Source organism: Equus caballus, chromosome 16 (genome assembly GCF_041296265.1).
Source record: "Equus caballus isolate H_3958 breed thoroughbred chromosome 16, TB-T2T, whole genome shotgun sequence".
Taxonomy (NCBI): domain Eukaryota; kingdom Metazoa; phylum Chordata; class Mammalia; order Perissodactyla; family Equidae; genus Equus; species Equus caballus.
Window position 1 is genome coordinate 63,206,026 of NC_091699.1, and position 144,179 is coordinate 63,350,204.

Genomic DNA, 144,179 nt, shown 5'->3' on the forward strand with positions numbered 1-144,179 from the left:
CCAATCACTACGGCCAGAGGGCGGGTTAGATTAGACAGAGCCACAGGCTCGATTCCTAGAGTTACAGTGGAGTCAGCTTCCCCCGAAGTAGCTGGGGCATAAGTGGGTGGTGTGAATACTGAATGAAAACTAGGGTAGTTAGATAAGAGGAGGAGGGAGAAGAGATGTTGAAGAGGCAGCGACAGAGTCTGTTACATTCTGGATTTAGTTATTCTTAATATTCTAGAAAAAAAATCTGCCACCCACAACAAAGTTTCTCAAAACATACCTTCCAAAAGGAACGTCTCCTCGGCCAACAACTTTCTTGCCACACACCTTCCTCAGTTTCTGAAAAGTCATCACCTCTATGTTGCTAAGCACTTTCCCCCAAACCCTAGCCTCTTTTATTTTTGCCAAACAGCTAAATTTACTTACTCTCTGCCTTATAACAGTATATATTCTAATCTTCCCTATTATTCTAAGTCACCAACACTGGAACAGTCATTTCACCTTCCTGTCTACTTACAATTCACAGTTGGCAGCAGGACGTTGCCAGAACTTCTGCAGAAGGCCAAGCTAACAAACGCTCCTTAGGTTGCCACCTTTTGGTGTATGTTTGCACACATGTGCACCTTGCCTTATATGCCTGGTTTATTTTTTTTCTGTGAAAAATATATCTTTTCAACTAAAATAGTGATTGTCTAGGGGACAGAAATACTAACTTTAAGATGATTTTCTACCCAGGGCTGCATCTTCAGTTTGTGTTTTTAAATGTCTGTGCTCTACGCAGAGAGCTGTTACGTAGTTAAAAATCTTTTGAGTGCTGATGCCCTGAAGGGATTTTCCTATGAAGGGAGCAATTTAAAAATGTACAAAAATAATTGATATTGAACATTGCTGTCTCTAGGTTTTCTAATATTGGCTAAATACTTATCTTTTGGGGCTATGACTTGGAAATAGCAGTCAAGAGTTTCACTGCCTAAAGCATTTCATTGATTTGCCATGAGTGGGTAAATACATCAAATTGAAAACCGACTCAGCTCCATCAGAGAGGACGTGATGGTTTTGGAAGGGCTGAGAGGTGAATGCAGATGGCGAGCACAGATGGCGGAGAAGAGCTTAAGCACACTGTATACTCTTCCTGTAATAATATTTTTCAAACCCCAGAAACCTATGCTGCTTGTTATGTTGGCTGTGTTGCATGTGGCTCTATTTTTCGTTTTTTCTTCTTTCTTAAGAGAAAAATTAAAGCAAATCCAGTTCAAAACTTAGACCTTCATCTGAACAATAGAGAATCATTTTGTTGTCTAAAAATCCACATTTAAAAATTATTCATGAACAAAGTTTCTCAGTATTCAAAAGAGGAAATAATAATTTCCTTTCAGTTAAAAACAAATGCTTTTGTTTTGTTTTTTGGTTTGCTTGGTTTTTCTTTTTTTTTTTAATTTTGTGTGTGTGAACTCTCAGGGCAACACAAAGGGTCATGCTCCTGAAAAACCACAAATAAAGATAAGCCAGCAAGTACCCTGCGTGGACACAAACGAGTCACTGTTCTCTTGAAATAGATCTCTTTGGCGCTACTGCTCAAGAAAGATCTACAGTTCTAGTCTATTTGGAAGATATTTCAAAGTGGTTTAGGGAACTTTTCACCTCAGAAATTATTTCCCATAAATGTGGCCATGATTACAGAAATCACATAAAGAAAGAGAGAACATAAAACAGGGTTCTTTCTTTATGACTGTTTCCAGAAACAGACCTCTGTAGGTTATAGTGTTTCTGCCTTTTATGGAGGCTTGATTGCAATATAAAGTACTTAAAAACCCATGGAGGTGGCCGGCTCAGTGGCTCAGTGGTTAAGTTCGCACGCTCTGCTTCTGCGGCCCAGGGTTTCGCCGGTTTGGATCCTCACGCACCGCTCATGAGGCCATGTTGAAATGGCGTCCCATATAGCACAACTAGAAGGACCTACAACTAGAATATACAACTATGTGCTGGGGGGCTTTGGAGGGAAGAAGAAAAAAAACCCACTATGGAGTACATGGGAGATGAATATGCCTCTGTGAGTGTTGAGAGGGAGAGATGGACGCAGAGGCAGACCACATGAACTCTCGTTATCCCAGCTTTTCTTGCACAATCAGTGAGTCAGAGGCTGTCCTGGTGATGACGGGGAATACAGCTCCAAAAAGATGGCAGCCGTGATCACCTGCAGGTTTGTGTTGCTCAAGCTCAACCTTCGAGGCTTACTAAATGTTGGACTCACAGCGGCTTCCTCTGTGCTCCCAACACACACCCCACCTATATCCATACCCTACACCACCTCTCATTCTTGGTGCCCCCTCCTTACCACCTCTTTGGATCCACAACCCAAGCACATCCTTCACTGTTTCTTTCAAAGGTCTGGGCTGAGTGTTATCAGACACTGAAGAAATCTCACCTCTCCTACATAGGGGTAAACAGAGCTCGGATAAGGAATCAGAATCAGGTAAACAGGAAGACCGACACAAACCACAAACAACAGACAGAAACAGCACAGCTAAACATGGAGAGAAGAGAGGCGGGTATGGGGTTATGCCGACAGAGTGCATGGCTGAAACCGTCTTCAGTGTCAGCAACCATACTAACGTTTCTGTGGTTTTTTGTTTTTCAAGAGAAGCTCATGTTGAAAAATCACCCAAGATACACTGCCGTACCAAGAACCGTCTTACCTAAAAACACTTCCTCTAAGTGCACAGCTGCCTTGCTGATGGGGCTCTGCCCACTGTCTGATCATATCTGATAATGATGTCACAAAATATTAGTGCTGGAGACCTAAGATTCGAGAACTTTTGGTCCAGTATTTCCCACAAAATATGGTACACATGTCACTGTGGTCAGCAAGATGATTTTAAGGTACATGGAAGTATTTATCCTTTTAATGGTTATGTATTTTTTTTTATTTGATTTTTCCTTCTTCTCCCCAAAGCCCCCCAGTACACAGTTGTATACATTTTCAGTTGTGGGTTCTTCTAGTTGCGGCATGTGGGACGCCGCCTCAGCATGGCCTGGATGAGTGGTGCTAGGTCTGTGCCTGCGATCCAAACCCGTGAAACCCTGGGCCACCAAAGCAGAGCCCGTGAACTTCACCACGGGGCCAGCCCCTGTATTTATTTTAATATTAAAAAAATCCCACTAGCACATGAGTCACTGTACTCACCACTATCCTCAGCACTACAGCACTACTACTGAGTTCCAAGGTCAGTGTGTCATCAGATACTTTCTAGCTAACTGGTTAGCGTGTGAGAACACAAAACACCAACGGTCCCCAGACTTGGAGAGATGGGTCTCTCCTACCACCCTGAGCTGGTGACTGTGGACAAGCATCTCCTGGCAATATCACGCCTGGGCAGCCCAGTGAGGATGAAGATGTACCCACAGCACCCAGCCTCTGGCTTCAGCAGCAGGTTTCCTTTCTCAAATCAGACAAGTTACTGGCGATTTTGAAATATTTAATCAAAAAAGAATGTGGCATTTTAAAAGTTAAGTTTACAAACGACATATTCTTAATATTAGCAATTTATCTATTTATACACTGTCTAAGAAAATAAGGTCTATGAAGACATCAAGATATTTGAGAGTTCATTATAAGCTATAGCACTTTGCAAATAAGTATCCAGTTTAATTGTAACAAACCACTCTGAGAAAATTTAACTAAGTATATAAAAACATTAGTTAAATACAATTCTCTGGAAATATACATTATACCTACAGCTGTTCTTACAGTGAGATTCTTTATGTTTGGTTTTTTTCACCCCTTTGAATTCTCAAAATGGCAAATCACTGTATGGTCCTGGATCTCCAAGCTATAAAACTGAAATATGTGTTTCCAGCGTAGCAGATGGTGACCAGGAAGGCGAAGAACTGGAGAAAACAAAGCATAATAGAAAGACGGCTTAGTCAGGGCACGTTCCAATAAGCGAGAGAGATCGTTTCACCTCCACTGAATCATGCACTCACAGCATCCCTTGGCTCTAGGCTTTCTCATCTAAAACTGCTTTATTATATTGGTTCAATTACCTTTCTTTGGAAATGATTTCCGGCTATGATGTCTTTCTTTTTTGGAACATAGACGGAAGGCTTGTAGTTTTGCTCAAATAACCCCAGGATGTTCACGTAGGGGTGACTATGTGTGGTATACATCTAAGAAAAGCACACGTATTTCTAATTTAGTCCAGGCAATTTTAGACTAGGGCTTAACCTCAAATCACCACAGGGTCACTTAAACAAACAAGTCGAGTGGGTGGGGGGAAGAGATGAACCCACATCACGTCTGCGGTGTGAATGGTGAGTGGGAAAACGCAGGCCCCTCTTAAGAGGCAGCCACCACCCAGTTCCAGCTGGTTCTTGCTCTGTGTTAACTTGAACCCAGCGCTGCCAAAGCTTGTGATTCTCACGGGCACCATGCTCTCTACCTTTAAACAGAGATTTTCAAATACAAATATAAGAATATAATGAACACTCATGTATCATCAATCAGCTTTAACATTCTCATTCTGGCATTCCTGTCTAATTGCAACCCACCCCCCAAATACATCTTTTGTGCTTGGAATATTTTAAGGCCAATCTCAGAGAAACTTTTAAAATTATTTTTTTAATTAGAAAAACAATACACATTTATGGTTTAACAATGCAAACAATACAGAAGCACATAGATTAGAAAGTAGAAGTCCCTCCTTCCACTCCTCTCATGGTCCCATCACAGTCCCTGGAAGCAACCTCCGTTGGTGTCTATTTTTCTAGGCATTCTCAGTGCATAAACAAACATTTCTACTTCTTAAAAAAACAAGTAGAATCATAGAGTATTCATTTTCTCTAACTCTCTCCCCCCTTAAACTGTAGGCAGCAGAATTATTCTTAGAATGCCTCAAACAGCTTTTCTCCCTCAAATACTTATTTTGTTCCAGCCATTGGCTTTCACTCAAGCAGAGTCTTTCAAGCTCTCTGTACTTCAGGCCATCAGGAGGTCCCACCAATGTTTCATGCTTTCAAACCAATAAGCTAATTGTCAGTGTGTCACTACGGCAGCGGGGGCTTTTTCGCACAGATAACTCTGTCCTCCTCCCTGATCCCCGGGTGGGGGGTGGGGGGGTGTGGGATGAGAGGGTCGCTCACCGACGAGGCCGCCCAGCTGTTGAAGTTGTGACCCTCCCTTTCCGGGGAGACAGAAGATGCATCCACAACAGCGGCCGAGAGGTACAAGACGAAGGCACTGCCATTAAAGCAGAGACCCTGGGGGGACAGAGGCACACAGCGGTTAGGGAGTGTGGGAAGGTGTTTTTTGCGCATTTGTTATTTGCCAAGTAAAGGACTCCTTACCTTTTTTTTAAAATGCAGAGACAGTTAAATATAGTTACCTCTGAGGAGTGGGAGACTTTAGTTTTCATTTTGTACCCTTTTATAGGTGGCAGTTAAATTTATTTTTCTTTCATAAACTAGCCATGTATTACTTTTGAAACATTAAAATGCTTAAAATAAAAAAGATAATTCACGTTCATGGTAACCAAACAAAATCCAGTTTGGACAGAACAACCTGGAGTAAAAAGTATCTCCCCATGGGGTAAAGGCAAACATGCACTTTTATACAAATGGAGCCATATAGTTATGCAACATTTCCCCCCTACCTCCCATTTAAAAAGATACCAAAGGCATCTTTACATTTCAGTCCAAACAGACTGACCTCATTTCTTGTCACGGCACTAACACCTCATAATCTAACTTTTCCCCTACTGCCCGGCATTCTGATGTTCCTAGTTCTTCCGGGATTGCAAACACTACTGTAATGAACATCTCTGAACACGTATTTTGGGGCACTCACGCACGTCCAGTTCCCCATACAAGCAATCAGGATGAATAAGAGAGCACCGAAAGAGAGCTCAACCTGGTCCGCACTGCTAGGTCCTGGGCCTTGTCCATGCAGCCACGTGGATGAAGGGGCCAGAGAGGAAACCGGGTATATGACCCTGTCTATTAGTAAGTGTGGCTCAATCCATTTTTCTAAGGAAATGAGAAACCCCTATATCCCCTGGAGAGAAATGGGGAAGTGGGTGGTAGAGACGTAAGCAGGAAGCCGAGGCATTCTTCCCCCATACACCACGCCACGGGGGGCACTGCCGGTTTATCACAAGCCTCCATTAACATGACCTCACAGCGCCGAGCCTATTGGCTTCCTCAGTCTTATTTAGTACTCCCCAAAGTAAGCATGTCCGGAGGGATGCCTCAGCTGGGGAACTGTCGTGAAAACAGGTGGAGAGAAGAAAGAAAAAAGAAGGGCAAAGAAACCAGCATCTGAGATTGTTACAAAGGTTAAAAAATAAAACAAAAAACCTGTGTGGCTACAGAGGCGAAGGAGGGCTGCAGGAAACCAGCAGGCTCTAGGGTATCACTGAGCTTCAGGGAAACGTGAGGTCTTGTTGCACAGAAACAGGCCTGAATTGGACCATTCCAGCTGAAAGTACGTAAAGCTCCTGCAACTCAAACGTCAGGCCCTGCCGCATCCCTGGGCACAGCGAGCAGAGGACAGGACGACACAGTATCTTACGAAAGGTTTCCAAGTGTTCTTTTTGGGGGAAGGGAGAAGGCTACTCTTTTTTGAAATTCAATCCCTTTCTGGTATAAAAATACCGTCCCCCACCCCCCGCCAAAGGCACACAGATAAAAACTCTCAAGCAGCTGGCCGCCCTTTGTTGGTCCTCCACACTGTATTAGTCATGTCTACAATTTACAAGACGGAACTGCCACTAATGCCTAATCCCTGCACCGGAGAGAGCTCGTAGGGTCTTTTAGCTTCACGGAGATTTCCAGAAGGCTAGAATCAGACCACACATGTTCACTGGGAGCCAAACAGATCCAGGGCTGATAACTGTGGTTGGCATTAGGGAACCTGCATCCCATTCCTGGCTATCAAAATCCTCTTCCTGTCTCAGTTTCTTCATCTGTGGAATGGAAAGAATCTGTCCCATTTTTGCAAAGTTACTGTGAGGATTAAACAAAATGACTGACGCAAATATAAAGGGTCCATCATGACATCTGGCACACAGTAGGTACTTAACACATGGTGGCTCCTACTGCCTATAAAAGGAGGCTAATACCGCCTGCCCTGGGTGTGGCCTGTACTGCTGCTCAGGGGGCTTGCAAAGAGGTCAACAGGGATAAGTTACAGAGGATGAATCCTCAGAGAATGCCTTTGTGTAGGTCCCGGTGCTTAGTGCTATGAGGATGGCAAATTGTATTGCTTTGAAATTTTAGCTCAAATTAGATTTGTCAGAAAGCACACCCCAGTCTCTCTGAGTAAATGATATTACCCAGGAGCTCAGAGCTGGTTCCCTGCTGCACATTAAAGATGGATGCAGGAACTTTGCACCTGTGTTCTCCCCAGATGCGCTGAGGCCTATTGTCAAGATAGGATCCAGGGCAAAGCTCATGCCTCCTTAATGGAGGAGCTACATGCGAGATTACGGAACTTGGGCTTTTGCAGTGTTCCATGGATGGTGTCCCTGGCAAGTTCCCAGGGAACTAAAATCAGGTCTACCAATCCCTTCTCTGCACTCTCATATTCCCCAAATGCTCTGGAGACCAAAAGTAAATGCAAAAGTCGTTTGGCAGCAAAGGCTGACTTGCACCGACGTGGGGGTGATGTAGTCTTTATTATCCTTCTTAGCAGGAAAGTTCTCGCTGGGAGCACATTTCCAGCTTATTTCCTTGTGACGGGAACAATATACTCCAGTTGTTTAAGACGCTGAGAAAGTGTGTCTGGGGGTCAAGAATTCAACACTCACTGAGTTTCTACTCACTTGCATGACCTGTCTGGTCTCGTCACACACGAGTGTGCAACCCCTGACATGGAGGCTGACGGCCTTGCTTGATGAGAGCAAGGATTAAACAATTGTGAGGGACTCAAAGGCCTGATCTCCTCCCTGCTGACTGGGGTTCTTATTTACCACTCAGGCAGAAGAGCACCTGAAGCAGGAGGAGATCAGAAAGAAATGCTGGATGGAAGTCGAGAGACATGGGCCCCAGCCGTGTGTGAATTTGTGCAAAGTCACAGGGCTCCAAACCCCAGTTTCCTTATCTATAAAATAGACACACCTTATGAGGATAAATTCTGATAATGTAAATCAAAGCATTTGACAGAAAGGAGCACTGTTAACTTTTTAAAAAAGAATTACTGAAAGCGATATTTAAACTTTTTTTTTTTTTTTGGTGAGGAAGATTGGCCCTGAGCTAACATCCATGCCAATCCTCCTCTATTTTGTATGTAGGATGCCACCAAAGCATGGCTTGAAGAGTGGTTCGTAGGTCCGTGCCTGGGATCCAAACCCACGAACCCTGGGCTGCCAAAGCAGAGCGTGTGAACCCAACAACTAAACCACCAGGCTGGCCCCTAAACATTTTTAATGTAATAAATTATGAAGGAGCCTAATGTAATAAATCATGAAGGAGTTTTAAAGTAATAAATTATGTAATAAATTATGGAGAAGAGAAAGACTATACATGATCTGGGCCAGAGGTCAGCAAATTACAGCCTACTGCCAGTTTTTGTAAATAAAGTTTTACTGGAACAGTCATGCTCATTCATTTACAAATTATCTGTGGCTGCTGTCATGCTGCAACAGAGTTGAGTAGCTGTGACAGAGTTTGTACAGCCCCAAAAGAGAAAATACGTACTATCTGCCCCTTTACAGAGAAAGTTTGCCAACCCCTCATTCAGATCAGACAACTAGGAAGTGAGACTCAGGCAAAAGTGGAAATAAAGGTACCGCTCATTCCTGCATCCCAACCATTTGCTCTCCTGTTACATTTCCTGAGTTCATCTTCTCCCAAGTTCACAAGCACTTTCTCCAAGACCCACTTTAAGACTCTTCTTTCTCCAAAACGGCAATCCTTAAATGCCCCCAACTCACTCCGATGATCCCCTCCTCTTGTATTCCCAGGTAGCTGTTACGTCAAAGTGCTAACCGTTTTTGACTCCCACATCCCAATGAGTCTCTCCTTCCCAGTGCCCATCTGGGGAAGCCGGACACCAATTCCAACAAGGCTGCTTGTGCTGCCCCACACAGTTTTGGGCACCTCGATTGGAATTACTTTCAGAACCTGCACCACGTTCTTGAAAATCTTAATGGAGAATCCTCACTTGTGTATTGGGGGAAATAGTCAAGAATCAGTCAATCTGTTTGTGAAATAAAATGAGATTTGTTTTCTTGTGGGATTTAACTTAGCTCTGAAGGCAATTCACGGAAAGAACAAAGCCAGGGACATTCTGAGCAGTGACAGCACTGTGAAGGCCTGCCAACTTAACTTCAACCAACAACCCACAAATAGGCTGCATTTCAAATGTGGTTCATCAGTCAGTTATTTGGAGCTGGATATTCTTCCGATATATTGATTGGAAACTAACAAAAAGACAGTATCACTTCAGAACTCCGTTTTATACACACACACACACACACACACACGGCACCACTTGGATTTTTTACTTAAATCATACGGTCACTTCAAATTCCCCAACAAGACTGCAGATGCTCCAAGGCAAGGGGGACCTCACCTTTCATCTCTGTGAATTCCACTTGGGAGTGTGTACTCCATCTTTAAGATGACACTCAATGTCACCTCCTCTTTGAAGGGTTTCCAGCTGTCCCAAGGTGAGGTGGTTACTTCCATCACACTTTGTACACACCCTCACTTTAGCAAGTGTCACAGGGTACTGTGATGGTTAATTTTATGTGTTAACCTGACTGGGCCATGGGGCGCACCAATTATTTGGTCAAACGTTATTCTGGGTGTGTCTGTGAGGGTGTTTCTGGATGAGACTAACATCTGAATCAGTGGACTGAGTGCAGCAGATTGCCCTCCCTAGTGGGGGTGGGCCTCATCTAATCAGTTCAAGGCCTGAATAGAACAAAGAGCCTGATCCTCTGTGAGGAAGAGGTTAACTCCTCCTGTTTCACTGCCTTGAGCTGGGATGCTGAGGTTTTTATTCCTGCCTTTGGATTTGAACTGAAACATCGGGTCTTCTTGGATCTCAAGTCTGACAGATTTCAGACTGGAACTTACACCATTAGCTCTCCTGCTTCTCAGGCTTTTGCCCTTAGACTGGAACCATATCATCTGCTTGCCTGGGTTTCCAGCTTGCTAACAGGGTCTTGGGATTTCTCAGCTCCCATAATCATGTGAACCAATTCCTTATAGTAAATCTCTTTATACACACACACACACATCCTATTGCTTCTGCTTCTCTAGAGAACCCTGACTACTACAGGATTTGGTACTAAGACTGGGTTGACAGACTTGGGAACCAGAAGTAGAATGCTGCCATAACAAAATGCCTAAAAATATACACTTGGCTTTGGAATCAGCCAATGAGCAGAGGTTGGAGAACTCTAAGGTGCATGCTAGAAAGATGGATGTTAAAGGGGATTCTGGAGAGGTCTCAGAAATGAGGAACACATTATTGGGAACTGGAGGAAAGGTGATCCTGTTATAAAGTGGCAAAGAGCTGGGCTGAACTGTATTCTAGTGTTTTGTGGAAGGTAGAATTTGCAAGCAATGAAATTGGATATTTAGCACCCGGGATTTATAAGTGTCGAAGGAGCAGCTTGGTTCCTCCTGACTGCTTATAAAAAGAACCGAGAGAAATTAAAGGAAGAATTGTTAAGCAAAAAAGAACCAGAACTTGAAGGGTGGGAAAATTCTCAGTCTGTACATATTGCAAAAAATCAGCAAGGTTGTTCTGAAGAGAACACGATGGGTGTGGCCGAACAACCATTTGATAAAGAGATCGTGGGTGCAAACCACAGAGCTAATCAAGCATCTCAGCAGAAGCCAGGAGTCGATAAGGGATATACCAGCAGAAACACTGCCAGTCTGAACTGAACGACGGAGAAGGGGCAAAATGAAGCAGGGCAGTTGAACTTCTTGGATTCTATAGGACAGAACCATAGAGCTTTTTGGCTGTGAATATGCTCTATCTTTCAAGAAAAGAGAAGAATAAATCACCCAAAGGTGATTCAGAGAGATCATCAGGGCTGCCACTCCCACCACAGGCCAAGGAGGCAGGCTGGTTCTTCCTCTTCCTCGTTTCAAAGGGTGGAGCTGCCTCTGGTTCTGTGAGCCAGGATGTCCCAGCCCAGTGCCTCAGGGGCATGGCCACCCTGAGGAGACTGTGGGTGACAATGCCACCCCAGTGGGCCTCCAGAACAGAGTATTGAACCAAAAAGGATTATTCTGGAGCCTAAAGATCTAATGGACTTTGCCTTGTAAGTTTTGGGCTTGCTGGGGATCTGTCGCCCCTTCCTTCTTTTCTATTTCTCCCTTTTGGAAACAGACTGTCTATTCTCTGCTTGTCCCATCACTGTATTTTGGCAGTACATAACTTATCTGGTTTCACAGATTCATAGCTAGAAAGGAATTTTGTCTTGGGATGAATTGTACCTTAAAAGTCTTACCCATTGGGGCCAGCCCTGTGGCCGAGTAGTTAAGTTTGTGCGCTCTGCTTCGGTGGCCCAGGGTTTTGCTGGTTCGGATCCTGGGTGCGGACCTAGAACCACTCATCAAGCTATGCTGAGGCAGTGTCCCACATGCCACAACCAGAAGGACCCACAACTAAAATATACAACTATGTACTGGGGGGCTTTGGAGAGATGAAGGAAAAAGAAAAAAATCTCAAGAAAAAAAGACTTTTGGGCATGTTGAGATGGAATGAATATATTTTGCATGTGAAAATGGCATGATGGGGGGGTGTGGTAGAATGTTATGAATTGAATGTTTGTGTTCCCCCCACCCCCAAAATTCGTAAGTTGAAGCCCTAACCCTCCATGTGATTCTATTTGGATATGGGGCCTTTGGAGGTAATTAGGGTTAGCTGAGGTCATGAGGATGGGGCCCTCATGATAGGATTAGCACCCTTGGTTAGAGGAGATGAAGGAGAGCTCACATTCTCTCTTCCTCCTCTCAGCATGTGAGGACATGGCGAGATAGCATGCACCTGCAAGCCAGGAAGACAGCTCTCACCACAAACCAACTAAACGTACACCTTGATCTTAGACTTTCAGCCTCCAGAACCGTGTGAAACAAATTTCTGTTGTTTAAGCCACCCAGTCTATAGTATTTTGTTATGACACCCGAGCAGACTAAGAAAGGTACTGTAATCCACACATCTTCTAATCCATTTCTCCCTAGACTGTGTGATCCCCTTCGTTTATCCTGCATCCAGCATGGTGCCTGGAGCCAGGACAAGAATCCAATCACCCTTGACGACTCTAGAGTCCAAATGTGAGGACACCTATTCCTACAGCAGTTTTCATTTTTCATTCTAACCCTTTGCATACACCGCGCATCCCAACACCAAAGAGCTCTGACTTGCAAAGGGTTAAGGTCATGGCCCCGGAGTGGGAGTGGGGGCGTTGAAGGAAGGAAGATGTGCAGAGGTGCCCTGACAAACCTGCTTCCAGGTGACATTGTTTACTGGGATTTAATAAAATAAGAGTCTACATAAGAGAACTGAGCTTTTCTTGATTCAGTCTTCTGAGGACTGGTTTGCTATTTTGGCTAAAAAATGTTCATGGACCTTGCAACCTGCCCAAGTTCATACTCAGCTATAAAACACCTGAAAGACAATTGGGTAATAGAGAGATTATCTGCCATGTTGGGTTCTCCCTGGCTTTTCCCAGTCTATGTTGGCAGAGAGACAATCCTGAATTGACTAGAGGAGGACTAAATTCCATCCTACCTAGTGGGCAATGGACAAGGACACTCACGGCTTCCTTACCACTGTTGTCCAGGGCACCTGGGGAATCCTGGTGTAGGTCATTGTTATGTAGATGATGAGGAAGAAGACGGTGAGGACCCAGTAAAATACAGCTACAAACATGACCCAGCCAAATGCAGGGACCCGGAAGTACTCAGTTCCAGCGATAAGTGTCCATACCAGCAGTCCCAGAATCTGTAAAATGACAGGAAGTGGGGAAGAAAAGGGAGGTGAAAGCAGAAGATAAAGAAAAAGAAGGATTTGGGGAAGGAGAAAAAAATAATTAGAATGTCAATTACAACTTTCACACATACACACACACCTACACGTGACTTACAAATACAACAGGGTCTGTAAACTCGCGTGCCCACAGATGCCAGGAAGAGAAAATAAGCGAACATAGTGGGCTGGGCAGAGACCACGGCAAACAAGAAAAACTATGTCTTGTCTTAAGGGGGCAGTCGGTACTCAGCTCTAGCCAACTGTCGTGGGCTGGTTTTGCTAGATCTTCCTTTTTTTTTTTTTTTCCAGGAGAAAACAGAAACTCAAGTTTGTATATGATAATCTTGATTTTTAAATGTTAGCACTAATAAAAAAGTAGTTTTCTTTTGTTTTGCCAGGGGAAGATTCGCCCTGAGCTAACATCTGTGCCAATCTTCCTCTACTTTATAGGTGGTCGCTGCCACGGCATGGCTGACAAGTGGTGTAGGTCCACACCTGGGATCTGAACCTGCAAACCTGGACCGCTGAAGCAGAGCACGCTGAACTTAAGCACTGGGCCACGGAATGGCCCCAATAAAGAGTATTAAAACACCATGAGAGGCAAAACAACACACATCCATGGCAGGCATTTGCTCACAGGCTGATGCTTGTCAAGGGAACAAGACTGCAGGTCCACTCGAGGTGGTCCCTGGGACTGATCTGCTCTCAAGGGATGAACCTCTGAGGACTCCTCACCTACCACTGCTGCTCTCCCCACAGATGGCAAATAATGTGTGGCCTGAGAGAGCTTTCAGAAGGGAGAACGAGCAAGGGCCCAGCCCAGATACAGGCACTCAGCTGTGCTTTGTTCCAGCAGCAGTCATCCAACTCTTCACCGCTGCTGCTGAGCAAAGCCAAACCCGAGCCAAGTCAACGTCACTCACGACTAAAGGAGGACTTCAGGAAGGGAAAGGAAACGGATGTAAATTATAGGCATCTTTAGTCCTGAAGAAGGAAGGCCAGAGCAAAGTATGCATCTCACATTCCAGCATCTTCCAGGAACCAGGAAGACTTTATTCCTAAGTCATGAAGAAGTTAGTATCTAAACCACATCCCCAGGTGACAGTATGAGGAGCACAGGGTGGGCTCTGGCTGCCAGGTCTGGCTTGCTGTGTGACTTGGGAGAAATTATTTCATTTCTGTTTTAGCTTTCTTCGCAGTATATGGAACAAAATACTCAAGTAATTTCAATCACTAAGCTAGGAAGATGGCTTTCACTCATTTGTTCAACACTTGAGAGCACCTAAAATATGCCAGGCTTCCTGCTATCAGGCCCCAAGGATAGAGTGGGGCACAAACTGAACAGGTCCAGCTCGCACGCAACTTAAAGTCTAGTGGGGGATATAGCTGAATAATTACACTTGCGAAAAATGCTATGAAAGAAAACAAAGGGTGTAACAAGGTCTATAACAGGGAGACGTAGCCTTGTTGCAGGCATGGGAAGTGTCAGGGACGGCCGTGCTGAAGAATAACCTGGAGACCAAGTAAGAGCTCGTGAGCGAGGAGGGAAGACAACTTTCTAGGCAGAGAGCACAGCATGGGCAAAGGTCTGGAGGGGGGAAGGGCTTTGCTGCCTTCTAGAACCTGTAAGAAAGCACAGTAAGTTAGGACACTGGTGCAAGATGTTAGAGAGGCTGGGAAGGCTCGCATTATGTGGGCCCAAGGAGGCCTAAGGATTTTGTACATTATCCTAAGGGTGGTGGGAGGGTTTTGAGCAAGGTAATGATAAGATCACGGTCAGTTTTATAACATGACTCTGGCTGTGTTGGGAGAATGGACATGTGGAGGGGAAAGGGCTGGCGTGAGGAGACCAGTTCTGAGAAGGTGGCCATAGTCCAAGTGGGAGAAGATGATGTATTCAAGACCAACATGGTGGCAGGGAATATTGAGAAGTGAGACTCCAAGACAAATTCTAGAAGCACATAAGACTTTAATAGATTAGATATGGAGAGAAGTGGGGGAGGATAAAGTGGAATGACCCCCAGGGTCTCTGGAAAGATTTAAGAAGTGGATCAGAGTGTCATTTCCTCAGCTGGAACAATGAAACAGGAATAGTTAGGGGCTGGTTTGAACAACAATTCAGGAGCTCAGTTTTCAACCCACTCAGTCTGAGGTAGCAGGGCCTACGGATAGAAGAAGTGGACACTACAGGGAGAGGAGGTCAGGCCCCTCTTTAAGAAGGAAGACTTCCCGTGAAGATCGTTAAGCCCTCAGACAGGTTTCTGAGGGACTTTTTTTTTTTTTGAGGTAGATGAGCCCAGACCTAATATCTGCCGCCAATCTTTTTTTTTTTTTTTTTTTTTTGCTGAGGAAGACTGGCCCTGAGCTAATATTCATGCCCATCTTCCTCCACTTTATATGTGGGACACCTGCCACAGCATGGCTTGACAAGCAATGCATACGTCCGCACCCAGGATCCAAACTGGCGAACCCCTAGCCTCCGAAGTGGAATGTGTGAATTTAATTGCTGTGCCACTGGGCTAGCCTGCTGAGGGACATTTTAAACTGCTCACTGAGCAGCTCTCCTCTCTGTCAGTTAGGATGCCTGTGCTGGTGAGCAGGGAACAAACTCTATCGCCGTTTCCCCTCTTCAGAGTTAAAAGTTGATGTCCTTTTATCTGCTTGATATTGCATATGAATTCCAAAGAAATGCTTAAGAGAGATGTGTTTTTGTGCTTACATCTGTGGCAACAGAATTTACTGAAAGTGAAGATACACAAAACAGGGATAAAATTCCAGAAAGCACTAAGCCTCACACAAATTGGGTTTTGGGCCCAAACTCATCATAACGGACAGGTAATCTATACACATATATGTGACATGCCATTGGATCAGCAAGACTGGTAACAGACATAATCCGACATGGCACAGTCTGAAACATCATCTTGGGCTTCTTGATTCAAACAGAAAGGGTCAGAACAGCCCTTTTTTGGTGATCCACACAGGAAACACAACCGTGCGTGTGCAAATGGGGCTGGGGCGCCTCTCCAGGGGCGAGCAAAGGTTCAAGAGTTTCCAGCACAAGCTGGTGTCCAGCTAAGCAGGCTCAGCTAACAGCTCTCGGCGCTGAACGTAAAAATGCTTTTCATGATTAACACCAGGTGGATGGCCCTGTCTAGAGGTGCTTGTCTAATGTGGTAGCCACGGCCACCTTTTACACACAGGCACAACACTGCTAACCGAGCCATCGCTCAAAGAACAGGAACACTTGACCCATGACCTCACCAGCAAACAGTTAAAACGAATGACCCTTAAAAAATGAAGTCAAGAAAAGAACTGTTCCGCCCAAGTGAATTTCCTAGGTAACTGAAATATATCCAGAAGCAAACCTTTTTCCTCTCACTTTAACCAAAACTGATGAAAATCACTTTACATAAATGTTATTCATCTCCTGCTCTGTGTGTGTGTGTGTGTAAGACAAACTCTTGATCTTTATTTGCTTAGACTACAAAAATACTGTTTGTTTTTTCACTGATAAGCAATTTTTTAGGCTCATACTTTTTTGGAATGGTAAACCTAAGACTTTAAAAAGATTTTAAAAAGTGATAAATGCAGGTAAAAATAAACACAGAAGCATATAAAGTATATATAAAGCATACAAGGAAAAGACAACCCCCAACTACCAGCTGTAAATTCTCAAGATAAACCAACATAAAAATTTTACGTCTACCTTTCCGAACGTCTTTCCCTTGCATTTATAACTACCACCTGTACATCTTTTTCTTTCTCCCTTAAAAATACGAATCACTGTGTACACAGTGCCTCTAACTTGCTTCCTTCCATGAGCAATACCAGAGAGGCACTCCCTCCGTGCTACTACACACAGATCTGTGCCAACTGTAACAGTTGCCCAGTTCTCCATAATTCATGTAACCAGTTCCCTATTGAGAGAAATTTAAGTTGTCTCCTTTATGTTTGTACAAAAATGCCGAGGGAAGATTCTTATAATATACACCTCTGCAAACCTGAATTCCAGGACAGATTCCTAGAAGCGGAATTTCTAGGATATTTCAAGCCTTAGAGCTACTGTCAAATTACTCATCAAAAACTGTGTACTAATTTATCCTCTCACCAGTGTATGCACACTCTTCCTTTCCACTCTCATTAAAACACCATGTTTTAAATGATTAAAAAATCCAGATTAAAAAAAGAGATCTCATGTTTTGCCTTTCACTGTTTATTGAAACACGGCATAGAGAAAACTGTAGAAATCCTAAGCGAATAGCTTGCTGAATTTTCGCAAACTAAATAAACCTGTGTGACCAGCATCCCCATCAAGAAACAGAACATGACCAGTACCTGGTAGCTCCATCCTCACTTCGAGTTACTCCTTCCTTCCTCTCCAAGCATAATAGTTCTCCTGATTTCTATCACCCGAGAGTAGTATTGATTGGTTTTCTCTCTCTCTCTCTCTCTTTTTGAGGAAGATTAACCCTGAGCTCACGTCCGTGCCCATCTTCTTCTACTTTATACGTGGGACGCCTGCCACAGCGTGGCTTGACAAGTGTTGCCAGGTCCGCACCTGGGATCTGAACTGGTGAACCCCAGGCTGCCGAAGCAAAGCGTGCAAACTTAACCGCTGCTCCACCGGGTTGGCCCCTAGTGTTCCCTGGTTTTGAACTTCATATAAGTGGAATCCTCTAGTATGTACTCTTGTGTTTGTTTTCTTTCATTCAACACCGTGAGATCTATCCATGACATTGAATGTCATCCGTTCACTCTGCTGGCTACACAGCAATGATTCTCAAACAGGAGCAAGCATCAGACCCACCTGAAGGGATTGTTAAACCACAGATGGATGGGTCCCACCCCCAGAGTTTCTGATTCAGCAGGTGTAGGACCGGATCTGAGCATTTGCATTTCTAACAAGGTCCCAGGTGATGCTGATGCTGCTGGACCAGGACCACAGATTAAGAACCACAGATGTATAATATTCTTCTGTTTTGTTTTAGTTTGCATTTTCCTGGTCAGTGGTGAGGATGGTAGAGCATCTTTTCAAATGCTTATTAGCCACTTCTAGTTCTTTCCTTATTTACTGATAAGCCTAAAAAAAATCACTTTCTTACTGATTTGTAGAGATCTTTACATAAGAGGGATGGTAATCAACCACATATGTGGCAATCTTTTCCCCATCCAGCTTTGACTTTCAACTTCATAGAGTCTTCGTCATATGGAAGTTTTAAATTTTAACATAGTTAATTGGTCACTGTTTTTTTTTTTTTTGGTGAGGAAGATTGTCACTGAGACAACATCTGTGCCAATCTTCCTCTATTTTGTTTGTGGGACGCCACCACAGCATGGCTTGACGAGCAGTGTGTAGGTCTGCACCCGGGATCTGAACCTGTGAACCCCGGGCCATCGAAGCAGAGCATGCAAACTTAACCACTATGCCACCAGACTAGCCCTAAGCGGTCACTCTTTAAGCCTTCTTTTGTTCCTATCTGCTTAGGAAGGTCTTCCTCAACAGAAGATTATACAAATATTCTCCTGTATTTTCTTACAGTTTTATAGGTGTGCTTAGATCTTTAACTAGAGTTGAGTTCTATACATGTGATGATTGTACAAAAATCTGAATGTACTCAACGCCACTCAACTGTACATTTAAAAATGGTTAAAATGGGGGGCTGGCCCCGTGGCCGAGTGGTTAAGTTCGCGCGCTCTGCTGCAGGCGGCCCAGTGTTTCATCGGTTCGAATCCTGGGCGCGGACATGGCACTGCTCGTCAGAAAGGCCACTTTTATTTTTTTTCAGCAGATCGTCAATTGATTGGTTATCCTGGCAAACTTCTCTCAGATTGGGTCAGTTTCTGGAATCTTTATTCTACTCCATTCATCTGTGTTAACTGCTATGCCAGTGCCAACTCCTGTAGCTTCAGCATGTATTTTAGGCTTTTGGGTAAAGATGTCAAATTGAACACATGAATCTAGTTTTGCTCTTTCCTCAAACGCTTCTAAAATGATCATGAGAATGGGATGAATAGGAAAGGAGACAAAAGTGACACATTTCTGGAAGCTTGGAATACATATGGATGAGGAAGAAGTGACTTCGCCACCGTGAGAAAGCTGAATTCTAATTAAGCTGGTTGACCGAGAAAGTCAAGAACCAAACCAAGCTTGCTGCAGTCTGAAAAGACTCAGGGACCTCTGGGACTGGGGCTAAGGCAGGGATGGCGAGAATAAGGAGGACTCAGGGGAAGCTGTTAGAAATCAGCTATGTCCTTACCTTCTGCCCTGCTCCAAGCTGCTGGGGGACTGCCCCACCTCGGTCATTAGTCTGAAAGTTTATTCCCTAAAGCAGGATTCCTCAAGCTCCGCCCTACCGACATTTGGGCCAACAATTCTTTGCTGTGGAGGGCTGATCTGTGCAGGACGTTTAGCAGCATCCCTGGCCTCTACCAACTAGATGCTAGCAGCAAACTTCCCCTCTTCCTCTAAATGACAATCAAAAATGTGTCCAGAAATTGCCAAGTGTCTCCTGGGAGGCAAACCCAGCCCTGATTGAGAACCACTCTAAAGAAGGTAAAACGAAATAGAGCGTCTCCGGACTGAGTGACACACTTGGAAGTTTGAGCATCTTACTGAAAACGAGAGGCTTAAATGACTGTTCAATGTTAAGGCGTCCCCACCCTTCCAAGCCCTAACGTTTCCCCTCTACTGGGTTCCTAGAATACTGGCAGCCAGGCCTTCACTAGTACAAGACAAAAGACCTAAAAATACTTACCGTGGGGATTCCCCAACACGCAGCCTGACCGGGTCAATCTACAATGAAGTTCAAAGTTGATAAGCCCCACCTACACGCTCAGAGCATCCGAACAGCTTTGCACCCAAAACACAGGCACATAACCAAGGTTAGGAGATCTATGACGAAAGCCTGTATAACATGGCAGAGAGCTGAGACCAGAAAGCAAACTAGGAGAAAGTAACTTTGAAGAGGGAGAAGAAAACATCCAAAAAAGAAGAAATCATATCCTCAGAGGGAAAAGATATTACAATAATGAAACAGAAACAGGAGGTTACAAGAAGGACACAAATGGTTCTTCCAAAATCAAGTTAGCTTTTGAAATTAAAAACAGGAGAGAAGAAATTAAAAACTCAATAGAAGTGTTACATGATAAAATTGAGAAAACCATATGGAAAAGAGAGCAAAAAGGTGAAAAAACAGAAGAGAGAAGGTAAGAAAGTTGGAGGACAGGTCCAGGAGGTTGAACATCCGATTAACAAGTTCCAGGAGTATAGACTGGAGAAAACAGAGGGAAGGAAATCAACCACAAAACAATTCAAGAAATTTCGGAATTTAAGGACATGAATTTCTACATAAAAGGGCTCCCCCAAGTACCCAGCACAACGGGTGAAAACAGACATAAAGCAAAGTACATCACAGAATTTCAGAAGATCAGGTACAAAGAGGAGATTCTTTAAACAACCAAAGAACAATCAGGTCACCTACAAAGGATCAGAAACAAGAATGTCTTTTAACCTTTTCTAAAAGCAAATAGGATGTTAGGAGAAATAGCAAATGCTTTCAAACTGGAAAACGATTCCTAACGTAGAAACCATCCAGCAAAATTATCAATGAAGAGAAGAGGAGAATACATTTTCTCTTGGACATGCAATGTCTAAAAAATTTACCTTCCATGCATTCTTTCTCAGAAATCTACTGAAGGATATGACCTCTCGAAACAGGGTATAAACGCTAAAAAAGAAAATATAGGATAAACCAACAGGAGAACTACATAGAAGGGTGAAGGTAATCTCCAGGATGAGGGGAAACCCAAGCACGACAGGTGCCCCAGGCACAGAAGGTAACCAGGCAGAGTGGCTCAAAAGACAGGTGTGGTAAAGGCTGTCATCACTGTGCCTGATGCCATTGTACTTTCTGTTTAACCTGTTGAAGCGATCAGGAAACTTGCTCTATCAAAATGAGGGAAGAAACCAAGAAAGAAGAAGATGAGGAATGAAGGAAACAAGAAATTCAACCCAATAAAAACGTAAAGAAAATTGCAAAGTGAATGGAGGTCCCCAGCAGAAACACATCCAAGATAAAAACGAGAACTCTGATTATATGATGTGATTGCCTCGTGGGAAACTTTACTAAGCGGCTAGTGGAAAAGTGTGAGACAAATGAGCTCCAAAGAAAAGTGAGCAAAGAAAAAAATTATACATGTTATCAACTTCAGTAAAAAAAAGAAACCATAACAGTTGTTTGTAATTAACTGTTCAGAACACAACTCAAAATAATATTTATAGAGAGATTATTAATAATAAACACTGAATACTGATGAATTATAACAAGGAGGAGGTGCTATGGACTGAACTGTGTTCCCACAAAATTCCTATGTTGGAGCCCTAACCCTCAATGTGATGGTATTTGGAGAGGGGCCCCTTAAAGGTAATGAGGTTTAGATAAGGTCATGAGGATGGGGTCTTCATGATGTGATCAGTGCCCTTATAAGAAAAGATACCAGGAAGTTCCCTCGTTCTCTCTCCCTCACAGGCACTGAGGAAAGTCACATGAGGACACAGTGAGAAGGAAGCAGTCTGCAACCCAAGGAGAAAGGTCTCACGAGACACCAACCCTGTGGGCACCCTGATCTTGGATTTCTAGTCTCCAGAACTGTGAGAAATAAATTCCTGTTACATCATCCAGTCAACGGTATTTTGTTATGGTTGCCCAAGCTAAGATGGATGGTAACAGGAAATTACCAGTTAACATGTAAAATTGAATCAGAAGACGGCAGCACCCATATTATCTATAACTCTGGACATGAGTAAAGCCTGAGGTGTCTCAAGTGGCTGTCTTTGGGGAGGGAGACACTGCAGTAAGAAGGTCTGGGGGTGAGAACTGATGTCTGTTACAGCCTTTTAATTCTGTTGGTATTTGGCCACCCCTGCTGATCTCAGCTGATTCCCTAGAATTTTCTGGCTATCTGCAGTAATAGTAGTTTTGAGGCTTTCCAACGTTTACACCACTTGTTTCCTTTTCTTGTATTATGCATTAACTAGAGTCTCCAGAACCACCTCCCAGAACATAAGCGACAGTGGCCATCCTTAGTTTATTCTACTTTATTGTTCATTTTGATGTTTTACATTTGTATGATGTCTGTTGTTGATAATTGATGGATACCCTTTATCAAGGTAAAGATTTCTATTTTCTAGTGAATTAAGAGATTTCTTCTCCAACCGCCCCCTTAAACAATAGGGCAATGAGCTCGGCTGAATGCATTTTCTCTATCTCCCCTTTAAAACGAAATACAGTGTTTCTAATATAGCTAAACCTTTTGATGCCCCAGCGTCATTGCCAAAGTCAAGTATTTCAAATACTGCCTTGTGCTGTAGAATGAGACTGCTTGCCCTACTCTGAATGGTACCAACTATCTGTGTTTTTCTATGAAGAAATTTTTTTAATTGAAAATCCTCAAAGGTCACCTCTGGAGGCTCTGATTCCAGCAGCCATGCTTGTCCTCTGCGTGTACATGCCCACACATGTCATCTTTATTCTAGTATCCTACAGATAAAACAGATGCTTTCGATTTTTAAAATCATACCAAAAGACACACACAGTTTGTCTGTGAGGACTCTCCTGTGAAGTCAAGTCTATGAAGCCTTTGGCTTTGTGATGCTATTCTGCTGCTCAGAGGGATTACCTGATGGCAGTGTTAAAGGGTCTCATTTATTCAAATATCTACTGAGCATCTATTATGAGCCAGGGGTTTTTCTAGGCACTATTGATGGGGCAGGAAATGCTTCATTGCTAGAGCACACAGGTTGGCTGATTTATCTCTGACTTTAGCCATTACTGCATCTGTACTTGTGCCTTGAAAACAGACAGGTGACTTCAGACGATTAACTAGGCTACCCTAGGAGCAATGTACCAGCTGTTGCCAGCTGGCTGTGCCCAGGGGAGCTGCGCTGTTCCAGGCGTGAGCTCAGCACACCTCTGAAACTCCTCCCTGGACTTCAAATCATTTACTGTGTTAATTCCTTGCAATGAAGTGGCCTTGGAAATCAGGTATGGTAAATTTACTCCTGTGTGCCCTGCAGTGAGAGAACCAAACAATGTTACCACACCTGGCTGCTGTTCTCCTGACATGTTTAGCACAGCACACATGTGGCAACATTCATTCATTCAAAGACCTCACTGAGTTCTCCCTGGTGGTACCATGATGGCAGGGAAAACAGACATGGTCTCTGCCCCCAGAGAAGGTCCATCAGTAGACATTTAACTATAAACTGGGATAAGTCCTATGAAAGGAAACAAAGCTGACATGAGAACGTAAAGCATAAGGACCCAACCAAGTCTGGATGGTCAGAGGAAGCTCGAGATTTAAATAGATGAATGGGAGTTAGCCAGGCAAAATCTCCAAGGTAGAGGGAAGGCCGAGACTCTGAGACAGACATCCCATCTGGTGACATGAGTCTCCCATAGGTTTGCCACCCAACACATGAAGGTCAGATGGACGTCCAGTTCCTGAGGAAGTGGACCCAGGGCCCGGCATCGGACATCAGTCTCCAGATGGCATCTTTTCTCAAAGTCAAGATTCATTCCATACTGGTTTGAGAGCCAAAGAATGTTAGTGCCGGAAGAGAGGTTCGGGAGATATTCAGAAGCAACGAGCTGAGAATCACAGAGCTAGTTCGTGGTTAAAGCAGAACCAGTCTTCAGCGCTGACTCCTAGTCTGGTACTATTTTAATTTATACTGTAGGGTCCTGATTTCTTTATTCCCCATTCCTTCCTTCCTTCTTCCCCACTCTCTGGCCAGAGTGACGCTACCACTCGTGGTAATGGCCCACTGAGAGGCAGAGTTTGTTTAGTGGGGAAAATCATGTAATACAGAGTCAGCCTGCCTCGGTTCCACTCCCTGCTCTTGGGCAAGGTACTAACCTGAGCCTCAGTTTCCTCATCTACAAAACGGGGATGCGGAAACTTTCCTCACAGGGTTTCGGGAGAACAAGATGAGTTAAGCAACATATGCAAAACAGTGCTTGGTACAAGCCAGGTGCTAGTTACCACTATTATGCTCACATTATTAGCAGGGTTTACAAGAACTCTTAGGAGTGTCTCCTCTCTTCCTTTCTCAGGTGAAAAGCTTCCTTTTCTTTGTAATTCAAGATTTTCACATTGTAGGGAGCCAAGGACTCTTACCTATTTCCAGCTCCCTAGACGTATGGACTGAACTCGAGGGCTCTCCTATGAGCAGTAAGACTGACAAGAGGTCAGGGTAAGTGAACCGGGGGTGTCTGAACCTTAGCCTCAGCCTCCCTGCCCAGTATCGACCCCCTCAATGTTCCAGTTACCATACCCTCTGTTCCTATTTGGTTAAATGGTATAATGCTAAGGCCATATGGCCTGGTAGAAAGACTGAGGCTTTGACTTCTTACCAGCTGTGTGATTGGGCAAATTAATTTTTTAAGCAATATTTATTGAGCACTTACTATGTATCCAGGCCCCAGGTAACAGTAATCGCATAATCTCTACTACCGAATAAGGAAGTGCTTCATGTGCCTTACCTCATTTAACCCACATACTGCCCTCTGAAATAACTTTTATCCTGATTTTTTTTTTTTTGTGAGGAAGATTGGCCCTGAGCTAACATCTGTGCCAATCTTCCTCTATTTTATGTGGGATGCCACCACAGCGTGGCTTGATGATCAGTGCTAGGTCCATACCCTGGATCCAAACTTGGGAACCCTGGGCCACTGAAGCAGAGAGCACAAACTTAACCACTACACCACCAGACCAGCCCCTATCTTGACCATTTTGCAGACAGGGAAACTGAGGCACAGTGTATTAAATAACTTAGTCCAGGCTTTGAACTATTATGCTACACACTATCATATCATGCCCCAAATCATTTAACTTTTCTGTGCCTCAGTTTCTCCGGGACAGGGATAAACGTATTTTCTAAAATCCGCATGATGAGACAATATGCTCTATAAACATAGTTTCCATTGTGACTAATAATGGCAGACCACAGACCTGCCCCGGAAGAGCGTCCATGTGCAACGCTGAAGAGGCTGGTGCTGGAGACAGGGAAGCTGGCTCCGGCTCTGTTTTCTTGCTGTGTCAGGGATGTAGCATTACCTAGCACGCCACCAGCCAGCCCCTCCCAGGTGCAAGTTTCTGGGCAGATGTAGGCTTTGCTGAAATGAGCAGATGCCTCGATGCAAACCCATCCCCAGTTCTGCAAAATAAGAGTCCCGGCAGCTGCCCACTGATGCTGGGCCACCAGGGAGTGCCATCTTCAGGGTGGCCTGGGGCTGATCATTACAAGGCTTTTTATCTATTGGTCTCTCCCATGACACCTTGGTTCATTTTAAATAGAGATGAATAGAAAGAAAGCAGGGATGGCAGCTAATCTGATTTGCTCTGATGGTTTCAAGTCCAATTCAGGGAGCGTGCCGCTATTAACATAATGAATTCCAAAAAATCTCGGAAGAAAGTAGATACGTTAAAGAGGTTGACATCAGAGCCATCTCAGGTCAGTAAACACACTCTGAGCACCCACCACATGCCAGACATAGCGCTGGGTGCTCAGGGTCCAAAGGTGAGCAAGGCACAGAGTCCCTGCCCCTGAGGAATTTACCATCTATTGTGAGAGAGAAACACAATTCAGTTCGTTCTTCTTTACCAGAGAGTTAACAGGTCTGGCCCATGGCCACTTGCAGCCCACTGCTTGTTATATACAGCCCATGAACACAGCCATGCTCATTCACTGACGTATTATCTATGGCTGTTTTCATGCTACAATGGCAGAGCATATGGCCTTTGGCTGCAAAGCCTAAAATATTTACTGTCTGGCTTTTTACAGAAAGCATTTAGCCAATCCTGCTGACCATCATACATACTCTCTGCACAGGAAATACACACTCATGCACATATACACATGTACTTATACTGTTGTTTCCTGCATTGTTTCAAATAAACCAGGATATTAATACAGGAAGCCAGAGAAAATGACAGGGAAAAAGCAGGTACCCTTTCCCCGCACTGTCAAGGAACCACATCCTCCTCAAGCCGACTGCTCCCCACATCTGCTGAGTATTTTCTTTATAGAGTCAAGGGAGGTCTTCACGCCCCTTCCAGATTAGCAGCTATTCTGTTCAGCGAGCACGGCGACCTTCCTCATTTAGCCACTAGAGGGTGACCAAGCACTGCTTATGAAAGATTGAGGCGCTATGGTACCTGTTCAAAGGAGAGAGATCAGAGCTTCCCATCTGTCGGGATGAGTTCCTACACTTAAAGCACATTCCCCAGAGGCGGCAGGATGTGGAAGAATAACACTGGTCTGGTACTCACCCATTAGACCCAGATGTTGCCTGGAAACAGATCTGACAAGAAATGCAGTCAGCCAACTCAGATAAGGATTAATTAATACAAAGACTTGGAAGGGCAAATGTAATCCACAAGTTCACGGCCTTCTCGGTGTGCCCCTGGAAAGTTTTTACTGAAGTGTGTTTAACCCTCTATAGGAGGGACTGTGGGAAATATCAACCGGCACAGCCAAGGGGCCTCGGGCCCTGCCGCTTTCTCCAACAAGGAACTTTGCCTCCTTGGGCCTCCTTTTCCCAGTCTGGGAAGTGGGGGGAACGGGGTGAGAAAAGCAGTTCTCAGCTGGGCGCGGGGGGCCAGCACTGGGAGGAGAATATCTGAATCACTTGGGGGAGTCCAAACCCACTTGGTCTTCTTCCCCCTTCCACACACGCCTTGAGGGTGGGCATCTCCCTCCGGGTCTCCTTGACCCCTCCCTGAGTACCACCACAGGAGCCTTGGGTGCTCCACAGCAGAACAAAGCTGGAGGCCTAGGTGTCGCTGGCAATTTGTGACTTAATCTTGCTCTTGCATAGGACTTCCATCTGACATTCTATGGGCAACTAAAGACCTTACTGAGGGAATGCCATAGGACCCCAACATTCCCAGCAGGCCATGGAGTGGAAACCTGCATACTGGGCTGGTTGTAAAATCTATCTACAAATTCTTTGACACGCCTCTTGAATGCAGGCTCCTCCTGAATGTAGTGACTTGCTTCTGATGAACAGAGTGTGGCAGAAATGATGCCATGTGACTTGGGAGGCTACGTCATAAAAAGGAAACAGCTTTCCCCTTACTATGTTGATCTCAGACCATGTGATCTCGGGTCACGCTGTGAAGACACTCAAGCCGTCTTACAGGGAGGCCCGCATGGAGAGGAACTGAGGCCTCCCACAAACAGCCAGCACCAACTTGCCAGGCAGGTGAGTGAGTCATCTTGGAAGTGGATAGTCCAGGCCCAGTTGACTGGCCTCAATTGACTGAAGTCCCAGATGACATCTGACTGAACCTCAGGAAGCACTTGAGCCAGAAGTGCCGAGCCCAGCTGATCTTGAGTTCCTGACACACAGAAACTGTGAGTGATAAGAGATGTTTACTGCTGTTTGAAGATTTTAAGCTTGGGGGTAATTTGTTACACAGTAAAGGACAACTAATACACCAAGTTCTGTCCAATTTGGGCTCATCCATAGGAGGTAGCGTGGTAGGTAGAAGGACTGAAGATCTGGGTTTGTCATTAACTTGCTGTGTGACCACAGGTAAGTTATTTCCCCCATGAACCTGTCTGGACCTCCGTAAGATGGGTACAGCACCACGTAGGTTGCTGCAGGGTCTGAAGAAATTTTGTGGTCTGCAAAGATCCAGGTAAACAGCAGCAACTACTAGTCTCAATTTTTTTTCTCCCAGGAAACACGATTCAATGCTTAGCATAGCTGCATCATAGCAATAAGGGTCCTGGAGTAGTTAGCCAGTGAACGAAAGAGGGGTCTGTGCCCGCAATTAGAACCACCAGGCTCAGGGTGCTGAGGAAGTGCTGGAGCGGGCGTTGGCACACTTCTTCCATACAGGGACAAACCATAAATATTTTCAGCTTTGTGGCCCATATGGCCTCTGTCACAACTACTCGTTCTGCCACTGTAGCGTGAAAGCGGCCACAGACAGTATGCACACGGAGGGGAGTAACTGTATTCCACTAAAACTGTATTTACAAAAACAGGCGGCAGGCTGGATTGGGCCGGTGGGCTATCATCTGCCAACCTCTGCCCTCGAGCCTTGCTTCTCCAAGCGTGTGGTCCCCAGAGGAGCAGGATCCGCACTCTCCAGGAGCTTGCTAGAAAGGCAGGCTCTCAGGTCCACCCAGGTCTGCTGAATCAGCCTCCCCGAAAAAGGGGGTCTGCAAGACATTTTCACAAGCCTCCCAGCAGCTCAAGTTTGAGAAGCCCCACCTTCCTTCCCTCCTTTCCGCCAGGCACCAGGGACTCAAGAGGGATCTTGGATGATCATGACCTGATCAAAGATCTTCTCAGGCCTCACAAAGAACACACATCATCTCAATACTCTTCATGAATCAGTGCAAAGCATTTGCTTCATGGTCCCGGGTCACCAGTAAGCAAAGTAGCAGGCAGTCCTGGCCAAATAGCTTAGAGTCTTCAAGAAAGTATAACAAACTGCATGGTAACAACACTCCTAGAGTGAGGAGATAGGATTCAGTGATACCCCAAGGCCACCTATGTCCCTGCAGCCTGGATGGAGCCCTCAGTGGTCAGATGCCAACCTGGCTCCCAGCCCTACTTGCTTCTTTCTGCAAAATTTTTTTGAATGCTGGTTTCCTTCCGATTTGGTGAAGCATGGGGTGATAAAAGGCAAAGAGGGGAAGGGAAAAGGATACCTTTTAAGGAAAGAAGGGAGATTAAAGGTTTCTAGGAAAGAAGCAATAGGAAGGAGGATAAGAAAGGACGGGGGGGGGGGGGGGAGGCGAGAGTCACTATGTAACAGCGTCTTCCACTTCCACATGGGAGAGACACTTGATCCCATAATGACAGTAACTGTCCCGCCTCTAACCACCACCACGAGTGTGTATCTAAGGCATTACCTTACATCACTGTCATCTCATTTAGCCACAGGACAGCCGTATAATGTAGATCTCATAATCCTCATTTTAGACAGGTGAACTGAAGCTGAAAGCAGTGAAAGGCCACGTCCAAAACCATATTCTACAAAGCTGGTAGAGCCACGGCTCAAAGCCAGGTCTGAGGACTCCTTTCTGCTACAGAACCTCCCAGCACTGCCCACAGGTCCACAGCTCCGTTTAAGGTCACGGAAAACTCTTACATGTACAAGCCTTGATTTGTGTCGACTCCACTTTATCACAGGTCCCCCGCGGTGACTGCTCACAGGGCGAACCTGCTTCTACCCGGACCAGCTCCACCCGTCCTCTCTCCTTAGGCACCAGGGAGGGAAGCGATCAGAGCAAAAGGTTCCGACACTGTGGTAAACAGCGTACTATCAAAAGTCACTCAGCCACTCTTTAATGTCAATCTCAAAAGAACTGAAATAAAAATCAAACAAGCAGGATTATGAAATGCTTCCCTTTGCCAAAGATACCGAGTGTGCGCCCACAGCTGCTGGGTATGAAAAGCCAAGCCCCGACCCGGAGAACCACTGCACTCTAGGCGGCGGGCTCTCCAGCCACCTGTCTGTGCTGCTGTTTTCTGGAGTCTGTCCCTCCCCAGGTCCACTCCCCGACTGGATGGTTAACTGCCTCCAGGTGCAAGAATAAGCCAGTGCTTCAACTCAGAGCGAGAGCTCTGATCCCACAGCCTGCAGGTCTCCTTGCTTCCACAGAGCTGAAAGGGCCCTGCAAACATGCTTGCTTCTCAGACAAGCATACTCCTTTGTTGCGTCCATTCTTAATGCTTAATTCTGTGGTTCCTGGCTTATCAGATCTTTTTGTTTCAAACAGATGGAAATTTGGGAGGGGCGCATAAGTCATAATGGTCAATCCAGGAAACACCTGGGAACAGGCAACCTTCAACACATCTGTTCCGCCCAATTAACCTTTGCCCCAATGGCACCAGCTGGACCAGGCTCAGAGGGATCTGGTGGCCACAGTCAGTGAGGGCACAGCTGTAGATGTGGAGAAAGGTAACTATCTGGACTCTAGACACAAGTTTAGGAATGTCAAGCCCTGGACTAAGGTGAGTCTGACCTCCACATTTTCCTGTGGCCTTTTCCCCGGGCAAGCTGGTCTGCTTCTGATGGGAGATGGACATCTCACCAAAGAGTCCCACCACTTGCCAGCTGGTGCACCTGACCCCAAAATACCAGAACAGTCCTTCTTTGTCTACCCCTGTCAGGAGATAAGCACAAACACACTCAAGGCAAGAAGCAGCATCTACAGGAATGTATCCCACAGTCCCAGCTCTCTCAGAAAGGAGTGGCGCAGAGGGCACAGCCCAGCACCAGCTGGACAGACCCATGGGTGTCCCTGGAGGCCATGTCAGGCCCTTCTCTCCGTCTCAGACAGAAAAGCCCTGGCAGGATGGAGTCGACGTCTGGCTAGGCCTCCACCTTCCCGACATGTGTGTTCTTACTCAATGAGCAGGCAGGCACTCAAGGAGAGGCGCAGCCCCCAGTGTGCCAGCAACTTCTCCTTTCCCCTCCTCACTCCCTAAGACGGTCCAAGGGATGGGGCTCTGGGAACCCTGGACTTCACCTTCCAGAAGGCAGAGGTTGGCCTAGGACTGGGCTCCTCCAACTGAGGTGGGGGGAGGCCCTAGTATCCATCCGCTGGGGCAGGTATGGGGGGGGCACCGCACGGGAGTATCCATCCGCTGGGGCAGGTATGGGGGGGGCACCGCACGGGAGTATCCATCCGCTGGGGCAGGTATCGGGCGGGGGGGGGGGGGCACCGCACGGTAGCAAACACGTCTTCCTGCTGCTTCCACTTTACACAAATTTTCTTTTCTTTTTTTTTAAATCAGAGGGAGGGAGGGGAGGTGAACTTTGAGTGGAAAGGAATTTTAAATCTGATTTTTACATTAAAGCAAATTCATATGCTGTATACAAATGTGGATGTATTTTTAAAACTTGAGCCGGTTTCAGAAAATTTGAATTGTGCTGAGTAAGAGACCTCTGGAACATGCTCCTTTGCCCTCATTTTTTTTTTTTTTAAATTAACAGACTATTTTTTAGAGCAGTTTTAGGTTTACAGACGAATTGATTGGAAGGTACAGAGGGTTCCCACATATCCCCTTCCTCAGTTTCCCTATTATTTATACCTTGTATTAGTGTGGTACATTTGCTACAATTGATAAACCAATACTGATGCATTATCATCAACTGAAGTCCACAGTTTACATCAGGGTTCACTTGGTGTTGTGTATTCTGTAGGTTTTGACAGCTGTCTAATGACATACGTCCATTGTTAAAGTATCACACAGAATAGTCTCACCACTCCAAACAGCTTCTGCGCTTCACCCATTCATCCACCAGCTCCTCACCCCCTGGATCCCCGGTAACCACTGATCTTTTTACTGTCTCCATAGTTTGGCCTTTTCCTTATGGTTATTTTGGTGGAAAAGTGAAGATAGAATAACACACTGCAGTTAGAAGCAGTGGGCTGGATATACACCTAGCGACATGGTTAGGTCTTCAAAACTGCTAAATGAGAAAGGAAAAAAATAAGATGCAGCCCAGTGCTTCCCAAACATCAACGTGCACAACTCATCTGGGGATCTTGCTAAAATGGAGGTTCTCATCCAGCAGGTCTGGGGTGGGCCTGAGAGTCTGCATTTCTAACAAGCTCCCTGGTGTTGCTGCTGGTCCACAGACCATATTGAGCAGCAAGGAGCTAGACTAGGGATCAACCAATTACAACACCTACCCAAATCTGGCCATAGCCTTTTTTGGTGTGGCCCAGAAGCTACAAATGGTTTTATATTTCTAAAAAGTTGAAAAATCAAAGGAACATTGTCCTGTAAAAATTATCTGACGTTCAAATTTCAGTGTCCATAAATAAAATTTTATTAGAACACAACCACACTTGTTCTCCATTTCCCCCTCCCCACCAGCCTCCTGCAACCACTATTCTACTTTCTATTTATAGGAGTTTGACTACTTAAGCTACTTCATGTAAGTGGAATCAAGCAGTATTTGTCTTTTTTGTGACTGGCTTGTTTCACTCAGCATAATGCCCTCCAGGTTCATCCATGTTGTAGCATATGCTAGGATTTCCTTCTTTTTAAAGGCTGCATAATATTCCATTGTATGTATACATCACATTTTATTTATCCATTTATCTGTCAACGGACATTTAAGTTGCTGCTACCTCTTGGCTAATGTGAATAATCCTGCAGTGAACACTGGAGTGCAAATATCTCATCAAGATCCTGGTTTTCAATTCTTTGGGATAAATACCCACAAGTGGGGTTGCTGGATCATATGGTAATTCTATTTTTAATTTTTCTTTTTTAAGATTGGACCTGAGCTAACATCTGTTGTCAATCTTTTCTTCCTCTTCTTTTTCTCCTCCCTAAAGACCCCCGGAACATAGTTGTACATTCTAGTTGTAGGTCCTTCTGGTTGTGGTATGTGGGACACCACCTCAGCATGGCCTGATGAGTGGTACCACATCCGTGCCCAGAATCCGAACTAGCAAAATCCTGGGCCACCGAAGCAGAGTGAGTGAACTTAATCACTCGGTCATGGGGCCGGCCCCTCTATTGTTAATTTTTTGAGGAACCTCTATATTGTTTTCTATAGCAGCTGCACCATTCTACAATCCCACCAACAGTGTACAAAGGTTCCAATTTCTCCACATTCTTGTCAATAATTGTTATTTTCTATTTTTTTGACAGTGGCCATCCGAACAGGTGTGAGGTGCTAGCTCATTGTGGTTTTGATTTGCATTTCCCTGATGATTAGTAACGTTGAGCATGTTTTCATATGCTTGTCAGCAATTTGTATATCTTCTTTGGAGAAATGTCTATTCAAATCCTTTGCCCATTTTTAATTGGATTTTTTTGTTGTTGAGTTTCATTCTTCACATATTCTGAATGTTAACCCCTATCAGATATATGATTTACAATTACTTTCTCCCATTCCGTAAGTTGCCTTTCTACCCTGTTGATTGTTTCCTTTGCTGTGCAGAAGTTTTCAAGTTTGATGTAATCCTATTTGTCTATTTTGGCTTTTGTTGCCTGTGCTTTGGGTGTCATAGCCAAGAAATCACGGCCGAATCCTATGTCATGAAGCTTTTCCCCTATGCTTTCTTCTAAGAGTTTTTTTATAGTTCAGGTCTTACATTGAGGCCTTTAAACCATTTTGAGTTAGTTACTGTATATGGTATAAGGTAAGGGTTCAACTTCATTCTTTTGCGTGTGTATATCCAATTTCCCACAACCATTTGTTGAAAAGACTATCCTTCCCCATTGTGTAGCCTTGGAACCTTTATTGAAGATCATTTGACCATACACGTGAGGGTTTATTTCTGGACTCTATTCTGTTCCATTGATCTACAGGTCTGTTGCTGGGAAAGCTGGTCTCCTGAATGCAGTCTTCTGACCCCTATTTGGCCATACAAGAACAGGCCACGGGCCTGAAACCCTTCAACAGCAAGAGACAAAGAGCCCACACAGACTGCGTTGGGCTCACCGCCTTGTGTGGGAATATCTTTCCCTGTTTCAGGCACAATGAGCGTTCATTTGTTCTGCTTAAGCAAATATACCAATGGCTCTCAGGCACACTCCCAGCTTTCAGTAATTCAGACTCCACAGGGGAGGGGTCAGGGTCATTCTGCTGTGACACAAGAAGGGTGCTCTTAGGCCAATTGCCCTGCATTGACTGCCAGAGGGACCTGCTAGCCCTGAGGGATGGATACACACTACTGAAGCTGACCTTGCTCTGTCTCTTCTCTATGTCAGCAAAGTGTTGTTCCATTCAGTACTTGACTGTGTTGATTTTTTGGTGACTTCGATACCAAGTGCAACAGGCAGAAGTGTTTGGCGTCCTCTCCTGGGACTGGTGACCAGTGCACAGTGTTCTGCTCCCTTGGGGTTGATAACCAGTGCACAGTACTCTGCTTGACAAGCGTCTATATGCCTGTATCATACTGTTTTGATCACTGCAGCTTTGTAACATGTTTTGCAATCAGGAAGTGTGGGGCCTCTAGTTTTACTTTTCTTTCTCAAGACTGTTTTTGATGATCCAGATCCTTTGAAATTCCACATGAATTTTAGGATTTTTTTTCTGTTTCTGGAAAAAATGCCACTGAGATTTTGATAGGATTGCATTGAATCTGTAGATTGCTTTCGGTAGTATGGACATTTTAACAATACTAAGTCTTCTAATCCATGAACACAGAATGACTTTCCATTTATTTTTTTCTTCTTTAATTTCTTTCAGTAGTGTTTTTTGGTTTCAATGTATGAGTCTTTTGCCTCTGTAGTTTAGGTTTCTTCTGAAGAATTTTGTTCTTTTTTGGTGCTATTGTGAGATTGTTTGTTAATTTTCTTTTCAGATTGTTCATTGTTAGTGCATAAAAATGCAACTGATTTTTGTGTGTGGATCTTGTATCCTGCAACTTAGCTGAATTCATTTATTAGTTTTAACCATTTTTTGGTGGAATATTTAGGGTCTTCTACATATAAGATCATGTCATCTGTGAACAGAGATAATTTTACTTCTTCCTTTCCTACCTGGATGAATTTATTTAATTTTCTTGCCTGACTGTGCTGGCTAGAACTTCCAGTACTATGTTGAATAGAAGTGGCAAGAGTGGGCATCCTTGCCTTGTTCCTGATCTGAGAGAGAAAACTTTCAGTTTTTGACCATTGAGTATGACATCAGCTGTGGGCTTTTCATATATGGACTTAATTATGTTGAGGTATTTCTTCTTATTCCTAGATTACTGAGTGTTTTTATTAGGAAAGGATGCAGAATTTTGTTAAACGTTTTTTCGGCATCAATTGAGATGATCATGTAGTTTTTGTCCTTCACTGTGTTAATGTGGTATATCATATACGCTGATTTTCATATGATGAACCATCCTTGTATTCCAGGAGTAAATCTCAACTGATCATGACACATAATCCTTTTAGTATGTTGTTGAACAGGGTTTGCTAGTATTTTGTTGAGGATTTTTGCATCTATGTTCATCAGAGATATCAGTCTGTAGTTTTCTTATTGTATCTTTGTCTGATTTTGGTATCAGGGTAATCTTGACCTCATAGAATGAGTTTGGAAGTGCTCCCTCCTCTTCAATTTTTGGGAAAAGTTTGAGAAGGACTGGTGTTAACTTTTCTTTAAATGTTTGGAAGAACTGTCGAGTTGAGCCATCTGGCCCTGGGCTTTTCTTTTTGGGAGGTTTTTAATTACTGATTTTATCTTCTTACTGGTTCCAAGTCTGTTCAGATTTTCTATTCTTCGTGATTCAGTCTTGGTAGGTTGTATGTTTCTAGAAATTATCCATTTCTTCTAGGTTGTCCAATTTGTTGACATATAATTGTTCATAGTAGTCTCTTCTGATCCTTTTTATTTCTATGGCACAAGCTGTAAGGTCTCCTTTTTTATTCCTTGCTTGTTTTTTTTGCTGAAGAAGATTCACCCTGAGCCAACATCTGTGCCAATCTGCCTCCATTTTGCATTTGGGTCATGGCCTCAGCATGGCTGCCAACAAGTGGTGTAGGTCTGTGCCTGGGAACCAAACCTGGGCCACCAAAGCAGAGCACGCCAAACTCAACCACCAGGCCATGGGGCTGGTCCCCTGATTTTTTCTATTTGAGTCTTTTCTCTTTTTTCTTAGTCTAGCTAACGCCTTGTTAATTTTCTTAATAGTTTCAATAAAACCAACTAAGTGTTGCTTTCTTTCTTTTCGCTGAGGAAGATTTTCCCTGAGCTAACATCCGCTGCCAATCTTTCTGTTCTGTATGTGAGCCGCCACCAGAGCATGACCACTGACAGACGAGTGGTATAGGTCTACACCTAGGAACTGAATCTGGGCCGCTGAAGCGAAGCATACCAAACTTAACCATCAGGCCAGGGGGCTGGCCCCAATGTTGCTTTCTTGATGGCATGAATCACATATCTCTATAGCACACAAATATAGATATATACATATTCATGGATTCTACTAGTCACTGATTAAAGTTTCATCTATTACCACAATACAAGAGAATCCACATGGAGAAGGAGGCCAATTTGCCATAGTTCTGAAGACTGTCCAGGAAGTTTCCCCTATCAATATATTCCACACTTCAGTCTTTTTAACCAGCTATATAAAAAATGAAATTTCTTTTTACATTAAGGACTAGGAAAGGCTGCAGCATAGCCTACATAATTTGGTAGTTTGGGATAGAACCTTCCAGTTGCTCTCCAAAAATCCCTCATATGCTGAATCTGGTATTTCACAACTAAGAAAAATGCAGCAGGATAATTCTGGCAATTCTGCTTGGGAGTCTCAAATTCAAATTTCATTCCAGGAGTGAAAATCCAAAACCTTTAGGGGATCAACCAAAGTAGGAAAGTTTCTTAAAAATAAAATTCCCCTTGGCAGATAATGAATTCTGAAACAAGCCAGCAGTTTTTCAGACTTAGACAAATGGTTCTCCTAAATACCACCTCCCAGAAGCAACCGGAGATGACAAAATTCTATCTTCTGGGGCTCACACAGCTTCAGCAGGAAACCCCAACAAGAAACTGATTAATCAAGGACTGAGCAGCGCACATACCAAGGTGGCCAGAATTGCCCGGATTCTCCAGGTGGAGGACAGTGTGATGCCTGACTGAAGGCATTCTCTCCAAGCACGCTGACCCCAGACCCAGGGTGAGATGTGCTGGAGCTTGAGCCCACCAGGCCCTTTCCATGTGCTTCATATTCCAACCAGCTTTCAGAAGCCCAGACAAGCCTTGGCTCTGCTGCGAGAAGCCAACAGAGCCGCCACTGTGGAAGGGAGATGGCTCATACAGCATCTGTGACAGCTGAGTCTTTTCGGCGAAAATACTGTCCTGATGACAATACTGGCCTAGCTTTGCTCTGCTGGGACTCTGACTCAAAGTGAGCCCCAATTATTTGATCAGGGTTTCTCTGGGTAGTTAATTTGTCAGATTCAGCATGTACATTCCAACAATTTATAGACGCTTGATAATTTTGTTTTTAATGATAAAAGTGGCATAATTGTGATGGGAAACTCAAAAAATCCAGAAAAGCATTAGGAAAACAAAAACAAATCATTCATGTTCTTTCATAACTCAGAGAACACTACTGCTAACATTGGTAAAGGTGCTTCAGAAGTTTAAGAATTTTTCCAGTATGAAATGTTATGAAGATAATAGCCAGTGTCATGATGAGAATTAAGTGTTGGCATCTGTAAGGCTCTTGGAACTGTGCCTTACATAGTAAGTGCCACAAACTTGCCAGTAGATAATCTGGGGCACTTGTTAGAAACAGAGATCCCTGGGCTCACCCCAGACCACCAAAGCTGCATTTCTGAGCGAGACCTATGCATCTGTATTTTAAGACGCTCCCCACATGATCCTTAGAATCAGGTAAGTTGAAGCATTCAGCATTCAGGCTGCTACTGGAAGCTACTGTTGGTAGCTTTCAAACAAAGTCCTTTATCTAAAATTGCCTATTTTGCCCAGTCATTAATCTACTTTCTGTCTCCATAGGTTTGCCTACTCTGGACTTTCATACAAATGGAATCACGTAACTTGTGGTCTTTTGTGACTGGCTTCTTTCACTTAGCATGTTTTCAAGGTTCATCCATGTTGTAGCACGTATCTGTACTTTGTTCCTTTTCTACGGCTGAATAATATTCAAATGGTAGGATATATTTTTTATTTATCCGTTTATCAGCCAATGGACATTTGGGTTGTTTTCCCTTTTTGGCTATTAGGGATAATGCTGCTATGATAAAACAAACAGAAAATAACACTGCAGCACAGCCAATGGTAAGGACCAAGGAAGTGCAATTCTATCAAGAAAGGCTGAGAGATTCATTCAGGGGGAGCAGAAAATTACTCTGGGTGCTCAGAGAGGACTAATGGCCTCAGGAAGGCTGGGGCCTGAATAGGAATAGTTGCGTTTCAGGCAAGGGTGACACTGGCACTTGGCAGCTACTGCTTTAAGGGTGTGGGCAAAAGGCCAGAGGGTTAGCAACACTTGGGATGGCAGCGAGAGATGTGGAGGGAGGGGGTGGGTGGCCACACTGTGGAGAGCTTGGAACGGCAGGCTAAGGAGTTCAGATTTTGTTCATCAGGCAGGTGTGATAGAACCAGAGACATTTTCTGAAACAGGTATTTCTGGCATCAGTGTTTCAGAGTGATGCCTTTTCAAAATCTCCTCCGGCAAGGGCTGTATGGGGAGAATCAGTCATGTAACTGAGTGTAGGCTAGTCATCGGGAGATTTGCTTCAATGTAATGTTGCATAGAAGGCCAGTGGATGGGCGGACTGTGGGTCGGGGGCCCTGCCCAGGCTGGCCTCTGCACCTCTCCTGGCTGCCTGTTCCTCATCTTTGGAGCAGACTGGCATTCCTGAGAGAAGGTTCTAAGCCACATGTCCTGAGCTGGCTTATTTCACGGGTCCTGTTAAATGCCTCCATCCTGGTTGATGCTATTGACCAGTACTACTCCTGGGAGAGGACTACCCCTCTGTTCAGTGGGATCAAATACTCAACCCAACGTTTTGGTCAGCCACTGGCCCCTTGGGACTTCCTTTGTGACTACTGAGTGATGAGAAGAAATATTGTATAGTGCATGACTCGTCTTGGGGAGGACCTGGCAGTGTGCTGGGGTATGGGACGTCACATTATCTTAGCATCGATTTCATCCAAAGATTTGGGGGTGATATAGGGAAGAAGTACTATCATAGATAATTAAGTTCCTGCTATAGACTGAATGTTTGTGTCTCTTCAAAAGTCACATGTTGAAACCTAATCCCCAATGTGAGGGTATCTGGAGGTGGGCCTTTGGGAAGTGATGAGGTCATGACAGTGGAACCCTCATGAATGGGATTAGTGCCTTTTTAAAAGAGACCCCAGGAAGCTCCCTCTCCCTCTGCCATGTGAGGACACAGCAAGAAGACAGCTGTCTCTGAACCAGGAAGTGGGCCTCAACCAAACACCGAATCTTTGGGCATCTTGAGCTTGGATTTTCCAGCCTCCAGAACCATGAGAAATAAACTTCTGTTGTTTATAAGCCACCCCAGTCTACGGCATTCTGTTATAGTAGCCTGAATGGACTAAGATAATACCTTTTCATTGAAAATCAAATCCAGAAATATTGCAGAGGAGAAGGTAGTCCACAGGAATTTAAAAAATAAAACATAAAAAAAAAAAATTTCACCTGGCAGCTTCAGGCCTCACCCTCGGATCCCTGAGGAATGAGTTCGCTCTCAGAGGTCTGGGATATTTTGGTTGAAAAGCTTGGTAAGCCCAGGCTTAGAGAAATAAGACTTGTTAATTTAGACACATTTCCCTTGCCCTGAGTGTCAGAGAAAGACCAGTCCTCCTGCTCTAGGAGCAAGCACATTATCTGTGGCTCAGTATGGACTTTTCTCTGAAGAACAGACAATCATGGAGGCTTTTTTTAGCCTGCCAATAATAACGCATCTCTATTACTGCAACTCCCCCCCTCCCAACCTGCCCCCCTGTAACTGAATTACACCTAAGCACCCCTTAGTCAATTTCACAATTTAAATAGGCATGTAATGATCCACTGGGGACAGTCACAAATCAACGCTCCTTTTAAAATTGGAATAAGATGCTGCAGCCAATCGAACTGAAATTTTAAACAGTTCAATAAGCTCCTTCTTGGGCAAGATGATACCGGGAGACCCCAGCCTCCTTTTTCCTTAGATGAGTTTAACGGTAATAATTCCCTAAATGAACAAAATGAGATCACCAGCTACCTTCTCCTCCCAACCCCCTCAGTGAGGCATGGCATAGTTTCATGTAAGAGAAAGACAGCCCACAACAAGCCAATAAACCTGAGATGATCACACTAAATTGGAGGCTTGCCCACTGGAGACAGAAAATTTGAACAAATAGGTACTTATATATATATACCAAGTCCATTTTCTCTCTTGGAAGGAGAGGCCCAGGAAATACTTTTCGTAGGGAATAACTTGAAAGCATTTTTGGATGGAAGTAGGTTTTCAGAACTCACTAGGGATGGTTCCCAGACTGGAAAAAATGTTTCCACATTATAAGCAAATAGCTTCGCAGACTCACAACACCACAGTTTACGGGTCTTAAGTAAATGGTGCAGTGGGTCATGTTGCAAACCACTGGTGAAATGAAAAGTTTGATAATTGTGAACTAGAAGAAATGAAAGGAAGAGTCCAAATAGAAAAATAAAGCTCAGCTGACTCAATTAGTTGTAGAAACATGGGGGCTGGCATATCAAAGTCAAAATTTACCAGAAATCCCCAAAATTCACCTCATCAGTTTCAGAGCCATTCCTTGCTGCATCCACTCAAATTTTTGCAGGGCTGTTAGCAACCAGTAGAAGTGATGAACCTTGGCCTTGGCCCGCATCATTTACAGGGGAGAAAAAAGGAAACAGACACCATTCCTTGAGTCCATATCACAGGCTGGGGGCTTCCTAAGCATTACCACCAGTCTCTGGAAAATCTTGACAATGTTGGTTTTCTCTACATTTTAAAAATGGAGAAAGCAAGGTGAAGTTGGCCATTTGCCCACAGCCAGCAACAGATGGAGGCAGAGTCTGCACTGGATTTTCTGACCTCTAGAGCTGTACTCTCTTGTAAAATCTTTGGCCACCTCTTTTGAGTTATGCTCAGAAAGCCAGAAGGGGATGCAACAGTTCGGACTCTGGGTAACAGACGTTGTTCTGGGCAAGCTGGGCTGGACGGGGGCCTCGTGACAAAGCTCTCAGCTCCAAGGAAAAGCTCGTGATGACTCGGTCTCTGGTTCAGGAACAACAGGGAACATTTATGTGGAAGGACTATTAGGAATACAAGCTACAGAGCTACGTTATGGGTAAAAGTTACCAAGTTTGAGAGTCAAAGTCTGGCCATGCAGGCAGTAATTTAAAAATACATTTTTTTTTTTAAAGATTGGCACCTGAGCTAACATCTGTTGCCAATCTTCCTTTCTTTTTCTTCTTCTCCTCAAAGCCCCCCACTATGTAGTTGTGTATTCTAGTTGTGAGTGCCTCTGGTTGTGCTATGTGGGACGCTGCCTCAGCATGGCCTGATGAGCGGCGCCATGTCCGTGCCCAGGATACGAACCGGCGACACCCTGGGCAGCCGAAGCAGAGCGTGTGAACTTAACCACTCGGCCACGGGGCCAGGCCCAAAATACAGGGTTTTTTTATATATAGAGAAAGCAAAAACCTTGTTTTTGCAAACTACCTAAGATGGAGATGGACAGTCAGGGGAAAACATGGAAAGGGTTGTTTCACAGCTATTGCTTGCTCCCAGAAACCCAAGAATGCATCTCAAGGAAGGCAACTAGGGACAGGATATCCAACAGACAGGTGGCAAGTAGAAAGCTACCAGAGCAAGCCCACAACTGCTGCCCAGCTGTCCCCGTCTCTGCCCCCTGCCCAGCCAGGCTGACCTCAGGAGCTCAGCAGCTGCCAGAGGTGCGGACGGGAGGACTCACCCCTAGTCTTGCGACCAAACTGTCTGAATATCCTCTCCCCTTGGCTTCAGTATCCCTGGGCCATCCAACAACCACTGTGCTGGACCTCACTGCCTCCCTGCTAGTAGGAAAGGTCAGGCTCAGGGCTGGCCCCGGGCCAAGGTCTATGGTGAGAGCCCTTGAAGTTCACCATGCGGTCTAACCCTACCCAGCCCCTAAAACGTCTACTCTGGAGAAGCAGGAACCAAGATCTACCAAGATGCTGTGGGGACACGAGAAGCTGCCTCTGCTGTCTCCATTTCTGGATATCTTGTGTCCCAGCCACAGGGAAGAAAAAGTCACCTACACTGTCAATGTTAGAGCTCTGGCCAGTCAGGGAGAGATGACAGCAACTGGGTCTCAAGTCTGAATTCCTGGGGAAGACAATGATTGAGAGAGAGAAGGACTGACAATTCCAAGAAGACTGTGAAGAAAGAACTCAACAGGGGTCCGTGACCAGGGCAGCATTAAAGGTGGACCAGCCAGGAAGCTACCAGGGTTATGGATCCATGAAGAGGATAAAACCGCCGTGAGGAAAAACGTTAAACTTTGTGTGATGCAAAATTTCAATTAGTTTCATGTCAGCTCCTTACTGACTCCAAATGCTCCTAATAAGTGATAAACACATCACTAAAGAATATTTGAAAGATGATCAAATAATTGCCTTCCTGACCACTCCAAAGAGAGAAAAATAAGAACAAACCATCTGATTAACACTGAGCCAATGTGACATGTCAGAACAATCTGAATTGGATTGTATGCTAACTTGGGTTCTTGAATTCCCAGCTCTATAGCTCTGGGACCCGTGGTTTTTTCTCTCAAACACATATTAGGCTCAAATTTCAAGTACCATCAATAAAGGCCTCTCTGGAGAGGCCCATGGGAAGGGAATTCCATCATTTAGCACTGAAGTCAGCAAACTTTTTCTGTAAAGGGCCACGTAGTAAATATTTCAGGCTTTGCAGGACAGACAGTTGCAATAACTCATCTCTGTGGCTGAGGCCTGAAAGCAGCCAATATGTAAACAAATGGGCATGGCTGTGTTAGAACAAAAATTTCTGAAAACAGGCAGCAGGCCACACTTGGCCCCCAGGCTGTAGTTTGCCAACTCCTGATCCAGCAGATTACAGCCACAATTTCCCTTCATATCAAACAGAGTGTGCGATCATGGAGTTTGGGGTAATGTGGTGGGGGCTCCCAACCCAGGAGGACACATTCCTTCTCACCATAACATTTCACTGAAGAAGTCAGGACTTGGGTTTCCTTTTTCCTCCCAAGGTTCCACAGAGGGATCTAAGAGGTCAATCCACATGCATAAGCACACTCATGCTGCACGTGCATGCTTCTGCTGTCTGTTCTTCCCCCTCTTTCCACTACGATTTTCTATTTTCAGCAAGTTCTCCAGTGAAGGAGCTGGCCTAGGACCCAACTCTCACTTAGGTCCCCAATACTGTTTAAATAGTGCCACACTTCCCTGGAAAACAATGCAGCCATGGCTCTTTCACAAACAGGAAAATACACCTCTGACTTGGGTGCCGTTTTTAAATAGTATCTTCTAGTTGAGTCATGTAAATAAAAGTGCCCATCTTTAGCTGATACCAGCACTGTTTTTTGAAGACCAAAGCAATTTCTGACACAGGAAAACTCCAGAAATGGAAAAAGTCACTGACTATCGCCCAAGAAGTACAAAGATGCTTTACAATACATTTGGGGCGGGGGAGGGGGGGTTGGAGAAGGAAGGAAGCTATTATCTGCTAAAGGAACAACCGTCATCACCCCAAATGGAGAGCTGGAAGTAAAACAGGATCACAGGGTCAAATGAAGCCATTACTGTTTTCCAGATGATTATTTTGGGAGAGAAACTAAGTTTACACACAGTTTCAAAAGTGAAAGGAAGCCACCTGTCCTTCCTTACCTGTCACACTCCCCACCCTAGGGCCACAGGACACCCAACTCCAGGAAAAAAACAAATGCCAAGGAAGAGATTCAGGTACACCTTGAGGCACTGTAAGTTAATCAAATTTTATTTTTTTATAACAGCTTTACTGAGATATAATTCACACACCATAAAATCCACCCATTTAAAGTGTACAATTCAATGGATTTTAGTGTATTCACAGAGTTGTACAACCATCACCACGATCAATTTTGGAACACTCTCATCACCCTAAAGAAACGCCTTACCCATTAGCAGCCACGCCCCATTTCCTCCCACCATCAGCACCCTCAGCCCCAAGCAACCACGAATCTACTGTCTCTACAGATTTGCCTGTTCTGGACAGTCCCTGTAATGGAATCACAAAACATGTGGCCTTTCGTGTCTAGCCTCTTTCGCTGAGCATCACGTTGTCAAGGTTCATCCATGTTGTGGCACGTGCCGGCACTTAATGGCTGAATAATATTCCACTGTGTGATGGGACACGTTTTGTTTGTCCATTCATCAGGTGATGGACATTTGGGTTGTTTCCACTTTTGGCTTTTATGAATAATGCTGCCGTGAATATTCATGTACAAGTTTCTGCATGGGCATACGTCTTCATTTGTCTTACATCAAATCCTATTTCGAATGTACAAGCAAAGCTTGCTAAGGATCTGAGGGAGTGGCCCTGTTGGGGTCAGTTTAGATTTTTAGATGATGGATGTGCAGGATCTCTAGTTAGAAGGAGCGGAAGTTCTTCCTGGTGCTCCCTCTCCTGTACAGCTGCTCACAGCGGAGCACACCTCTATGACACATGGGCCTTGACTTTCAAGTTCAATTTTTGCACATTACTGATTGCAACCCCCAAATGCCTTTTATGTTAAGCATTCTGACATCAGCTGACAAACCAATATTTTCACTAAGGGTTGTTTCTTCAAGGGCAGTTTTGACAGCTCTGCTATGCCTGCCTTCACAGCAGAGCTAGTGTGCACAAATGTCTGAATATTTTGTTGCCTTTTACCCTTATTAGCCTATTAAAGTAAGTGGGAGATGGAAAAGTGGAACTGCTGATGTTAGTGATAATACTGTTAACTGCATGTTCATAGGATGGAAGTCATGAGACTGTTCAACTGAGACGGACAAACCTAACATGTAGGAAGTGCTGGAAGAACCCTCTGAAGAGCAGATCTAAAAAGCAAGGTGAAGTGACAGATGAAGTGAAGAGACCTTTAAACGTATGGATTGAGGATCAATATTCCAAAAGATAATCCGGCGTGGTCAGTTTTCAAGTGAGATTGTGTGTGTGTGTGTGTACATAAGAGAGAGAAGTTAAGTTTAGCTCAAAAACTTTATATTTTAAAATGTTTTCAGAGGCCAACTCCGCGGCTGAGTGGTTAACTCTGCGCGCTCCGCTTCAGCGGCCCAGGGTTTTGCCAGTTCGAATCCTGGGCGTGGACATGGCACCGCTCGTCAGGCCACGCTGAGGCAGCATCTCACATGCCACAACTAGAAGGACCCACAACTAGAATATACAACTATGTACTGGGGGGCTTTGGGGAGAAGAAGAAGAAGAAGAAAAGAAGATTGGGAACAGATGTTAGCTCAGGTGCCAATCTCTAAAAAAAAAAAAATTTCCGAAAATATTAAAATTCCTATCTTTTAGAGCTACATATTAAAATATTTTCAGATGAAATGATACAGCATCTAGGATTTCCTTCAAAATCCTTCTTGAGGAAGAATGGGTGGGAATATAGATGACACAATATCAACTATAAATTAATAATTACTGAAGCTGAGGAGTGGGTAGATGGGAGTTTATTATGCTCAGTTTGAAATTTCTCATAATAAAATAAAAATAAAACCCACATTCCTGAGGCCTAAACGCAGAGGGAAATTCCCAGGGTCTCAGCACTGTTAACAGGGTGACAGCTCACTGCAGCCCCTCTATCAAAGGAGGGAGGTTGGGGTTGAAATTCCTTCCGATTATTTTAATTCTTCGTATAGGTAACACATCGACATGGTTCAGAAATTGAAAAGCCTAAGAAGTTAGACAGTGAGAAGCCTCCTTGTCACTGGGATCCCCTTTTTGGATCTCCCTTGCCACAGCTTTCCCTCCCTACTCCCTACAGGCAAACACTGTCATTAATTTCCTTGGTATCTTTCCAGAATTATACTTAACCCCTCCACTCCCTGCAGTCCCACCTTAATGTATTTTGGAGATCTTTTCTAAGAATTTAGAAAGCATGCTTATTTCTTGTTAAACTGTTACATAGTATTCCTCAGTAAACAGTGTCTCTGCTAGTTCCCTATTGGTGGACATTTTTGGTTGTTTCCAGTCTCCTGCTATATAGCAAATAGTGCTGCAAAGAATCACCTTGTAACATACCATTTTGTGTGTTCAGGTTCTGGGAAGGGTAAATTTATCAGGAAGTGTAACTACTGAGTCAAAGAATACCTCCATTTGTCATTACGATAGCTACTCTTAAAGGCCCTTCAGAAAGGTTAGACTTTCATTTACTTTTATTTACTTTCCCACCAACTATGTGATTTAAAAAAAAAACTCAGACACAGTTACGACCATCTCTTACCTCCTTCCCTTTTGCAGTAAGTCTTTCTTCCAACATTAACGTTTATTTTCCTACTAAATGTCATTTTGAGGAAGATGGACCAAGTCAGACGTGAAGAATTTACTTTAGACAAGTATTTACACTTGTCCATGCTTATTGTTTAAACCACGTTTTAAGGACTTACATAAAAAACAAACTAACATTTACTGAGTAGCCCTAAGGTCCAGGCAGCGCTCTGAGCCCTTCCCTGGATGCGCATGCTTAATCCTTGCACAGCCCTGAGGTCAATTCTACTACCAATTTCAATTTCAGATGAGCAAAGAAGCCCAGATACGAATGACTGTCCCAGGTCACACAGCTTGTGAGTGACAAGCTGATGCCTCTCCTTCTTTTGCCAGTTTGTGCAGAACCCGCTGGAGTTAGAAAACTTCAACATATAGATCCCAAGCCACTTCCCAATATTCAGTTCTCTTATACTAATCTGTAATTCTGGTGCTCAATTTCCAAACACTGAATTGTCCTACATTTTTAGGAATACATTAGGCACAAAAGTATTTTCTTATCACAGGAAAATATCTACCACACTGGCAAACGGATTTCCAAATCTGGGCTCCCTATTGGGGATTTGATCCAAGTGTCGAGCCTTGAAATATTTATAAATGGAAAATATTTCACATTAAAAAAAAAAATCACAACAATCCATATAGTCTATGGCTTAGACAAAAAAGAACTGGAACTCAGCCCTGAGGAGAATTGAGACTCAGTCCTGAGGAGTTCTCTTGCCATATAACCAACTGATTTTTAACATCTCTACTGACAAATTTAGCTTTCAACTTAGGTCATTCAACCCGCCTTCCCATCCCATCACCAAATGTCATTCCACTGAAAGCACTGCTGTCTTGGGAAAAAACCACCCCACAACTAGCAAGCAGGCATTTCGCGTTCAGCTTTCGTTTCATATGCAGGTAGCGTAGATCTCAACAAATAAGTAGACATCTCCATAAGGCCCCACGCATTTGGCCACAAACCTTCTAACAATAAAGGTCACATTCTTGTCATGCCTTCTGTCAACTTTCCTCTAAGCTGCTCTGAAAAAGTTGCTCATCTGTCAAGGCTCAAGACCCAACATGTAAACACTGGGCATCTGGAAAACTCTGAGTTAATCTCAAAGGAATTTTTTTTTCAAAGACAATAGCCAAAACTTCATCAAAACTGCTTTACCAGTAGGTGGGCCTGAGCAAGTGAAAAGGTGGAATCACAAAAGATAACGAGTAAAATTTTAGATTTCAGTGATTTCCTTTGTAACTTCCCAGAGGATGTGTCTAGTTATTTCAAGGAATGTCAAGAGTTTCTCAAAATAGAGCTAATTCACTGAAAACAAAACAAAAGAGAGGCATTTTGCTTTCTTAAAAGGAATAAAGTATAGGTTGTCAACTCCAGATAATTTGGGAATTAGTATCTAACACCACAAGCCACCAAAAAATATGCCACCTGCTCCATAAGTCACATTTTTCAAAGTATGTTCTCAGAGGTTCTCCATGAAAACAGGGTTTATGGTCAAATTAGTCCGGGAAAGTCTAGACTCTAGCCCTCTCTTGGAAATGTAGTCTATGAAAGCGCCTGAAGGGCCTCACAGTAATAAAACTATCTACCCTGGCCTTTTCCACGCTTACTCAGCCATGGAAGCCCTTTCACTTTAAACAGAACATCCCAGGGATCCCGCTGTGGGAGTCCTCTGAGAGCACCTGGCCCGTGATACCTCCATTCTAGCACTTTCTTCACCCTGCTTTGTGCTTCATGGTCAGTGTCCACATCTCCTCTTCCCCGAACTGGAAAGTTTTGAAAACAGGGATTGCAACTTAGCTACTTTAGTTTCCAGCACAGCACTTAACTTACCTACTGAAAAAACGACCAAAGGCTCACTACAGCACTCAAAAGGGAGGAGTAAGAACAGAGAAACCCGAGAGCTGTGACGGGATCTTCAGCACTTACTACAGTGTTAAGCTGATGTTCACTGGAACACACAATTCAAGATCTGCGTAAAAGGCTGCCGCTATCTCCATCAGCGATGCCTCAACTGGACCCACAAAGCACACCAGAGAAAATTTCCCTTCCTTACTGATGATGGAAAGAAAGAAAACAGACACATTTGGAAAAAATTCCTGTCTTATTCTCCTTACCCACCCTTCACACCCTTGGGCCCTGAAGGGCCGGCTCCTCTCGGACTCATTCCAAGCCTCGCTCAGCTTCTGCGGAGTGACCGTGGGTCAGGAGCTCCCTGCACTCCCCCAGCTCATTCCCCTCCTCCCCAGAATCCCCCATAGCCACCGCTGGCTCTCACCCTGGCACAACCACAGAATAACTGAGCTGCCCCTTTCTTAACTTGAACCACACTGCTTCTCCTTCTTCACAGGGGCCACTGGCTGATGCAGAACAAAGCATGAATGCTCTATTTTTGAGGAGCTGGTTGCTACTGCAGCTGTACCAGCCTCCAAGATAAGAAACAGGTCCTGTAGCACCTTCTACAGGAACTAGCTTTGGCAGCATCTGAGACTGAGTAGCCTTCCTTTTAAAAGGTGATGCCTAGACAACCAGTATCCAAATCTCTTGGTGAGTTTGTCAGAAGTGCAGAGACCTGGGCCTCATCCTCACCCCAGAACTACTAGGTTAGAATCTCTGAGTGGGTCAGTGGGGTGGGTGGAGACGGTACTCAGAAATCTAAATTTAATAATTTACGCGTGACTGATTCATAGTCCTTTTTTTTAATGAGTCATCTTTTTTTTTTTTTTTAAAGATTGGGACCTGAGCTAATATGTTGCCAATCTCTTTTTTGTTTTCTTCTCCCCAAAGCCCCCTGGTACATAGTTGTATATTCTAGCTGTAGGTCCTTCTAGTTGTGCTGTGTGGGACACTGCCTCAGCATGGCCTGATGAGCAGTGCCATATCTGTGCCCAGGATCCGAACTGGTGAAACCCTGGTCCACCAAAGTGGAGCGCGTGAACTTAACCACTTGGCTATGGGGCCGGCCTCCTGACACATAGTACTTTGAGAACCACTGCTTTAAAAGACCAGGTGAAGAGGGAAAAGCGGAAAAAAGGATGACTTGTTGTGGTAGAAAGAATAATGGCCCCCCAAAGATGGCCAGGTGCTCATGCCCAGAACCTGTGACTGTCACTTTACCTGGCAAAAGGGATTTTTCAGATGTGATTAAGTTAAGAACCTTGAGATGGGGGGTCATCCTGGATTATTGGATGGCCTAATAGTCCACAAGGTCCTTATAAGTAAAAAACAGAGAGAGGGAATCAGTCAGAGAGATTTGAAGATGGCTTTGAAGGTAGAGGAAGGAGCCACAAGCCAAGGAATACAGTTGGAAAAGGCAAGGAACAGCTTCTCCCCCAGAGTCACCAGAAGGAACACTGTCCTGCAACACCTTGACTTTAGCCCAGGGAGACTGATTTTGGACTTCTGACCTCCTGAACCATGAAATAACAAATTTGTGTTGCTTTAAGCCACTACGTTTGTCATAATTTGTTACAGCGTCAATAGGAAACTAACACACTCAAAAATAATGAGAAACCTGAAACAAAACAAAACAAATGCAGTCTAGTAAGCTTATAGCCCAGAAGTTAAATATACCTCCTTTCTAAGAGCAAGATATTTTAAGTGAAAAATGCCGGCCAGTAAAAGAATATAAGTGCTTTGGCCCTAAAGACACAAGACGGAGGCATGAACAGCTTGTGGACCATAACAACGGTGACGAGGATGGCAACAAGCATCACTGAGTTGGTACCATGTGCCAGACCCTTTCCTCAGCCCTTGTAAGTATAAAACCATTTCATCTTGACAACTCCACGAGGCAGGTTACCACTTTACAGGTGAGGGGACCACATCACTGAGAACAAGGGGAAGGTGTGATGGGCGCAGCAACGTGGAAGTCGCACTGGTGAGTTGGGTTAGGAAAGTGTGAGGAGGGGCAGCTTAAGAGAGAGCTTGAAATGATGGCGTGAAAGCAAGGCAAGCTGGGATAAAGAGGCTGTCTGGAGGGAGGTGGGGGAGGTCCAGGTTAGCTATGCTGCAGACAGCAAGGGGTGAAGTTCAACAGAATGGCCTTGAGGATGGAGCGGAGACAGCAAGACCAGACCTGGGAGGGCAACAGGCGGGTTGGGACCCAAGGTGACTGGCCACCGGGCAGAAAGTTCTGTGACTGTTCTGAGGGGCTGAGGGGCCAGATGCCTGTACTCCCCCCGACTCCTCTTCAACCAGGAAGCAAAACTGGGGTGTGGCACCCAGGTTCCAGGGGGGACAATGGCAGATTTAGATTTAGGAAGCAGATTTTGAAAGCATCATCCTAAGCAAGGTAACAAACATCTTCCCACCAGAAAGGACCCAGGAACAGACACTAAAGAATGAACATATTACAAATACCTTAAAAAATAATCAGTGCTGGCATCCCAATTGTGGGCAGCGTTGATACATCTGTATAAAGAGCAAGGGACTCAAAATTTAGAGTAGCTGAATTATCATGGAGGGATTTGGGCTCAATATTGTTTTTCACAACTTCATTGAAGTATAAATTACATACAATAAATGGCACTCATTTAAGGTGTACAGTTTGATGAGTTTTGCCAAATGTATACATCTGTGTAACAACTACCACAAGAAAAATACAGAACATTTTTATTAGCTCCGAAAGTTCCCTCCTGCTCTTTTGCAATCAACGCCCCCCTCCCCTCCTGTACCTCCTGACAACCACCAGTCTGTTTTCTGTCCTTTTGGTGAATTTGTATTTTCTAGAACTTCATATGAATAGAATCACGGAGTAGAGGGGTCAGACCTTTCCTGTAAAGGGCCCGACAATTTTAGGCTCTGCAGGCACACTGTCTCTGTCAGAATCACTCAGCTCTGCCCGAGGAGCACAAGGGCAGCCATAGACAGCACACAAACGAATGAGTGGCTGTGTTCCAATACAACTCTATTTGTGGATGCAAATTTGAATTTCATCTAATGTTTACATATCCCCAAATAGTATTATTTTAATATTTTCCCTACCCATTAAAAAACATAAAGTCATTCTTAGCTTGTGGGTCATACGAAAACAGGCAGTGGGCTGGATTAGGCCTGTGGACAGTGGGCCCTGATCCAGTACGGACTCTATTGTCCAGCTTCCCTTGTTCAACATAACGTCTAGAATTCATCTGTACCGTTGTGTACATCAGTAACTCATACTGCTGGGCAGCATCCCCCTGTATGGCCATGCCACAATTGTGTATTCACTCACCTGGTGATAAACCAGCTCAATTGTTTACATTTTCTTTCTTTCTTTCTTTCCTTCTTTCTTTTTGAGGAAGATTAGCTCTGAGCTAACTAGTGCCAATCTTCCTCTTTTTGCTGAGGAAGACTGGCCCTGAGCTAACATCCATGCCCATCTTCCTCTACTTTATACGTGGGACGCTTGCCACAGCATGGCTTGCCAAGTGGTGCCATGTCCGCACCCAGGATCCGAACCAGCGAACCCCGGGTCTCCGAGAAGCGGAACGTGCGCACTGAACCGCTGCGCCACCTGGCTGGCCCCTACATTTTCTTTATCACAATCTTTATTGTTAAAACATTAAGTATAGGTTCTACAAAAATATCCAAAATGAAAAGCAACAATCATAGTTATCCAGTACAGGTATTTTTGAAATTTTTTCCAACTTTATTTCCAAACCTGTAATTTTTTCCAACTTTCTCTAATTCCTTATACTTGTATAATACAAGAATGTTAACCAATCCTACAAAACAAGTCAGAGTATTTCCTAAACAGTTTGTTTAGAGGTTCAGAGGCACACCTGGTACCTGGCATTGTTCGAAGCCTGTGCCCATAGCTAAGGATAAAGGATTACCGACAGATAATCCTACAGGGAAATTCTCTGGCCTAGGAGGAAATGCACACACACAATTGCAGCGTTGCACGCAGCAGTATGATTTCTTCCTCGTGTTGCAGGAAAATAACCCAGGAAGAAAGTGGTGAAGGGCTCCTTTTAAGTCCGACCTATTTTCATTGAACTCATTTCTTCCTTTGACACTCCTCGTAGGCAAGGACAAGGCCTCCTATTGAAATGTTATTTACTGGATGGAAGATTTCTAAAGCGCCTCCAGACAGCGTTCCACAGCTCAGGTATACTTTTTCTTGGAGCAAAACCACAGCTGGACTGTAAATTCAAGCCGCAGCCTCATAGTGCCAGCAAAATCCATCGCTCTCCCAGCACCATGACAGAATTCTGACAGGCCTTCCTTTCAATGAAGGCACCTCCCAAACCTCCCCCGACAGGTGAGGACAGATGTGGCTTCTTCAAAGCCACATATGAGCCTTGCGATAAGTGAGTTATTGAGGGGAAAAAACCCACAAAATTTTAAAAATCATGCATAACTCCACCGCTCCTTTCCACACATGTAACTTCTATGGTAAAAATTAGAGTGGATCAATTTCCTCCTCTATTTTCTCTTAGTCCTGTTTTGAAATGTCCTTTGCTTACTTCCTCTTTTCTCTTCTAAAAACCGAGCTAGGAAAATAAAGACTGGCTGTGAGAATCTCAAATGACCCTGTAGAGAGCAGGGCCAACCAAAGCTGACGAACACAGCCACTGGGTGCCCAGGGGAGCGAACAAACTCTCCCATCACAAACGCAAAGAGCCCCACAGTACGTGGGTGCCCCTGCAAAGCTGCTGCCCCTTGTTTGTGACCTGGAAAATCGCAAAGCCCAGAGAACACAGAGAAGGCCAACAGAGGATCTGAACATCCACTCTAGACTTCCCAAGGGACCAAAGGCTTGGTTAGAGTCACGGAATTACTGAAAATATGGCTGGGCTCTCACTGGGCAGGCCTTTGAGAAAAAAATGAGATACTAAGATGCCCTAAGCTTGGAACACTTTCTGGGCACACATGTCCAGCATGGGGGCAAAAGAAGAAACTGGTTTTCAGCGCAGGCCTGCATGAGCCCCTCCAAGTTTAAACTCAATCAGCTGGTCTTGCCAAAGCCCCAGGGGAGGTGGAGTGAGGCCCAGGCAAGGCTTTGCACAGCTCAACATTTCCGTGAGTCAGCAGTGGGTTAAGGATATTTGTCTAGAGATGAGCAACTCAGTACATATGACTAAGACACAAGCGCTCACCAGGACACCCAGCTAGCACTGTTTCTATCTACGAAACATTCAAACCTCCTAATCCTCTCGGCTCCCTGGCGCCAGAACCCCACAGGCAGTGGCTGTCCCCAGATGGGTGCCATTCACCTCTAGTCATTGTTGATTATAGAGCTCATGACAACTTCCCAGCAGACAGCATTTGGAAGAAGCAGCATCTCCAATTGGTGGGGCTGCAGTGACCTCAAACTGTAAACAGTTTCAAATCTTAGATTCCAAGAGTTGCTACCACCTTATTTCCATAAAAAGGTTATACTGTGGGATCTAATGGATAATACATTAAAATTCACTAAACTCCACTGTGCCTATCAACCCACATTAGAATATAACAGCAGGGTACATTTGTTTTGAGCACTTGCCACATGCCTGGCAGTGTTTGAAGGGCGTTATACATATCCTCATTCAATCTTCACTATGATTCTGAGGTAGGGACCATGATTAGCCTCATTATATAGATGGGGAAACTGAGGCACACAGAGGTTAAGTAACACCGAGGTTATGAACAAAGATGGAGTCCAGAGCTTCTTACGCTGTACTCCAGTGCCTTTTCCACTCCTCTGGAGAAGAACCCGTGGGGCGGAAATGCTGAGGTGTGTGTTAAAGAGCTCTCTTGCAAATTTGTCTGTCTTCTTTCAAGCATATACACGCAGAGATGGGGAGGAGGAGTTTATACACTTGTTTTTCCCTCTACAGAAAACTCAATATATTACTCACAGCTTGATTTTTTTTTCTTTACAATACATCACTAACGTCCCTAACAATCTGTAGGCACAAAGCTGCTTCTGTGTGTTCTGAGCCTGCTGAGAGCAGGACCATTTAGCTGGAAGGTCTCCTCCTCCCCGTGCCAAGTGAGAGACAGGCAGTGGGTAGAGTCTGAGGCAGCTGTGACTCTTCATCTGTTTTTCTATTGATCCTAAAAGGATGCGTAAGTCTCTTCCATCCTAAAATAATAGTTAGTAATAATAATAATAATAACGCAAGGAAAATATACTTCTCCTTTACGTCCCTCTTTTTTTTCTCTCTTTTCCTTTTGAATTAAGCTTCTAGAAGGAATGGCCTTGACATCTCCATTCCTTCTTAAACGCTATTCTCTTGTCTCCTAAGAGCTTACACTGTCAGATTCCGCTGTTGCTTTCTTTGCCTTTGCCCAATCCTTGAACATGGTCCTGCAGGGCCCTCTCCATTTGGACTCTTGCCCTGCTCTGGTGGTCCCCACACCAGCAGCATCAGCATCACTTGGAAGCTTGTCAGAAATGCAAATTCCCCAGCTCCACTCCAGACCTACTGAATCAGAGACTCTGGGGGCAGGATCCCGTGATCTGTGATTTTGTGATCTTCCAGGTGATTCTGATGCATGCTAAAGTTTGAGAACCACTGCCCTAGACAAACCTGTGCCTAGCAGTCACCTCTTCCCATTGTGGGGCAAGTCTCATATCCTTACCTTTAACCTCAACTTCTTTTCAAGCTGCACATCCACATGTGTAGGTGTGCTCTCTACACATCTCTACCTTATCACTGCACAGACTTCTAAACTTAACGCTGCCCAAAAAGGACTTCTCTTCTCCTCCAGGTCTGTTCTTCCTCCCACATTCCCCTACAACGCATGCCAATGCCATATCACTATACATCACCATATCACTCAAGACAGAACCATTAAGACATCCTCGACTCCTGCTTTTCCCTCACCTCCCTCATCCAATCAGCTCCTAGGTCAGGTCGATTCTATCTCTTTTCTCCATTTCTATGGCCTTACTTCAGGTCCTTATCATTTCTCAGCTGGCCTACACCAGGTTCCAGGGAGGCGTCCAAGCACCTAATAATGAAGTATCTGTCCCTTCCAATCCTTCCTACTGCTGTCAAAAGAACCCTCTAGAACGTGAACCCAAATGCAAAGGCCCCGCCCAAAACCCAAGATCACCCACTGCCCTCAGCATCAAGTCCCAGCTTCTCAACAAAGGAGTCTTGCTTCAGCCCCCTGCCTTATCTCCTGCAGTCCTGTAGCCACTGCAGACAGATGTAACCATTTGCCCCATGAGACTTCCACGCCTTTGCTCAGGAGGCTAACAGGCATATGAAGCGATATCCAAACTCAGTAATCAGAGAAATGCAAAACAAATCATGACAACAAGATGTCACTTTACATATATTAAACCAGTCAACATTAAAAAGTTGGACAATGTTAAGAGTTGGCTGCAGTGTGGGGATACAGGAACCCTGAGCACTGCTGGTGGGAGTGAAAACTACACAGGCATCTTGGAGAATGTCTATAAGTAGTAAAACTAAGTATAGGTATGTGCTATACCTTAGCAATCTTATTCCTGGGAATACATCCCCCAAATTCTCATGAAGGTCCGTAAGGTGACACATACAAAGATGTTTATCACAGCATCCAGGGTTGGAGCAACTCAGACAGGCGTCACTGGGAGACTGGACAGGTAAAAGGTGATGGATGGATGCACACTCTGGTTGACTAACCGCATCGATGGCTCCGGTTAACCTCCCTATAACCACACCTTTGCAATATGACATTTCAGCTCCTCCCCTCAAGAGGCAGAGTCTATTTCCCCGCATTGTAATCTGGCTTGGACTGTGACTTGTTTTACCCAATAGAGTATGGTAGAAAAGACTGTGTGGAAGTACAGGTCTTGCACATTTTACCTCTCTTGGACACCTGCCCTGCCACCATGTGACCAAGCTCATGCTAGCCTGATGAGGATGACAGTAATGTCCCAAGGCCCTCTTAAATTGTCTAGCCCCCAGGAATGAGTGATACCAGCTGAGATGAGCAAAGCCAGACCCAGATCAGCCAAACCACACAACCAATCGCAGAGACTCAACAAAAATGAGTGACTTGTTTTAAGTCACTAAGTTTGGGGTGGTTTATCACAAAGCATAACTGGTCACACCCTAAGGAGTACTATGTAGCAATCAGAAGCAACAAAATAGATGGGCCCATAGCAACATGAATTGAGTTTAACAGCACAGAATTAACTGGAAAAGGGGCCGGCCTGGTGGTGTAGTGGTTAGGTTTATGGCTCTGCTTTGGCAGGCTGGGGATTGCAGGTTTGAATCCCGGGGGCAGACTATACACCACTTATCAAACCATGCTGTGGCAGCGTCCCACATACAAAATAGAGGAAGACTGGCATAGATGTTAGCTCAGGACCCATCTTCCTCAAGCCAAAAAAAAAAAAAGAATTAACTGGAAAAGAAACTGAATGAAATAATTTATGTCCGTGCAATTGTGTTAAGATAGTCACACAAGTCAGTAATATACATTTTATTTTAAAAAATGCAAAATCAAAGATTTACATTTACATAAATATGGTGGCCACTGGTGTGGAGGGAAAAGAGGAATAAATAGGGAAACAATAAGAGGCCTCGAATGGGCCAATGATGATGCCGTACAAACTGAGTGTGATTTCTCAACCCTCCACACACAGTAGTACCTACTCATCCAGTCAGCTCCAGCCCAAACAAAGCTTCTGTTTGTAGCTTGCTGCAGCATCTTCTCTGAAACAGTTAAGGCCACTTGTAAAAGAATAAGAAAGTCCATTTACCACAGTTTTATGACTGTCTGCAGGTCAGTTTTCCTGATGAGATGGTGAGCTTTGAGTGCACAGTCTTCTTTTCTTGGAACACCCAGTGCTTCACATACTGCAAACATCTGTTGATAAAAGAACTCTACCATCCCACAAAAAAGTGCTTTTTGACCTTGGCACTACTGACATTTTTAGACGTAGTATTTCTTTGCCATCGCTAATGGTGTGTTTGTGGGTGGGGGTGCTGTTCTGTGCACCATATGATGTTCGGCAGCATCCCTGGCCTCTACTCACTAGATGCTGATAGCGTCTTCAAATGTGACAATCAAAAACGTCTGCAGGGGCCAGCCCCGTGGTGTACTGGTTAAGTTCAGTGTGCTCTGCTTCAGCAGCCCAGGTTCGTGGGTTTGGATCCTGGTCACTCAATGGCCATGCTGTGGTGGCGACCCACACATAAAAAGGATCAAGACTGGCACAGATATTAGCGCAGGGATAATCTTCTTCAAGCAAAAGAAAACTGAGTTAGATTGGTAACAGATGTTGGCTCAGGGCTAATCTTCCTCAGCAAAAAAAAAAAAAAGTGTCCATATACTGCCATATGTTCTCTGTGCATCATAATTACTCCCTGGTTGAGAACCACTGCCATGAAGGATTGGGCCACACAATGCTACAATTCTAAGATGGCACTGTAGACACATTTAATGTGTTTGAAACAAATAATGTTTGAGATTACTAAATTACATCACGCTCTATGTAACACTTCTCAAGCAGGACTTAGATTGCCAACGTTTCTCCTTCCTAGATGGTTCTCACCCACTAGCTCAAAACTAATGTTTTAGTTCACTACCCTATGGGGAAAGATGAAATACAAAATTCACTTGAGCTTTCACATCCATGCAGAAATATTTGTCCTCGTAAGTTTTAGTCAAATCTTTTATTCACAAAGTTTAAATCTGTCTCTTTAAGTCAACGGTGTACGCTGCCGATTTTTCTTTATTACACTGCAGAGGCTGTTTATCCAGCTGCTGAAAGAGACGTTCCTGCTCAATACTATGAACTAAAACGTGAAAAACCACCGGGTAACCGAGCTAAAAGAATTCTGCCTCATTTGTCTTCCGTGTGGCACCAGAGCAAACATGAGGCATTTTAATAACCTCGTCCAGACCTTCAGTAATCATTGTAGGCTACTGACTCCAGACAAATATTTGCCTTGGAGGTCTCTCTATGGAGAGACGGGGGTAAACTAAGCATCTTTTGTTCATATAGATTGAGCGTAACAATCTGGAAAGCACAGAGCACTCACACCATTCTTTCTTGCAACCATACAAATAAAGGGGCAACAGGGATGGTTCTCCACAGGTCTGACTGGACGCCCTTCCTTTTACACTTCTCCTTTCCCCCCATGCCACCTCCAACAAGAAATCAAAATAAAGCTAAGGAGAGTATCAGTGGATGCTAAAATCAATGGGCGAAAGTCTGTTGGGGAAAAGTACATTCACATGGTCTCCAAATCGGTCCCCCCAGACTTACAACAAGGGAAGTGGGCCCACTTCAGAAGAGCTGGCAGATAGCCCTGTAACCAAGTGACTAAACTTAGCGACAGCAATATGGGAACGGCCCGTTATCACGTGCCTCCTGATATGACACAATCCGAAACGTAGAGCACCACCTAGGTAGGATTCCTGCCCGGATTGTTTACCCTGAACCTCATCCTGAGAAGAGAGACAAACCAGGCTGTGGAGCATTCTAGAAGAAAATGGCCTGGACTCTTCCAAAATGTCAATGTCATAAGACAAGAAAAGGCTGTGGATTTTGTAGATTAAAGGGGACTAAAGAAACATGACAACCAAATGCAACTTGTTGATCCTGACTGGATGCTCGAACAAAAGGTGAAGGTAAAGGACATTATTGGGACATTTTGGGAAATGTGAATGTAGGCTACATCATAGAGTATTGAACTGATGCTAAATTACTTCAGTGTGATGAAGGTATTGCAACTATATAAGAGAATATCTTTGTTCTTGGGAGAGACACCCTGACTTTTTTATGAAGTGTCATGTCTTCAACTTATTTCATAGTGATGAACAAAAAAATAAATTAAATGAATGCACACACATACACACAGGGAGAGAAAGCAAAACTGGCAAAAAGTTAATTGGCAAATTTAAATGAAGGAGTCTACAAAATTTAAGTGAAGACGTCTAAACCGTTCTTTCAGTTATCCTATGGATTCGAAAATTTTCAACATTAAAGTTGGGGGAAAAGAAAGCTAGAACTGTTGCTACCAATATGTCATCAAGCCAGAATGTTTCAGAAACGAATCACACAGGGGGAAAAAAGTACTAAGGACTAGTGGCCCAGCCTGGTGGCATAGTAGTTAAGTTCACGCGCTCCACTTCAGCGGCCCGGGGTTTGCTGGTTCGGATCCTGGGCACGGACCTGCACACCGCTCATCAAGCCACGCTGAGGTGACCTCCCACAGAGAAGAACTAGAGAAACGTACAACCAGGATATACAACTATGTAGTGTGGCTTTGGGGAGGAAAATAAAATAAATTTAAAAAACTTTTTTTAAGTATTAAGAGGCAAATATTATTTTCTGCCTCAAATCTGAAGATAAATAACCTGAGTGACTAAGTGTTTGGAAGCATAAGATTAAAAAACAAAATCTTTGAATCCAATCCAACATGTTTTAACTCTGTCACCGCATTAAGAATGAGCTGAAATCAGAAGTTTTGATGCATCAGAGCTCTCAAAAATCCTAGAGATTTCTCATCAATATGATAATGGGCTTAAAGATCTGTGCGTGCACTAAATGAATCCCAAATAAACATTAAAGTAATTTTTGTAACTTGTTAACACAACTGTTCTCCAGAGAATAGAGAGAAATCTTGCCAGGAAAGGCCTCCACTTCCCAGCAAGCAGTGACTATGAGCAACTTAGAATAAGAAGACAAAGATTTTCCATAGAAAACTTTACGTAGTTACATCCTAAATTTATATATTTTGGATTCTGGACTGGAGCAGTTTGGATACTCAATGTAAGTTCATGTAACAGCGATCAAGAACAACTTGCTGGAAAAAAGGAGAAAACTGTACAATTGGGCATGTAGCTAACGGAAGGGTTGGGGGTTAGAGAGACAAAATTAGTGTAATAGTTTAGTGGGGCCACTTAGGTGTTAAAACTTGAGATCAGGTCCTTCTTCAAAAACAGTAATTTTCTACACCTAACGCCCTGGTTCCTTCGTTCAAACTTACCGAGTCAATCTCTTCATAGCTGGGGTCTCAAAAAATCTTGAAGTTACAGGCAAAACCTGGGGGGTGTGTGCGCGTGCCTGTGTTAATGAGGAAAGTCATGTTAGCTCGCCTCAGCTCTCAACAGATCCCTGACCTCCCAAAAAAGGTGAAGGGCTAGTGTCTTTTGAAATTTGCTATAATCTCTTCTCTGGGATAGAAACACTCAAGGAGTTTCCAGAACCCACAAGTGTACTTTTAAATTCAAAAGGGCCTCTGACTCCTTATCTTCCATTTCCATCTCTCTCCCTGATGTGCTGGTCTGTCAGGGTGCCAAGTGCTTTTTGGGAGCTTTGTTTCATCTCAGCCTCCCCTGGGCCAAGGAAATCTTTGCTCGCAGACTTAAAACTAACCCTGAACAGGGAAGTGACCCTAAGGTATAGGGACAGGAAGATCCTGTTAGAGGCACTTGGCATCATAAACTGAGCAGCAAGCAAAGACAGACAACTCCATTTTGTACTTTTCCACCACGATTTGTGCCAAGCAGAGAATTAACTTCAAAGTGTTATTTTTATATATTATTATATATGATTATTTTATCTTTTATATAAGAAGTCAAACCTGGAAATCTAGATTCTAAACACAGATGAGGCTACTTTTATTTAGAAAAAAAAAATTAGAAATCAATGACTACTCAATTCCACCAAAAGCAATTTGAGTCTATTTACGTTAGAAAATTTTCAGCACCAGATGGAATGTTAATGACTACAGAGTCTAAGTTTTTCACTTTACACATGCAAAAACAAAAGTACTATGATACCCAGTGTCACATAGTTAGCTGGTCACAGACTCAAAGCTAGGAACCTCTTGACACCCTATCCAGTGTTCTCTGGGACACCACCTTAATGCCTTTTAAAAAAACCCATTTTTTCAATTCTTCTTCTTTCTTAAAACATTATCAATGATAAAAATCTCTGACTGGAAACCAAATCATTCTTGGAAAATTGTATGCGATATCAAGAATCCCCAGTGGAATGCCAACACTATACCTGAGGCGGCAACATTACAACTCTACTGAGGCCAAGCGGGGACAAGAGAGACCCCACCCCAGGGTGTCTCCCCCTCTGCCCCTCTTCCTCTACCTTCGCTCTCCCTTGACCATTTCCTGCATTTAACTGGCAGGACGGCAGATAAACTGTCAACCTTTTACCCTTATATTGAACGATTTATTGAATTGCCCTATTTTTAGTTTTAAAAACAAATTAACAGGAATTTATACATAGTTTAAAATGTCCCATGTTGCTTTTTATATATGTGGCTGTCAAAGTATAATTTTCAAAAAGTGAAACACTCGACTCTCATACAAATAGACAGAAGCACATGCCAAAGATGCACTGAACTCATTGATGAGGGACTCAGCAGGATGACAAAACTGGCGCCAAGGAGGGTACCAAAACCTAAGTGGGGGGAAAATCTGTGGAAAAATGAATGCTGGAATAGACTGGAAACTTAGATACAAAACTAAGTTAGTCTGCTGCAGGGCATAAAGCAATACCCTGGATGGTCCTTTTCAACCTGGGAGAAATCATTCATATCTTAACTGGACAAAAATCATTGGCAACTTATTAATATCAGCATCTGTTCTCATAGGGCCTGTGACTGAAGAATGATTTTTATATTTCTAAATGATTGAAAAAATCAAAAGAGGAATATCTCACGACACATGACAGTCGTATGAAATTCAAATGTCAATGCCCATAAATAAAGTCTTATTGGTACACAGTCACACACATTTGTTTATGTCATACCTATGGCTGCTTTCACAATAGTTACTGCAGAGACCTTCAAAGCCTAAAATATTTACTACCTGGCACTTAACAAAAACTGCTGATTTCTACCCTAGAACATCAGATGACCTTTGGTGGGCTTGTTAGACAATGTTCTGGTAGGATACTGAAAGGGTACTAGGTAATCCTTTTTTTGCCTTATTAACAAGTTTTGGACAAATGTTTCTTAAAAAGGACCTTCCACCAGTTCATTATGTTTTTCCCCTTGAGTCAATGACTCTATAGAAAGGAAACTCATCTCTGAGCTAGACAGAATCCTGGCATTGCTACGGTTAAACCAAAGGACTGCAACATGTTTACCCAATACAGGGTAACCTAGGCTAATATTTTCATCGATTTAAACCAATGCTCCCTTTTGAACTCTTCTCCAAAAAGGAGGGGTAGAAGGAAGAAATATTTACACTTGGAAATGGTGCCTTGACGTTCTCTCATCTCACACTGTGTGTCCAGGTCCATGGGCTGTCCTCCATGGAAATACATCGGCACTCCTAGAGGTGTGAAACCAACACAAATTTAAACTAGCAATTTGATGAGGGGCTGGATGGGAGGAGAGCAAACAAAATATGAAATCAGGATTGTTTTAGTTTAGTAAACAGAAGCTGGATGTAAGGAAAATTCCTAGCTAGGGTGTCTCTGGAAACAGACTGAGAGTTCTTTTTTTTTTTAAGTGGCACCTGAGCTAACGTCTGTTGTCAATCTTTTTTTTTTTTTCTTCTTCTCCCCAAAGCGCCCCCCCCCAGGACATAGTTGTATATTCTAGTTGTAGGTCCTTCTGGCTCTCCTATGTGGGATGCTGCCTCAGCATGGCTTGATGAGCGGTGCTAGGTCTGAGCCCAGGATCCGAACTGGCGAAACCCTGGGCCGTGGAAGCGAAGTGTGTGAACTTAACCACTCAGCCACGGGGCTGGCCCCGAGAGTTTTAATTCTGAAAATTTTTTTAGGGGAATGAAAGATTTCAAAAAGGAAAAAGTCATGTCTCTATAGCATTTCTACTATTTTAGATATTTCAATATTCACAGAAAGTTTTTAGTTGGGAGATTACAGAGATTTCGTCAGAATTCTATGAGCAGTGAACACTGCTAATGACCGTGAAACCTGCTGGAAAACACGAACCAGACCTCTTTACCTTTGCCCTCGAGTTTCTCATCATCTTTGACTTTTAAAATGTTATTCTTTTCTGGGGCTCCCTCATAAAAAAACACTTCAAGTCCTTAAATTAGTACCCAAACTACTTCCTCAAATCCTTCCCACATACAGATCTTATTTTCCTACAGGCAGGCCTTTGTTTTAAACTGCCAAATCCCCCTCAGTTTAAGAACTTTATTTTCCCTTAACTACCACAAGCTGGTAATTAAATGTTCCTCCGGAGAAGGCTGGAGAACAATAGGAGAAATTGTTATCTTTCACCATCACGGTTTTGCACAAGATGCTGTGATGACACCAGTGGGATTTCAGACAGACAAAGCAGCCCGGACTGTCCACCCAGCGGCAAACAGGGCTGGTACCAGCTACGGCATCCGCTGTGTGAGGCCACCACTTACTCCACAAGATGAGTGTTAGTCACAAAAGTTGATTCATAGAAGAGAATGGCCTAGTTAAAATTTAGGTATAGACTGTGTCCATTCATGGTGAGGAACTGGCGTGATCCCTCTTCAAAAGTAGAGGGCAGTTTTCCTACAATCATCTTTTTACATTAACACATAATAGGAGGATTTCTTCTCTCTGTTCAGCGGCTAGACCCAGAAATCTTCCAGAAAAACAACCATTTTGGGGGAGCAAACACACAGGGAGTGAGTTAATTAAAATGTAGACCTTATGGTGGGCTGCTCTGCTGCCCTCTACTGTCTAGGCCAAGGATGAACAACACACAAAGGCATACATGCACAAGTGTGCACACACACACATGCCCCTCCTGTCCCTCTGTGGTTATATTAGGAACCGCTCTTCCCTAAGAAAGACAGGGGGCCCGGCCCACGGAATCTCAAATCTGGTAGGAACCTCTGAAGCAACACAGCACGTAATGCAACCCTAAGGGCGCCATTCCCATGGAACACAATGGGAAAGAGCCCTCAGAGTTCAGCAACCCTGCAGCCCCAGCAGGTCATTTAATAAATGCTCCAGAAGAGTAAGTGACCTCTCCAGGGTCAGCGGGCCAGTAGTGGGGCCAGAAGCAAAACAAGTTTCCTGTCGCAAGGAGTGGCAAAGGAAAACCAGATGTCTAGAAAGGAAAACAGGTTCCAACGGGGCTGGCCTGAATAAAGACAAGTCAGAACACGTATCCACAGCCCATTCTATGCTTCAACTATCCATCTGTCCATCTGCCCTAACTGCGTCGGACACTTATTACAGATATAGTACTGGATGAGAGAGACATCCCTACTCCCAGGGGCGCTGAACAATTAAGGAGATTCAGACAAATAAACCGGCAATTACGATCTAAGGCTGTGGCAGACTGAAGAGAAGGAAGTCCTGATTGTTACTAAAGCACAGAGGAGGGGCAGGTGACACAGACTAGTGGCTGGGGAGATCAAGGCGGCTTCCTGAAAGAAGCGACATCTACTAGAGACCAAAAGAATACTGGCCAGGTGAAGTAGGCAAGGAAACTACTCCAGGCAAATGGAACAGCATGTGCAAAAAGAGTGGAGATGAGAAAGTGTGGGGCATTCTAGAACTTGGAGGTCCAGGGGAGCTGGGGTGTATGCAGGGTTCAGGGGCAGGTAAACCACCAAGCAACAGACAAGGCTGGAAAGGAAGGCAGGCCCCAGGCCATGCTGGGCCCTGCAGGCCATGGAGGGAGTCTGGACGCACCCTGAAAGCTATGAGGGGCTGCAGAGGGGTTTAAGCAGAGTGGAGACATGGATAGATTTGGATTTGGGTTTCCTCCACAATATTAGGCACTGAGAAGCTTCCTCAAAGAGCAGTCGTCATTCCTGTCCCCAAGGAACTTAAGTGCAATAGAGAAAAATAAATAATTATTGAAGAAATTAACAAAAAAGATGGCACTATATAAAATAGATACAGTCATGCGCCACATAATGATGTTTTGGTCAATGAAGGACCGCATATACAATAGTGGTCCCATAAGATTAGTACCATATAGCCTAAGTGTGTAGTAGGCTAAACCATCTAGGTTTGTGTAATATATTCTATGATGTTCACACAACAACAAAATTGTCTAACACATTTCTCAGAATTATCCCCTTCATTAAGCAACGCATGACTGTATATGTATACTTACTACTGTATCATTCACTTCTATTAATTGCGTCACTGCAATTGAATGCAAGTACAAAGGCAGGGATTTGTCTCTTTCCACTGCTAAATCCTCAGTTCAATGCCTAGAACAGAATAGGTGCTCCAATACTCATTGAATAAATTACCATTCACTTTATAGGATGTGAATATATTCTACACATATTTTGTTTTTTAAGGGATAGTTTGTTTTATTTTGTTTTTTAAAGGATACAATATCTGTATTACTGTGTGCAAGGACACATGGAAGACACTGCAGAAAACAGATGGATGGATCTGCTCTCAGGGAGCTGCTATTTATTAAATGCCTAGCTGCTGCTGCATACTTTATGTGGGTTTTCTTGTTGAATCTTTTCTATAGACTTACGAGGGAAGCATGGGTCCCACTGTACAGGTGAGGAAACTGAGGCTCAGAGAGGTTAATAAATATGACCAAAGACCTGCAGATGGTAAGTGGCAAAGCTGGAATTCAAAACCAGACCTGTCCGACTGTGAACTCCACCTGTCTCTGGGCAACATGACAACTGTGAGACCCACAAGAGCACAAAGCAGCTGTAGTAAGCCAGAGGGAATGCAGAGGAGGAGGAAGTGACTGGAAAGTGGGGTGTAAAGCAGAAGCAGGGAAAGTTTCTCAGAGGAGATGGCATCTAGAAGCTTCAAAGGACAGTGAAAATCTTGAAAGTGTGGAGGGAGAGCATTCCTGGTAGAGGGTGCAGCAAGAGCAAAGACCTGGAAACAGACAACGTAGGACACTTGCCACTTGGGGAAAAACAGACAGGGCTGGGTTTCACTGAGCTCCTTGTTTGTTCAAGATGAATAAGACTATTGAAATAAATGCAATGCTTTTCTATTAGGAAATGAGGCATTTCTCACCTACAGAACTGGCAAGAATCCAAATGTTTCATAACACAGTTGGTGAGGCCATGGGGAAACAGGCCTCTCAATCATTGCTCACGGGAATGCCAAAGGGCATGACCCTCACGGAGGGGAAGTCTGGCACCAGTCACCAAGATGAGACATGTTTACCCTTGATCCAGCAGCCCACTTCTGGGGCTATACCCCACAGATGCACCTGCACAGAAAGAATGGTATATGAATAAGCTTCCTCACTGAGCACAGGTTAATGGCAGCAGACTGGAAACAAGTGCCCAACAAGATGGGACTGGCTGAATCAATTATGGCACCTCCACATAACGGAATGCTAGGCAGCTGCTAAAGTGACGACAACTTCCATGTACTGATACAGGGACCTCTAGGATATCTATACACGTAAAAGTAAAAAAATATGTAGCTAGCTAGATATCTCAGGACGAAGAGCTGTGTTATCTGCTATTTCTAAGTTTAAAAGAGGTGGGAAATAAAGATATGTAGTCACATTTGCTTCTACAGTCATGTGCAGCATAACGACGTTTTGGTCAACGATGGACCTCATATGCTATGGTGGTCCCATAAGATTAGTGCCATGTAGCCTAAGTGTGTAGCAGGCTATACCATCAGGGTTTGTGTAAGTACGCTCTATGATGTTCTCCCAACGATGAAATCACCTGACAACACATTTCTCAGAACCCATCCCTGTCATTTAGCAATGCAAGACTGCATTTGCCTAAAACAGTGGTTCTCAACCAAGGACAATTTTGTCCCCCGGGGGACATTTGGTGATGTCTAGAGACATTTTGATTGTCATGATTGGGGTTGGGGGAGCTACTGGTATGCGGTACGTAGAGGCTAGGGATGCTGATAAGCATCCCAGAATGTACAGGACAGCCCCGACAATAAGGAATTATCCAGCCCCAAATGTCAATAGTGTTAAGGTTGAGAAACCCTTGCCTAAAGAAACAACAGAAGGATAAAGAAGCAGCCTAAAACTGTCCTCTGCAAGAGACAGGGTAACAGTGGGGAGGGTGGGGTAGCAAGAGTTCCGCGCACAGCTTTTCATTATTTTGCTTTTTGAACCATGTAGACATATTATATGACTTTTAAGAAATTAAATTTAATTAAGAAAAGAGAGAGGCAAAGTTGTGATGTATGGGAAATAGGAGGAGCTCTAGACTACAACTCAGGAGCCTGGGTTTTGGACCCAACTCTGTCAGACTCGCAGTGTGTCCCTGTCTCCAGGCCCCAGCCTTCTCATCTGTGAAACAAGGCATCTCTATCAGAGGAGCTCAAGGTCTCTTCAACATCTCTGATGTCAAGTTGCCCGCACCACAAGGGGTTCACAATCCAAGGCGATGTGGGTTGAATGAGGGAGGCAGGCACTCCTACTATACACAAACTCAGGCTCAGGAATGCTGGGATTTTCTGAGTATCTTCTCCAATAATCGCCTTGAAAGACACAAAACATTCTGTTGCCAGACCAGGTTGTTACAAATCAAACCACAAGGTAAATCTGGGTAGACGATAATGAGAGCTACAGATCATTGTAAGGATTTTAAGAGATAGAATCTCACTTAACTTATTTTTTCAACTTCCAAGAAAAAGTTTACATCGTATGTTCAATCACTAAATAATAAAAAACAACAGTAACACAGGCTGTGAAACCAACTCCCACCAACCTTACAGAGTGGCAGCAAAGACCGTCTCCTTTTCTAAAAACAAATTCACACACGAGGACCTAGGTTTAAGGAGGCTGGGTTTGGGGCCCACACCTTACAGCGCCCAGGTCACTGGCTTAATTCACCATACACCAGGCAGGTGCTGGGCACCTCAGACCTTTAGGTGGGAAAAGAAAAATATAAGAAATAAGATTTCCGGATTCATTCCTTTCTCTGGATCCAGCCGTGACCATCCCAGTAAGTCCGCCATCCATCCCTGTATTACAGTTTGGTAGAAAGGGATGCAGTCTGAACTGACTTCCTATCTGCTTCACTTCCAGCTATGTGGCTTTGCCTAAGTCACTTAACGTTTCTGAGCTTCAGTTTCTTCATTTGCAAAATTTCTTGTAAAATGAGGACATTAACTCAGGGGTTGTTCTGAGGGGATTAAGTGAAACGCCTAAAGACTTGTCAACAGCGATCTTCAACAAATATTCTTCTCTACCCAAACTCATCTTTGCCTCTCACTTCCCACCGATCCTGCAAATACCCAGTGGAGAAACCTTCACAATAAAATCTCCATCACATCCCAGCCCTACGCAGCCTATTTCAGTATTTCTCAATCTTGAATAGTGTATGGGCCTCTTTAAAGTGAAACTAATTCTTAAAAGAACTCTCAGTGATGGCTAAATCATGTAACGTCAGTATGAACAAGAACTAAATGTAAATCTTTTACTTATAGTTTCTCCATATTGAGAAAACCAAACCAAATTTGCAAAATAAATAGAACACAAAACCACAAACTTAACGAGATTCAAATCAACAACATTAGTTATCACCAGGTAGTGAGATTTTACGAAACTGGAACACTGCAACTCGAATATGGTACTGACAGCAGCCGTGTCAGTTCTTTTGCGTTTACCATGCTCATGTCATATAGCATATCCTATATGACAACTACAGTCCTTCCAATCACTTTACTCCAGCTGCTGCAAGCCCCTTACTAGACTGTGACATTACTTGGCTTACATTTAGTCTAACCAGACACTTACAGAACACTGCTTGTTCTTTTGTCATCAGCCCATGACTTGGAACAACTCAGTACCAAGGTAAGTGCAAACAAAAACACAAGTGTCTGCCCCGAAGTTACCTGGCAGTCTTTGGGCAAATTCCAATGTCCAGAATTTGTTTACTCCATTAAAATAACACACAAAATTTTTTTTCAAATCCCTGAAAATGCAAACTCTGACCCCAAGGAAACATTAGCATATTAGATCAGGTCCAAATTTCATATCCTGGCACCAATGTCCTCTAAATTTGGCCTCAGACTATCTGTTTCATGTATAACACATTTTAGAAGCAGATTAAGTGACACACACCTTACACCTACCCATACAAAATTGTTGTGATTTAAAATGCAATTATATTGAATATATTTATTTCGGAGAGAATTAATATCTTTACAATATTACTTGTATTCATGTATCATGAATGCTTCCTGCTTCCCCTTCATGAATACGGTACAGCTTTCCATTTATTTAGATTTTTATCTTTCAATGAAGTTCATAGTTTTGCTCCATAAAGGTCATACATATTTTAAGTTGTTTTTTTTTTTTTTAAAGATTTTATTCTTTTCCTTTTTCTCCCCAAAGCCCCCTGGTACATAGTTGTATATTCTTTGTTGTGGGTCTTAGTTGTGGCATGTGGGACGCTGCCTCAGCGTGGTTTGATGAGCAGTGCCATGTCCATGCCCAGGATTCGAACCAACAAAACCCTGGGCCGCCTGCAGCAGAGCATGTGAACTTAACCACTCGGCCACGGAGCCAGCCTCCATATTTTAAGTTTTAAAAATTATACTCGCAAAATGTTTATTGCTTATTTATAGAAATGGGATTGACTTCTGTATTACAATTTTATATCAAGCATCTTGCTGAACATTATAATTCTAATCATTTGTAGATTTTCTTTATAGACTATATTAACTATAAATAATGACAGTGTGTTTTCTTTCTTTCCAATTCCTATATTTCTTATTCCTTTTTCTTGTCTTATTACACTGGTTAGGGCCTCCAGTACTATGATGAGTATCAATGGTGATGGTGAGCATCCTTATGTTCCTGATTTTAGAAGGGAATGATTCTAAAGTTTTCATCATTAAGTATGATATTTGCTGGAGGTTTTTGGTGGCTGGTTCTCTATGCATCCATTTCAGTCAGACTGGCTTTCATGTTAATATACCATTAACAGCATATTAGTATCATTGTTAGTATTATTTCTTTTGCTAATTTTTTTTTCTTTCTCCACCTTTTTATTGAGTTTTTTCCTTTTAACTTTTTTTTTTGCGTTCATAATAGTTTATATCATTGTGAAATTTTCAGTCGTACATTATTTCTTGTCTGTCACCACATAGGTGCTCCCCTTCACTCCATGCCCACCCCCTACCCGCCCTCCCCTGGTAACCACTGAACTGTTTTCTTTGTCCATGTGTCTGTTTATATTCCACATATAAGTGAAATCATCTGGTGTTTGTCTTTCTCAGTCTGGCACATTTCACTAAGCATAATTCTCTCCAGGTCCATCCATGTTGCTGCAAATGGGATGATTTTGTCTTTTTTTTCTGGCTGAGTAGTATTCCACTGTATATATATACCACATCTTCTTTATCCAATCATTAGTCGATGGGCACTTGGATTGTTTTCCATGTCTTGGCTATTGTGAATACTGCTGCAATGAACATTGGGGTACATATGTTACTTTGGATTGCTGATTTCAAGTTGTTTGGGTAGATACTCAGTAGTGGGATAGCTGGGTTATATGGTAGTTCTATTTTTAGTTTTTTGAGGAATTTCTGTACTGTTTTCCATAGTGGCTGCACCAGTTTGCATTTCCACCAGCAGTGTATGAGGGTTCCCTTCTTTCCACACCCTCTCCAACATTTGTTATTTTTAGTCCCAGCGATTATAGCCATTTTAACAGGCGTAAGGTGGTATCTTAGTGTAGTTTTGATTTGTATTTCCTGATGATCGGTGATGTTGAACAACTTTTCATGTGTTTATTGGCCATCTGTATATCTTCTTTGGAAAAATGTCTGCTCATATCCTCTGCCCATTTTTTGATTGGTCTGTTGGTTTTTCTGTTGTTCAGTTGTGTGAGTTCCTTATATACTATGGAAATTAACCCCTTATCGGATATATGATTTGCAAAAATGTTCTCCCAATTGGTGGGTTGTCTTTTGATTTCGATCCTAGTTTCTTTTGCCTTGCAGAAGCTCTTTAGTCTGATGAACTCCCACTTCTTTTTCTTTCATTTCCCTTGTCTGAGAAGACATGGTGTTCAAAAAGATCCTTTTAGTTCAATATCAAAGAATGTACTACCTATATTATCTTCCAGGAGTTTTATGGTTTCAGCACTTATCTTCAAGTCTTCGATCGATCCACTTTACTTTCATGTATGGCATGAGATAATGGTCTACTTTCATTCTTTTGCATGTGGCTGTCCAGTTTTCCCAGCATCATTTATTGAAGAGACTGTCTTTTCTCCATTCTATGTTCTTGGCACCTTTGTTGAAGACTAGCTGTCCATATATGTGCGGTTTTATTTCTAGGCTTTCAGTTCTGTTCCGTTGATCTATGTGTCTGTTTTTGTACCAGTACCATGCTGTTTTGATCACTATGGCTTTGTAGTACATTTTGAAGTCAGGGATTGTGATGCTTTCAGCTTTGTTCTTTTTTCTCAGTATTGCTTTAGCAATTCAGGGTTTTTGATTGCCCCATATGAATTTTAGGATTCTTTGTTCTCCTTCCGTGAAGAATGTCATTGGGATTCTGATTGGGATTGCACTGAATCTGTAGATTGCTTTGGGTAGCATGGACATTTTAACTATGTTTATTCTTCCAATCCATGTGCATGGAATCACTTTCCATCTCTTTATGTCATTATCTATTTCTTTCAATAATGTCTTATAGTTTTCATTGTATAAGAAGTTTTCATTGCTTCACCTCCTTAGTTAAATTTATTTGTAGGTACTTTATTCTTTTGCTAATATTTTGAGTGTCCTTGTGCTCAGCACTTACCGTATATTCTCTTATCTCATATCATGCCTCCTAGCCTGGAAGGGCCTCTCCGCTCTTTTCCACTCTCCATTCTAAAAGGCCCCTTTCTCCAGGAAGCTTTCTCCAACACCATGACTCTCTGATGCTTCCTGATTTCTTACTTGTTTGGGGCAATGCCATCAGAGTTTGTCTTAGAGGCCACAGAGTACACAGCAGAGTTGTTTCTAAAACTTGAGGCCCAACGGCCAATTCTGTTTAGTACACATAGTGTTGGTCAACATAGTGAGTTTAAAAAAAAAATTTTTTATTGTGGTAAAATACACACAACATGAAATTTACCATCTTAACCACTTTTAAGTATACGGTTCTGTGGTATTAAGTACATTCACATTGTTGTGCAACCATGACCACCATCCATCTCCAGAACTCTTTTCATCTTGTAAAACTGAAACTCTATACTCCTTACGCAGTAACCCCCGTTCCTCCCTCCCCAGAGGCCCTGGCAACCACGATTATATGTTCTGTCTCTATGATTCTGACTACTCTAGCTGCCTCATATAACCAGAATCATACAGTATCTGTCTTCTTGTGACTACCTTACTTCACCTAGCATGATGTCTTCACAGTTCATCCATGCTGTAGCACGTGTCAGGATTTCCTTCCTTTTAAGGTTGTGTAATATTCCATCATATGTATATCCCACATTTTGCTTATTCATTCATCTGTCAATGAACACTTGGTTCTTCCATGTTTTAGCTACTGTGAATAATGCTGCCATAAACACGGGTACACAAATGTCTCTTCGAGACCCTGCTTTCAAATCTTTTGGGTATATACCCAGAAGTGGAATTCCTGGATCATATGGTAATTTTACTTTTAATTTTTAAATTTAATTTTTTTGAGGAACTGCCATACTGTTTTCCACAGTGGCTGTACCATTTTACATTCTCACTAACAAATAGAATGTTTTGAGAATTTTTATTTATTTTTTTAATTATAATTTTTTATTTTTTTAAAGATTGGCACCTGGGCTAACAACCGTTGCCAATCTTTTTTTTTTTTTTTTCCTGCTTTTATCTCCCCAAACCCCCCCTGTACACAGTTGTGTATCTTAGTTGCACATCCTTCTAGTTATGGGATGTGGGACGCCACCTCAACGTGGCCTGACGAGCAGTGCCATGTCCGCGCCCAGGATCCGAACCCTGGGCTGCCGCAGCAGAGCGCACGAACTTAACCACTCGGCCACAGAGCCGGCCCCGAGAATTTTCTTAAGAAAAAGTTAACAAGGAAATTTTATATTAAAATTCCGATTTATGGCTTCTCTGAAAAATCAAAAGATCTGCTATCATTGGGCCCTCTACTCCTCCATGGCAACAATCAACTGTAACCAAGCAGCAGTGCCCCCTTTAGACAGAATTTGCAAACTCTGGTTTACCACAAACCTCCTGCTCCACGTTGCCTCATAACCAGCCTGCTTTGTTCACTTATGCTGCCTGCTTGGCCCCTGCATGCAGTTGATTTTGTAACTTCTGGTATGAAAGAAACTGCAAAAGAAAAAGGATCAGGACTCTGGCTTTGTCACTTGCTGGTATGACCTTAGGTAAGTCACTAATTGTTTGAGCCTTGGTTGCCTTACCAGGAAAATGAGCTAATGGCTTGCACCTCAGCTAACTGATAGTTGCAGGAAATTCAAATGAGACTAACCACTAGAAACCAAAAAGTGCTTTAGAAACAATGGCTGTATTTTAATCTAGTTACCCTCACCCATGAAAGCCTGTTGCCCAACTGAATTCTAAGCTCCTTGAGGGCAAGAATCCATCATTAAATATAATCCTGTGTTTGCAGAGTCCTGGACACAGAGAAACAAAGTGATGCTATAAATAGACCGTGGGTTGTAGAGTTGGGCTGCATGGGTTCAGATCCCAGGTCTAGCTATGTGATATCCAGTAAATGACTTATAAAACAGGTCAAGTAAATCTCATGAATTAAGATTTGGTAAATACTTCTTTTAAAAAGCCATGAACGGATTGCCCCCTTCATTACCAAACTTCACAGAATACTCTGCTGTGTGGGGGTCAGCTGGCATATGAGTGTATTTCCAGATTCTCTGGTGATTTTCCTTATAATCCTACCAACAGCCTCCAGATACTTTTCATATCTCCTTCACTCACAACCCAAGTATGCATCAGCATCTCTTCTGCCATCCTTCTTGATTTGGCCATCTCCATAGTGTAAGGGGAATACATGCAATAATGTGGATTTTTATTCAAAGAATAATTTTCTAAAATATTTATTCTGATTCTATCAATCTAATCAACCTTTAAAAGCCTTCTAAGAGGCATTTATTTATATATTCTACTAAAGCTTCATTTCCCTAAATCTAACATTCTTATTTAACTTTATTCTGAATTGGCATCTCCTTGTAATTCCCATTACAAAGACAAAATATAAAACTTTACTGGTAGGTTTCACCCAATCAATCTATACTAAAATTTATGTGAACACTAAGAAAATAATTCACGTCGTAATATTATCAACAGTTGAAATGTTTCATGATTTTAAGAGTAAAAGCAAAATCACATTGGTCCCACGTGCTTCCCCACGGCTTAAGCCAAGGCAGGGCTTCTCATCTTTTTTCCTGATTGCCCTCCATCCCCAAGGAACCTTTGTAAACACTTTTTTCCTAATACTCCCACCACTGCCCCCATGTAAAAATATTTTTCTTTTAACAAACATTTATTTAGTGCCTATTATGTACAAAGAGCTATTTGAACCCTGAGGATACAGTAATAAACAATATAGTCTCCACTCTCACATCGCTCACATTGTATTGGGAGCAGATGACTGAAAAAAGAATTCACACGGCGAATTGTCAGATGGTGATAAATGCCATGGAGAAACCTAAGGCAGGCTGAGGGGGACGAGGGTGTCATGGTGGGGGTGAGAGTTTACTTATGCACAGGGGTCGGGGAAAGTCTCAGACACAAGGAGGTGCTCAAACGAGACGCGCTGCTGTCTGGGGAAAGAGGAGCTAGGCAGGGGAAGAGAAAATGCAAACGTTCGAGGCTGGAGCACGCCTGCTGTGTTGCAAAGCAGCAAGGAGGCCAGAGTGGCAGGAGTGCTGACCCAGGAGGGGACTAGGACACGGGGTCTTGTAGACTGAAGACTGTGGCTCTTACTCTGAATGAGACGGGGAGTGGCATAATGTGACACATCTGAGCAGGACCTCTCTGGCTGCTCTGTTGAGAACAGACGGGGTCGGGGTTTGGGGGGTGGGAGCAGAAGCAGGGAGACCAGTCAAGAGGCAACTGTAAACATAAGACAAGAGAGGATGTCAGACAGGCTGAGGGAGGTAACATGGGAGGTGCTGAGAATCGCTAACATTCTTGGTAGATTTCTTTTTAAATTTTTTTTCTAATATTAACAAAATCACCATTCTCGTAGCTAAAAAGATTGACAATAATCATTTAATATCAATATTTAGTCAATATTCAAAAATTCCTGATTGTCTCATAATTTTTTTAACATTTGTTTGAATCAGTATCCAGATAAGGTCCATATATTGCAACTGATTGATATTCATCTCTTAAGTCTCGCAATCTATAGGTTTCTCCTCCATTACTCCTGTTTTTCCTTTAAAATTTGTTTTTTGGAGAAATTGGGTCATTTGTCTTAGAGACACAGTCTGGATTTTGCCAAGTGCTTTCTCATGGGTTCTTTCTACATGTTTCTCTGTCCCCCCTATTTCCTGAAAATCTATACTTAGCATTGAATTGCCTATGAAACATAGGAGAAGGGACGGTGAGTGGGCAGATGCAAGTCTGGCATTCAGGGGAGAGGTCCAGGCTGGAGAAAGTGAGACATATAGAGAGTTTACAGCCATGATTCTGGAGATGACTGAGTAGACAGTCAAGAGAATGAGGACGGTAATGCCAAAGCCAAGAAAAGAAGGTATTTAAAAAAGGAAGGACAGGTGGCCGGCCCTGTGGCATAGTGGTTAAGGTCACGCACTCCACTTCATCAGCCTGGGATTCGCTGGTTTGGATCCCATCACTAATCAAGCCATTATGTGGCAGCACCCCACATACAAAATAGAGTAAGATTGGCACAGATGTTAGCTCAGCGACAATCTTCCTCAAGCAAAAGAGGACAATTGGCAACAGATGTTACTTCAGGGCCAATCTTCCTCACCAAAAAAGAAAAAAAGGAGGGCTAGTCAACTGTGTCAGTGTAATCCACAGATTCAGTAAGATGAGGACCAAAAGTTGACCATTGGGTCTGGTAAAGCAGATGCTATTGGTGAGCTTGACCAGAGCTGGCTGGGAGGAGAAGCGATAGGCTGACTGGAGTGGGTTCAAGAGCAAATAGGATGAGAGGAATTGGGAAATAAAGGCAAGTCTTTTAAGAAGTTTTGCTGCAAAGGGGAGAGAGAAAAAACATGATAACTTGGAGCATATGTGACCTTGAGGGGAAACTGGTTGTTGTTTCAAGAGGGGATCTATCATAGCATATTTTCCTTGCACAATTTGAATGCCACAGATAAACTGTATACCTATTTATGTACTGTATGTATGTATATATCTACCTTATACATAAACAGTAAGATTTTTTTCGCCTTCCCTCTTCAAGAACCAGTGTTTGCTCCCTTGCGGGCAATATCGCTTCCAGTGAGAATCCATGTGCTAAAGTAACTGAAATGTTTCAAGAGAAGAGAAAAATCCAGGTACTTGACTCCTACTTTCATTAATCTGAAAAGAGTTCTTTTCTGGACCAAGGGGAACATTTTCAGGGAGAGCCAGTAAAGGTGTTCCACAGAAAGCAGAGCTGATAGCTGAATTTGTCCTTCCACAGGAAATCTTGCCATGGTGGGTACTACAAGATACTTCCAGATTCTGACCGCCATACATAAGAGTATCAAACCTCAGAGTTTTCCCCATATAGAACCGAGGTTCCTGGATCATTCATTCCAGAAACAGCTGAGTACAGTGAATTCAGAGCCTACCATTTGGAGTCAAAAAGACCTGGTTTGAATTGCCCCTCTGCCACTTGCTGGTTGTGATCTCAGGTCACCATAACCTCTTTCAGCCTCAGTTACTTTGTCTGTAAAGTAGAATAAGAGTAGTGCCCAGGGTGTACACACATGTTCTTGCCTGCTTTCTCTCTCCTTGGAGAACTACCTTTTCTGCAACATAATTTGAGTAGGGTTGACTTCACTCCCTGGTACCAGAAGTAGACAGACGACTCAAGTGTGTCTGGTGTACTCTATCTCCCTAGCCTTACTGACTGGACCAGGAATGGCCATATGACTCAAGCCAGGCCAGTGAGGTTCTTCCTCCAGCGCTTGTTTACCACCATGAAGAAATAGATTCATGTTCTTCTTTTCTGGAATCAGTAACTGTAAGGATAATACAAAACTGTGGGGGGCATCTTTATCATCATGCAGAGAAAGCTTTCCTGAGAATGCAGTCTATACAGAAGAAAGCAGAGCCAAGAGATGGAGAGAGTCTGAGCTCTGTTATAATTTGAGTTCCTGGTTCCAGCCATACCTGAAGCTAGACCCACACCTCCACTTCTCAGATACATGAACCAATAAGTGCTCCTCCTTTTTGTTGTTGTTGTTAAAGTCAGTCTGGGCCAAGTTTCCACCAACTACAACTGGAAAGGCCATGACTAATATACTATTTCACCGTAGGGTATGAAAAATAATATTTATAAAAGTTATAAAAAGTGTCTTTCTCTGAATGAACACTCAGTAAATGGTACTGATCATTAATCTGTTATGTATCAAGTGCTTTGCCCGGCATCAAGTATATAAAGGTAAGTACACTAAAAGGTATTATGTAAAATTAGCAGTTTATGTACTAGAATGGGACAAAAGAGAGAGAATTCGAAATTCGGGAAAAGAAGGATGGGGCTGAGTTATCCTTAGAAGGAGTCTGCCAGGTCTGAAAGGGAGGGGAGGCAATTCTAAAGAAAGCAACAGAAAGCATAAAATTATGGAGGTATGTTGAAAGAGATTATCAGGCTACAGCTGAGAATTCAAGCTCAAATGCCCACAGGGACAAAGCAGGTAACATAAAAGAGTGAAACACATCAGGTATAAGCAACGAATGGCAATGTTGTAAGAAGACTAGAGAAAGTAGAGGACTGCAGTAAACCAGTGAGCCCAAGGTATGTCACAGCACAGATTACTAGCTGTCCCCACCACCCACTCTCACCCTCTCCCTCTACTAAGAAATGGATTGTAGCTATTCACATGGCCATACAGATGGAAACCACGCTTCTCCAGCCTTATTTGAGCCAGATGTAGCCACACCAGTAAGTTCTGGTCACTGGCACATGAGAAGAAATGACAGATGCAACTTCCAGGCTGGGTCTTGAAGGGGTGCATCTCCACTTCCCCTCCTCCTATATAGGCTGGAGCAGACATGATGGTGGGAAACAAAGTGGCCTCTGGGACCACAAGATGAAACCCACTGCAGAGCTCAGAGAGAAAACAGAAGCAGCCGGGGTCTCTGGCACCACAGAGCCATCATATCCGCCCTGGGCAACTAGTGCTTTGATTGCCAAATGAGAGAAACAAGTTCCTACCTCGTTTAAGCCACTTATTTTGGTCTTTGTCACAACAGTCAAACATGCGTCTAGTCCAACAACACTCTTACACGTAGAGGGCAGCCATTTCTTGGCTCCAAAGAATTATCACCATGAGGGATTGTGGGCCCAATGTCTGCATTTGTCCAATTTTCCGGGAGAATATAATATATAGTATCTGACTTTTATAGATCGGAAACTAATTCTGATTTTCAATGCTATGCAGGCCAACAAAACTAGCCTGGGGGCCAGTACCATTTCTGTCCCACAGGCATCTCTAAAACAAAGACTTTTCATTAGAACAAATAACATAATTTAGGGTGAACAGAGCAACAAGATATTCAGAGTCCTGCAAATTTGGGCAACACAAGAGAGTTCCCACAAACTCTCATCACCCTCAAATACAGTCCCCAGGGCAGCTCCATTCCCCTGCAGAACCGACCGCCCACGCCCGTCAGTCAGCAGCAGCGACAAGGATGCAACGATGGGGTCTCACCTGCCCGCAGCCCTACTGTGCAGGGCGCCTCCCTGGAAGCAAAGGCCTTTACCAGGGTAAACACTGTCCCTTTCTTTCTCTCCCTTCCCCCTGCTTTTCAAGATTAAAGAATTTCTCATGAGACAGGGACAAACAAAGTTATCTTGTAAGTGTCACCCATTTATACAAAAAATAGAAGGTGAAAAAGGCATCCCTCAGTTTCACATGGAAGGTCTGACAGCCTCACCAAACAAGTTCACCCAGAGAAACAGCTCCTTGGGGAAGGAGTGGGAGGTGGCATGAGACGCAGAAGGTGCAACATACAGGGCTCATTCTGTAGGACCCATTGACGAAACAGGTTATAGAAAACAACGTAAGTGGCACTGGCACTGTGCAGGGCCCCAGGTAATACTCACTTCAACAAAGCAAGATCCTGTGTGACACAACTTCAACTGAGTCCATCTTTCTCCCCAGGAATTCAGGTGAAACACCTATGCAAAGGTCCATGGTTAGCCACAGGCAATTACTCTAATTGCCAGCAGGGCAGTGACTCCATCAAGGGATTGCCCATACAGGTTCAAACCACGTACTATCCTCACAAGTCAATATAAAGAGAAATACCATGGAATTACTGTTGCACAAGGAGCAGTATGAACAGAAGAAAAACAATCATGTCATAGAAAAAGAAGTTCCTATTTATAATGCCATCTGCCCTCTAGGGAGCTGGTTCCTAGTTTAGTGCAAAGGCTTTGTTCTGTGGCGCCCTCACTAGGTTAAGATACGCAAATTTGGAGGTAGGAGCTGGAGAGAGTACCCCTGCAGAGTAGAGGGAGAAGGATTTGGAGGTGAGGAGGAAAGTAATCCAGGAGGAAAGATGACAAAACAAAACAAGAAGGGGAGGAGAATGGAGTGGGTGGTCAGTTTGCATTTACCAAGAGCCTGGCCCCCATCACTGGTCAATAGCTGAAACCAACCCAACACTTGGACAAGCAGGCTTCTTAGGGACCCTGGAGACGGGCAATAGCAAAGGCTGGAGGAGGGAGTGGGAAGGCAGAGTAGACCAAGAGACCATCGGCTCTTTGGGAATTACCGGAAGTACACAGGAGGCCTTTGGGTTCCACATACAGAGATCCTGAGATTCTGAGCAATTTCACCAGCACCCTCAAGGGCCAGGGAGGCCCCTATGACTCTTGGTAACATTACCTACCCCCAAACAAGTTCTGAGTCCTTACTATGTGCCAGGCACTGTGCTAAAATGTTTACATGAATTTGTATTTAATTTTTCAATAATCTCAAGAAGTAGGTATTATTAGAAATATTTTACAAACGGCTTTAAAATGTTAACTATTTTGCTTATGATCACAGAGCTAACAGCAGCAGGGCCAAGACTGAAAGCCAGATCTGTTTGACTCCAAATTTTGTATCATTTTTGCTCAGAAATATGCCATATTTAGCTTTCAAAAAAGGGATTCAGGTTAGATTCACTAATCCCGAGACATGCCTACATCCCGTGCCTCCTGATGGGCCGCACTAAGCAGGACATACCTCACTTCAGTGGTGTTCCACAACTGACAGCAACATAGCCTGAACCCACTCATGAGGGAACACCAGACAAGCCCAATCTTAGGAGCATTCCACAAAACAACTCCCCTGGATTCTTTAAAACTGTCAAGGTCATGAAAGACAAAGCCTGAGGAACTGTTCCAGGTCAAAGGCTACTAAAAAACAGGACAATTAAATGGAACTTGTGACCCTGGACCGCATCTCGGACAGGGGAAAAGTGAATAGAAAGGACATCACTGGGACAACTGGTAAAATCTGAGTCTGGACTATATCAGTATCAAGGATAAAGTTGCTGAACTTGATAGTTAGACCGTGGGTATGTAGGAGAATATTCCTGTCCTTGGGAGATGCCTGCTGAAATAACTGGGGAATTTAGAATAACGATGCTTGCAACCTCCTCTTGAATGGTTCCACAAAAATATTGGGTAGACAGACAGACAGGGAGGGAAGATGAAGCAGGCTGTTTACACTTGAGAAATCACAGTCAATGGATGTGGAAGTTCATTACACCATTCTTACAATTTTCTTTAGCAACTTGAACTTTTTTTAAATTAAAAGGATTCTGCCTTCCATTTCTGGTGATATGACAAACTGGGTATCCCCCCAAATGAAACAAATATTGACAAGTAAAAAACATTTTTAAATATGTTGCTGAGCTGGCAAGAAAAGAAGAAATCCTAAGAGGCTCAAATGAAATAAAATGGGAATCCTTGGGTGCAGCTGAATGCCAAAGTCAGTTTTCATGCTGAGAGTCTGTTGAACCTCTTGAGGACCTTCAGCTTCCATCTTTTTTTTCAAATAGCTTTTTTGAGATATAATTCATACACCATAAAATTCACTTTTTAAAAATGTACAATTCAGCAATTTTTAGTAAATTCACAGAACTGTGCAAACCATTATTACTATCTAATTTCAGAACATTTTCATCAACTCAAAAAGAAACTCTATACCCATTAGCAGTCACTCTCTATTCCTTTCTCTCCCAGCCCCTCGGAAGGATTAATCTACTTTCTGTTTCTATTCTGGACACTTCATATAAATGGAATCCTACGATGTGTGGCCTTTTGTGTTTAGCTTCTTTCACTTAGCATGATTTCAATGGTCATCCATGTTGTAGCATGTATCGATACTTTATTCCTTTTTAGTGTCAAATAATATTCAATTGTATGGATATACCATGTTTTGTTTCTCCACCAGCTGGTGGACATTTGGGTTGTTTCCTTTTGGTTATTATAAATGATGCTGCTAGGAATATTCACGTATAGTTTTTTTGTGGCAACACATGTTTCATTAAATTCTCTTCATCAATACCTATGAGTGGAATCGCTGGGTCATATGCTGATTCTGTTTTCCTTTTTTTTTTTTTGAGGAAGATTAGCTCTGAGCTAACATCTGCTGCCAATCCTCCTCTTTTTGTTGAGGATGACTGGCCCTGAGCTAACATCCGTGCCCATCTTCCTCTACTTTATATGTGGGACGCCTACCACAGCACGGCTTGACAAGCAGTGCCATGTCCGCACCCGGGATCTGAACCGGTGAACCCCGGGCCACCGAAGTGGAACATGTGCACTTAACCGCTGCGCCACCGGGCTGGCCCCTCTGTTTTCCTTTTGAGGAACTGCCAAATTGTTTTCCAAAGTGGCTGTACCATTTTATAACCCTAGTGGCAATACGTGAGGGTTCTAATTTCTCCACATCCTTGCCAATACTTGCTGTTGTCTGTCTTTTTTATAGCCATCCTAGTGAGTGTGAAGTGTTATCTCACTGTGGTTCTAATTTGCATTTCCATGAAGGCTAATCACATCAACCATCTTTTCATGTGCTTACTGGCCCTTTGTATATCTTTTTGGAAAAACTGCTATTCAAATTCTTTGCCAAGCTTTTATCTTGGCACTGGATAGTGGAAGATAACTAAAGCCAAGGGCCCACCCAAGGTGAAAAGTCTAACAGGAAACCCCCATGGAAAGCTGGGATCTTAAAGGGCCATCGCTTCGATGTGAGGGTGGGCAAGAAATTAACTCGCTGTCCAGAGGGAAGAGCAGCGTAACTTAGCTATCTCAGTCTCGGCAATGGGTGTGTGTGGGAGGGAATCTCCCTTTCAACTTACAGTCACACAGTCTCTCATCTGGGTTGGGTCTGAGTCTACATAGGCTAGGAAAAGCACAGTGGATCCAAAAACTTTAAAGATTTTCCAGAAATGTACAAGAATCGAAATTAAAAATTGAATGTATGGATTAAACTGCTAAGGCAAGAATTATTAAAATGGAAGATATAGCAATAACAATAATAATAAATATATATATATATATAAATAAAATGCAGCCCAGGAACACAGAGTTGGAAATTATCAATTTAAAAGACATAGAAGATAGAGTCTAAGGATCTAATATATACTTAATTAGAGTTTCAGAAGGAGATAAAATGAGAAAGGCAGTATTTTCAACAGATAATGGCTAAGAATTTTCCAATATGGTTGAAAGACCAATAATTGGATCCAAGAATCCCAACCAAACCCAAGGATAAACAAAAAGAAATCCTTTGCTAGACACACCACAATGAGCCTGCTGTACACAAATCAAAGACAATTTTAAAAGCAAAAGCAGCTTAATTGAAAAGGAATGGCAATTTTCAATTTGACTGCCAACATCAACAGCAACCACGAAGCTAGTAAGACGAAAGAACGATACCTTCAATGAACTGAGACAAAAATAACTGTCAGCTTGGAATTCTGTAACCTGTATGGTTATGTTTCAAGAACGAGGAAGAAAAAGATAGTCAGAAAAACAAAAGCAGATGGGAAGTCTGATCTAAGAAGGAAGAATCAGCAAAGACATCAGGAAACGAGGATGTGGATTAAATAAATTGTTGATTGTATACAACAATTAAAACACCTAACTTTTAAGTGGAAAAGAGGATAGAACTAAAAGACTAGAAAATATTGTAAATTGTGAGAGATATCATCTGAGTTATTCTGAGATATTTGTTTTTGTTTAGGAGCAGGGTAAAAACGCTGATTAGTTTTACCCCGTATTACAGACTAAGTAAGCTTAAGACAGCTAGGGAATCCACCAAAAGAATAGCCAGAGCCTAACTTCCAAATAGGAGAAAGAAAAAGAATGAGAAATACAAAAAGGAAAACTTGAGGCCAGCCCCGTGGCATAGTGGTTAAGTCTGGCAGGCTCTGCTTCGGTGGCCCTGGTTCGCAGGTTTGGATCCCCGGCGCAGACCTAAACCACGAGTCAAGCCATGCTGTGGTGGCATCCCACATAAAAAACAGAGGAAGACTGGCACAGATGTTAGCTCAGGGACAATCTTCCTCAAGCCAAAAAAAAACAAAAACAAAAACAAAAAACGAGGAAGAGGAAGATTGGCAATGGATGTTAGCTCAGAGTGAATCTTCCTCACACACAAAAGGGAAAACTCAATTAGTCTAAAACATGGAAATCCAGGTGGCCGCAACAGAGAAGGGGCAAGTTACGGTGCATTTATATAAAGGAATACAATACAGTTTTAAAGGTTAGTGAACAGCTATGTGTATCAGTATGGAAAACACTCAATGATGAATGAAAATGGCAAGTCATAGAAGAAAATATCCGGTGATTCTATATTCTGTAAAGTTCAAAATGAGTCAAGCCTAGGCCAATAGACACATGAAAAGATGTTCATCATCGCTAATCATCAGGGAAATGCAAATCAAAACTACACTAAGATATCACCTTACACCCGTTAGATTGGCAAAAACATCCAAAACCAAGAGCGACAAATGTTGGAGAGGTTGTGGAGAAAAAGGAACCCTCATACACTGTTGGTGGGAATGCAAACTGGTACAGCCACTATGGAAAACAGTATGGAGATTTCTCAAAAAGTTAAAAATAGAAATACCCTATGACCCAGCCATCCCATTACTGGGTATCTATCCTAAGAACCTGAAATCAGAAATCCCAAGAGTCCCTTGCACCCCTATGTTCATCGCAGCATTATTTACAATAGCCAAGACGTGGAACCAACCTACATGCCCAGCAACTGATGATTGGATAAAGAAGATATGGTATATATACACAATGGAATACTACTCAGCCATAAAAAAAGACAAAATTGGCCCATTCGCAGCAACGTGGGTGGACCTCGAGGGTATTATGTTAAGCGAAATAAGCCAGTCAGAGAAAGACGAACTCTATATGACTCCACTCATAGGTGGAAGTTAACATTATTGACAAGGAGATCTGATCGGTGGTTACCAGGGAAAAGGGGGGGTAGGGGGAGGGCACAAAGGCGGAAGTGGTGTACCCACAACATGACTAACAATAATGTACAACTGAAATCTCACAAGGTAGTAATCTATCATAACATTAAAAGAAAAAAAAAATGAGTCAAGCCTAAACACTGGCCGGAGCACTGTGAACTTCATAAAATACAAAACCAGGACAGTGGCTCCCTCGGGGAAGTGGGCAGGGCCCACAAGGGGCCTCTCAGATACGGTAGAGTTCTATTTCTTAAACTGAGTGGCTGGCATATGGTTACTTGTTTTATTACTCTTTAAATTGTATACAGGTTTTAGCACTGTATGATACTTCACACACAAAAGTTCTAAGGAATCTTAGTTCGGGGGGCATGGGACAAGTCTGCAGAAGACACATCTCCACTTCTCAGTTATGCAAGTCAGCACCGGAAGGACTGAGGCTCGACCTTGTCAAGTACTTCGGGAGATGGGAACTAAAGCACCAACTCCCATCTGAGCCCCCGTTCCACAGGCTGGCAGCTAAGTCAGCCTGGTATTATCAGTGACCTAGTTAACTGAGCTTTGGTCTTCTACCTTTTTAAATCAACCTAATCACGGAAAGGGAAGTTAAAAAATCCAACACTAGCTTCCCAGGACAGCGCGAACATAAGCTCGTGATTTGAAATGTGAATGAAAAGGAAAACTGCTCAAGATTCATGTCACAGTTAAAGCAACCTTAGACATGATTTCCAAAGTATAAGCTAGTAGAATATTAAATACAGCCATTATAGATATCCTTAAACATCTCCATCTCTAAGGAAACTTCTGGGCCTGTGAAACCAGAAGGCAGCCAGAGCCTCAAAGCAGACAGACTTTTTTTTCCCCTAAAGTAAACCTAAAGCTGAAGGGAGATTAGCTGACAAGCCCTCGATATTTCTTCCTCTTGACTGTGCGCGCTGTGTCAGGCAACACAATTCTTTCTGTCTCTAAAGAATCTTTTTCAAGAATGCTCCTTCAAGTCTGCTTAAGGTTTAATGCCTCAGATAAGGTTTTTCCTTTTCTAAAGCGATCTTTGATGCTTGCCAATCCTTGATTGATACAGAGTTCTTGTTGTTTCCTTTAAAATCTCAATTTAAAGATTTCTGTCCTGCCTCAAGTCCTTCCGGAAACAAGGCAGGGTATAAATCAACAATAAAGATGTCTTTCTACTCTGAATTATTTTTTCCCCAGAAAGTGGCACCTCTTATAATTAGATTTTGGAGAGATGAAGGAAAGGGTGAGGCAAGATAAGAAGCACGGTCAGAGCTGCAGGTTTTCCAAAACAACACATTAAAGTCAGACCTCCGGAAAACTGACCCACGCCACGGCTTTTCAGACCTTCTTTGAATTGTCTACACAGGAGCAAAATCGATGAAATCTTTCCATTACATCTACAAAGCTGGCATCATTCATAATTGTGGCTAGATCATTCTACCAATCTTTCTCAGTCTAAATGAACCCATCATGTTAAAAGGGAAAACAAGCAGGTCTTTGTGGTTCTCAGTGTAGCCTTTAAGGTTTCTTTAGCGAAAAGCATGATCCCAATTCTAACCCCAGGACATACCACAGAAACTAAATTCTCTGTTCACACTCATTGCTGGATGCATGAAAACCCAGTAGAAGCTAAGATACGGCCACTCACTGTCAATGCGGCTCTGCCCAAGTGGGATTAATCTACAAAGTCTGGATCTACTGAAGCACAAAGGGAAGAAATAAATCTACATTTACCCAAGAAATAAATAATATTTACCTCTGGGACAGGGCTTATATATATTTTAGCTCATTCTATGTTCTGCTAACCTGTGAAGTCATCATTATCCTTTGCATTATTATAGATGGAAGTTCAGGAAATACTAGGTCAGTTGTGCAAGGTCACACAGCTAGAAATCAAATGCATGTCTAGATTGAGAAAGAGGAAGCCCTTAGAAAGTTCTAGAAGTATGACAAATCACAGGAGGTCTTCCACCTCCAACACAGTGACCTTAGTACAATCCAATGAAAGTGGCTATAGTGAGCGCTACATGTGGATCCACCCAACTCCACTCTGTTCCTCTTGCAGTATGCCTTACTGCTCACTAAAGGCTGGAAAATCAGACTAAGGCTCAGTTTCCACGCATGATGGATCTTTGGCAGACACATGAGTCCAAGACTTAGAAGGCAAAAGACAACATCACGGGACTAGAAGACATGCTTTGGCTGCTTTTGCGTTCCCACTGCAGATTCACCCAAGGAGTTGTTCGTGGGTTTCTTTGTGTGTGGCAGCTATAACTGAAATCCCAGTGTTCCATCCCTAGCTTCACAGTGTTGAGGGGCAAGTCAGAGGGCGGCCATTTGGGGCCATGTGTCACAATGGAGGCAATGGAGATCCGGGACCCAGCAGTTGTGAGAGTAAACCCTGCTTCCTTGCCTACAACAGGCCAGTTCTGTGGTGTGATTCTGGGAGGTTTTGCTGGAAGCTCAGCCTAGAGCTGGGTCCTCCAGCCATACCCAAAATTTTGGAAGCCACCTAATGATGCATAATAACTGCGGCTTCAACTAGTTAAAGTGGATGTTGTCATCTGCAACTCAACCTTGACCAAGTCAATGGATATTGTGCTTTCCGATAGAAGGAGATTCTACTGGGCTGGATGGCATGAATCTCACGGTGCGTATGGGAGAGGGAGAAGCCATCCGATGGCATTTGTCTCACCTTGCATTCCACAAGGGTGTGGTTGACTCATTCTTGTATAATTCAGGAACTGTTTCCTCAAATCATGGCTCAACTAGAAATGGAAATGAGAGAAGGGATTCCCCTCAAACCTGGGGTTGGCTTAATATCAAGTGAGACAATAAATGTGAAAATTCCTTTAATTTTAAATGAAAATTAACAGTAAAATGTTCATCTAAGGCAAAGTACTGCCACCTTTCTGAGAATAGCTCCAGTCATAAATCTTAGCAAAAGAATAAACATATTGTATTTTGCATCTGTTAAATTTTAGATTTAAGTTTGTGAGATGAATAAAGGACGAAAGGCCTACAAGGATGTCTTAATAGACATATAGTAGACAATAAATGTCTCTTAAATTTCAGATCAAATTTGAGGTTTTTTTAAAATTATCATTCAATATCTTCCTAAGCATATTTTTCTTTTCACGTCTTACATCTTCTCATTGATTATTTGTTTAAATAAAAATAAAAAAGTGCTATTTACCACCATATTTTAAACGCTGGACACAAATTCTGGCACACAATAAATATTCAACACATATTTGATGACTGAATATATAAGATATGCATTACTCATTTACACTGTAAAACTCACAGCATTTCAGACTGGAAAAGAGCTTAAAGAACTTAAGAATCAAGACATAACCAAAGACAAGGGAACAGTTGAGGAGTTTTCTTGTGAGGAACTGAAGTAGTATAAATCCCTTTTCCCAAAATTAATCTATGTAGTATACAAAAATCCAACCAAAAGCCTGTATAGTTTCAGGGGCCCGCCCGCATGGTGAAGCAGTTACGTTCGCACGTTCCGCTTTGGAGGCCGGGGGTTCGCCGGTTCGGATCTCGGCCCGGACATATGCACGGCTTGTCAAGCCATGCTGTGGTAGGCGTCCCACATATAAAGTAGAGGGAGATGGGCATGGATGTTAGCTCAGGGCCAGTCTTCCTCAGCAAAAAGAGGAGGATTGGAAGCAGATGTTAGCTCAGGGCTAATCTTGCCCCCCCCCCCCCCAAAAAAAGCCACTATAGTTTGACAGAGGAGAGGGGACACAGGAGTGCATGACTTAAAAAGAATTCTAAAACTTACGGCTGCAGTGGCTTACCCTATCAGATATTAAAATGCATCTTAGAATTACAGATGCTAAAACCTGGGAACAAAGACTGGAAAAGACTAGAAAGTACAGAGTTGAGCCCAAGAAGATAAAAAGAATTACGGAAACGAAAAAAAGGAAGCAATCTAGATTAGTGAAGGAAGAATAAACTTATCAATATGTCGTGTTGAGACAACTGAGCAGACATTTGAAAAAAGTTAGAGCCCAACTTTATACCTTCTGCTCAACTAAATTTCAATTTAATTGAAATTGAGCAGAAGGTTAAAATATTAAAAAGTACTAAAAGAAAAATATAGGTTAAATATTAACATATAATTAATTATACTTAGCATTGTTAGTGAGGTAGAATTTTCGAAGCATGATACCAAATGTGGGGAAAAAATAAGACTGATAGATTTGAAGATAAACTTCAGATTTTGTAAAGAAAGTCGCCATAAATAAAATGAAAGTATGGTAGACTGGAAAAAACAGCTGCAACCCAGAAAGGAGGTCAATAGTCCTTACATACGTCAAAACTATCTATAAATGAATAAAGAAACAGCTGAACTTCTCTTTCAACGTAGCTGACTAGATCTGTATGTTTACCTCTTCATCCTCCCTCAAACCCACTGAAATGACAGAAAAAAAACCCCACAAATACTTTAAAAATAGAAAGAAGTGTTGCAAAGCTGGAAAGAGCAGCAGGAGTGGTCTGGGCCACGAGGGGCTCCAGGAGGCATGTGGGAACAAACTAATGATAAGCAATGGGGTCTCCAGTCTCAGCTTTGGAGAGGAAAACAGAGGACCTATCAAGAAGGTGAGTTTCCCAGCAGACCCTCAGAAAAATCTAAAGATGAGAGGTAAGAACGGGAGCGGGAGAAGGAATGGGCCAAGGGTTATCTGCCAAGGAGTAAGTTTAAAGGCTTAGAAGCTGCCAAATTAATCATTCTCTCCCCATCCCTTCCAGCAGTTACTTCTGGAAATAGCCCCCAAGATAAGACTTCAAGACCACCAGATGCTTCAACAAGCTATGTGCCCACCTCATTGGAAAGTCCACGCAGCTACTCTACCTCCAATGCCTGCTCCCTCCCCCCCAATTAATATTTCCCTTCCTCTGAAAAAAACACCACAGTCATGTGATGAAAACCCGTGTTCACTGCCAGGAGCACAGGGATTCTCACTCGTGCTGAGCAAACTCTTTCCAGCCATCTCATCTACAGTCACAGACAGACAATCAGGAATCACCGAATGATGGAGGAAAACAGCCACCTGAGAAGAGACAGACTCAACAAGCAGAAGCGGTCTCTCTGTAAACAAAGAAAAGTTTAAAATACTCAAAATTCTTAAAGTGATTCAGTTAAAAAAAGCCATCAGGGCTGGCCTGGTGGCACAGCAGTTAAGTTCACATGTTCTGCTTCGGTGGCCCAAGTTTCCCGATTCAGATCCCGGGTGCAGAGGTTGTCAAGCCATGCTGTGGCAAGGGTCCCACATGTAAAGTAGAGGAAGATGGGCATGGATGTTAGCTCAGGGCCAGTCTTCCTCAGCAAAAAGAGGAGAATTGGTGGCAGATGTTAGTTCAGGGCTAATCTTCCTCAAAAAAAAAAAAGGGGGACATACCATTGGGAATTAAAACTATCAAAGCCTTCCCCCAAAAGACCTCAACCAATGGGTTGAAGAACAGAACATACTCAACTGAAAACCTGAATTTGGGCTGGAAGTATTATTTCCTTAGATGTCTGCAAAAGAACAAAGAGAAGGAAAGTAGGAAAGAAAAGTTAGGAGATACTTGAAGACAATTTCATCTCTCCTGGAACTTCTGGATTGAATCAAGATTTTTTTGAAGGAGAAAACAGAAAGAACAGATGCAGAAAATGCAAGAAATTTCCCTGCAGTGAAGACAGATTTGAATATTAGTTATACAGACCCCAATGAGTGCTGAGGAAGATGAATAAAGAATGCCCTTCTCGACACATAGTGGTAGACTTAACGATCTCTACAGATCTCTAAAAATGACGAGAAAATTCCAAAAGCTTCTAGGGAGATTAAAAAAACCATGTGGTTACTTAAAAGGAAATGAGTATGTGATTCCCACAGAGAAGTGGGTTCAAAGCCTAGTGAAATCAAGCTCTCCGACTTAAAGATTATAAAGGTTACGGTTTACCGCGATAGACGCAAAGGACGTTTTCTCAGCAGGGGACACCAGTCTAGAGCTGTTCTGAGAGAAGGGCCTTAGGTTTTTCTGATTACTCCCAAGTTGGGGTGTGGGCCTTCTGCCTGTCCAGGGAGAGATCCTACCAGGATTCAGGAAATTCCAAGTGAGGGCTTAACAATCTTCTTTCACTCCCAGCCATATCGACCTGAAGCTCCAGTATAATTACCTTACAGGGCTGCAAAACTGCCTTTCACAAGCAACTTCACCCCAATACAACAACATTCCATCTATAATTTCTTGCTACACCACCCATGCCATCTGTCTACATTCTCATGGGTTATATAACATGCAAGGCATCATTCACGCAAGGCTGCACTGCAGCTAAGTCTGTGGGAATGCACAACCACGAATGGACAAGGCCCAGGAGGGACTGAAGCTAACAGGCCTGTCTAGGGTCTACCAGACCCTCAAAGTCTGTTATTAACAATACCGGGTGCTAGAAGACATTGAAGCAGTATCTTCAAAAAGAAGTGTGAAAAGAAATTTTAAAACCTACAATTTTTTTTTTTTTTTAAAGATTTTATTTTTTCCTTTTTATCCCCAAAGCCCCCCGGTACATAGTTGTGTATTCTTCGTTGTGGGTTCTTCTAGTTGTGGCATGTGGGACGCTGCCTCAGCGTGGTCTGATGAGCAGTGCCATGTCCGCGCCCAGGATTCGAACTAACGAAACACTGGGCCGCCTGCAGCGGAGCGCGCGAACTTAACCACTCGGCCATGGGGCCAGCCCCAAGACCTACAATTTTATACCAACCAAATTATTATTCAAGTATGAAAGTAAAAGAAAGATGTTACTAGATGTGCAAGGACTCACAAAGTTCAACACCTTCAAACCTTTTCCAAAAGAATTACTCAAGGGGGTAATTTGAAAAATAAATCAAGAAAATAGATGACGCAAAAAAATAATAGTGTGAAAAAATTTGAACTTGTAGTTATCAAAATAGTCGTTTGGTAATATGAATGGGAAGCTTCAGACAACTAGCAAGAAATGATTCCTAAGAAATCTTTATTCTGGGGCATCGGTTAAATTCACATGTTCCGCTTCAGCGGCCCGGGATCCGCCAGATCAGATCCCAGGTGTGGACCTATGCACCACTTGTCAAGCCATGCTGTGTCAGGTGTCCCACATATAAAGTAGAGGAAGATGGGCATGGATGTTAGCTCAGGGCCAATCTTCCTCAGCAAAAAGAGGAGGATTGTGGCAGATGTTAGCCAGGGCTAACCTTCCTTAAAAAAAAAAAACTGAGACCTCTAAAATAAAAGACAAGAAGTCCACAGATTGTAAAACGGTCTGACAGTTCCTCATACGGTTAACAAAGAATTATCATTTGATCCAGCAATTCCACGCCTAGGAATACAACCAAGAGAAATGAAAATATATGTGCACACAAAAACTTGTACGTGAATGTTCTTAGCAGCATTATTAACAATAACTAAAAGGTGGAAACAACCCAAATGTCCATGAACTCAAATGGATAAAGTGTGCTACAGCCACACAATGGAATATTATTTGGCAATAAAAAGAAATGAAGTGCTAATACACGCTACAACACGGATGAAGCTTAAAAACATCATGCTAAGTGAAAGAAGTCAGTCACAAAAGACCACATACTATGTGATTCCATTTATAAGAAACGTCCAAAATAGGCAAATTTTAGAGAGTCAGAATGTAGATTAGTGGTTCCCCAGGGCTGGGAAGACAGGTTGTAAGGAAATGGAGAATGAATGTTACTGGGTACGAGGTTTCTTTTGGGGATGATGAAAATGTTCTAAAATGGATTGTGGTGATGGTTGCACAACTCTGTTAATATTCTAAAAGCCATTGAGTTGTATACTCTAAATGGAAGAACTGTGTAGTATGTGAATTACATCCCAATAAAGCTGTTATAAACAAAAACCCAGAAAAAAATTGGCTAATACAAAGTACATGGCTAGGAATAGGTAAGAAGGACAGTGTTGTCTTTTGAATGGAATTATGTGGTTACACATCTTGGTTAATTCTCTGGGTAGTTAGAAAAATATGTTTAAATACTTTGGGTAAAATTTTAAAAGTAACTCCAAACTAAACAAAAATAAAATTTCTAACTTTCAATCATTAGAGGAAAAAATAAGGAAAACTAAGAATGTTAAATAAGTTAGCACAATAAATATAAATGTGTTAAATTTCCATACTGAAAGACAAGTTCTCAGACTGGGTACAGAAATAAAATGTAGCTACATAATGTATATAGAAGATGTACTTATAACAAGATGACAAGGAAAGGTAAAAAATAAAGGGAAGGTTTCCTTTTGGGAAGATGAAAATGTTTCGGAACTACATAGAAGTGGTGATTGTCAAACACTGTGAATATAGTAAATGCCATTCAATTGTCCACTTTAAAATAGTGAATTTTATGTTATGTGAATCTCAGTTCAATTAAAAAATAAAGGGACAAGAACACATCAGATAAATGCTAGCCAAAAAACCTGGTATGGCAATATTAAAATCAGACAAAACAGAATACAGCAAAGGAATCCAAAAGGCTGGTCTTACATATGAGCATAAAAACAAAACCCCCAAATATGATATTAACAAATAAAAATCAAAAGTAAAAAAAAAGTTTTAAAATCTAATATTTTATTGAGAATACATTATAACTAAGCACAGATTATCCCAAGAGTAAAGAATGATTCAACATTAGATTATATGCGAAATTTTTTTTTTATTGAGTTATTGATAGGTTACAATCTTGTGAAATTTCAATTGTACATTAATGTTTGTCAGTCATGGTGTAGGTGCACCACTTCACCCTTTGTCCCCACCCCCCACCCCACCTTTCCCCTGGTATCCGCTAAACTGTTCTTGGTCCATAGTTTTAAATTCCTCATATGAGTGGAGTCATACACAGATTATCTTTCTCTTGCTGGCTTATTTCACTTAACATAATTCTCTCAAGGTCCATCCATGTTATCGCAAATGGAATGATTTTGTTCTGTTTTGCAGCTGAGTAGTATTCCATTGTATATATGTACCACATCTTCTTTATCCATTCGTCTGTTGATGGGCACTTAGGTTGCTTCCACGTCTTGGCTATTGTAAACAGTGCTGCAATAAACATTGGGGTGCACAGGACTTTTGGGATTGCTGACTTCAAGCTCTTTGGATAAATACCCACTAGTGGGATGGCTGGATCGTATGGTATTTCTATTTTTAGTTTTTTGAGGAATCTCCATACTGTTTTCCATAGTGGCTGCACCAGTTTGCATTCCCACCAGCAGTGTAAGAGGGTTCCTTTTTCTCCGCAACCTCTCCAACATTTGTTGCTATTAGTTTTAGATATTTTTGTCATTCTAACGGGTGTAAGGTGATATCTTAGTGTAGTTTTGATTTGCATTTCCCTGATGATCAGCGATGATGAGCATCTTTTCATGTGCCTATGGGCCATCAGTATATCTTCTTTGGAGAAATGTCTGTTCATGTCTCCAGCCCTATATGTGAAATTTTTTAAAAGCCTGAACTCATGGAAACAGAGAACAGATGGTGGTTGCCAGAGGCAGGAGGGTTGGAGGCGGGGAAATGAGGGAAGGTGGTCAAAAGGCACAAACTTCCAGTTATAAGAAGAGTAACTTCGGAAGATGGAATGTACAGCATGGTGACTACAGTTAACAACGCTGCATTGTATATTTGAAAGCTGCTAAGAGTAAATCTTTAAAGTCCTCGTCATAAGAAAAAAATCTGTAGCTATGTAAGGTGATGGATGTTAACTAAACTTATTGTGATGATCATTGCACACCATATACATATATCAAACCATTGTGTTGCACACCTTAAATTAATACAATGTTATATGTTAATTATATCTCAATAAAACTGGATGGGAAAAAAGAATACATTATAACTAAGTAGACATTATCCCAAGAGTATAAGAATGATTCAACATTAGATTTCCTAATATACTTTACCCCCTTAGCAAATTGAGGGAAACAAAAACCCACATGATCACCTCAATAAAAAGCCCCCCCACACACAAAATCCTATCTCCTAAATTCAACAATCATTCCTGATTAAAACGGATACACAGTTAAACTTCCCTTCCTTAGCACAATAAAGAATACCTACCAGAACCTACAGTTAAACCTGTACCGTCATTAAAACACTGAAAACATCCCAATTAAAGTTATGAGCTGGCCAAGGATATCCATAGCATCCCAATGAGGCAACATTATACTGGCAGGCCTAACCTACGCAATAATGAAACAAGAAAAGCATAAATACAACAAGGATAGGAAAACCATCCTTATTCACAGATATTACTACAATTCATTTATAGAATAAAAATAATAAAACTATTAGAACAACTGAAATAAGATGGCAACCCACAAGATTAAAATGAGAAAACAGCCTTCTTATAAACCACAACAATCAGACATTGATAAATCTAATTCATTTTTGACAAGTCCCATTTATCAAAAATTGAAAATACTTAAATCTAGTAAGAAATATATAAGAATCATGTGGAAAAAAGTTAGGACTTGAAGAGCATAAAATGATCTAAATAAAAAGAGAGAGACAATATTCCTAGGTGGTAAGATTTAATATCATGGACATATCCTCAAATTAATTTATAAATTTAATGCAATATCAATCAAAATCAAAGTTGTCATGGGATTTAAGGAACGCTGATTCTGAAAATCACATGTAGGTGTTGGTATAAGTATATAAGAACAGCAAAGAAATAGAAAAACTTGTATGACTTGCCCTATTGGATACTAAAATGCATAATAAAGCTACAGTAATTAAAAGGGACTGGAATTGACTCAGGAATAGAACAGAACAGGGTCAAGGAATAGTTATGCATACACAGGAAAACAGTATGATTAATGGTGAGACAGCTGGATTTCTACTGGGGGAAAAAGTGAAATTACATTCTTACCTTATAAACACAGTAAGAACTTATGGCATAAGACAGTAAATACGCTTAACACTAAAAAAATTCTCCTATATTTTCTTCAAATATTTGCATACTCTTGGGGCTAGGGAAACCATGTTTAAGCTAGGCAAACCCTCAAAGGCTAAATAAAGATAATAATTTAGATGTCATGCAAATCAGAAACTTATTTTGATGAAAAATGGTATGAATGATGCTAATAACAAGTGACAGATGAGAAAATTAATACCTATAATATACAGGAAACTTAAGTATCAACAAAAAAGAGAGCCAACACTGATAGCCTAGCCGTTAAAGTTCTGTGCGCTCTGTTTCAGCAGCCTGGGTTCAGTTTCTGGGTGTGGAACCACATGACTTGTCTGTCAGTAGCCAGGTTGTGGTGGCAGCTCACAAAGCAGAACCCGAATTCACAACCATACACAACTATGTACTGGGGGTTTGGGCTGGGGGAAGGAAATAAAAAGGAGGAAGATTGGCAACAGATGGTTAGCTTACAGTGAATCTTTCCCTGCTAAAAAAATTAATTAACTAAATCAATAAAAAAGAAGAAATATTAATATATTATTAAATGAAAAAGAAGTTGTAGAATATATATAATACACTCATTTGTGTCCGTGTGCGTCTTATACTACGTGCATATTTGCTCATGTACAGAAAAAGGTCTGGGAGAAATACCAGTGACAAGTGCATCAGGTCAGGTGACTACATGATGGATGGAGTCAGGCCTTCAGTTTTCACAATATATATAAATGATCTGAAATTTATTTTTACAATGAACACATTACTCTGCTGTAAGCTTCCTTAATTACATTGATGCCTAAATATAGTCTCATTATTAAAAAATTAAATCACATAAAAAGATAAGGAGTTAAATAGCAAACATCCCTATTCAAACATATTCCCCAAACCAATCTTATTTCTCTCCTGGGAGGTAATTTTCATTAAAGTCTTCTGTCCCTTTTATATCTTTAAAATATATTTTTTTAAGATTTTATTTTTCCTTTTTTCTCCCAAAGCCCCCTGGTACACAGTTGTGGATCTTCAGCTGTGGGTCCTTCCAGTTGTGGCACATGGGACGCTGCCCCAGCATGGCCCAATGAGCGGTGCCATGCCCGCGCCCAGGACCCGAACCAGCAAGACCCTGGGCCGTCAAAGCAGAGCACGAAAACTCAACCACTCGGCCGCTGGCCGGCCCCCTAAAACATTTTTTAAAGAAAGAGCGAGCCCTATTTTTCAAATGGGTAGAGAAAAAAAGCAGGTAGTTACCAAAAGAAGAAATAAATGGCTAATTAGGATATTTAAAATGTTCAACTTGAATAATCACAGAAATGCCAATAAAAATAATTTGCTCTTTTTCACATGTCCAGGGCTCCCCTGAATATTATTTACAGCTGATGTTCTGACTAGTGGGTGCCCATGCCAAATTGGGTTTTAGTATTATGAATACCTCCTACCCCAATAAGTTGGCAAATATTAAAAGAAAGTTTAGTGAGTATTTGAAGAAACAAACGCTGTTACACAGGGAAACACCACAAGAGGGTATGCAAATTGGTATAAATGTTTCTGTACAACTTGGCAGTAACCTCAAAAACTTTAAGAACACATATGCCAAACCATGAAAATACTATTAGAACTAATAAACGAGGTCAGCAAAGTTGTAGAACACAATGTCAAGGAGACGGAACTCAACTGGATTTCTATGCTCTAGCAATGAACAACCATCGAAAAGAAAAAGTATTTAGGAATAAATTTAATAAAAGAAATACAAGCCATGTATCCTGAAAACTATAAAACATTGTTAAAAGAAATTAGAGGGGCCAGTCCAATGGCGCAGCAGTTAAGTGCGCACATTCCACTTCAGTGGCCTGGGGTTCGCCAGTTCAGATCCCGGGTTTGGACATGGCACTGTGTGGCAAGCCATGCTGTGGTAGGCATCCCACATATAAAGTAGAGGAAGATGGGCACGGATGTTAGCTCAGGGCCAGTCTTCCTCAGGGAAAAAAAAAAAGAGGAGGATTGGTAGTGGATGTTAGCTCAGGGCTAATCTTCCTCGGAAAACAAAAGAAAAGAAAAGAAGTTAGAGAAGACCTAAATAAATGGAAAGATATCTCAAGTTTGTGAACTGGAAAACTTAATTTTGTTAAGATGGCAGTATTCCCCAAATTGATCTACAGATTCAACATAGTCTATATTGAAATCCCAGATGACTTTTCTTGCTGAAATTGACAAGTTGATACCAAAATACATGTGGAAATGCAAGGGAGCCAAAATAGACAAAACAATCTTGAGAAAGGAAGAACAAAGTTAGAGAACTCACAATTCTAATTTCAAAACTTTCTACAAAGCTACAGTAATCAATACAGTATGGTACTGGCATAAAGATGGACATACAGACCAATGGAATAGAACTGAGAATCCAGAAATACATCTTACATTTATGGTCATTAGGTTTTCAACAAGGGTGCCAAGACAACCCAATGGGGGAGAAACAGTCTTTTCAACAAATTATGCTGGGGCAATTAGACATCCTTATGGAAAAGAATGAACCTAGACTCCTACCTCACATTTTACATACAAAAATTAACTCAAAATGAATCAGAGACCTAAATACAAGACATAAAACTATACACTTTTAGGAGAAAACATGGGAGTAAATCTTCATGACCTGGGATTAGGTAAAGTCTTCTTAGATATAACATTGAAAGCACACGCAATAAAAGAAAAAATACATAAAGTGGACTTTATCAAATTAAGAACCTTTGCACATCAAGAAAAGTGAAAAGATGAGCCAGCCTTGATGGCCTAATGGTTACAGTTCGGCACGTTCTGCTTCGGTGGCACAGCTTCCATTTCCGGGCGCGGAACCACACCACTTGTCTGTTAGAAGCCATGTTGTGGCGGCGGTTCACACAGAAGAACTAGAAAACTAGAAGGACTTACAACTAGAATATACAACTACATACTGGGGCTTTGGGGAGGAAAAAAAAAAAAAGAGGAAGGTTGGCAACGGATGTCAGCTCAGGGTGAATCTTTCCCAGCATAAAAAAAGAAAACTCTGAAAAAAAAAAGAGAAAAGTGAAAAGACAATCCATAGGATGGAAGGAAAATATTTGCAAATCATGTATCTGGTAAGAGACTTATATCCAGAATATGTAAAGAACTCTTACAACTCCACATTAAAATAATGTCACTTTTGAAATGGCAAAGATTTTGAATAAACAATTCTCCAGAGAAGATATACAAATGACCAACGAGCACATGAAGAGTTGCTCAATATCATTAGTCATTATGTAAATATAAACCAAAACCACATGCGATACCACTTCACACCCTGTAGGATGGCTAGAATCAAAATGACAGAAAACAATAAGTTCTGGCAAAGATGTGGAGAAACTGGAACCCTCATATTGCTGGTAAAATTCTAAAGCAGTACAGCCACTGGAAACTGTCTAGCGGTGCCTCAAAATATTCAACAGAGAGTTATCACATGACCCAGTCATTCCATTCCTAGGTAAATGCCCAAAAGAACTGAAAACGTACATCCACGCTAAAATTTGCACAGGAAGGTTCAGAGCAGCAATATTCATAATACTAGTCAAAATATGGAAACCACCCAAAGGTCCATGAACTGATGAATGAATAAACAGAATGTGATATACATAATACAATGGAATATTATTTGGCAATATAAGGAATGACGTACTGAGACATACTAGAGCATGGACGATCCTCGAAAACATTATGCTCCGTGAAAGAAGCCAGAGAGAAAGGGCCGCATAGTGCAGGATTCCATTTATATGAAAGTCCAGAACAGAAAAATCAACACACATAGAAAGCAGATCAATGGTTAACCAAGGGCTGAGGGAAGGGGAGAATGGGGAGTGGCAACTAATAAGCGTGGGGTTTCTTTTTGAGGTGATGAAAATGTCCTAGAATTAGATAGTGGTGATAGTTGTACAAGTCTGTGAAGATCTTAACGATCCCTGAATTGTACACTTTAAAAAAGTTCTATTTTATGATTCAAATGATATTTCAATAAAGCTGCTTTTTAAAAATGCATATGCCAAGACTCAGAACTCTACACTAAAAAGGGTAAATTTTACTGTATGCCACAATAAACTTCACTTTAAAGAAGATTCACATACCCTTTCAATTCAATTCTACATGTTCATCCTTAGAGAACATTCAAGAACATCCAGAAAGATTTAGCTTAAAAGATGTTTGTCACAACATTGTTAAAAAAAAAAAAAAAAAGAAAGAAAGAAATACACATTGAACAGTAGGCGCTTGGCTATTTATGGAATACTATGTGGCCATTAAGAATATCCTAAGAAATTAATCATTGATGAGGAAAGGTCATTTCTCAGGTCTCAGCAGGAAACTAGGCACATTCAGATTGGTTAATCAAAGTCGAGTTTAACAAAGGTCTTACTTATAAGCAGAGTGGAGGAAAACCACAAGTGACAGCGCAGTACCTGGCAGCAGTAAGCAGGGGGGAGTGAACAGCTACCAGAGCCAGGGAAAACAGCTGTGTGGAGACAGCTGCCAGACAGCCTGCCTTCCATGGAGGGACATCGCCAACCTGCTGAGACCCAGCAGGGAGGAATCCCGGGGAATGAGTACCCAGAACCTACTCTCCTCTCACCCTACAGCCTCCTGCTGGTGCCAGCTTTGGATGAATCCAGTGGGACATCAGAGGGGAGCCCTTGGGACCATTCATGCAAGTCAGCCTTCAGGGTGGAGAAGGGTGGAGAGTGCATCTGAAGGACAAATGGAAGACATCCAGCACAGATGGTCACAGCAGTAATAAAAAAAAAAAAAAAAAAAAATAGTAGTTTACAAGTGACTGCATCGTTCAAAAACTACGGATAAATAATATATAACCACTCAAGGAATTCTGAAATAGTTTACTCCGAGGTAAATAGTGCTTCACTCAGAGTTCCTCAACAGTGGTGCTGTTGGAAATTGGTGAAGCAATTCTTCATGATCGGGGACTGTCCCATGCATTCCTGGCTCCCAGGGCACTAAACATCAGTAGAAACCTCAGGCATTACAATAATCAAAACTTAAAAAAAAAATTAGGCCGGCCCAGTGGTACAGCGGTTAAGTTCGCACTTTCCACTTCAGTGGCCCAGGGTTCGCCAGTTCAGATTTGGGTGCACCGCTTGGCAAGCCGTGCTGTGGCAGGCGTCCCACGTATAAAGTAGAGGAAGATGGGCACAGATGTTAGCTCAGGGCCAGTCTTCCTCAGCAAAAAGAGGAGGATTGGCAGCAGATGTTAGCTCAGGGCTAATCTTCCTCAAAAAAAAAAAAAAATCATACCCATTCCCAGACAAGGGGTGGCACCACACCTGTTAGGAACAACTGTGGAGGCTAACACCACAGTTTTTTCATACCCGCATTTTTATAATTTTTCTACAAAGACTAGCTATTGTTTTCATGAAATGGAAACTATGTTCACTATTTTTTAAAAAGAACTCAACATGATAGAACAATTTAGATTCCAGCTCTCAGTACACCCTATTTTTTTTTCCTTCTCCAACTAAGTTTGCTCATGACAGTACGTAAATGAAAGGCGACCTAACATTATTACACGGATGCCATAAGTCATCTTGAAGTCACCAATAACAGGAAGGGTGCAATTAACTCAGCTTCTGACAAATCACTTTTATTCTTCAAGTATCATAATCATTATGAGATCACAGCATCCTACAAGTCACAGGTCAAGTACTGGATTGCTTCTAGCTTGTTATAAAACTTTGACAGGAAGGAAACAACTACAATTTGGTTCCAATACGATGTTACATTGGCACAGCCTAGGGTGTTTTGGTCAATTTAGCTACTACCACTCACAGTGTGAGAAAGCCAGGGCAAGCGACAAGGGACTGTGGGAAACATTGTGTTTTGTTTTCTATTATTTCATTTCCCCCGCTGGTTCAAGCAGGAAGTCAGGTTCTTAGTAATTCTTTGTCTCGGTATTTTGTTTTTTCAAGGCAGAAAGTAACATTCTTCTGGGGGTGGGCCTATCTTAATTTCAACATCCAGGCAGCAGTAGTTTAAAACCTGCCTCCCCCTCCAGATAAAGACTCAGTGGTACCCGTATTTCATGACGTCCAAGAAACTATCCATGTAAGCAGCATTCTGATTCAGATATTAAAACATGAACAAAATAGCATCTTAGAATCACTAAAACATAGTATATCACTTAAGGTGATCTTTAACATTTTTAACTTTAAGAGTTCTTCTAATTTCAAAAAGTATTCTTAGTTTAATAGGCTGGCACTACTGATGACAGTCTAAACCAGTAGAACCTTAGGGAAAGATAACTTCAGAATATGTAACAAAACCCTTAAATTTGTGTATCCTTTGATACAACAATTCTACTTTATGGAATTTTCCCTCAAGAAAATCACTAGACAATTGTGGAAAAAGGGACAAAGAAGGAAGATTGCTACAGCACCAACTATACTTATAAAACCTAGAAACGTGCTAGTTTTAAAACAGAAAACTGAGGAAGTCAAAATGATACTTCCTTATGATGGAAAACTGTAATGATGGGAGAGATCAGAGACCCTGAAAAATGCTCATGGTATCACAAGTGAACACAGCAAGTCACAAATCCATGAAAAAAAATATAAGAAGATATATGCATAGAAAAAATATATATAAAAGGATTTTCAGAAAAAAATGAGAATGCAAAGATAAAAATCAAAATTTTAAAAATCTCCTTAAAGATATCTAAGTTTTCCTGATTGAGAACACACATCAGATCCCCAGGATAGTGAGAGAAAATGGACTCACATGAAGGCACATTATTCTCATATTATAGATCTCTGGGGAGAAAGAAGAGTCTATAGGCTTCCAGAAGAAAAAACAAAGGATCAAGAAATAGAATATTAAAAAAAAAAAAAAAAAGAATCAGAATAGCTAGAAGACAATAGAGGAATGCTTTAAAAGTTCTGAAGGAAAGCAATTTCCAATCTAGCATTCTTTACCCAAACTATTAAGTATGCGTAACAGTCAAACCAAGACATATTGAAAGATGCTAACCTCAATTTACACACGCATCCTTTCCTAGGAAACTACTAGAGGCTGTGTCCCCTCAGTGGGAGGAAGTCAAGACAGAGGAAGACAGCGGTCATGGGAAGCAGGGGATCCAACCCAGGAAGAGGGGAAGAGAACCTCCAGGGGTACAGTGAGGGAGACTCCAGGCCCTTGGCCGAGCCCCGGTGAACAGGTCAGGTGGGAGCAGGTCAGAGGCTCCCAGTGAGGGTTGATTATGAGGATGACTGTGATAGAATACCTGATGTCTCTCAGTTTTCCTGAGAGGAGATTTAGACAACTAAGGTAAAATTAGTGACTAAATATCTGAAGAACTAAGAAATGGAAAAAGAGAATTACTAACTTCAGGGAAAACAAGAAATCGGGCAAGAAAGGAAAAGCGCTCACGGACGCTCGGCGGCTCAGCTGTGAACAGTGTTGACAGTGTCCTAAAGTCCATACTGGTTATTGATCTAACCCAAAATATAGTGGGAGACGGGAAGGGTATATGTATACTGGGGGAGGGGTATACGTACAGCTTGGTCAAGCCTCATCTTTCAGAGAGGGAAGCCAGTGGAAAACGCCTACAACGGGGGGGGGGGGGGGGGGGGGAACCAAGAAACAGCATTATAAACAGTAATTTAGAGCTCGAAGAGATTTAAATGTGGGTACCTCTAGGTATGGAGGTGGTGGGGAAAACTTCGATTTCTGCCTCTAGGACTATTTGGCTCTTTGAAACATGTGCATATACAGCTCTGCCAAAAATAAACACTCACCTCTAGTAGTAATAACAGTAATTTTTCTTACATATTTTTCCATTTTTTTCAAAAACATTATTAAAGTCTAAAAGGATACATGCTAATATATCAACAGTGTTTATTTCTAGTGATGGGACTGTGGGCCATTTACGTTTTTTCCTTCGCTTTTCTATTTTCTGAACAAGTGTGGAACAGAGCATACTGATCATAAATCAGAAAACAAGAGGCATTTTCTTTTATGCCTGGTCCAAATCCACCCCAGGGTAGAAGCCCCATCCCGGTCATTTTTGCTTCCATTTGCTCTGCTGGAGCAGAGGAGCCTGCCAGCTCCTTCATTCACACAGCAAATATTTGTTGAATTCCTATAAGCCAGGCCCTGCAAGGTGATTTCAGTACCTTAGCTTTTTATTGGGTCTCCTCAAGTCCTCGATATCAGCTGAGGGAACCAGCTGGGGGTTGGGCAAAGCCAACTTTTCTCAAACTTCACGCGCACGAGAACCACCTGGGGTGGACCCAGGAGGTCTCAGATGGGGTCTGAGACTCTGGAGGACAAGTAAGCTATTGATGGCCCCAGCTCTTACCGAAGCTTTCTCAGAGGAACTCTCCTGAGTCTTCGGTCATTTCTTGCATCACCATGGCTCCCATTCTCTACCCCCATATAGGCTAGATTTCAATTCCCCAGATGTTTAAACAAAAGTATGTGAGGTATGGCAGAAGGAGTACTGGTTAGACAGTGGGAAGGGATGCCCCTTGGCAGCTAACAGCAGGGTCCCAGAGAGTGGCAGGCCTGGGTTTGAATCCCAGGTGTGACTGACTTCCCCTCTCCACAACTCAGTTTCTTCACATGTAAAATGGGGATGGTAATTGAAGCTACCTTCACGGGGTAGGGTTGTTGTACAGTACATGAGAGCAGGAAAGTATCTAAAGGACCTCACGAGACCCTGGCACACAGTGAAGACTCAATTAACAGTGGCCACCACTACCTGTCAAAAGGGCTACCCTCCTTCCTGAGCCAAGAAGAACCGGCTGGGACGTCAGGGGAGCTCACTTGACCTCTCAGCCTTCAGGTCACCCTACGGAGTGGAGAACGCACATGCCCAGCCTCCTCCCCAGGAATGTTCTGAGCCTAAACCAGGATGTGTACAGCACCAGGCAGGAGACCCTTTAGTCCTCAAAGAGGTTGACGCCCTCAGATTTTACTCAGTAAACGTTTCCTGATTCACCTTAATTTTACTACCAGAGAGATAATTAGGAAAAAGAAGTCCTCTCCTCTCTCCGGATCTTTGGAAAGCTTTGCTTTTAGGGAGGAGGCCATCCACATGGAGATCAGGTAGGAGAGGCACCAGGTGTCCCTGACACTCATTACACACTCAATGCCCACCAAGCGTGCTGCTCCCAGGCTAGCACGACCACAGAGAGGGCCCAGCAAGTTGGGTTTCTTCCCCCAGCATACATCCTGAGGGTCCCAATCCTCTTCTCCATGAGAGCCCAGGGTGACGGGACCTCGTTTAATGAAGTGGTCTCTGAGTGCTGCCCTTTGGGATGAAGGCGAGGCTGAGCAAAAAGGGTTCCTTCGCCGCCCGCGTGAGGATGTGAGCGGGCTCCGAGCCGAGCAGCCCGGGCGCGTGTTCAGGGGCGCCCCCGGCACCCCGCCCCCCCGCCCCCGGACTCACGATCTCGGCCACGATGAGGAGCCCGGGCAGGGTGCGGAGGAACTCCCGGTCGTAGGCGAAGCTGCTGCTGCTGGTGGAGAAGTTCTCGGCGAAGGAGCTGGCGGTGGTGGTGACGGTGTGCGAGCGGGCGCGCTGCGGCTCCTCCATCGTCGCGCCTTGGCTGGGCCGGCCCCTCCGCGGGGACCCCCAGCGCGCCCGGGGCTGGACGCGCCGCCCTGGGCCCGGTGACACCGGCGGGGGGAGGGGAGCGCGGCCGGCGCGGGGCCGGGGGCGCGAGGGGGCCGGTCCCGCTGCGGCGCGTGTCCCGTGGGTGCGCGGTGGCCCCGCTCCTGGGCGCGCGGGCTGGCGGGCTGCGCTGGGCGCCGGGCAGGGGGAGACGGGACGCGGGCAGGCCGCCGGCGGCCGGGGACTGCGGCGGAGGCCGGGAGGAGGGCTGGGGGCGTGGAGAGGGGCGGGCGCGACAGGGACCGCCCCGGAGGCTCCGCGGGCCGGCAGCCACTTCACCTGCTGCCGGGCGCCGTGCGGCCGAGGGGGCGCCGGGTCGCGCCCAGGCTCGCGGGGCGGGCAGCCCGGCGGGCGGCGCGGAGGAGAGGGCGCGGGGGCCGGGCGCCGGCCGCACCCCGGCGGCCCTGGCCTCGCAGGCTCCGGCTCCGCCGGGCGGGCGGCCACCGCTGACCTGGCTCCTTCCACCTGGCGGCCCTTCTGGAAGCCGAGGCCCTCGGGGCTCCGCTGCCCCAGGAACGAGCTCGCTGAGCGACGGCCGAGGCAGGGGTGGGGTGGGGACACGAAGGGGAGGAAGAGCGGCGGGAATGATGACCCGGCCGGACCTTAGACCCGAGATCCACGTGAGGCCGCCGGGCCGGCCGGGAGCCTCTCCCCTCCCGCGGCGGCCGCCACCAAAGCGCGGCCTGATTTCCTGCCCCTCCTTCGGGAACAGTTTGAGGAACCGACTTAATCGCTGGCTTTGAGAGCCAGGCGCTTTTAGAGGCTCTATCGCGGGGATCGTGGAGCCTAGGTGACGGCGCCTGGCCCAGAGATGGAGCGGGGAGATATTTGGGGTCCCTGGTCAAGGTGAATCTGTGTGACCACCCCGTCACCCTTGGAAGGATATGTTTGGAAGAAAAAGCTTGAAAGATGTGGGTTGTGCAAAATGAAGTTTATGACAACCGGGCTGTGCTTTCCTGGGATAGGGGAGAGGGTAAGGGAGCCCCGTTTAGTGAGGCAGCTTGTGAGAGGGTCAGGTTAGATCTGCGCTCCAACACCTGCGCTTGGATTTCTCAGCTGTGTGACCGTGAGCAAGGGCCTCCACCTCTCTGGGCCTCGGTGCCATCTGTAAAATGTAGGCTTTGGGAGTTGGACCTCTCACCAAAAAGAGCATCTTTCTTCCGTTTTGTGAAAGGATGGCAAGAAACGTTTTATTTGGAAACCACCAAAAGGAAAGGAAATAATCCTTAGTCACAAATAGAGGGTTGCTTTGGGGTCATAGCAAAGGCATTCCCTCTGATCTGCTTCAAGAGAGGTTAAAAGAAAGGTCAGAAAGGACATTTTATCCACAACGTCCTATCAGATGAGCTGAGAAAAAAAGCAAAAACTACAATCTAATAAAACTAAACAAGGAATTCGGTTTTTTAAGTCTAGGGCCTAGCCCAGAGGACCTCAGGGAATAAAAGTTAAGGCTTCAAAAGCATTACAAAGATGAAGATTTGGAAAAATCCCATCCATGAGCATTTGCTAAGTGCCTTGGGCTGGTGGGTAAATACACCAAAAATTAAAATCTAGCACTTTCCCCCAAAGCAGTGTTTCTCAAAGTGTGGTCCCCGGACCAGCAGCATCAGCATCTCCCGGGACCACATGCAAAGTTTTCAAGCCCCACCCCAGACCCACTGAATCAGAGACTCTGAGGGCAGCGCCCAGGAAGCTGTGTCTGAACAAGCTGTCCAAGAGACTGATACACGCTGAAGTTTGAGAGCTACTGGTTTAGAGGAACAGGGGAAATAAGAGATGCACACACGAAACGGCTGCAAGAGTCGTCTTATGGCATCATGCATGACATTTAGTGAATTCAGGAAGACAGGAAGGAAGTCTAAACAACTCTATTTCTGTAATACAAAGGACCGTTCTTTCTCAAAAAAACCCTTGGGGCCAGAAGGATTCCAAAATTCAGATTTTTTCTTTTAGTTTAGAAAGGTAAAACGTGGGGCCGGCAGGGCGGCACAGCGTTTAAGTGCGCATGTTCTGCTTCAGCGGCCTGGGGTTACCAGTTCGGATCCCGGGTGCAGACATGGCACCGCTTGGCACACCATGCTGTGGTAGGCGTCCCACATGTAAAGTAGAGGAAGACAGGCACAGATGTTGGCTCAGGGCCAGTCTTCCTCAGCAAAAAGGGGGGAATTGGTGGCAGATGTTAGCTCAGGGCTAATCTTCCTCAAAAAAAGAAACCTGATGTATTAAAAAAAAATCAGACTTAAAAAAAAAAAAGTAAAATGTATGTATACCATATACTACATAACACCATGAAGTCTGGAGTGGCACTTTAATCAAATACACTAATTTTCTGCAGTGAAAATATATGAATGACGTAAGTGTATGTTTGGGTTATCTACTGCAATGTAATAAATGCTTCCCAAACATTAGTGGTTTACAATAACAACCATCTTATTTGCTCGTGCTCTGTGGGTGGGGGATTTGGGCAGGGCGCAGCTGTCAGGTTCTGCTCCAGGTGCTGTTGGTTAGGGTCATTCACTCAGCTTCTTTCAGCTGGTGGCTGGCCAGGCCTAGAAAGTCCAAAAAGGCTTCACTCACTTTCTGGCCTCTCAGTGCTCCTCTTCCTAACCCCTGTCTCTCTGTGAAGCTTAGGCTTCCTCACAGCATCGTGGGCTCAGGGTAGTTGGACTTCTACGTGGTGACTGGCTTCCAAGAGGGAACGTTCGGAGAGATGCTGAAGCTGCAGATCTCTTAAGGCCCAGCCTTGAAAGCTACACAGCATCGTTTCCGCCACATTCTGTTGGTCAAAGCCAGGGACAATGGCAGCCTAGATTCAAACAGAGGGGATGGAAACACCACCTCTGGATTGGAGGAGCATAAAAGAATTATGGTCATCTTTTTTTTTTTTGAGGAAGATTATCTCGGAGCTAACATCTGCTGCCAATTCTCCTCTTTTTGCTGGGGAAGACTGGCCCTGAGCTAACATCCATGCCCATCTTCCTCTACTTTATATGTGGGACGTCTACCATAGCATGGTGTGCCAAGCAGTGCCAAGCCTGCACCCGGGATCTGAACCGGTGAACCCCTGGCCGCCGAATTGGACCATGCGCACTTAACCACTGCGCCACCGGGCCGGTCCTCCAAACTTTATTCTTAAGTGCATAAAAATATCAAAGGAAGAAAAGGTAGGCCCTGACCTCCCATAAAAAACCTCATGCAGAACAGAGCTTTGAGCTGAGACTCATGGGAAGTATATAATTTGTAAAAATGGAGGAGAAGGTAGGCAGGCTTCAGGAACTGAACATCACCCCAGCCTACAGGAAAAGCCCAAGTGACACTGTAACTGCCGGAATGAGCAGGCCACATGCAGATTGACACAGAGGAATCTAAGGAGATCTGTTTGCATGGAAGGAGGGAGATGCGTGGGGTGTAGGGTTGAGGGTTTATACAGAGTCTGAAATAAGGTTTTCATAAGGCCATATTACCCACAAGCAGGTTATGAGACACAGCACTCTCCAGGGTCCATGGAGCCCAGGCCATTCACTCGGGGCCCAGGGCTCATCAATAATTCAGTGAAATAAGCGGACAGCTTGTGACTTCCACCTGCTATCTGAGACAGGACCAAGGAACATTCTTGTTTATAAAGTACTTTTCATAGACTCACCTGTCACATGTTCCTCTTCATTATTATTCTAGTTTAAAATTAATTATGATTGTTTCAGGCAAGAATCATCAGTGGATGTTAGAATTAGTGGGTGAAAGTATGATGAGAAAAAGGATGTTTAAGTCATCTCAAAGTATCTCCCCAGAAGATACTCTTTTCCCTTTGCAATTCACAAGTAACTGCAGTGGAGAAACCTGTGAGATACGGCCAGGCATCCAAGTCAACATCACCAGACAGCACGCACCTCCTGATATGATGCACTGAGAAGGATACAGCCTCACTTCTGTGGTATTCTTACCAAAATGCATAACCTGAATTTAATCATGAGGAAAGAACAGACAGGCCAAAACTGAGGGACATTTTATTAAGAGTCAAGGTCATGAAAGACAAAGAAACACTGAGGAACTGTTCCACGCTAAAAGAGACTAAGGAGACCTGACAGGTAAATGCAGTGTTTGCGGCCCACCCAGTGGCGCAGCAAATTCGCACGTTCTACTTCAGTGGCCTGGGGTTCGCGGGTTCAGATCCCAGATGCAGACCTATGCACCACTTGTCAAGCCATGCTGTGGCAGGCGTCCCACATAAAAAGTAGAGGAAGATGAGCCCAGATGTTAACTCAGAGCCAGTCTTCCTCAGCAAAAAGAGGAGAATTGGTGGCAGATGTTGGCTCAGAGCTAATCTTCCTCAAAAAAAAAAAAAAAAAATTAAAACAAAAACATAAATGCAGTGTAAAATCCTAGATTGGATCCTGGGCCAGAAAATTAATATTAGTGATGTGGGCTCGGCAAGCCGAGGAGTCAAAAGAAAGATTTCTTGAACTCTCAAGGTCTGGTGGTAGTTCTCTTTTATTCAGAGAATAGCATGGGGACAGGACCCATGGACAGTGAAGAGCTGCAAGCATGGGGACAGGACCCATGGGCAGTACGACCCATGGGCAGTACGAGCTGCAATGGGTTGAGGGTAGAGCTCAATTTATAAGGCATGGGTATGTGAGTTATTTCTTTACGAGACAAAGGAAGGATCATGTAAAAAAGTAGTTAAAATGGTATCAGTGCAGGTGGCATCTGGTTATCGGGTGGTCCTATAACTTTGGATACAAATCAGGTCGGATCAGGTCAGGACATCCTATGCCTCCCAGAGGATGATATAGATCGGTATGTAGGGCAGGACGCCTTGGGCTTCTCTCCCTGGGGCAGCCGTGATCGTCATTAGTGAGACAATTGTTGAAATCTGAATACATTTTGTAGATTAGATAACAGCATTGTTAATTCCATGATTTCGGTTCTTGTACTCTTGTTATGTAAAATGTTAACATTTGGGAAATCTGAGTGAAAGTTAACAGGAAATCTTTATTATTTTTTGCAACTTTTTTGTTAGTTTGAAATTATTTCAAAAAGAAAAGTTACAAAAATAAAAAATAATTTACGGTTGATTAAAAATAGAGTTCTCTAATTCCAATTATAGTTCACATTCTCCAAACACATTTGATTTTGTGGTTTATCAAGCCCAGAGTGTCCTGACTCCCTTCCTCTTGTTATCCATGTTCGCCTTGTAGAGAAAGTGGGAGCTTGACTGAGAAGTAAGAATGTTCTTTCCACTCCAGTCCCGAAAGCTACCAGACGGACTAGTCCTGTCTTCAATTTAAAAACAGGCAGACATGGGGCCCAAATCCATTTGCCACTGAACCTCTGGGTCTGGGGTTTGTTTGGGTTCCAAGAGGCTCTATCAATTTGACCAGAGGTCTTAAATCCTCTGGGGTTAGGCAGACGAGGTTAAAACAAGGAAGTAAATAAGGCCAGATTCGTTTCAGAATGGCTTCTTGAATTGTGCTCTTCTGAACCAGACACACTTAGGCTTGAAGCCAGGTACCTGAGGGTTACTACAGATCTTCAATAAGAACATGACTGACTTGTGACCTTGTTCCCAACACAGACATAGATGCCAGAATTTACCTTATTACTCAAGAGGCCAACTTTTGGAAGGAGGTGGAAGTCATAACTTTTGGAAGGAGGTGGAAGTCATAACTTTTGAGAGGCGTCTGCCAAATATAATTTGGTTAACTTAAATATTAGCATTTTTAAATGATACATCTTGTCAATTTGTTGTTTTCTTGTTTAACCTGAGGGGTGACCCAGTCTTGAGGATTTGTGAGCTTGTTTTGCAGAAGAAAGATAATACCTTTGGGCAGGTTGCAATCATGGGATGACCAGCCCTCAGCTGCTGTTGACGCCCAGAATCAGATTGCCCAAGGGCTTCTCTGGGGTGAAAGATTAACTCTTCCATCCAAACCCCTTAGCTCTATAAACCCCCCCACCCACCTTGGTTCTCTTGTTAAGAGGGATTTGAGAGAACCCATCCTCCCACCTTCTCGTTTTGGCCAATTTGAATAAAACCTTTCTCCATCTCCAAGCACGTGGCTCAGTGATTGGTTTACTGCACATCAGGCACATAAATTTCAGATTAAGAGGTTTGACATCACTTTCATCCTTCTGCTTTAGTTTGAGATACGGTCACTAGAAATATTTCACTTTCCTCCTACCTTAAAGCAATGTTCAGGAATCTGGGAAGGCAATGAAATCAGCCCCCAACCTTTGATCTCAGTTGAGAAGATGTAGGGGCAGAAAAATGTTCTCTTCTGCCCTTCTAGGTTCTTTGGCTGGTCTAATCATTAAATTGATACAAGACAGATTAACAGGAGAAAAACGAATTTAGTTACATATGTACGGGAGCCCCACAAAGATACAAAGATTCAAAGGACAACCAGGTAATTGAGGCTTATATAACATCCTGAGCTAAGGAAAGGGGTAGGGATCTGCGGATATAAAGGGAAAGAAGACCATTCACAGGAAGGCAGAGGAGATCTTTGGAAAACAGATGTTGCCTTTTATGCAGGTAAGTTTCTCAGGTAAAAAGATATCTCTGGTAATAGGTATCTTTCTGGTACAGGCCCCCTTTCCAATGTAAATTTAGGCAGTTGGGGGGAAGGTAAAGAACTTTTCCTGAATCTGGTGGGTTTTGATTGCCTTTAGCTCAAAATAATCCATATGCCAGAGACATATTTTGAGGTTGCAAAATCTGCTCCCCTTCAGAGGTAATAGGGAGTGGTAAGGTCTGGGACGAGCAAGAGCACTGATGCTCTAAAGGGGCCAGCTGAGTCTCTGCTCCACCTGATTGTTGCCATGTAAGAATTTGGGCCTAGTATTGCTAGAAATCCTGATTTTTAAATATTGGCAACTAATGTCCATTATTTTAAAACACCATATGTGCCACCTGTGTGAACTGAGCAAAACATATCTGAGAACCATCAGTGGGCCTCCTCTGATTCAGGCAAAGGGAGAAGGCCCTCTTCTCCCTCCCCAGCCCCCTCAGACTCCTGGCTCCCCTTGGAGGCCCTCTAGAGGCCTGGGAGGACACAGTTTAGGTAGAGAGCGTGACTCTAAGAGCAGAGTAGCTGGAGGAAATAGGAGAGTGGTGAGTGAAATGTGAAATAAATGGAATGGTGCCAAGGGAAGAAGAGGATTTTCTGAAGCCAAAGGAGGGGTAAGATAGGGAAAAAAATAGAGGGATGTTAAGAATTAGCTCATTTAGAAGTGGGGGGAGGCCAGCCCTTGTGGACGAGTGGTTAATTTAAGTTCAGTGCAATCTGCTTCAGCAGCCTAGGTTCGTTCCCAGGCACAGAGCTATACCACTCATCACTGTGTTGGTGGCTCACATACAAAAAGAGGAAGATTGGCAACAGCTGTTATCTTAGGGTGAATCTTCCTCACCAAAAAAAAAAGGGGGGGTGGTTCTTGGGAGATGTAATAACAATAATAACAACTAAATAGTATCTAATTTATTATCGGCCTATATTTTGTCAAGTACTGCCTTAACTCTTTAAATAATCCTATTAAGTCATTGATTTTTAAAAAGTCTTCTTAGAGGTCTTGATCTCAATGAGAAAAAGGGACTCTGCAAAGATCTTAGCTGCGTTCATTGACTCAAGAAACATTTATCTAATACCTACAATGTGGCATGCACTACCGCACTACACCGCTCAGTAAGACGCTGTCCCCTTAATGTCTGTGTCATCAAGAGGATGGGAGAGAGAGCAGTAAATCAGTGATTAGGGGGATCCTTGCCAGACCAGGGCTGGGCCCAGGGTCAGCTAGCAGAGGGGGAGGGCAGCAGAATCAGCCTGGGGCCAGGGGGCAGTTTCCTCAAGGAGCAGACAGGTCAACTGTTTTCAAGGTCCATTCAAAGTGAACTAAGCAAAGAAAATAAGGGGATAGAGGAGGAAATTCCAGGAGGAGAGACACAGTGCTTCAGGAAGTGCTGGACCAGTGTGTTTGCTGAGAGGCTGGCTAGCGGGAGTGGCAGCCCTGCTAGCCTTCCAGCATAGAGAACAATAGGCTCTCCCTGCTCCTTCTCCGTTTCGTCAATAAACATTTCCTAAACTGGGCTTGGCAAAGGGGAAGATATGGAGAAGTTCCATCAAGGAACATTTATGAAGCTGGAAGTTATAACACACCTGTTAGGTTTGAGACACAGAGAGGTGCTGGGGTGTGTGTACGTATGTGTGTGCATCATCATCTTAGTGGGGTGAATAAAGTCAGCATCAGATACTTGAGGTTTTCTTGGTCTACAAATTTTTTACTCTTTCAGCAATTACTTTTACAAACCAGTAAAAAATTAAATCGACAATATGTATAATATTTCCACAAAACCAAAGATCAATCAGAGGCCTGGGAGGTGGGAGTTGGGTACCCGTTAACTTTCTCCCATAGGGCAGCTTGGTTGATCCCCACGACGGGTTGCAGAGTGGAAAATAACTGGGGTTTGTAGAAGGAAGGGCAAGTTTTACTGTGATATGCCTTGCAGGGGCCCATTTTTATCACATTCAGGCAAGGAAACAGACGGCATAAATCACAATCAGACGGAAACCCACGAACGGACTGTATCTGAAGATGAGGCCCCAGCGACATGGACGTTGGATCAGAGAGGAGATCCGCTGAGCTTGGAGGGGCCGCCCTGGAGTTTCCATAGAACAGTGGGAAATCAGAAGGCAGCGGCCGCTAAAAATACCTCCTGCTTGTTGATAGCACCTTGTCAGGGTTCCACTGGCTAAAACCTACAGGCTTTGTTTGTAAGACTGAAAAAATTCTACAGTCTCATAACAATTTGGAACAGAGGTGAATTGGAAGGTCCTAATGCCAACACCTTGTATTCATTAACCTTAATTAGGCACCCACGTGCGAATTCCTCTGCCCAAGGTACTGGATGAGCAAAGACCTGTCTTCTCAAAGCTGACTACACCCAAAGAAGCGCCAGGAATCTTCCAAAATGAAGTCAGAAGCCCACCAAAAAATTGCACAGCAGAGATGAAAAGCGGAGTGATTATACCCACAATGTGTCTCAGCAGAAGACTCTCCGAGAGGAAGGCGTTAAGCAATTTAGGGAGTGGATACTTGCTTCCAAGTACCTTTGCTTTAGAAAGAATTAATTGGAGGGTTTGTTTATAGATCGTTAACTATTTGACTGAAGAGAGGTGATGGAGCTGAGAAATTTAAAAGTGACTAAGATCTTTTATCCAAAGAGTCATCACCAAGAAGCACCAATAAAACACCAAATGTGTACAAAAAGATACATTTAGGTATGCATTCTTGAAGAGTTGCTGGCAAAAAAAAAAAAAGGTAAAATGTGTTATGGAGTTGCTCTCAAAATTCTACTGCCTGTTTTTCAATTCCCGTGTTCACCTCCGCTTTTTTCACAGGTAAGTAACAGTTCCTTGGGTCCCAGTGTATGCTTGCTTTGGGGGTTGGGGGAGAGGCTCTGAGCCTGGATGGAACAGCCTCCTTTAGGCAAACTGAAGTCATGTTAGCGTCAAGCTTGTTATGAGATGACAAACTGCACTCCAGTTCCTCCCCTCCCGTGGCACAGTGAATTTGTAACCAGAAAAGCCAGTTAGGCCTCCTGGCACACTCAGAGGTGGGGGCAGATGGAGAAGGAGCAGGTGGACTGCCTTAATGGGAGGATGCTGGCGCCTTGCCTGTGAGAGCCTGATATGTATCATAGACTGGGAAGAAGGATGGCAATACCAGTGAGGATGGAATTCGCCACGGGCACCTGGCCTGCAGGTGATAAGCGTGCAATAGGATCTGGGGAGAGAATGGAGTAAGAAGTGGGTACTTTTCATAAAACCAGAATTTTTTTTTGAGGAAGATAAGCCTTGAGCTAACATCTGCTGCCAATCCTCCTCTTTTTGCTGAAGGAGACTGGGCTTGAGCTCACATCCATTCTCATCTTCCTCCGCTTTATCTGTGGGACGCCTACCACAGCATTGCTTGTCAAGCGGTGCCATGTCCGCACCCAGGATCAGAACAGGCAAACCCTGGGCCACCGAAGCAGAACGTGCACACTTAACCACCGCACCACTGGGCCAGCCCCAAAAGCCAGAATATTGTGGGACCTCTAAACAGGTCATGTGGACAATTGAGACAGAGCTTGGCAGTGCCTCACACATTCTTATGTTTTTATCCTTGTCTCCATCTCTAGGAATGGATCACATCCACCCCATCACACAAGGAGGGGTTTACATAGGTTTTTTAGACCCAAACTAGAGATTGCAATCACTTCCCCTCAGCAGTCTTTTTAGTTATTTTAGCAAGTCTTACATGACAGAGACTAGTTGTCTTCAAATGTCCCCTCTACCCTCTTTCCTCTAATAACAGAAATGTAAAGTTTTAGCACAGCCACAGCCACCTCCTTAAGGACGTTTCCCAGCCTCCCTCACAGTTAGGTGTGGCCGTGTGGCTAAGCAAATAAAAATAATAGTAGCTTGTGCTCTTATATGCACCAGATCACTATTTAAGTGCTTTGGATATAATAACCCATTTAATTTTCACAATCACTTTATGAAATAGTAGAAAACAAAGGTGCAAAGACATTAAGTGACTTGGCCAAGACCACACAGATAGTAAGTGGCAGAGCTGGGATTTCAACCCAAAAAGAGGGACCCCAGAGTTTGCCTTCTAGCTCACATTCAGCCCAATGGAATGTGAGGAGAATTTCCAGGTCGTGCCCTCAAAGAGGCTGGGCTTGCTCTCCATTGCCCCTTCTCTCCTTCCTGCTAGCTGGAAGTGGCCATCTTAAATTACAAGATGGAAGCCATTTTTTTTCGAGGAAGATTAGCCTTGAGCTAACATCCACTGCCAATCCTCCTCTTTTTGCTGAGGAAGACTGGCCCTGAGCTCACATCCGTTCTGATCTTCCTCTACTTTATATGTGGGACGCCTACCACAGCATGGATTGACAAGCCATGCCACGTCCGCACCCAGGATCAGAACTGGTGAACCCCAGGCCGCCGAAGCAGAACGTGCGCACTTAACCACTGTGCCACCGGGCCGGCCCCTGGAAGTCACATATTGAGAATGTCAGCACAGCAAGATAGAAGGAGCTTGGGTGCCCAACGCCACAGAACTATCCTACCAGCCTGGATCCCTTGTGCTCAGGTTGTTACACAAGAGAGAAAGAAAACTTTGGTTTTAACCATTGTCATGTGGGGAGGGCAGGGTAGTCTTTGTTACAGTAATACCGTAACAAAGAAATATCCTAACCAACCTACCTTAGGTCGCGAGTGAGGTCATGGAGGGAAGGGAAACATGTCCTGAGCACTACTATAGATCCAGTGTCTTCACACATTGTCTCATTCACTCCTCACAGAAGGTTTGCAAATAGGTGCTGCTAGCCAGTATCTGCAATGAGGAGTCTGAGGCTCACAGTGGGTAAGTAACTTGCCTGAGATCACATAGCCAGTAGGTGGATAGGCTGAGATTTCAACAAGCCTTCTCCAAAGGCCTCTTTTTCACTCTTCTACAATGATGCTTTAGGAGAAAGTGACTCATTCAAAAGAGGTGTTTCTACAACATCTCTATCATGAGACGTAACCCTTTTATTTTTTTATTTTTATTTTATTTTTTTTTTGAGGAAGATTAGCCCTGAGCTAACTACGGCCAGTCCTCCTCTTTTTGCTGAGGAAGCCTGACCCTGAGCTAGCATTGTGCCGATCTTCCTCTACTTTATATGTGGGATGCGTACCACAGCATGGCGTGCCAAGGGGTGCCACGTCCGCACCCAGGATCCAAACCGGCGAACCCCGGCCGCCGAGAAGCAGAACGTGCGAACTTAACCGCTGCGCCACCAGGCCGGCCCCAAGAGACATAACCCTTTTATTAGTTACTCCTCAGAGCAATCTGATCAGATTGGTACCCTTAGTTCCATTTTGTAGAGGAGAAAACAGACAGGACAAGCAATTATACCCCCAAAGTCAACAGAGGGCCTAGACTGAGAAGCTACAGCCGCAGAAGCTCAAGGCTGGTGCTTCCTCCACAAATAGAACCAATCTAAGAACCCAGAAGTCTTTATTCTTGAAACTTGTGAAGTGTCATCTCACTTTTCATGAATTTTGAAGGTGGAAGATGGAAGGGAAGGGAGGTCAGCTACTGATGACACAGAAGTCCTGTGTAACCTGAGTTTTGAGATGTTTCCTAAATGGTTTGACTATATTCAAGGCTTGTTGGTCACAGGGGACCTTCCGAGTTACAGGGCACAGTTGCATAAAGCCCCCAACCTGGAAGCGGCACTTTTCTAGAGAGAAAGGCGCTGGTCACCAAGGTTCTCACTCAGTCTGTCCACAGATGGCCTCCAGATGGGGGCCTGGAGCCCTCGAGCCCTCAGCGCTGTCATGCTTCTTCCCTTGTTTCCTGCAGGAGACCAGCTTTCTCCCTTCCTGGTCCATTCGGGGGCCAAAAGTTCCCCACTACCTGTCTCCAGGGTTAACAAGGGCAGCCAGACCAAGCTGAAATCTGCATCTCCCACCCAAATTCCCGGGGAACTGGGAGCTACAATAGGTTAAGCCCACTGCCTGCCCTCTTATCCAGTTAACAATGGCCAGTGCACTGCCATCATGTGGATTTGGGGAGAGGGCCATTCCTGTAGAAACAGTAGGGACCAGATAACTTAGTACAGGGGCCTTAAACCCTAGCTGCATATTAGTGTCACCTGGGGAACTTAAAAAACTACCAAAGACCAAGTCCCACCCCCAGAGACTATGATTTAATTGGTCTAGATGGGATGGAATCCTGGCATCAGTGTTTTGGAAAAAGTTCTCCAGGTGATGTTTTGTGGGCCGCTGTAAGGTGTCTGCCATGCATCTTAACAGCAAAGAGGAACTCTTTGAGAAAGGTTTGAAGCAGGAAGTTATGTATTCTGAAAAGCTGTTGGCTTTGCCCTGTGATTTGTCAGGGGCCGCATTCGTTTCTTAGGTTAAAGAAATATCTGAAGATCTTGCTACTTGAAGAGGGGCCCCTCAACGCAGCATCAGCATCATCTGGGAGATGATTATTGGTCTTGCAGAATCTCAGGCCCCACCCTACACCTGCTGAACTAGACTCTGCATTCGAACCAGCTCCCGGGGGCTCTGCAAGCACATTAGAATATGAGAAGCACTGCTTTAAGACCCTGGTTCTCAAACTTGGTTACACGTTGGAGTCACCCGGGGAGTTTTGAAAACTACTGAGGCCAGGTCCCGGCCCTAGGGATTCTGATTTAATTGGTCTGAAGTATAGTCTGGATGTTGGGATTTTTAAGAGCTCCCAGATGACTGTAATAGGCACAAAATTGGGGAACCATGGCCTTAAGAGTCTTTGCTTCCCACACTCCTCCCCATGCAAAAAAAAAAAAACAAAACAAAACCTCTTCGTACTACTGGTAGGATGATGAATTCCAAGGAAGCAGTTATCCTATTTGTGCTGTTTGATTTAGGCTGAAGGATAGTAAATAGCTCCAGGCAAAAATACAGCACTAAAGATTCTACTTGACTCTTTAGGAGAATTGATTTGGAAACAGTGTGTCTGTCTAATTTTCTACCTTCCCTCGCCAGAACCGCACCCCTAGGTGTCAGCCTGGAGTTCTCTCTCTCCAAGCCACTTTTTGAAGGCAAGGGCAGGGGGCAGAAATATAAGGCTTCCTGACACTCACCTCGGTGTCCCCAGCGCAGAATGTGGGTGTTTTTTTTTATCGATTTGATGTCTCAACTTGGGGAAATTTTCCACTTTCCTAAGATCTCAGCCTTCTGGGCTGCTCAGTTTATGCTTTGCCCCTGCTCTGAGCAGCTAAACTGAAAAGCACCATCAAGCGGCTGGTGTTTTCTTTCAGCCAGATAGCATCAGAGGGAAATAATTGAAAGCTCCTTCAGAACAATTGTCCTTTTATACAAGGCGACCTTCACTGGGGGAGGGGGCCCCTTTACTTTATTATCCTTAAAATTAACCTCAGAAGAAAGGGTCTGTGCTCTCCCCCAAATGTCCTGTCTGCCATCACCCCAATCCTGGGTTTTTCGGTGTCACTTTTCAATCTCCCCGGCTCCCTCCTTTTTCTTTTCTTGGGAAAGAATCATGTTTCTTAAAATGGGTTGAGGCAGATGTTGAAACTCAAAACCAGGGAACTTAAATCTGTGGGTGGTAGTAGTCAGGTGAAAGCTGGCAGAGTCAGAGATGGAAGACTGAATGAACCATGAGCTTGGTCATCTCCCCAAATCTGTCTCAAATGAGCAGCCACCGGGAACTATGAAAATATGCCATGATTCCTTAGATCCTCCTGCACCAGGTCCTGAAGTTGAAGTATGAGTCCACGTGTGACAGGATGAGTTTGGTGGACATTGAGCTTGCCTCCCCAGTGTCTATCACACCCTCCATCCTTGTGGGGTGGCCATGGTGGGAGGAAGAGTTTGACCCACCCCCAATCCCATGGCTGGGCCCTGATTGGTTCAAGGAAATCGAGATACTCCTACCTCCCTGTGCCATCCTGATTGATTTGAAGGGAAGCTGGACTGAGAGCTTCCTTTGTGGGAGGAAGACTGAGCTGAAAAACAGAGCTGCAGCCCCCAACGATGGCTCTGAGGAATCAGTGTATACCTATTCCAGCTTCCTCACCCCTGGTGGGGAGAGTTCTGAGGCGTGTGTTCTATGCCAGTTCTCAGAGCTTCCTGGAGGGACTGAGCTTCAGGTGCCCAGACTCTATAACTAACAATGCCCCCTTTATTGGCTGCCTTCTCTTTGCCTTATCACTTTCCAATTCTCTTCTCATGTTTTCTTCAGATCCCAAAATAAACTACTAATGCTCAAATCCTTGTCTCAGGTCTGTTTCTAGGGGAAATCTAAACTAAAACAGTTTTGGTTTTTTTGAAGAAAATTAGCCCTGAGCTAACATTCACCGCCAATCCTTCTCTTTGTACTGAGGAAGATTGGCCCTGAGCTAACATCTGTGTTCATCTTCCTCTATTTTATATGTGGGATGCCCGCCACAGCATGGCTTGATAATTGGTGTATAGGGCCTCGCCCGGGATCTGAACCAGCAAACCCCAGGCTGCTAAAGTGGAGCATATGAACTCAACAGGTATGCCACCAGGCTGGGCCCAAGACAGTTTTGTTAAAGTCAAATTTTTAGACCAAATGCATAGCTTTCTCTTTGTGGATGCTGTGGTGCTTGTTGGCCCTCTGCCTGAATTGCCCTTTCTCCCTGGTCTTAGGTAGACAAACTCCTACTCACGCTTCAAGACCCAATTCAGGCCTGCCCTTTTCTATGAGTTCTTCCTAGAAGATTTGGTCATGGCCTCCCTTATGCCATCATTGGACTGTGTACAACGCTCTGTTGTTAGAATATCGTATTAGAGATAGGCATTTACTTAATGGTTTTTCTGTTGGACTGAATCCCTTAAGGTCAGGCATCTCTATTGGCCACAGATTCACAAGAACTCAGCACACAGCTGGCACTTCATCAATATTGTTTGTCAAGGTATGAATAACCTACCTAGTGACTCTAGTCTAACTAGAGTCTAACTAGAGATGGGCATCCAACTCTGTAAGTTGGAGGTTAGAGCACTTGGTTATTGGAACTGTCACTCTAAAGCAGAGGTTCTTGACGTGCGTGGATTCTGGGGACCTGGGAACCTCCAGAAATTGTCTGCAAAACTCTGCGTGTCTGGGCATTTATCTGAGATCTTTGCCATCATCAGGTTTTCAAGAGACTCTATGACTCAATTCACTCAACATTTGATATTATTGTGTGCCAGTTACACAGCTAATACTGTGCTAGGCGCTGAGGATAAAGCAGTGAAGAGAACTGAAAAAACCTCTGCCCTCTCAGAGCCTCCATAGCAGGGGGGGTGACAGAAAATAAATCATAAGTGGGATAAGCGCCATGTAGAAAGATGAAGGAGGAAAGAGTAGAGGAGTCATGTGCTATTTATCCAGGCTGGCCACGGAAGGCCTCTTGGAGATGGCAGCATCTATTCCAAAGGCCTGAGAGCAGCGATGGAGCAGAGGGAACAGCAAGAGCAAAGGCCCAAGGAGGGACATCTCAGGGTCAGCAAGGACGCCGGGTGGCTGCAGGGGAATGAACAAGAAGGAGAGCTGTAGGGCATGAGGCCAGAGAAGTGTTGGGGACAGATCCTGCAAGGTCTTCTAGACCATGGCAAGGACCTTAGAATATCTTCTGAGCAAGGTGAGGAAGCCGTTGGAGGTTTTCAAGCAAAGGAGGGGCACGTTCAAATATGAGTTTTATGAGGGTCACTCGTGTGAATAGACTGTAGGAGGCGGACAGCAGGCAGACAAGTGAGGAGGTGACTGCAATAATCCAGATTAGCCCAAATGGTGGCTTGATCCTGGTGGTCACAGTGGAGGAGAGAGGAAGTGGTTGGATTCCGGATGTATCTGCAAAATAGAGCCAATAGGATTTGCTGATGGATTGGATGGGGTTGTGAGAGAAAGAAGATTCAAGAATGACTCCAAGGTTTTTGGCCTGAACATCAGGAAGGATTGCCATTAACTGGGTTGGGGCGGGGGGTCAGTCTGTGGGTGGGCAGTGAGGGAGACTTCAACCCTGCCCCAGAGTGACATCATAACTGGTGACAATAAACCTCTCTCTCTCTCCAGCTGCTTCCTGTCCTTCATGAAACCCAGGGAGTTATAAATAACAAACCAACAGTTTTTCCCAAGACCTTTCTGAGGCTGAAGCCATAGTGGTGACTGCTGGAGTCGAGCCCTAGAGCCTGGAGGAGGGGGAAAACTGTTTTCATAATTAAGAATCTTGAAACAAGCCTGTCCCAGACAAAAGCATGGGGGAGGCATCCCAGGGCATCTTTAGCAGCCTGCGATTTTTTTTATCCAGGTTCTTTCTCACCCTTCAGAAGCAGTGTGTGACAGTAGAAGGAGCAGAGATTGCTCGCTTAGAAAGATCTGGTGATAGCCCCAGCTATTAGCTGGGCGGTACCAGGTAAGCTATTTGACTTCTCCTCCCCTGGTTTCCTAATGTGGAAGCATTAGTGGCTGCCACAAGGATTACATGAAATGAAGGCATGTGTTCCAGTTCCTATTGCTGCAAACAAACTCCCCCTCGCTTAGCGATGTAAAGTAACCACCATTTTATTATATCTCACAGATTCTGTGGGTCAGGAATTTGAGCAGGACTTGGCTGGGTGATTTTTTTGATTCTTGTGGTGTCAGTTAAGGTTGCTCAGCTGGTGGATGGACTGGTCTGGCGCATCCAAGATGGCATCACTCATGTCTGATGTCTTGGTGGAGATGGCTGGAAGGCTGGGCTCCATGGGAACTGTTGAGTAGGGAACCTGCAGATGGTGTGTCCAGTATGGTGGGCTAAGGGTAGTGGACTTCACGGCAGCTGGCTTATCCCAGAGCAAGCATCCCAAGAGAGCCAAGCACAAGCTATGTGCTCTCTTTTGACCCAGCATCAGAAGTCACATGGCATCATTTTCTTTACATTTTTTTAGTTGAAAGTGAGTCATAAGACCAACCCAGATTCAAGGATAGGGGAATTAGACTTCACCTCTTGCTAGAGGAGTGGCAATGTCAGATTAGAGAAGAGTATATGGGATGGGAGGTAATGTGATGGTGATCCTTAGAAGCATTAAATAATGGGGCCAGCCTGGTGGCGCAGTGGTGAAAGTGGCACATTCCGCTTCTTGGCAGCCCGGGGTTTGCTGGTTCGGATCCTTGGCACCACTTGGCAAGCCATGTTGTGGTAGGCGTCCCACATATAAAGCAGAGGAAGGTGGGCATAGATGTTAGCTCAGGGCCTGTCTTCCTCAGCAAAAAGAGGAGGATTGGCGGCAGATGTTAGCTCAGGGCTAATCTTCCTCCAAAAAAAACAAAAAAAGAAGCATTAAATGAAACAGGGTAAGTAAAGTCCCTGGCACAGCTGCAGGCTCATAGTGGGTCTTTCAGTAATGGTGCTTCCTCTCTCCTGACCTTTCTTTCCTTGTCACCTAAGCCCCTTCTGCTTTCCAGCAGGGCTTTGCCTTAAGTCATGCCCTCTAGGAGGGTGGGGAGAAAAGTAAGTGCTCATGTTCACCTTATGCTATTTGCATTTCCACAGGGGATCGTCAGCAATCTACCATCAGTCATGCACAGGACCAAAGCCTTCCAGACCCAAAGGAATTACACTTTAATAGTATAATTCTAGGTAGCGATGAAAAGTAGGAAAGGCATTTTTGGAAAGTAGTTTGCAGCCTCCAAATCACAGCCCAGACTACTTGCTATAAGGAAGGCCAGTTATACTGGAGGGAGCACTGGACTTGGAGTCAGGAGGTTTGAATTCCTAGCTGTGGGATTTGGGCAAGTTACTTAAGTCTCTGAGCTGCCTCATTTCTTTAGCTGTACAACAGGGATAGAAATACCCAATCTTCACAGAGGAAGCAATCGATTTGTTAAATATAAAGGACTATACAAATCTCAGGTGCTGGATTATATTCTAAGGTCATTCCCAACAAAATAGTAGCTACACTGAGGTATTGACTGGGGTTGAATTTGTGTTCCACTAAGGTAGTGGTTTAAAAATATAGCTGCAAATTCTTTGATACTCTTCCCATCAAGATGGGGGTCTGTGCCCCCTCATCTGTGTCCCACCCTTGAATGTGGGTGGAGTGATACTATATGACTTCTAAAGGTAGGTCCTAAAGGGTGATGCAGCTTCTGCCTTATCCCTTGGAATAGGCATTTGTGAAGCCCTGAACTGCCATGTAGGAAGTTCGACTAATTTGAGGCCTCCACGCTGTGAGGAAGCCCACGCCACACGAAGAGGTCATGTGGAGGCACTCCGGCTACTCTCCCAGGTAAGCCCAGTCTTTGCATCATCTCAGCCCGGATGCCAGACATGTGAGTGAGAATGCTTTCAGATTATCCCAGCCCCCAGCTCTCAAGTCTTCCCAGACAATAAAGCAAAAACAGGTCCGCTCTGTAGTGGCCTGTCTGAACTCCTGACTTGATAAAATGGTGGTTCTTTTATACCAGTCTTTGGGATGGTTTGTGACATAGCAATAGATAACCAGAACAGTCACTGTTAACTTTTTACCTTGGGCATGCTGCTTAAACTATCAGGTCCCTCATCTGAAAAATGGGGATGATGATAATAGTATGTGCTGTGTAACTGGGTTTTTGTGAGTATAGAGTAAGTTAAGAGACTTGTGTCTGGCATGTAGTAAATGCCCAAGGAGTAGTTTCACTATGGTTCTTACTGGAATTCTCAAGCCTTCAGGGCTGTGCCCTTGCAGAGTTTTGTTTGTTCTTTGTTTTTGAGGAGCCTCCCTACTGTTTTCCATAGTGGCTGCACCAATTTATATCCCACCAGCCGTGCACAAGGGTTCCCTTTTCTCCACATCCTCACCAATGCTATTACCTCTTGTCTTTTGAGAAAAGCCATCCTAACAGGTGTGAAGTGATATCTCATGTGGTTTTGACTTGCATTTCCTTGATGTTTAGTGAGGCACCTTTTCATATAACTATTGACTATTTGTGTATCTTCTTTGGAAAAATGCCTGCAGGTGCTATGCTCATTTTTTTAATTGGATTATTTGTTTTTTTGCTGTGTAGGGGAGGAAGACATTTCCTCTACCCAGTGTGGGTTCTTCTGGCTGGAGAACGAATTAAATTCACATGAGACAGAATAACAGGAGAAAATGAAACAAAGCTTTATAACATGTATACATGGGAGAGGCTCAGGCAACCTGAGCAACTCGCCAAAATGGCTGAAGCCACCACCTTAAATATCATATCCAGCTAAAGACAAAGGAGGATGTTGGGGGTGGGGGGAGTCAGTTACAGGAGGTTACCAGACAAGCACAATAAACAGGAATAAGATTATTATACAAATTTAAGTCCTTGCATTCTGTATTGATAGGAGTTTCTAGAGATAAGGTCATCCCTGTTCTTCCTGGTACAGAGAGGGAGACAACTTTACAGATGGAGATTTCCCTTACAAATGTAAATGTCTCCTAAGAAAGGGCAAGCAAGTTCCACTCCTCAGAGCCTCCTTCCCTGTCCCAGTTTATTAAAAGCAACCAGCCCCAAATAATCCTCATGCCAAAGAGACATATCTTGGGATGGCCAATGCCAGGTCCCCACAGTTGTTAAGTTGGATGAGTTCCTTATGTATTTTAGAGGATGAGTTCCTTATGAGTTCCTCATGTATTTTAGATATTAATCCCTTATCAGATGGATGGTTTGCAAATATTTATGGACAAGCTCCTTGTGAGGGGTCAGTCAGGGAAGGATCTGCAAAGCTCCTTTGTAAAAACTGACATTACTAACTCCTACTTCAAATTATCATTTTTAATCTTAGGTAATATGATGCTAATTTAATAAAGAAGATAAATTATTCCATTAGTAATGAAAATTAAGTGGCGCTTGACTTACATATGTAATTGTCACTTGCAGAGTGTTTACTAACCGATACGGTTGTCTTTTAGCAGGGGTCCTGTTAAGCAGGTTCAGTTCTAGGACTAATCTCTCTCCCAAAGGCCCGGGTCTTCCACCGCCACAGGTGGTAGTGATCTGGGCTGCAGGGGGCAGGGGCTGGTGGTAGATGGGCACCCGCCCACATTTCCCTCTCCCAACCCAAGGCCCAGCTGGCTCACTTTAGCTGCCAGTAGGGAGAACAAGCTTCCAAATTTCCTTTCTCCCTAATTTTCACAACATCCTAATTAGTAAGATATCTCTATTAGTCAGGGACCCTGCTGGAAACTAACGGCACACTCAGATTGGGGAATTTGCGAAGAGTCCAGTAAAGGGACTATTTAGGAAGTTGTGAGAAGGGTGGGAAGCCACATGGGAGGGTACCCCAGGGTTAGTGCCCGGTGGGGCTGTTACTGCTCCGCGGCCTGCAGGAGGGAGGACAGGAGACGCTGCATGGTGGTGGTGGTGAGACTCACTGTCGTATAAAACCTGAAGCAGCCAGCCTGTGTCGACCTGGCGAGGAGGAAGCCAGAAGAATAAACACCGTGACCTCGTCTCCCTATCAACCCAGTGTTCCGCTGAGGTTCTCCGCTGGCTAAAGAGGGCAGCCTCCAGGGCAGCCTGGTGCCAGAGCAGGACGGGGAAGGGGAGAGAGGAGATTGAGAAAGGCAGATGGAAGTCATCTAGCCCTGCAGCGTCATCCAGACTTAACTTACAGTGGGAAAACCAGGAAGGCTCAGAAAAGATGAGAGATACAAGGACATGGATGACACGCCCTGGAGGGATGGCCCAGTGATTCTCCTGATAAATATGTCTTTGAATCCAAGTTCCTTGGGATCATCAGAGCAAGATTTTTAATTTTTATTTTTGGTGGTAGTGGATGGAGTGGAATATAATCTAAATATATTTGAATTTCCTTTTAAATTACATTTATGTCGAGGAGCTTCACTGGGAAAAAGCTTCTCTCACCAGGCTGGGCCCAGGGCTGGGCTGAGGGGGATGGTGAGGGGAGCCAGTGATGAAGGTGACCCCTATGAACCCTGCAAACACCGTCTTTTGAATGGAAAGATGCCCAACATCGTCTCCCTTTTTCCAAGTAAGTTTACAGTGTGACTTCAACTCAGTTCTTCCTTTTGTCTTATGTTTCAACTAAGTCTGGCTTCTAATAAGGACGGAGCTGACACATTTGTCCCCCTTGCTGTAAGCAGTCCATATTTGGGGTATCTAAGAAGTGTATACTGTAGGCAAATGCAAGGGAGGTTTGGGCTGACTTCAGGTATGAACAAAAGCTAACCTATTTTAAATATTGCTGGGCACTAGATCTCTCTGAGCCTGATCTGGGAGGCAGTAGTGTGGCCAGAAGCACAGATTCTGAAGCCAGAATACCCAACTTTGAATTCCAGCTCTGCCATTTCTAGCTGTGTGACAGTTGGCAACTGACTTAACCTCTCTGTGCCTTGGATTCCTTATCTAGAAACCAGGGATCTTGATAAAAGCACCTGTCTTCTAGTGCTCTTGTCAGATTACATTAATCAATACTGTAAAGAACAGCCACCGCCTGCCACCAAGCAACAATAACCATTGGCAAATATGATCTCATGGTGTCATTAGAACTATCAAATGAGTTCATCCTTGTAAAGTGCTCAGCATAGTTCTTGGACATAGGAATGTTAGGGATCATTTTCACCCTTCATTCATCTGTGCAACAAGTATTTAGTGAGCACCTACTGTGTGCTGAGCCCTGGTCTGGGCTCTAGGGGGAACAGGAAAGAAAATGGACTAAAACCTCTGCCCTTCTGGCACTTACATCCTAATGTGACTAGCAGTAGGCATCAGAGGTTGGCCTAGCCTGAGTTTCGTGGTGCCTAAGCTATCAGCCCCTCAATTGCACAGGTCCTTCCAAAGGCTCTGTGAGGGCCCCTACCAATGTCTTTATGTTTCTTGTCTAATTTTGTATTCATAATTGTGTATTCCCTTTCTTAAAGAAGGCTTTCAAAACTGCAAAAGCTTCTGACCCCACAAAATTTACATCTGTCTTCTTAAAGTTTTTTAATCAGTAGCAGTTATTATTATTCCTTGGGAAATGAGGCGGTGTTATAGGTGACTATTTTTATTTTTTTTTGAGGAAGATTAGCCCTGAGCTAACATCTGCTGCCAGTCCTCCTCTTTTTGCTGAGGAAGACTGGCCCTGAGCTAACATCTATGCCCATCTTCCTCTACTTTATATGTGGGACGCCTGCCACAGCATGGCTTGCCAAGTGGTGCCATGTCCGCACCCGGGATCTGAACCGGCGAACCCGGGGCCACCGAAACAGAATGTGTGAACTTAAACACTGTGCCACCGGGGTGGCCCCAGGTGACTATTTTTTTGAGACATAATTGACATGTAACATATATTAGTTTCAGGTGTACAATATTATGATTTGATATTTGTATATTTTGCAAAATGATCACCACAAAAGTAATCATCCATCAGTGCACATAGTTACAACTTCTTTTTCTTATGATGAGAGCTTTTAAGATTTACTCTCTTAGTAACTTTCAAATATATAATACAGTATTGTAATGCAGTACATTACATTTCCAGGGCTTATATATTTTATTAGTTTGTACCTTTTCGTGACTTTCACCCGTTCCGCCAACCCCCAGCCCCCACTTCGTGCAACCACCTATCTGTTTTCTGTATCCATGAGTTCAGTTAGTTGTTGTTGTTGTTTAGATCCCACATATAAGTGAGATCATATGGTATTTGTCTTTCTCTGCCGGACTTACTTGACTTAGATAACGCCCTCTAGGTCCATCCGTGTTGTTGCAAATGGCAAGATTTCCTTCTTTTTTATGGCTGAATAATGTCGGTGACTTCTAAGTTCTTATATTGTTGCCCTGAATCTTTATGCTTTTAAGTATCCCAGAGAAGACCAGCCTTGGTGGACTCACGGCCCGGGCAGAGCCTTGAGTATCCAAATAGGGGTTACAGCGTCTCCTCCTTTATCACCTCCCCTCTCCTCTTTAGTGCATGCATTGTCTAGTTAACTGATAATCTGAAAGCTGGTCTGAAAAGAAAATTGCCTGCATCAGCTGCTCCTGATAATGCATTGTCTCAAGGCTGTCGACTGGGCTGGGATTATTTCAATTAGAAGGGATATTAGAGACCAAGGGGGCCCCAGACCCTCAATTTACAGATATATGAGCAACCTGGATGGGTGGGCACTCAAAATCAGGACCTGAACTCAATACTTTTCCCTACAGCAGCCTCGATTCAGCATGTAGACCAGGGACGACTTGTATTTGTCAAAGTGTCATATAACATGTGTCCAGGTGTTCCTTCCCAATGCACCTACTGCTCAGGTATCTGCAACACACATGCAAATATAATTTCCGACCTGCGCCGATGGAGTGACCCTGTTTGGATGGGAAACAAGACTTTGCTCCCTGCGAATGCCTCTGTACACAGAGTGGTGTGTGCCGTCCACCTCGCCCCATGCAGGTGACTTGGAAGAACAAACATATTTGTCGATAGGCACAGCCATTAAAGATGCACGCAGAAAATTTATTTTACAGGGTTCTAACTATGTCCCTCTAGAAAAACTTTTGCTTTTTGGACTGGAAATATCTAAGCAAGTAGGTTAGAAATAGTTTGACATTTTAACCAGAGCAAGATGTAGTTTCATATCTGTATCTTATGCTATTTATTGCCATTCTGGAAAAAAATTTGTAAACTAGAATTGCCTGTCATGTAGATCTTTGGGGAGAATTACACGCAAAATTAACTTACTCCTTAAGCCAGACGAGCATATATAATTATCTGCTGTGGCTGGGATTGCAAGTTTTAAAGAGTGCTGGGAATAGCAATGGGCAAAAAAGGGAAGATTTGGATGGGAGCTTTCAAATAATTACTCCATCAGAGATGGTTTATTAACTTTTGATATTAAATGACTGTATCTTTGACATACTTGTTCCAGGAACAAATTATCTTTAACCTTCTCCACGTATCCAAATGTGCACAGAACTTTCAAAACTTACGCTGAGCAAACCTACCTTTCAAAATGCCAGAGCCAGCCCCGATGGCCTAGCGGTTCAAGTTTGGTGCTCTTACCACTTGGGCAGGCTGGGTTAGCTTCCCAGTCGTGGAACCACACCACCCGTCTGTCAGTAGCCATGCTGTGGCGGCAGCTCACAGAGAAGAACTAGAAGGACTTACAACTGCAATATACAACTATGCACTGGGGCTTTGGGGAGAGAAAAAGAGGAAGATTGGTAACAGATGCTAGCTCAGGGCAAATCTTTCCCTCCCCCCCGACCCCCGAAAAAAAAGAATTCCTTTCATAAGATGGTAGTTTGAATAAAGGTTCTTCACAAGTTAAATAACTTAATTACCCATGATTTTTCAAAGCATAGCTTCAAAGTCCTAGGGAATCTGAAATGGATGGTAATTTTTATTTCAGTTATTTTGTTTTTCCAGCCAGTTCCTTCCTTTTTGTTCCCACAACGTGTTGTGTAAACTTTCATTAAAGCCAGGGACAGTCTGAGTTTACATGTCTTGACTAGGTGTCATCTTAATAGTGTCCCCTCTGATCTCAGAACCGTCCCACCTTGAGGATAAATTGTCTGGTCACCCTAATTATAGTGCAGGTCACACTGGTTCTGGTGTCTCCCTATGGAGACTGTGGGATCCTTGGTGGGGGGAGCCTTCTTTAGTCTTTTTATCCTGTGTCCTCAGTGCCTAGAACAGGATCTGACACGTGGTGGGTACTCAGGAAATGTTTGCTGAAGGATTGATAGTCCGTTGCCAAAGGACTGATATTTCCTATGGAGATATATTGACTAAGCCCAGTCTTCTTTTTTCTTTAAAGTTAAGTTTATTGAGATGTACATTACATACCTAAAAATCTATCATTTTCAGGTATACAGTTTTATGAATTTTGACAAATGTGTGTACTTGGGTAACCACCCCAATAATCAAGATAAAGAACAGTTTTATCAACCCCAAGAGTTGCCTCTGGTCATCAGTGAACTGATTTCTGTCCCTATAGTTTTGGCTTTTCAAGAATGTCGTATAAATGGAGTCATATACTAGTAGATAGCCTTTTGTATCCTACTTCTTTCACTTAGCATAATGCTTTTAAGATTCATTCGTGTTACATTTAACAGTTTATTCCTTTTATCATGTACCAAAATTTGTTTGTCCGGTCACCAGTTGATGGACTTCTGGGTTGTTTCCAGTTTTAGGGGCTATAATAAAGTTGGTATAAGCGTTTGTTTATAGGTTTTTGTTGGAGATCTGTTTTCATTTCTCTTGGGTAAATACCTAGGAGTGGAATTGTTGGGTCTTATAGCAAGTGTTTAACCTTTTAAGAGACTGCCAATGTATTTTCCAAAATGGCGGTACCCATCAGAAATGTATGAGAGTTCCAGTTGTTGTGCATCCTGACTAGTCCTTGGTACTGTCAGTTTAAATTTGTTATCCATTCTAATAAGTGGGTAGCGATCTCTTATTGTGGCTTTAATTTGCTCTCCTCTTATGGCTAATTATGTCTTTTTATGTGCCTATGAGCCATTCATAGTTCTTCTTTGAAGTGTCTGTTCTCATGTTTTGCCCATTTTTAAATTGGTTTGTTTGCTTTTCATTATTGAGTTATGAGAGTTCTTTATATATCTAGATACAAATCCTTTATCAGATACATTTTTTTTTTGCAGTCTTTGGCTTGTCTTTATATTTTCTTAACAGTATCTGTAGAAGTTTTAAATTTTAATAGTCCAGTTTATTAATTTTTTCTTTTATGATTTGTGCTTTTTTTAAAAAAAAGATGAGCCCTGAGCTAACATCTGTTGCCAAGCTTCCTCTTTTTTTTTTCTCCCCAAAGCCCCTCAGCACATAGTTGTATATTCTAGTTATAGGTCCTTCTAGTTCTGCTATGTGGGATGCTGCCTCAGCATGGCTTGATGAGCGGTGCCAGGTCTGCACCCAGGAACTGAACCAGCGAAACCCTGGGCCACCAAAGCAGAGTGCACAAACTTAACCACTCAGCCATGGGGCCAGCCTCTGACTTGTGTGTTTATATCGTATTTAAAAAAACCTTTGCCTAACCCCAAATCACACATATTTTCTCCTAGAAGTTTTATGGTTTAAGGTTTTTCCATTTACATCTATGATCCATTTTGAGTTAATTTTGTGTATGGATTAAGCCCAGTCAATGATTTCATTCTATTTACTGAATTGTGCTTGAGCCTATTAGCTAATCAGCAATTGGCCATTAGTATGCTGGGAAAAGAAAAAGTGAATTGAAATCCCTCTATCGGACTGAGTGATGGAATTGTAACAAGACACCAGCCAGAAGAAAATGGAGGAGGAGGTGGCCGTGACCAAGCTCCAGGGAGTGCTCCAAATACAGAAAGGACCTCCGAATCTTTGTATTGAACAGAATCTGCTGCTGAAAAACTGAAGTTTGGAAAATGCAATCTATCCCATGGTCAAAAATTATTAGGATCTTTCAATATTTACAGTAATATCATGTGCTGGAAAGATAAAATTATTTATGGTATTTGACTTGCCTGTGGCTGTAGAATGGTATATTTTGATCTTGAAAACATAAAAATGATACTTTATGAAAGTGTACTAACTGTGTAATCCTTTACGAAAAGCTCTAGAACTCTTGGGGAAATGCATGCTAAGATTCAGTTTTAATATTATGTAGTTCACTTTTATGTAGCAGAGTAGTAGAAATGGTGGTTTTGATGAATACATTTATTCCCATGATGAAGTTATCTCCAAGACATAAATTTCAGAACCACCGAAAATAGGATAAGGTTTCCCTCTGATAACGAAGACTATTCAGAAACATTTTCATGGATGATTTGAGTCTTGTAGCTGTTTAAGGAAATGTCTACTGTGAGCATTTTCCCCCCCAAAACTATAAAAGCAATAAAAATTCATTGTATAACACTCCATCAATAAAGAAATGTAAGAAATTAAAATTACTTCTTTATCCCACTCTCCAGAAGTAACCATCATTTTAGTTTTAAATTTAAGCAGTATTTTTTTTGTCTTTAAAATTTTAAAGATTTTATTTTTCCTTTTTTTTTTCTCCCCAAAGCCCTCCGGTACATAGCTGTGTATTTTCAGTCGTGGGTCCTTCTAGTTGTGGCGTGTGGGATGCTGCCTCAGCGTGGCCCGCCGAGTGGCACCATGTCTGCGCCCAGGATCCGAACTGGCGAGACCCTGGGCTGCCGAAGCGGAGAGTGCAAACTTAACCACTCAGCCTTGGGGCCAGCCCCTAAAATTTTAAACAAATATGCTTTGTGCACAAAAAAAGTGGAAAAAAAATAACATCAATGCAAAGCTACTTTTTTCAGAGGGCAACTTCCCTTTACTTATTCATGGTGTGTAAATCACTTTACAGTCATAATTCTAAGACCTAATGATCTAAAAGATCATTTCTTTTCTTTTTTGAGGAGGATTAGCTCTGAGCTAACTACTGCCAATCCTCCTGTTTTTGCTGAGGAAGACTGGCCCTGAGCTAACATCCGTGCCCATCTTCCTCTACTGTATATGTGGGACGCCTGCCACAGCATGGCTTTTGCCAAGTTGTGCCACGTCCACACCTGGGATCCAAACTGGCGAACCCCGGGTTGCTGCGAAGCAGAACATGCAAATTTAACTGCTGCGCCACCGGGCCACCCCTAAAAGATCATTTCTTTGTTTTTAAACTTTTAATTTTGAAATGATTAAGGTCTTGTTGTGGAGTGAATATTTGTATCCCCCCCAACAAAATTCGTATGTTGAAACCCTAATCCCCAACATGATGGTGTTGGGAGGTGGGTTAGGTCGTGAGAGTAGAACCCTCATGAACAGGATTAGTGGCTTTATAAGAAGAGGCTGTATGAGAATGCAGCCCAGAGGAGAGCTCTCACCAGAGGCCGACTGTCCTGGCACCGAGATCTCAGACTTCCAGCCTCCAGAACGCAGAGAAATAAATTTCTGTTGTTCCTAAGCCACCTGGTCTATGGTACTTTGTTATAGCAGCCCAAACTGACTAAGAAAAATCTCAAAAGAAGTTGTACAAATAGTAGGGAGGTCCCAGGTACCCCTCACCCAGCTTCCCCTAATAGTACATCTGACATAACTATACTATACTATCCAGACCAGGAAACTGACAACATCATTTTTTTGGAAACAAAGTCTTTTGGGAAAATCTTGCTATAAATATGGCAAGTGGCCCCTTGGATTCTTTATACCCAATAAAATTATTCTACAAAGTATTTATATAGTAGAAGGCCTATTAACAACTTTTATTAATATATGTAACCCGACACCAAGTCACAGGCCTGGATAGGTGTCAACAGAGAACATTTAATGGGCTTTGATAGAGTGTGTACTGGTTTCAATTCTGTGCCGTCTGGTTTAAATAAACTGAATTTAGAGCAGCAAATTACTCTGTGCATTTGGAGTAAATGGAATGGAATAAATACATTCGTACTTAGTGGAAATGAGATTGGAAATAAATTTTTCTTTAGAGTACTTTTTGAATTATCGTGTACACTGGCGTATTGCTTCAAACAGCAATGAGCAGCATCTGTAAACAATCACAGAGCTTATGGCGCCGATATTTTCGCTGTGACACAAAAGCCTGCCTGCAAGGCCATACTTACATAAGTTCCTCTAAAGCACTGTGTTTTAATTTATTTGGAAACACCTTCATTTGGTGCATCATTTCCTTCACTCTTGAGGTTGCGTTTAGTGAAATCCAAGAAACCAAATAATATGGTAACGCGGGTATTCCCACAATGCAGTTTGTAGTCACTGAGCAGGTGGTTTGGGGCTTGGAAAACAATGACAATTTTTATAGGCTGGAGCTACTGAAGAAAGGGAACTAGCAGGTCAAAGGAATCTTTAAGATAAAAAATCTATTTATTCAAGGAACGCTTACTGAAGCTCACCTGGTGGGCAGGCGCAAGCCTGGGCCCTGGGTACACCATGTTGAATTCGACGTTTTTTTCACATTTCCACATCTCAGAAATAGAGAGGTGGCTAATGGTGTCGTAAAGTCACTGTTGGCCATATGGTAATTGTGATTAGTTGTCACTGCCTACACATTTGTGAATTTAGCCGTAATTCCTGGTTGTAAAGCTGGTTAACCGCCACCCTTCAATGTTTTGGTCAACAGATCATTTAAGAAGCATTTGGAGAAGGAATATGAGTCCCAAATTGTTGTCTGAAAATCTTCCACTGACCCCTCTGGTAAGATCCAGAAAGCACCAATACTAAAACTTGCAAAATGAGTTTCAGGGCATTGGAAAAAAATCCTGGAGATAATAGTGAGGTACTTGCTTAAGAGATCCTGAATATATAGACATTCTTGATGTCTCAGAGGACAATATCATGTGGAAAAAATATTTACATAAAGACTCTGGATTGAAAAGTGATTCAGAAGACTAAGACTATGAATATGAATTTTATTGTACATACATATTTATATGTAGATACATATATCTACAATATATATACATATTAGATATACACACATTACATGCATGTATAAAATATATCATATATACACATTGTATATATAAAATATACACATTATATGTGTATTAACAAATATATTTTCTTTTTACGTATATGCAAGAGGGATGTATGATAAAAATTTACGTCTAAATAAGTTTATTAAAAAAGCCCAAAGCAATCCAATAGGGAAAGGAAATTTTTGTAACTAATGGTGCTGGGACATGGATCTCAATAAGAAAAAAATAAATAAATCCCAATCCCCTACTTTACACGATATACAAAAATTAATTTGAAACCTTAAGGTGGTTTATGGGTGTAAAATTGTTTCAACTTGTTCGTATGATTGAAATTTTTCAAAATAAAATAGTGGAAAAAATAAATAAGTCCAAAAGAGTTTATCAATAAATGTAAAATAAAAATATTGGGTGATAAGAAGTCATTGTCTCCTAGTTTAATTGATAGGGTTTTTTTTTCCTAATTGTACACAAAATAATGATGTATCTTAAAGTTGATGGAATTTTAGACTGGAAGAAATACAGTGCTTCCTAGAGTGGAGGGAAATGCAGTTCTCTCTCACCCTTCGGGAGCTCACAGCAGGGGAGAAAAGGGGCATGAATCTCAGAGTGTGTGCTGTTAAGTGTTAGCATGGGGCAGTGGGAGTACACCTTTAAAGAAGCCCTTACATTTTAGAGCTTTACAGTTTGCACTCGGCTTCCACATTTATAGTCATTCCATCTTCTGAACCATTTGTCAGCAGGCCACAGGGTTAGACCAATGTACGTTGGTGGAATGAATGAACCCATAAAGAAACTGGGACCCAAAAAGATCCTAACTAGTATCATCCAACTAGTAAGGGCTCACTCTGACTTGGTTCTTCCAACAACTCTTCCTCCTAAACCATTTCATTTTGTCTGGGTTCCCTAGAAGCACAGCCTGAGCTGAGGATGCTCCTGTGTAAGTGATTTACTGAGGTTGTCATCTCAGGGCAAACCTGGGAGGGACAAAGGGAAGCACGATAGGGCCAGAGATTTAAGCTAAGTGCAGATGTGAGTTCAGCTGGAGTCCGGCCTCAGCCTGATCTCACAGAAACCCCGGAGAGGGAGCTGCCTGCTTTGGGGTCAGGAGGCTGGGCTTGCGTGCTCTTCCATCAGTCTGTCAATGGCTTTGGTGCCCACCTTCTCATGGAGGAGGTAGGCATCTCTGAGTAAGGTGGCTCTGAGGGCGATTCTCTGGATAAGGTGGGGAGCTGTGACCCATTTGCAACAAACACTCAATAGTAGCAAGGGAAAGGGTACACCAGGCAGGTAAAGGAGGTCTGGGTGGGGCAGCAATGGCATCCTCTAACATCATTGATGTTCTCAATGAGAATATTATCAGAGACATGGCCTAATGTACTAGGTTAGGTGAGAGCCATTGACTTCACGGTGAGATATTGTGAGCAGGGGGCATTTAGCCATTAGACCTGTATTGAGAGTTAGACAATGTTTACCGCAAAACAGAGTTAAAGATAAACTCCATGCACTGCTGTATCTCTGGATTACAGAGGTCGTAAACCAATGGTCAACAGGCAGGATTTGGGCTGACAGATGTGCTTCCTTTGGCTGGTACAGTTTAAACCTTTAAAAAAATTAGTTGTCAACATTGAAAAATTTTGGAGCTTCCTTATAAAGATGTGGATTTCTTGCTTCTGTTGATAATTTGGAAGAGCTGACCACACTGGGCCTGTATTCCAACATGGCAACAACGAGAGTCTAAAGGTAGAGCGAGCTGTGTGGTGACTGCCCTCTGCAGACAGGTGTCCCCCACCTCGCTGCGTCCACCCTCCACTTACACTATGTCTATTACTTGACCCAGAGGGTATTTTAATTAATGACCTCGGCTGTAACCTCCTTGCAACACCTTGGATGTTTTCTGTAGAAAATTAAATGGGGGGCCAGCCCGGTGCTGCAGCGGTTTGGTGCGCACGTTCCACTTTGGAGGCCCGGGGTTCGCCAGTTCGGATCCTGGGTGTGGACACGGCACTGCTTGGCAAGCCATGCTACGGTAGGCATCCCAAGTATAAAGTAGAGGAAGATGGGCACAGATGTTAGCTCAGGGCCAGTCTTCCTCAGCAAAAAGAGGAGGATTGGCAGCAGTTAGCTCAGGGCTAATCTTCCTCAAAAAAAAAAGAAAGAAAATTAAATGAAAAGTGTATATACTTGCCCCAGTTTCCCATCCACATCTAGTATAATTAAACTTTTTTTTTTTTTTTTGCCGAGAAAGATTATCCTTGAGCTAACATCTGTGCCAATCTTCCTCCACTTTATATGGGGGTTGCTGCCACAACATGGCTGATGAGTGGTGTAGGTCCACGCCCAAGATCTGAACTCAGGAGCCCAGACTGCCAAAGTGGAGTGCCTCGAATCGAACCACCATGCCACAGGGCCAGCCCCTAAACACTTTTTATTGAAGTATAATATACATACGGAAAAGTACACATTACACAGGGGACAGCTTGATGAATATTCACAAATTAATGCATCGTGTGACAGCACCCAAATGCCCCTCTGTACCACCTTCCAGTTACCCTGCCCTTGAGTCACCATTATCCTGACTTCTATGAGCATAGGTTAGTTTTGCCTGTTTTTGTAGTTTATGAAAATGGAATTGCCCATGTAGTCTAACTTTGGAAATATTTTCAATAGAAAATGTTTGATCCTAGTTGGCAATAAAATAGTATATTTTACTGTCCTCCCAAGTACTTTACAGAGCATTCTGCCCTAATCATAGAGTAATCGCATTTCCAGGGGAGTGGGACACAATTTAATGCCATTGAGTTTTTGTGTATACTCCTGGGAAGAACTTCGTCCAATAGATATTGTGCACAAGAAGGATCTGTCTGGTCCATGAAGATAGGCTTCATCCTGGTATTCTATCTCTGAGTGTTGGCACCACAGGAACACACCTTTTCTCCATCAGGAATGCCCCTGTGAAATAAGGTTTACCCACAGCAACAGCTTTTGCGTTGGTCAACAAATAGTTAACAACCCTAGTCAGTGCCAAGCCCTGTGGACTGATGAAAGAGAATCTTTCCCTCAAGCTCTCATCGTCTGGCCTGGATAGAAACAAGTGGTCAGCTATTTGTGGTTCAGGGTGACAAGTGAGTGCACGACTGGAGTCAGACCGCCCAGGTTGGAAATCATGGCACCACCAATCAGCTGTGTGACCTTGGCTCAGCAGCTTACGCTCTCTGTGCCTCAATTTTCTCATCAGTAACTGGAGTTATTAATTGTACCTGCTTCCTGGGGCTGTTGGGAGAATTAAATGAAGTAGTCTAAGTAAAATGCTTGGCACGGTACCCAGCACATAGTGACAGCTCAGTAAATGTTACCATCCTGTCATTGGAAAGGAATGCAGAGGCAGGTGAGGTGAACTGAGGAGGGGCCCTAACCCAGGATGGCTGGTGCTGTTGGGGGTGGATGGAGAGGGATCATCCAGAAAGCCTTAGAGTAGGTGATGCTTGGCTGAGTTTTGAAGTTGTGCTTCAGGAGTTAACCAAATGTCAACCAAGTCAACCAAGAGGAGAAAGAACTGGAATGGGGTGGAGAGAGGAAGAGTGTTTAGGAAGAAGGAATAGCCTGTGCAAAAGAAGGAAGGGAAGCGGGACAACATGTTCTGGGTACTGTACTCCAACTTGTTTTCCTAGAGATCTTAGAACTGGCAGGAAATGAGCCTGGCGAAAAGTACGTGAGGATCATATGATGCCGAGTGTTAGGAAAAATTACAGAAAACCTAGAAACAAGGCCAAGTGGATGACTGCATGTGCTTTCAATGTCATACTGAAGCACTGAGTAAGGACCCACCCTAAGATTATGTAAGTGTCTAGTGCAATTGTGCCATTGTGTGACTTTGCTACTTCCTATTAATTAAGGCCTCAGACTTTGGAAAGTTCCACGTGCATCAGTAGATTTGTGTCTAGCAGAGATGCCAATAATTTCTGTCTGGAGAAAAGATAATCTCAAAGGTTACCGTTTATTGCCTTGTAGGACATTAACCAGCTTCGTATCTAAATCAGCAAACTTATTCTTTCTTTTTTAAAAAGGACTTTATAAGCCTCAGTTCCTTGTGTTTCTTGAACCAGTGTTTCTTGGTTTCTTAAAACTAAATTTTAACATTTTTCTCCTGTACTTGAATGAAAGTCTTATTTTTAAGTTTAAGAAATTATGCTAAGAGATACGGATTTTATCTTGAAAAAAGTAGGAAAATATTGAAGTATTTTAGGCGGGGGAAGGACATATTTATGCTGGTGCTTTCCAAAGTTAATTTCTGCAGCCGTGTGGAAAGCAGCCAGACACTCACTTTGTGAAATTTAAGCCTGGAAACCAGTGGACATTGGGTGGTGAAGGTAATGCTAAGAATTTCTGAATCTCCTGGGGGCAGCTAGTAATTTCTGTATGGAAATTTTGTCATGCATAGCACCAAGGAGGAACGGTGTCCACTCTGCAGTTTAGAAGGATGCCCTGCACATTAATATATGTTAACGACACTGTGGTAATCAGTGATCAGAAGTATTTTAAGTAGATAAAAGAAGTTGTGCCCTTGGGTTACTGTTGGAAGCACATTAGCAAAGTGCCCTTGGATATGCAGATAGAAGAGTGAACTGTAGCTTGCCTGCAGCTAGAAAGAAACCAGTCTGAGCACTCCTTTTTCTCTCCCCATATTCTCCAAACCCAGGAGGCGAAGTGGAATAAGAAAACACGTTGGGAAGCTCAAATTCTCTGGGTCCACTGCCTCTAGTGAGAGAAACTAGGGCTGGGAAGGAGACATGCTATCCGTGCCCCTTTGCATTTTGAACCATTTAATGCACAGGTTTTCTGCATACTGCTGTACCAGTTGTGCACTGCACAAAGGAGCCATCATCTACAGAGGTCCCATTCGCATAATAGGCATTGTGGATCTAGATAAACGTAACTATTTTCTGGCAGTTGGCAGTACAGTGTCTTGGATCAGGAGCGTCCTTTTGCATAAGGCACCACACGGGCTGGGTGGCGGCATTGTGAATGATTTACTTTTCCAAAGAGTATTTTCAAAATGCTAATATATTGGATGCCTAGATTCCCCAGGATTGTCTGGCTGGCCTTGCGAAGTGTTTTCCTCATATTACATATTATTGTACGGTTTTTTCTTCCTTAAGGTGGATCTGTTTCTCCAAAGGACCTATTTTTCTGGAAGGTGAGCTGAAGCCATAAATTCTTTTCTCTAATGAGCATAATCCTTCTGTTTTGTGTTATTTTCACACTTGAGTTCTCTCTATAATGACACTTGTCATTTTAAAAAACTGCTTAGCCTCTATTCCCCTTTGAAAATGTGACCCTGGATTTCCTTTGGGAAGCTGCCGCTCCTCATCCCAGCCCTATAGATGGGATTGCTCTGACCCTCGTCCCAGGGCTGGGCCCTGATTGGCTTGTCAACATCTTGGCTACTTGACTGGGTCAGGAAAAGGAGTATAACCCAATCAGAACTAGAGACAGGAAGATGTTTGCTGGGCTGATTTTGTGCTGTACAAGAAGAGAGCTGAAGCTGCAGGAGAGATGGCCATTGGTATAATAGGAGAATAAATCCAAAAACATAGAACAAAGAGTTTTCCATGGTGTCATCCTTTGGGCGCTGAATCACACTGTTCCTGAAGCCAGCCCTGCCTTTGGATATTTTGGTTATATGAGCTAACATAGTCCATTTATGGTTAAGGCACTTTGAGGTTTTTGGGGGTTTGAGGGAGAAGTTGGTTTTGTTTTGTTTTGATTTTTTTGCATGAAACACACAGATCCTCACCCGATACTTTCTATTTCTAATGTGATTTTGACTTATCCATTTTCAGACCAATGACTCAAAGGATGAATCCAGGCTCCACCAGATCATTTTGGGGGGCTGGCCCCATGGTGTAGTGCTTAAGTTGGTGTGCTCCACTCCAGTGGCCCAGGTTTGCAGGTTCAGATCCTGGGTGAGGACCTACACCACTCGTCAGCCATGCTGTGGCCGTGACCCACATGCAAAATAGAGGAGGATTGGCATAGATCTTAGCTCAGGATGAATCTTCCTCAACAAAAAAAGAGAACTATTTGCTACTAAAAGCACTAAACACAAATTGCTGGCAAGGGAGCTTCATATTATTTGAAAATTACAATTACTTTTTTTTTGTCCTTAATCAGACCTAAGTACCCTGACTACTCTTTTTTTTTTTTTTTGAGGAAGATTAACCCTGAGCTAACTGCTGCCAATCCTCCTCTTTCTGCTGAGGAAAGCTGGCCCTGAGCTAATATCCATGCCCATCTTCCTCTACTTTATATGTGGGAGGCCTACCACAGCATGGCTTTTGCCAAGTGGTGCCATGTCTGCACCCAGGATCTGAACCGGCGAACCCCGGGCCATGGAGAAGCGGAACGTGCAAACTTAACTGCTGTGCCACTGGGCCGGCCCCTGACTACTCTTTATTGGTATTTTCTTTTCATAAAAATTAACTGCAATCCATATGGGTAGTGATATGGGTCCAACCAAGAGATAGAAGCATACAATAGTTTAAATAGGGGAAGTTTTACATAAAGAAGTATTAACTGTGTTAAAAGAGTAACTGTAAGATAAAAGGAAATGCCATGGTACCCTAGGGCCGAGGGAGAGCACCCAGGGAAGCCCAAGCTTGGAACAGTTTCAGATCTCATAGGAGAAGGAGTGGTTCGGCCCACCGGATACCAGAGAAGTTTGCTGGTTCTGCCTGGCTGAGGCTGGGCTGCAGCCGCTGGGAAGCAGCAGGCCACCCTCTGGAGCGCAGTGCAGGAGCAGTGGCGTGGCCGTGGTCGGGCAGTGGGAGTCAGTCAGGGAGGGCGGGGCGCGGGGGCCTTGAGAGCACGCAGGCTACACGGGGGCTTTGGTTTCCATGTCAAGAGGGCCATGGAGAAAGATGATTGCCAGGCAGAAGCTGCAATGTCCCCGAAGGGACCGTGTTCTGTGCCCCTGGCTGGGACAAGCTCTATGGGATGTCCTCGAACCCATACAGCCCACTGGGTTGCGCGGGGAAGGCAGGAGGGCCTCTTCTTCCTGCAGGGTTTCCCCAGCACCCTCTCCAGAGAAAACTTGATTAACATCATGCCCGACTTAGAGAGAAATGATTAAGAGAATTCTGTTGTTGATGACAACAGTATGTGTCAGCTGTAGTCCCAGCCACCAGGCAGAATCAATCACCATATATGTGAGTGAGTGTTTAGTTGATTCCGCCCACCAGCCATCAAGTCACTCCCAGCTCTCAAGTCTTCCCAGTTGAGACCACTGACGTTGTGGAGCAGAGACAAGCCATCCACACCGAGTCCTTTCCAAATTCCAGATCCGTGAGCATAATGAAATGGTTGTTGTTTGACGCTGCTGAGTTTGGCATTGTTTGTTACACAGTAATAGTACTTGGAATGCACCCTGTGGGAAACCCTTTCCTGCAACCCCCGGTGGTCCTACAGTCTCCTCGCATCCCCTTCTCCTTCTTTCCTCTGATATCAGGCTGTCCACTGCGGGGTTTGCTCTACTAAAGTGACTGCCAGTGTCCTGTGCTTCTGGGAGCAAGTTCTTCGTTCTTCTCTGTGTGACCCATACTGACCAAAAAAAACCCCAGAGATGGGCACATTCAAGATTCTTCCTCCACAGCGTAAACAGTGTTCTCTTTAAGACTGGAGAAGAGAGAAGGATTGACTAGCCCAGGTTGTGTACCTTCAGCTTTGAGCTTTGGTCATGAAGAGAAAAGAAATCAATCTGAGCCTTGCCAGTTCTGCTTCTTCCCTTTATGCGAGACAGCCCCACAGGGCATCAGCACTCCCAAGGAGGCCTCCTCCCCTCTTCCTTCCCCTCCTCTTCCTTCTCTTTCCTTTCCTCCTCCTCTTTCCTCACCCCTCCTCCCCTTCCTCCATTTCTTTCTTCTCCTCTTTCTCTTCTTCCCTCTTTTGAAGTTAAGCAGTTACCTAGAGCCAGGCACGACAACTACACGAGGTGGTAAGCACTATTGTCATCCCTTGGTGGGAGCTGTCAGTGTTCCATATCGCCTGGTGTTTCTTTACCCCTTCCTTCCCTGCGCACAAGCTCCCCAGCTGGCACCTGAGTCTCTTTGGTTTCTTTCTTTTTTTTTTTTTTACTGGGAAAGATTCGCCCTGAGCTAACATCTGTTGCCAGTCTTTCTCTCCTTTTTGTTCCCCCTCTCCAAAGCCCCGGTACATAGTTGGATATTCTAGTTGTAGGTCCTTCTAGGTCTTCTGTGTGAGCCACCACCACAGCATGGCTGCTGACAGACGAGCTGTGTGGTTCTGTGCCCAGGACTGAATCTGGGCCACTGAAGCAGAGTGCGCTGAACTTTAACCACTAGGCCATCCTAGCTGGCCCCTCTTTGGTTTCTTTGTCCCAGAATGGCCCTCAGGCTGCTGAGAGCTTAGTTGCAAATGCCTAGCAGTTTACAAACTTCTTCCCGGGGAGTCCTTAACCTCTGTGGAAGTGAGCCAGAATGACCTCTGTGGGGTTTGGCTTCATATTGCACTTGAGCTTGGCCCTCTTCCCTTCCCTGTCTCACCATCTACTCCCCCTTGGGTTTCTCCTGGGAACACTTCCTGATGCGTCACTTTCACATGGATCCTACCCTCAGGGTCTGTTTCTGGGAAATTCGACCTGAGACATTCCTATTCAACAGTCAAAGAAACTGAGAAGTAAATTGCCGAGCTCAAAAAAATAAATAAATAAGTGATTGACGCTGTGATTTAAAATTGGCTCTCTTCTGATTCTCAGGTCCGCATACCAAACCTTTATACTGCTTTGTGAAACGAGGTCATCAGTTAACATTGGCCTCTCTGGAGAAGGACAGCTCTAGACAAAACACTGCTAGGAAGGGCCGGCCACGCCAAGTCAGCCACCTCTGTATCCACCATCCCAGGGTTCTTTAAAGTTAGTTCTTTGAGGGCAGACTGTGCTATATTCAACTTTGCTCCCCTCCCCCTGTGGTACCCAACAAACTTCCCAATATCCAGGTGTCTGGGACCGATACCTGGCTATGATAAACTTTTCTCTATGCCATAGTGAAAAGGGAAAAAAAGTCAACGTGGTAAATTTTGCATGACACTAAATCTATTCAATTTGAAGCACTCTTC

At 43.5% G+C, this 144,179-nt stretch overlaps 1 protein-coding gene across 3 annotated transcripts; it reads right to left on the reverse strand.

The window, feature by feature from the left end:
- Positions 1-3,447: 3,447 nt before the first annotated feature.
- On the reverse strand, positions 3,448-105,602 carry CMTM8 (CKLF like MARVEL transmembrane domain containing 8). 3 transcript variants are annotated; one of them, XM_023620796.2, is made up of 4 exons: positions 104,877-105,569; positions 12,768-12,952; positions 5,128-5,244; positions 3,448-3,876 (listed from the first exon to the last, which is right to left on the reverse strand). In XM_023620796.2, the coding sequence occupies exons 1-4, from the start codon at positions 105,021-105,023 to the stop codon at positions 3,819-3,821; spliced, it is 507 nt and encodes a 168-aa protein (XP_023476564.1). In that variant the 5' UTR covers positions 105,024-105,569; the 3' UTR covers positions 3,448-3,818. The 3 variants fall into 3 exon arrangements, with proteins under 3 accessions (XP_023476564.1, XP_023476563.1, XP_023476569.1); XM_023620795.2 differs by having other exon boundaries at positions 12,779-12,952; positions 104,877-105,462; XM_023620801.2 differs by lacking the exon at positions 12,768-12,952 and having other exon boundaries at positions 104,877-105,602.
- Positions 105,603-144,179: the final 38,577 nt, after the last annotated feature.

Excerpts from the sequence above, each read along its gene's own strand:
- CMTM8 (XM_023620795.2), bottom strand. The coding sequence starts at position 105,023 with ATGGAGGAGCCGCAGCGCGCCCGCTCGCACACCGTCACCACCACCGCC. Across the intron at positions 12,953-104,876 it reads TCCTCATCGTGGCCGAGATC|ATTCTGGGACTGCTGGTATG; the intron begins GTGAGTCCGGGG and ends GTCATTTTACAG. Across the intron at positions 3,877-5,127 it reads ACAGCTGGGCGGCCTCGTCG|TTCTTCGCCTTCCTGGTCAC; the intron begins GTGAGCGACCCT and ends TGTTTTCTCCAG.